Below are 134,564 nucleotides of genomic sequence, written 5' to 3' on the forward strand. Positions count from 1 at the left end.
AATGATGGCATCAAAGCACTGAAGATACAAATCACAGTCTTAACTCATAAATTTTAGGATTTTTGGTTTTGAGAGGGGAAATTTAGGGAATTTCTTTGGTCTAAGGTGTTTGGTTTTTTTTGAAAACATGTCCTACCATCACGCGCTGCAAGTATCTCATTTTCTTTTGTCCAATTTTGGGAGGCGATTGACTTGGGACATCGTGTCAGAGAGGCAGGAAGTGTGTGCATAATAGGGCTTCATTTCACATGAATTCATTATTTTCTACTCACGCTAGTACTTCTTCTTTGTATGATCCCCATGCATTTTTTTTATTGTCCGGAGCAAACTACCTTAATGTTGTCATTCATCAATGCGCAACGCATACACATAGACGTATGAATGGAGGAGGCCATGCCAAGCTTGGATATGATGGAGGCCATTGCCAAGCCATTGAGCAGGTCCAACTTTGGTCACAACATCACGGGGCATTCGCACCATCACAAGCACAAAAAAGGAAAAAACGTTGTTCTTTTTTATTGAGTCTCGGTGACACCATAAGTGTGTGTCTTAGTGCTCCTATACACTAGCCTACCCAAGTAAAAATATTGATCATGCATTGGCCAATGGACAGTCGTTAGCAGCTAGCACTTTGCATGCAAAAGATACTGGACTAAGTACACATGTACCAATATTTGGAGAAGCAAGAATAAAAAATAAATTTCATTAAAAGTTTGTGATTTGCCCATAATTCACATTTATGTCATATTGGTTATGTTAGAAGAACATTTGAGCATATATATACACATCATTTTTTCAATGAAAATAAAAAACACATCTTCTTGTCTTAATTCTTCCACACTTGCTAGAAATATTTAGTTTTTTATTTTTAAAAAAGTATTAACTTAACATAATGTGCCAATTGTCACCTATAAAAATATTTACCTCGCAAATAGAACTTCAAGAATATCATTGAAATCAAATAGGTTTATAAGTCTTCCAAGTTTTTGTTACTTCTAAGGATGCTTCTAGATAAAAGATTTTATACACAAAAAAATTGATATTTTTTATACAAGTCAGTAGAGAGGTCCTGCATATTTTTTTTGTAAAGAAACTATATTTGTAGATGTGAACATGCATTAAGCCCAAAGAGAAGAGATGGGAGATAAAAAGTTAAATGGTATAACAAAATTTTGAGGCTCTCGCTAACTGTCAGTTCTAAGAGAAACCAACGCCAACTTCTCTTGGAATTGTGTCCACAAAGGCACATCGATAGCATCTCATTATCAAAGATAATACAATTCCCGTGACACCAAATGGCCCAGCAAATGATGATGACAATTTCCTGGGAAATGCAAGGACTAAACGTTTATCAACCCTAAATGATCATGTCAAGTGTTTTCGGCACTCATAACTGAAACTGCATTCAAAGAATAATATTGACATTGCTATATAAAAAATGATGTATAAATTTTTTAAAATAAATATGGTAATATGAGAGCAATAATTATATTTTGTATTTAGGTTAGCACAAATATAGTGTGATAAATTATTAAATGTGTCTTGCAAGGTACTCCAATTACCTTCTAGGAGGTAAGAGTTTAGATGAATCTGGATCTTTATTTTTTTATAAGAGATAAAGCAATTAAAGGGGAAAAGGAGAAAAAATCGGCTACACCATTTTGAATATGCATGCATGGGTGGCGTGAAATTAGGGAAACATGCATGCAGCATGAAATGTGGAGTGATTTTTTGAAGTATTTTTGCAATTATTAAGAAATATGGTTCATTATTTGTTCATTTTATTGAGATTTTACTCATCGCTTTCCTCCACTTATAAGGTTAATTCCAACAAAATGAATCAATCTCAGCCCCTATACGTGCACCTTTTTTATCCCACAAACAATTTATCATGTCAATAGGAAAGACTATTTCATCCCTGAATGGACCCTCTCTAAATTTTACTTGCATCAACAGATCAGTTTGTCATGCAACACCAAATGGAGCAATAACACGTTGAGATCAATTTTCAGTTTCTGCACAGTGGCGATTATAGTACCATTTCTTGGTTGATGTTAGGAAGCAGCTTTTACTAGGCCTAAATTGTTCGCATGTTTTCACTGTTGGTTTGACCAAACATTCCAAAAATTATGTTGGTTATGTCGTGCAATGTAACGAACTAGCATGCTACACCTCTACGTGTCACATATAAAAAAACGTAACACACATGAGGATGTGATTGATAGGATCCATCACGTGTGCATGATCTATCCTACCAGGCATGCATGTTAATGTTTTCATGTTGTAAGATTAGATCTAATTGCAAAATATTTTCTCTATTTTTTGTTTTCCAAAATAAAATATATAAATATATTGTTTCTATTACCTCTCAGGAGGTCATCGAAATGGACGGTCCACAGAGTACCGTAGCAAAACTCTTATTAAATTTCTACATAGGTCAACTTTAGGACGACTTACTCATAACTTTATTGCAGGAGTTGGCATGATATCCGTTGAGATTCGTGATCCATGGAGCTGAGAGGGGTGTCAGAAGGCTCAAGAAAACCAATGAAACCGCACAACTCCAAAAGTATATGGAGACTATGTGCACCTACACGTTTAGGATTGTTAGTTTAGGATATAGTTAATAAACCTTTCTTTTCATTTGAAAATAAAGTCTTCACCCACTTATAAAATCGTGTATTATTTTTTAAGTAACATATGCTATCATCTAGACATTTTCACAAAATCATTCAAAATTGTAACCTTCATGTCTATGTTCATATTTTAATATCGTGTGTTTCACATATATTAAACTTTTTCCCTCTAGCCCTTTCATTCTTTCATGCTAATTCCTCTCTACCCCTCACAAAATTATCCTTTGTGCCACCAAGAACAACCGCTCCAACACAACCTTCAAGTGTTGCACTTGTCTCTTTATCCTACTTCTTTCGTTGCTTAGCATCCTCCATCCTCATCTTATGCAATTTCCCAATTTAATTTTTTGTGCTAGCATCATCCTACACTCTAAGTCTTCCCTTTGGTGTCTAATATATTTAGTTTTGCTGCCCCACTCTGATACAATTTCTTTTCCTTGGTTCTAGGTTCTCCCCTCTTTATCCCCTTATATTTTTTTCCTTGAAACAAACTAGTTATACATTCTATTAAAAAGAAAACCATATTGGTAGTACGATGACCCTGGGGGCTAATGTAAAGCGACGAAAGCAACAATGACAACCAGACACAACAACTAGTTAAAAATCATAGTGAAGCACCTTAATGGTTAATTTCATGAAAAGTACTCAGTTTAAATAATAATAGGATATAAATCTAATAACATAATATCTCTATAAATATTGTTGACCTTGAAGACGCATATATGTGGAGGAAATATTGCGTGTATAGATAGAAGTTACAAATACAACAACCAACTTTTGTTATCATAGTTCATCACAAAACGAGTAGAAGTGGCATACATGCAGAACAAATGCTGCCGCCTACTTCCTGCAGGTCAAATTAAAATGCACACGCTCTACACCTGTGTAGCTCTACACCTGTGTACCCCGTGCATGCAAGACAAGAAAACCCCCCAAATAAAGTTGAATTCTTGTGCTTCTTCAGCATGCCCGCACCAAATTTAATCACCAATTACACATCATAATATGCATCGGCTCTTATTACACCATACCAACAACAAATAATACAACAATATACATCGTAAAACACCAAAACTAACCCAAACAAATCAAGTTATATATAAAACTCCCAAGGATCCCGGCCCGCGCGCATAATTTTGCACCACCTCATGTACGCATGAACACCTAGTTCGTGTGTCCGCATCAGAGATGGTCATCAAAGCTTTTACCTCCCGTAACCCCATAAATCCATCTCCCCACCTCGTTGGGCGCCGGAGCTCATGGCTCCGGCCATCTGCTGCACCGCGGCGCTGCCGCCGTTGCTGAACCCGTCCATCGCCTGCCACTGCTCGGCGGCAGCGGCACCGCTCGCCTGGTCCCCCCCTTCTCCCAGCTGGCCACCGTCCGCGGCGACGCCGTCGCTGCTGCCTACGTCCAGGCCGCCGGGGTGGTGCTCGACCGGCAGGCCGGAGAAGTCGTAGCCGGCGCCGGCGCCGGCGTCGTCCGCGGGCCGGTGGTTGGTGAGGAGGTCCTGGACCTGGACGTGGTGCGAGTAGGCGGCGTGCGGCGCCGGCGCCTGCATCTGGGAGTAGTAGGAGGAGGCGTGGTGGTGGTAGTACTGGTGCGGGTGCATGTAGTGGGACGCCAGGGCGGCCGCCCTGGCCTGGTCGTGGTGGCCGCCCAGCGGCGGGGACACGGCCAGGTGGCCGCCGGCGTCCACGCCCTGGCTGCTCGTGCTCCCTTCGCCGCCGCCGATCTTGAAGAAGCACTTCTTCTTGAACACCCGGCACACCACCCATCCGTCCTCCTGCACGGCCGGCCACACATGCATGATCAGCACAGATCGAGTTAAGTGCGATCAAAGCCCTAACCAGCGAGGACTGAGATATCTGGCATGCATGAGACGGAGAGCTTACGCTGGTGCCGCCCTGGGCGTCGTCGGCGTCCTCGAGGCGGTACTCGTGCATGATCCAGTCGGTCTTCTGGCCGTGCGGGGCGCGGCCGCGGTAGAAGACGAGCGTCTTGCGCATGCCGATCTTGCGGTAGCTGGTGCGGATGCACTTGTCCCGACCCGTCGCCTTCCAGAAGCCGGCCGTCGTGGCCCGGTTCGTCCTCGACCCCGTCGGGTACTTGCGGTCCTTGTGGCTGAAGAAGTACCACTCGTTCTGCGGCGCCGACCCGATCCGGCACCTCTCTGCATCATCAATTACATGTATCAACAAGAACAGTCTAGCTAAATCATCGATCATGGAGAATTAATTAGCTAGACTGACATGCATGGATGCATGTGTATATATATAGACACACACACTAAATTGCCTAGCTTTAATTACCTTGCAGCTCCCATGGCTCGATCTTGTTGAGGTCGACCTCCCTGATGACCTCGAGGTCGAACTTCTCGAACCCGACCTTCTTCTTGAGGTAGTGGAGAAGCAGCTCCTCGTCGGTCGGGTGGAACCGGAACCCCGGCGGCACGCCGTTGCTGGACGAGAAGGCCGCCATGGGATCCAATCCAATCAGCTCCCCCTAAATAGTCAAGCCTTCATTTTTGACGCGGGAGAGGCCTGTAGCGCGTATATATACACGCGTGGCCGACCTCCTCCAGGAGCAGGTGCACCGTCAGCACTGCCGCAGAGGCAGCTGGCTATCTGATAGGGGCTGCTGTAGACCGCAGCAGGGCCGGGGGGGGGGGGGGGGGGGGGGGGGGGGGCGGGGGGCGGAGGAGGTGGGGAGAGTTGACGCCGGCCGCCACGGCGGTGGACGGGGAGATAAAGTTGATCGCGTAGGACGCAAGGCACGGCCATGAGCCCATGAGCTCTCTCGCGCAGCGGAGCTCGATCGCCTAGCGGTCAGCTGCACTATTCTACGCCCGTTAACGATCCCGAGGCTCGTTGTTTAGGGATCGCTTGATTGCTCTCAAAGCAATTGCTGGCTTTGGGAGAGCTGCTATCCACAAAATCTTGCGATTCGTATGTGTGTATATGCTTCTGTAATTGCATATCTCATGGATGGACATAATTGAAAGATTAGCTGAATCTTCCTTTATTTTGATAATTGATTATGATGGTTGCATGATGTGCTTGTATAGTTGTATATTGTGTAAAATCAAGGATTGAAAGTTGAGGTTGCTAGGTCTAGATTATAGTACTAATGTGAGTGATTGGCATCCTTTTTCATGAACATGCTCGTGCACAGGATTTGAGGACTAGCTAGGAAACAAGCAGATAGGGCAAGATCCAATACGCATCATAAATGATTTGGATTCTGACCTAGTAGTTTAACCCATATATGTAGCTGTCTATGTGGCATGCATCGCCACGAGATTTGTAGCTGCGATTTAGATACATAGTTCAGGAGTGGCAATTTCATCAGACAAACGCAACCAAGTGAAATTAGAAACTACTGTTATTTTAAGCAAACAAGCGGGCGAAAGCTGTCAATTATTACATCAGTAACGTGGAAGAAAGTTTTTGTTTTGCTGTAGTCAGATCTTTTGCTATGCATGGATTTGATGCAAAGCTTGTGGTGGTTTGGGTTTACTTGATGATGCACATTGGAGGAGGCCAAACTAGATTACGAAGTCCAACACTTGGTACTGCAACCTAAACCAACCAGTCTCCCTAGGGATCGAGCACCATGCACACACATGCAGGCAGGCACAGTTTCCACTAAACCTTAACTGACTGAGCTTAACTGCAACTCAAGGATCAGTTGACATCCATCCTCCGCCACTAAACTACTACTGATTGATGAATTCTGCTTCACCCAATTGATCGATCATCGATCAAACAGCTAACTTCTAAACTACTGGATTGGGAACAGCCACAAACTACAAAATTGGTAATATTCAGAGAAATTAATCTGAAAGTTGGCTCTGGCTTCTGAGTTCCAAATAAATGTTCATACTACTATCAAACAGAAATCGGTCGAACAGGATCCTAATCTCAACGTTTTCTCATTCAGCCATCTCAATGTTTATTCATGCGTAGAGATTGGACTACCTTTGAATCCGAATATACCTGTCAACTGAAATATCACAGAAATTAGCCACAAAAAAAAACGAGGAACGAACTAGCATGATTACTCAAAGCATGAGCTAAGGGCCACTCCATGTGAGGGGCATGCAGGCCACGGATCGAGCCACGACTCGTGGGGGGTCGTCGTCGTCGATTCGTCCCACGCGCGGCGTGCATGGACACGGCTAGCCCGTGTGCACCTTGAGTGAGGCCTACTGCTCCGCCGTCACCCTGACGCGCGCCCGCGCCGAGGCTCCCGAATCGATGGCGAGGCCGGGCGGGCCGCGGGCGGAGGCCGAGCTCGTGCGTGCGCGGGGCGCGCGCTCGCTGGGTTGCATGCGCAGCACGCGATCGATGGGCAGAAGAAACCTCAGCTCGGGGCCGGGGGGCTCTCCCCCCGCCATTCGCGCGCGCTTTGAGTGAGAGTTGAGAGAAGCGAACGCGAGCTCGCGGCAAATGATTAGGGGAGCCTCGCCTGGAGTTTACTGCAATTAAACTCTGAGATTGTTACCACCTAGGATAGGAACCTAGCGGAGCGAGTTGTATATGCTGGTCTCGATCAGCTTGCTTCCTGTGCCATTTGCTTGCTGCCCCTGGTAATCTTTGTGTGTGTGTGGCGGGTGAAACGTACGTACTTGCCATGAAACTTGTGCCTCCAGGCTCCAGCTCCAGTTTTAAAGTTCATTGCAAATAATTCGAGGGGCGTGTCAGTGCATGCATGCTTCAGGTATCTGCTCTGTTAGTCAAGATAGCAAGCTTTCAGGGTGAAGAACACGAGAAGAATCTGAGTGTACCAACACAACGGTACTTTCGTACTGTTCTTGTAAGAGGTACCAATGGAAGAATTAGGAGGCAGGGTAAGTACAAATTTTGGAATCTCCCGAGGTCCATATATAAAGCAACTCAATACTTTTACTCAAGAATTATTGAAAGCTACCCAGAAAAAGGAAAAGAAAGGAAGGAAGAGGAAATAAAAATGGAAAAGAAGTTTTTAGTAATCAAGAACAATGTTCCAGATCAACACGTCATAAGTCAGATGAAATAGGCAAATCTCATGTATTCGTCAGTATAATTACTTCTTCTTTCTTCCATTTCAGACGCCAATATTAACTGTGCGCCATTTTTTTCTTTACTTTAGATGGGTTGGCCTTACCGTTCTAAAAATACACCCCCACGGGCAACAGCAATCTCTCAAATGATGCAGGCTTACGACAGAAAAGTCTAAAAGGAATGTTATCCTGTAGTAAATCTTTTTAATTTCCTTGTAATTGTCCTGATCCAAAATAGGCTTCTAACCATTGATATATATATATATATATATGTATATATATACACACACACACACACACACACACATACATACATATAGTCTAAAAAACATTGGTGAAAAAACATATGGCAATACCTCAGTGTGCTTTGATTCCGAACCAAGTCAGAAAAAGGATGAAAAAAAACTTCTAAGAGTCTTAATTTCTCTATTCTAAGAGTAAGCTATGTCAGACAGCTCAACTCGACTATTAAGATATTTGCGTTAGATTCCATAGAAGAATGTTTGCTTTCTTTCAAAGTGTCCTAAAGTGGATTCGTTGAAGACGATCAAATATGTTTAATAGTTAAACCCCCACAAAGTCAATCATGTGAACTGTAGATGGTACTCATGGTAGAGAAGCGTTTACTATATTCAGCCATGCATGCGCCACCCCTTTTACGCGCTCTTATCTGCGTGCATGTTACGTGATTGTGTAGTGCACTAATTCCATTAAAAAAAAAGATAACACCGAGCTAGAATTTTCTACAACTCAACTTATATTGAGTGGAGCAATTTGTATGCGGTCATGATGGTCAATCAAACTGATGCATGTATCAACAGAAGAATGCAATGCTGTTGTTTTAGGAGGTACTGAGACAGACCCTGGGTAGCGTAATAGTAATAGAAGAGCATAAGAAGTGGTCGACGTTTTGGATGCAAATTCGCTTTCTTCCACTGGTTGAGACGATTGGAAAGTGAGTGAAGGGTTCTAGAGAAGTTTCTTCAACCTGGCACCCGGTGCAGATAAATCCTGCAGCTAATTTTTTGCGTTAGTGTGTCGACGTGGTTATTTTTTCTCAGGCACCGTGTTTCAGTCCTGCAGTCAGGGGCTCAGGGCAAAAGAAGAAAACCACAAAATAGTGAGTATTTGTTATGTTCGCAAATGCTGTAAGCCACCCTTAAAAGTTATGTCTTCTCCGATCTCACTTAGTCACTTGTATCATACTACAATTGTCGTGTTATCATGAATTTCCCTCATCCATTCTACATGAAGAGTTAAACAGTAGAGTCACCAACATGACTATAAAATATCAGCAATATCTTGGAAACACAATTATTCTGTAGATAGCTACATATCTGCAAACCATGACCATTTTCTTTCGAAACTGATAACTGATTAGAGTTCAGAACAGTGAAGAGGAGCATAAGCAATGAGAATCAATGAAGAGGTGAGCAGCTAGTTTCTGCAGCTCGCCAACTCATCGTCAACCTTCAGTTGCTAAAAAAAAGGGTGCACCATCCATTTAATGGGTATGTTGATACCCACCCCCTTGTTGCCCTCAAGCTCTCTTAATAACAAGACTGATTAAGTGATTATACCTTTCCTGTAATAATTTTATTGTCTAAGCAAATGCTGAAGTACAACACTAGTCGTTAGCCCCTTATATTATTGTCAGAAAATGAAGAATCGTACCTGTGAAGAACAAGCATGGTTGCGAGGCCATGGATTATAATTACATGGAGCTCCTCCTCTCCCGTTGCTATTCCTTCCCTGGGTCAATAGTCAAAACTAAAAAGCATCTGATGAAACTTGTTTGGTTCCCTGATTATGAGATCTCGTATGTTTCAAGAGTGTTTATAGAGTGTCAGGAGGATATGTTTCCTGTTGCCATCAGCTCATGACAAAGATTGCCATCTGCATCCTCAATTGGCATGTGACAGTTATTTCTGTACATCCTTTGCTAAATTTAACATGAATCCTAGTATCCTACACAAGTGTAATGGATATGATCCAAAGCAGTGGAGGGAGCTAAGAATATCAGCTGAAATTTCCAGCATTTTCTTCTCTATTACATGCATTATCCACCATTTCTGCTGCTTGTATTGATGTGACAGAACACATAGAGCTTCTTGGAGCAATAGTGCAAAGTCATTATTGTGGTGAAACCTTTCTTCGCTTGTTATATTAGCATTTTTTTTTGCAAAAGAATTGTGTCCATGTAGTTTTTGTCATATTGAGGTTGTCAGGTCGATTCTGTGGAAATGAAGCTTGCTACACTCGAATACCTGAAACTGAAAACATTGAAGTAAACTAAGTTAACAAGTTTGATATTCAAATGAAAATGTATCTTCTCCATATGAATGCTCAAGAGTTACCTGAGGCAGGCATTGGGGGGATCAAGCTCCTAGGAGGCATTGGGGGTCTTATTCGAATTGGTTTACTTTCTTTTGCCTCCACCACCACCACATCAGAAGTGAGAAAAGATTTCGCAACCACAGCAGCATGCTCAATGCAACATCTCACAACCTGGTGATATTTGGGAGTGTGAGAAGATATACTCCATCATACGTATAGTTCAAGGTGACATAGAGATGATTTAAGGTGTCTATGACTTTTTCTACCACCTTGGATGGGTCCAGTATTCCGGCAGCCATCAAGTCCTCATAGCGGTTCTTGGCAGCATTGTAACCATAATTTGTGTTATCATTCAATAACACCTTTTAACAGCAACAATCAAACACAAGTCAGATCCAGACAATGAGTTCAGAAAAACTTGTGTGCACAGTTATATGGTGCACTTGCATGGTGGTCTCTGCATGCTTTCGAATACAAAATTATGCGAAAGATGTACTAGAATTGATAGAGCTATAGGTGCAGCTAACAAACCTTTTCAATGACAAAATCACCATTCACCCCCGCATTGTTTGCTATTAGTGAGGTAGGGTAACTCAAGGCTTTCTTGAAGATGTCAGCACCAATCTAAACACGGAAAATACAAAATTAAAGTTCAAGACAGAATCGTTGCATTGGAACAAGCAATGGAACAATAGACCTTGAAAATGACTACTACAAAAGTAGATTTACACAAGTAGGTCAATGTACTGCTAATACCTCAAATTAACAAATATTTCATTAAATATCCTTTTACTCAAATACAGTTATAAAGTACCTTCTGCTCCATATTATCCAATGATGAATCCTTGATTGCGTCAATCTTCTTCGATAACCTTAATAGGCTACATCCACCACCAACTACAACACCCTCCTCAATAGCTGCCTAAATTATAAAAAGAAAAAAAGAAGTTCAAACTGAGGAACTTATGAACCACACATGATACGGACATAGATTTGATCAATCAAGGTACCCTGGTTGCATTAAGAGCATCTTCAATTCTCAACTTCTTATCTTTCATCTCAATGACTGTTTGAGCACCAACCTGCAATTAGCTTCGTGTCAAAATTTCAAATTCTGGCATTCTCATGGCAAAATTGATACCCTTGAAATGTTTTGCGTAGTGAACTAAACAAGCATGTGGTACCTGGATGATTGCAATTCCACCACATAACCTTGCTATCCTCTCACCCAATATCTTCTTGTTGTACCTTTCCTTTGAGTTCTGAGAGTTAACAATCAAAAGATATAATTTTATCCAAAGAAAAGTAAAGCATATAGAAGACAAAAGGTCACATGGCACTTTTGCATTTTATGATTGGAACAACTATACCTCAATTTGTCCTTTTATCAGAGCAACTCTTTTCTCAACTGCATGATGAGTGCTTCCATCAGTAACAATTAATGTTGAATCTTTCCTGATAACCACCTTAGCAGCAGAACCCAGAACCTCTTTTCCTGCCTTTTCCAGTGAATATCCCATGTCATCCCTCACTACTGTACCTGAAAACCAACAGGAATATGTTGATGACTGGAATTAAATTGGTTAGGTTGGTGATCGAGTTCCATATACCTCCTGTCATGACTGCAATATCATCCAAGCATTGTGTCTTTTGCTCCCCAAAAGAGAAGGCCTTGACTGCTGCAACCTTGATTGTCCCTTTCAGCTTGTTTTTTATCAAATCAGCCATTGCTGCTTCTTCCACATCCTCAGCAATTATTAACAAAGGATAATTTTCTTTTACAGCACTGTCCAGTATCCTTATAATTTCACTAGCATCAGTAATTTTCTTGTCAACCATTAGAATCTACAAAAAGGAAAAAAATGTAACTCTTCAGGTTATTCTGCAGAACAGTAGTGTATAACGGGGAACTTGCCCTTACCTTACAGTCTGTGAACTCAACCGTCATATTTGAACGATCAGTAACAAAGTAAGGTGAGAGGTAACCACGTTCAAATTGCATTCCTTCGACAACATCAAGACTGTTCTCAGTACCTCTTCCATTTTCAATTCTCACCATTCCTTTTCTACCTACTCTTTGAAAAGCATCAGAGATCATATTTCCAACAGCATAATCGTTTCCTGCACTAACTGCAGCCACATGTGCAAGTTCATGGTCTTCAATCTACATGAGAACATGTCACACAATGCTAAGATATCTTTACAAGGGAAATACAAAATCGTACTTAGATAAATTTAAAGGATATACCTCCCGTGACATTAATTTGAGTTCAGACACCAAAGCAGCAGCAGTCTTCTCAATGCCACGTGCAACCTGAACTGGGTTGATTCCAGCTGCAAGAACCTACTTTGTAAAACAATCATAAGAAGAAATGCAGGTTCAGGATTTAGAATTTTTGTGTCAACAAATTTGTTATAGCACCTAGAGTTTTTCCCTGTTTACCAGACTTCATTGTAGAAAACTAGAACAAGGAAAGAGATGGACATACCTTCATTCCTTCAGCAATCAGACCTCGAGCGAGGATTATGGAAGTGGTACAACCATCTCCTGCAATATCATTGGTCCTTGCACCAGCCTGTCTGACTAGCTTCACTCCAAGATTTTCTAATGGATCCTCCAATTCGATCTTCAACAACACAATTAGATTCATACATTCAACCACTGAAAGTAGTATGATATGATCAGGAAAGAACGATAAGCAAGCTCATGGCGCTTTTCCACTTATGTTACTATGGAACAGAGTAAAAACAGGGTCCAATACTGCAGTAAGATAAGATAACAAGATTGATCAAGAACTGAAGAGCGACCGCGGGAGTGATAAACACGTTTTATGGCTTTATGTGAGTGCACCCTTAATCCAAAAAAAAATGTGAGTGCACCCAATTCAGATTCAGTCTCCCTGAAACTGTCACTGAATTGCAGCATGCTTTGCAGGAAAAATTCATGTTGGGAAGCATGGCATTACCTCCTTAAGCACTGTTTCCCCATCATTGACAATCTTGGGAGGGCCATACTTGTTACCAAGCACCACGTTCCTCCCCTTGGGCCCCAGGGTGACCCCCACCAACCGCGCCACCAGGTCCACCCCGGCCTGGAGCTTCTTGGTAGCGGAGAGGTCACGGTTGAAGTGCAGGTCCTTGTATATCGGCATCGGCGGCGGCTTCTTGGGAGGGGAGAAGGGCAGCGTCGGAGGCTTCATGGACATAGGAGGAGACGGAGGCGCCATTCTTGACATGTTTCTTCCACCCAGCTAGAAGGAGGCGGCGGACACTGGACAGAGTGAGGAGTGGATAGGGGTGCTGCTGCTGGGAGCCAGGGAGGAGTCGAGAGCGGGGAGGAAGGCGAAAGGGAGAGAAAAACAAAAAAAAGGCTCACCGGGGTTTGCCACCGCAAGCACCGCCGCCCAGTAAGAGCTCCGTCAGCCTGCCGCTCGTCCACTGCCCGCTATCGCGACGCCGCCCTACCTGGAGCTCGGCCACTCGCTGCCCTGCCTGGAGCTCGACCGCGCGCTGCCAGGAGGAGGCCGGAGCTCCGCGGCTGGTACTCCCTGCGCGGCGAGAAGGGCAAGGGCCACCCCAGGCGTGGTCGCCCGCCAGGAAGAGCCGCGTGCCGGGAGTCGAAGAGCGCCGCCGCCTGGCCTTCGCGAGGGTGGAGTATTGGCGTGCGAGGCTGCGAGCGGTTCTGCGTGAATACTCCACCCTGGGTTATCCGATATTCCGATACGGCACACGCTCCTTTCCCTGGGTTATCCGATACGGCACAAGCCGGTATCGTGCGACTCCCTCTTCGGTGACTCCACTTCCATCGCGCGACTAGAAATTTTGACTTTGCCATTGCAAACACGTAATTTCACCCATATGACAACGTGAGGATGGGCTTCGCAAATTTAACTACATTGATTTACTTTACATTTTACTTTTTAATAATTTTATTTCCTATTTTCTAGTTCATGAAATGCCTAAATTAGTCTTTGCTGCTAAGCACATACGTAAGTGCGCTGCTGCTGCCCGGTCAGGACGCATCGCGGGGTTGTAGACTGTTCGCCGATCGTCGCTAGGGTGACACCCTCCACGATATTCAGGTCCACACGCCGCCTTCCCCATCTTAAGCAACTGGATAGGTACCCCACAGCACCCGCACCTACTTGATCCATCTTCAGGCCATGTTTAGTTGCCCTGAATTTGGTGTCCAAAATTACTGTTGTAACACTGTAGTATACTGTAGTGTTTTATTTGTATTTGTGAATTATTATCCAAATATTGACTAATTAGGCTCAAAAGATTCGTCTCGCAAAGTACAACTAAACAGTGCAATTAATTTTTTATTTCGTCTACATTTAGTACTCCATGCATGTACCGCAAGTTTGATGTGACGGGGAATCTTCTTTTTGCATAGTGTCAAAATTGGGAGTTTGTATGGAACTAAACAAGGCCTCAGTCATCCTATCCCAGCTATTGGCACCATCTTCCATGAAGCCACGCAAGTCATCCTATCCCAGCTATTGGCACCATCTTCTATGAAGCCACGCACGCCATCTTCAGCCATTGAAGGCAGCAGCTGCCAACGGGGAAGCCGAGCATGCAAGACGGGCAAGTGGGGTTGGCTGTAACATCCCAGTCCCAAATATCGCTCAGTCATACTCGCACGCAGAGTAAAATACGCACTCGCATCAACCCCGTTTATGCTTTTGTCCTTGCTTCGCGTAAAAGGGTTAACTCGAGGGTTGGAATGTATTTGACACTTGAGTTTATATGTTAGTGAAACCCACCCTCAACTAGCATTGGGACTATTATCCACACACATGTTATGCCACTCACATAGGCCTTTAGTGGGCTCAATTCATCCTTAGTTGGCTCGGGATGTCACATACACCCCCTAAAGGGCCCGACATCCTCGTCGGCAACATACCCGCACACATTAGGGCAATTGACCAGGAACTTTCCTTCTTAGCATACGTCCATACGTCTAGTGCCGACACATATGTCATGCCATGTGACCACACAGAGCCCACACGCGCCATATTCATGCAGTGTAGCACGTCGCTGGACGGAAGGGAATGTCGAGCTAGTATCCATAAGAACACACGCACCTTTGCCGGAACTTTGACATGCCAGAGAGCTGTCCAGTCTCTCTCAACGGCCCTCGTGTCAGAAATTCCGGCTCTTCCTTCCAGCCAAGCTGTATTGCGTTCCGTTAACGAGCATCCGATACGCCGACCTTGCTGAGAAACATCCTTTCCTCTCGTAATGCCAGGCCCAGAAATCCGACTGCCTTCTTGTGCTTATCGGGATATTGCTGATAATCTCCCTGTCCATCGGAGCAAAGAACGCCTGGAGTTTTTGTCTATCCCAAGAAGCAGTCGTAGTATCGATGAGCTCACTCACCATATGGGGCGGGTTCGCCTGACCGCATGCCACAGGTCGGAGCAAACCATCTCTGGGCAGCCAATTCATTCTCCATATGTGAGTGTCCTCCCCTGTCCCAATGCGCCTGCTAAGGCCCTGTTCCAGCACCACCTTTCCTTCTATAATTGCACGCCAAATCTTTGACTCTGGGTCCTGCAATATCCGCCACGCTTGGCGGGCTAGCAAAGCAAGGTTGAAAAGTTCAATGTCTCGGAAGCCCATGGACTGTATGGCCTGTTCAGTAGAACCAATCCCAGGCCAGGCCCATTGGCATGCACATGTTATTGGGCCAGGCCATCTGAGGCATAACTGGACTGCCATCATTCCAAGTCTGCTAACTCGTAATTTTTTTAATAACATTCTGCATTTGACAATCATGTTTCGTAATAATATTCGTCAGATTTTTATTAAAATCTGACGAGGCTAATCTGCTGCATTAATACTATAATACTATGTGTTTTCCACTAAACTCAGTTCTGGCCCACTCAGGCACCTTCTAGACCCTTACCGTTCTCCTTCGGAAGCTGGAAGCCGAGAGCACAACCTTCTAGGCCTTGCTGAGTTGCTGCTCTCTCCCCCCGTATCTCTCTAGCCCCTTCCATGCATCATCACACGTTGATAGGGGTCAGGGGAAAAAGTCACTAAACCCTTCACGAGCCCCCCAAAGGGGATGAGCTCAAGCTGCTCGACTCAAATTAACACCGATCCCACCCACACCATCACATCACACCAACTCCAACCGGCCGCTCCAACTCCAAACTCCAAAAGCGCACCAAAACCTCTCCAAGAACGCCAACGAACAGCCCCATAAATCACAGCCACGTGACACCACACAAGCTCACGCCGAAACGCGAGAGCGCGACCATGTCATCGTTGCCGGAGGACGTCGACGCGGGCAGCGGCGGCGGCCCGCCCGCAGCGTGGTGGAGCGCGGCCTCTCCGGTGGGCGGCGACGTCGTGCTCTCCGGCGCCGTCCTCCTCTTCGTCGCCCTCGCCTTCGCGTTCGTCGTGTACCACTACTTCACCATCAACCGCCGCGGCGGCGTCGCCGGGATCGAGGTGCCGTCGTCGTCGAGCGCCCAGCAGCGGCGCAGCACGTTGGGAGGAGGCGACGCCGCTGGAGGCCGGGGCGGCGTCGACGCGGCGGTGCTCCGGGCGCTGCCGGTGATGGTGTACAGGGCGAAGGACCGTCCACCCGGCGAGGCGCTGGAGTGCGCCGTGTGCCTCGCCGAGCTCGCCGACGGCGAGGCGGCCAGGTTCCTGCCCAGGTGCGGGCACGGCTTCCACGCCGAGTGCGTCGACCTGTGGCTGCACGGCCACTCCACCTGCCCGCTCTGCCGCGTCGACGTCGACAAGGCGGGCTCCCTGCCGGCGCCGCCGCCCTCGTCCCTGGCGCTCCCACCGGCGCTGCCGGAGCCCGCGAACTACCCCACGAACCTCCCGACGAACGTTCTGTTCTGGGGATCCCAGGACGCGGTGACGACCGTCATCGGCGGCGGCCCGAGCTCTTCCCGCGGAGCACCGGCGGCGGCGCTGGTCATCGAGGTCCGGGACCGGGAGACGGCACCGGCTGTGGCGCCGACGCCGCGTGAAGGTGGCGCGGCGAAGGCGCAGGGCTTGGCGAGGCTGAGCTCGCTCAGGAGGCTGTGGAGCAGAGGGAGGCCTGACGCGGCGGCTGCGAGCTCCCGTTCCTGCCGCCAGGCCACTGCGGCTGATGGCACCGAGCAAGAACGGGCGATGCGGTTGGATACATGCATGTGAGCTCACAGTCGAGTGTACATGTTGCAAGACGAAACGTGTGTATGGCACGGAATTCGACCTGCCGCGTCCTTGTACGCGGACGATCGAATCGACAAGGATGGCCTTTCAAACTCAACTCCACATGGATGTGTTCGCGATTTAGCGCACGTTCAGTTGACGTGTTATTTGCCGTAACTAAACTCAGCTAAAATCACTTGGTTAGGTTTCTTGTTACATGTTCATATTCGAATTCTGGGTTCAGCATGGATTTTCTGAATGCATTTTATGAATTCATAATGCATATTTTCAGTCGTAAATGACATGTCCATCAACAGCGATGTCTATATTAACTTCATCAATTTAGAGATCGATTGGCTCAATCTCTCAAAGACGTTCATAGATACACGTGAGTGTCTGCATCCGTGCGTTTCGGAGAAAAATATTAGCTAAAGTGTGACGCTGTAAAAAAATCATGTAAAGAAAGTGGCCCATATACATCGCGTATGTATTTGTAGCCTGCGTCGTGAAAGGAAGAAGGAATTCGGGTTGTTTAGTTTTTTTCCTGCTGATACCGCCCGTTTAGTATTCGGGCTGGTGGCGACGGCGACGACGTTTTTTCAGGCTGAAAAAGATAGTGGGCCTGGACCACAGGACAGGGAGGTCAAGGCCGTTGATGGGCCCCTTGCACATGAGGGCTGGCAACGTTCACGCCGACGCGGCGGCCGTCGTCCGCCTCCGCCCGCCCCCTCCTCTGCGAGATATTTTCGGCGCTCGGCGACTGGTCGAATCCCTCGGCGGCTCGGCCGGCGGATACGAACCCGAGCTCCGTGCTTCCAACGCTTGCGTGGCCGTTGCACTTGAAGCTGATGATGATCACCAAGGCGCGAGAAGACGCACGGTTGGTTTTTGACATGATCTGCGACCATAAAGATTTGTATTGACCTGAGAACCTTTATGCCCAGTATAGCAGTGTCTAAACGTTTGAGGGGAATCTAACACCTAACTTTTGATGCCAACTTTCAACTAATGTAAGCCTGTAACTCGTCACGTGTTTTAGGGAATTTTGATTTCGCAAAAACTTAGGAAGGAGGTTCTGGATCCAAACTCCTTTGATTTAGTACAAACTTGAGTTAAATCCTAAAATTTCCTAAAACATACCTCCTCTTTTCAAACAGTCATCTGGGAGTCTTTTTATACCAAGCCTTATAACTCAGTGCTCACCGTCAAAAGGCTTAATGCAACTTCCATCACGCGCATTATATACACCATTTTCCTTACTTACAATGGCATCATATAGATATAGGTTGGGTTGTCCCTACCTTCACCGCCTCTTGCTAGGTTCTGCGTGACACTGCCCCTTTGAGAAATTAATCTTCATGATCTCACTCCTGCTCTATCAATGAAATAGTCACTTTCTCGTACCCGTTCGTTAAAAAAAAATCTTCATGATCTCTCCAGGGGGATTATTGCACCACCCACAGAGTTAGGATTCTTAACGCCAATAGTTGATTATTCTATATTTATCTAGGTCTCTTGTTTAGATAATTAAACTTTTTTTTCTTGATTCATACATTGGTTTCCGTTTTTTTTCGTGAGGATACAATACATATATGGCCCTATCATCCAAGCGGCCATCATCTACCGGTGGTTCTCATGCTAGATCATCATCGCCAGCGTATCGTCCACGACCATGTGCCATCACACCACCAATATTTGGTGCACGTGGATACACCATCACTACAAGAGTTGTCGACCTCATGTCCTAGCTTGGTCCTTGTCACCAATGGTAGCTATCATATCCCAATCAGTGAATTCCGCCGCAACCTCCAAGCTACCGCCGTTGAGGTACTTGGCCGGATCACATGCCTGTTGATTTCATGCACGCGTGTGTGCTAGTTTTAGTTCTTTCTCGGCCAGCTGCATGCTACACACACCTTGTTCCACTAGACCACGACCACATCCACAGCTCCTTGCTGCTCTCTTAGCTACATCAACAACATAGGGTCTATCATTTCAATGAGCAATATGCATGCAACCCGTCGGTTTCATCTGCAATCATTGCACTTGTGGACGTACGGCTGAAAGCTGTCTCCAACGCTCCCGCTATGACGGCCAAGTGATGTTAGTCCAACAGGTTCCCACTTCCGGCCGGCTCCCTATGCATCTAACCGCCCCGACGTTCCTTGTACCCGCAATGACCGATGCGACTGCAAGGCGATGTTAGAGTGTCACAGCATGTCGAGACTCGATAGGAACTGTAAGTATTACAACACAATCCCATGCTTCCATATCATCTTTCGTGTCTTCTTGTGTTCCATTTTTTTTTAACTCTATAGCTACTCGCTCTCACCTCTCGTCAACAGTCTAGTAGTGGAGGAGAGACAGATTGAGAGCACAAGCTGAATCTATCCCCAAACGAACTGATGGGTAGCATGTACATGCAGCACACTAGCGACAGGAGGCTGGAACGAAGGGGAAAAAAAAGTTTTCACGTACGATACGTTTGCCACGTGAAAAATCTTGGAATGGACGGACGAGGTGCTCCCAGTACAGCACGCTACCCGCTGCCCTCGCGAGTTCAAACGAAGTGGGCTCACACAGCTTTTTCATACCACGCATGCATGCGCTCGCACGGGGCTGATGAGAGCGAGGCCCCCAGCACTTTGTTGGGCAGCAGTTAACTCTCGTGCCGGGCGGGGGCCTGATGATGGAACACCTCCCACTGTGGCGATGAAGGATGAACAGTCATATAAGCGGTCGCAAGTGAGCATGCGAGCCGATCGACTTTCGCCTGGCGCCCTACGCCCAATCCTGGATCCTACTCTTTATTGGCAACCGTAGGCACGTACTACGCCTATGGAACCGGCTCCGACATGGCCGTGTGACGCTGCCGTTCTCTCTCTCTCTCGCCTCTCTCCACCGGCAGCGCGCGCAGCGGCAGCTGTAGCGAGGCTGCGACGACGACGAGAGCCGATCGATCCCCGGGCACGCACGGATCGGAGCTAGTAGCTAGCATTGTAGCGGCACAGCGCCCGCGGCTACTGTGAGCGCGGTGACGGGACGGGACGAAGCAGATGCCCGGCCGGCCGTACGGGCAGTGTGTGGCGCCCGGCCGGTGCTGCATCGCATGATGCCATGCCATGTGAAGCGAAACGCCCCAGCAGCAGCGAGAAGATACATGGTGGACGCATGCGTACGTCGTACAGATGCGGGAACAGGGGGCCTGGCCTGCTGCTAGTTACATGGGCAACATAACGATTCGAGTAACTATGTTGTTACTGAGAGAAGCTGTTGAGGAAGATGCGTGGATCGGCCTATGGCTATGCTATGCATGCCGTCGACCGATCGATCTCGTGTGTAGTGTAGCTGTGTAGGCTAGCTGTCCCGTGTGCATTATGAGTTTTATGGCTCCACGACTACCACTGTATATGTGTCCTTGGGAGCAGACAAATTTGTACGCTTTTCAGGATTCTGAATCTCCGATACAGCCACATACTACAGCGGCCAGTCGAGGAGAGAGAGCGAGAGGGAGACGTGTATGTGTGTAGTGTAGTATAGTGTAGCCTATGAGCCTAGGCCCTAGAAAAGCTCATGCATGCCTGGTCACCGTGTACTGCAGCCTCTGCAGACCGGCTGCTGGCTCTCTACCCCGAGCTCATCAGCTCGCCGATGCGCCTATCCTAGCTATCGGCCTACGAGCAGCAGCTGCGTCCATGCGAGCGAGGAGGTGAGAAAGAGACCAGCCCATGTTCATCTCCATAATTAGCCCGTCGATGGATTCCCCCAGCAGGTGGCTGGTGAGGCGTCCTGTTCATGGAACAGTGCGTCGACTCTGATTCGTTCAGGCAACTCACTGGACCACCCGGCCTCTTGGCCTGGTAACCTTAACTTCCTCATAGTACACTCCCCTCCACTGCACTAGTGCACTGCACGCCCACCACGCACGTACCGACAGCCCTCTGAACTGTCCTCTCCGGATTCCGCCCCCGGCCCTCTTATGGCTCGGTCGCCTCTACCCGGATCAGCTCATGCTCACCCTCCTCTCCTCTCCGTAGGTTTAATCTCCATTCAGGCCGGCTTCAGTACTGGAGCAGGACATCCATCCATCTCACCATCTCTGAGTACTATATACTTTGTTACTTTGATGAGTTACAGCAAACTGTTAGCATTCTTCAACCGAAACGAAAAAGATCGTAGCTACTCCCTCTCTGTTCCTGATTAATCATAGCTTATTTTAGTTTTATCATAAATCAAATTACTCTACTAACTTTGATCAAAGTTTTTTTTTAAAAAAAATATAGCAACATCTATAGACTAACGGGATGTTGTAAAATATCGGTGATTTTTCATGCGAACCTGATCAAATCTAGACAAGTTTAACTTAAAACGTCAAAATTTGAGTGAAATATAATTCATAATGGAGGTAGTAGATCATACTGATCGAATCGATGGCGAAGGCGGCGGATGGATCCGATGGAGCTACTCATGTATATGTAGGGAGAGAGGACACGGGTGATGAATGATTATCACAGGCGGTTCAACTGTCGCCGTTCCACAACTGAAGCCCCCACATCATTAGTCTGCTGGGTGGACTATCTGTAGGATAGGGAGATCCATCGATAACACATGTAGTACAAGGGGAGGCGGGGAGAGTCAGAGAAAGAGACCATGAAATTAATCAGTGTACGCGCGACTAAAGAGGCCCGGCTGGCCCGGTCTGTACGGTCGAGCAGAGCCTGCAGTTGACTGGATCGGCTTCGCTCCAGCGTCTTCTTAATTCAGGCGAGAGCGGTGATTATATTAAGAGAAGATGAAAGATTAGGTTGAGCAGAACAATAAAATGGAAAAACAACAATTACGAAATATTGAAATAAACGCATCGTACCACTCAATATTGGAAAAACAACAATTACCAAATATTGAAATAAACGCATCGCAATACACCCAAGACATCAAGCCAGTATTCTAAATATTGCGCACCACTCCAGCGCCTTCCTAATAATTGAGCATCGCCCATGCCCGGCTCTGGTGGCCTACGCGAACCCTAGCTAGCCCAGCCGGCGTGGTCCTCCCCCCGTCCCCGTGCGAGAGCGCACAGTGCCATGCACATACGCGTCAACAGTTGAGAGGGTGAAAGCGCGCGCGCAGCAGCAGACTGCGGACAGACAGACGGCACGAGTCGATCGAGATGAGACTAACCTAGCCTAGCGCCCTAGCCCCAGCTATAGCCCCGGTGGTGTCCGGCGATCCACCAGAGCAGGAAAGAAAGGCGCGCCGCGGGTTAACCATCCTAGGCATGCGCGCCCTGCCCCTGCTCGCTCGATCGATTCCCCTGCCCTCTGTCTCGTGCCTGCCGGCGGGGCTGGCTCCGGCTCGCCACCGATGTGATTTTACTGCAAGCGTTTTCTGGGGCATCGTAAACTGTTGTGTCCATCCAGCGTCCAGTTCCCCGACAGGGACAGGCCGAGGCGGAACCCCACCATGCGGCAGCAGGACGGCTCGGCCTCCACCCCCATGATATCATATCATGGCGCGCCCGCGGCTCCCCCTTCCTCCAGTGGGGAGCTGCCACACTCGCTCGCCCGGCCGTGTCCGGGTTCCCGTTGGCTGGCTGGCCTCTGCCGGTTTCCTGTGAGGCCCGAGCTCGCTCGCGCGGTAGCAGGTGGTGGTTAGGTAGAAACTAGAAACCCAATGGACAGGGGGATGGAAAGGGTCTTCGGCTCCTGTATACCGGGCATGGAGGCGGTGGCGCCGGCGGATAGGGAGGAGGAGGGGCTGGAGCTCAGCCTGTCGCTGCACCCGTCGCCGTCGTCGCCGCCCAGGTTCCAGGCGGTCTTCGCCTGCTGCTACTGCCCCAGGAAGTTCCGCAGCTCGCAGGCGCTCGGTGGCCACCAGAACGCGCACAAGCTGCAGCGCAACCTGGCCAGGCGCGGCAGGGAGGCCGCCTCGGCGCCGCCAGCGCCGGTGCCGCCGCCGCCGGCGGCAGCCGATGACCAAGGCAACCACAGGGCGGCGTCCGGCAGCGAGAGCGCGCCCGCGCCACGCACCAGGGCGGAGCCGGGCGCCGATGCGTGGGGAGAGGGGGTCAGGCATCGTCGTCAGCACCATCTTCATCACGTCCCAGCAGGTGGTGGTGTGGAAGCCTCGTCTGGTGCAAGGGGCGACGGAGATGCTGCTGAAATTATCGACCTGTCCCTGAGGCTATGAATGAACCGATGCATGAGCTAGCAGCAGCTGAAGCAGTTCCTCCTCTTCTCCTCCATTAGTTTGCTTAGTTTCTTCATCACGTCATTATTTCTTGTTTGATCTATCGTCCTACGTTTTATTATTCCTTGTCTCAGCTTATGGACTCATGCAGTCATGCCTCATTGAGAGATCACTTGTGATGTTCAGTTCAGGATCACGCAGGGATTAAGTAATAATTAGGTGCACTACTCATCATCAGAAGCTTCTTCATGAATTCCTCGTACTGCTAGAGTGCTAGTGCTGATCGCTCTGTAAATATTCTGTCCTTCTAGAATTGCTTTCAACTTAGCTTTGCAGTCTTGCAGAATGCAGAGGTCTCAGATGGATAGCTGCTAGCTAGCATAGCTTGTTGCTTTAGGGATTCTTGATTCTTCCATGGCTCTCTCCTGGCTAGCCCTTCTGTAGCAGTCAATTTGTGTCATAAACCTCATGCAACTCCTGTCTAATGCTGTTGTATTGTTCAGAGATAAACCCCATTTTTCCATGCTTCATTCCGGATTATGGTTACCTGAAAAATATTCTCTGGGCAAACACTATATTAGATATTCTTTGATTCCCAATAAAAATGCTTATTTAATAATGTGTCTCCTTTCATGGTGTACTCTATGATTCCATATATTTTCTTACTAGTCAATTTGTTAGTTCATTATTTTTTTCATTATTGGGCACACATAAACTAGTACTAGTAGTAGCAGCTGCTGCAGTAGTAGTCACAGCCACATGTGACGCCCATAAAGATTTATGCATGCCTGCTTTACTCCTGACAACACTTCAGGTGAAAAAACTTGCTCTGTGTGTCTTTATTTACGAGTATCCCACATAGATTACCGCAGCCAAGCATACATGAGCAACCCCTGTTATGTGCTACGAAAGGGAGGGGAAAGCTGACAGAACCACTATGGAAGTACAGCACCAGCAGAGATATGTTTCGTGTTTCGGGCTTCTCATTCTATGTATTTTCAAATGTTTAATTTGATCTGTCTTCAATGTTCTACTTCTACGTACCAATAATTAATACTGTTTGAAAGATTGAACAATTTGAATACAGATAGTACATGTGTGTTGCGGATCGGTGACATGAGCCTGGGGATACTATTTATTTAATCTTCATGCTGGAAAATTGTTGTAGAAACTAGTTTTCTTATTATGAGCTTTGCACTTTTCTTTTTTGCTTAGGTTTAGAAGCATAAAGAAGTGACTGGAGCTAGTTAGCAAGTACTAATTGGTTCTCTTTGTGTTTCGGCTTTCACGTTCTCTGAAAGGTGCAATTAGATATCCAATCTTATTATAACCAGTAGATGTCTATAACTAGTAGTGAAGTATTTTCAAGACAAAACTATTAATCGACAATATTTTTTTCTAGCGGCTCTCTACAGTTTTAAATAAATTGTGTGCTCATTTTTTTTTCAATAAGGTATCCCAGGACTTAAAAGAAAGGTACGATAAGGGAGTAGTAGTAAACATGTTTTTCAAGACAAAACCATTAATTAATAATATATTGTTAGCGGTTGTCTCTAGTTTTAAATGTACTATGGGCTCAATTTCTTTTTAAAATATATTCCGTGACTTAAAGACAATAAGGGATCAGGTATGATGCCTCTCTTCGATTTTTCTTATAATCAGAATTATGCTTCTATATTAAGGTTTTGAACATCGTTATACGAACATTACTAGAAACAAAGATTATAGGGTTGGAAATTAGTTTTGCATACCAGTTAACATGTAAAAGATTCTCTTGGTGTTGCTAGATCAACAAAGGTCTCTCGATATGGGGCCAAAAATAAAATTTGAAACCTATTCAGCATTGTAAAATATTCTGTGCAGTCATGATAATGCATCAGAAAGGAAACGGCCATGTGAAGAAGTGTAGGGAAAAACGGTTTTCTTAATCTTTTTGTTTATTTTAAAATGACAGCACACATATAATCACTACTAGATTTTCAATATTTTCCGAGTGTTTTTTTTTGCAAATGCCCAGTTGTTATTGATCTTCTTTAGATTTTTTTTCAAATAATTGCCAAGGGTTTTTTAGTCTAAATGGACTGCTTTTGAGATTATTTTGTAAGCAACCAATAGTTTATTGTATGAGAAATATTGGCTGGGTATTCTTGGTTGCTAATTTGTTTTCGCCATTGGGGATTGTCCAAAATAAACTAAAACCCTCAACCACTTAAGAATTGTAAATAAGAACAATATATAACCCCCGACCATTTGGAAAAAAAACACACATGGGAAATATTAGATATACTGTGGTGAATAGTTAGTAATGTACCAAGTGTTTATACGATCCTAATTCCACCCATGACATTAATGTTACGGACATGCTTCCCCTTATCCCATCCCCTACTTTCTCAACTTCTTCAGCCATACAAGAGACCAAGCTTTATTATCATACTTTCATGTGTGTGCATCTTGTTGTTTTCTTCTCTTGGAGTTCACTTGATTCGTTGCGTGGAGTTCGCCAAATACATGCACCCTTTACTGCCTAGTGATGGTTGTCCTACTTCCCTGTCCAAGCTCCTGCACGTACAGGTCTCTCTCTCTCCCTCCTCCCTCCTCAATTGTGCTTCCATATTATTTTACACAAAGGAAAAAGAGGTTATGCCACACGATACACCCTCGCGCCGCTTCTCTACAGAAGCTATGCAGTTTCTTGTCATCGTGTAAATATTCCCTCCATCCCAAATTTTAGATCGTTTTGGTAGATTTAGATTCATAGTTTTTAATGTATTTAAATATACTGTATATCTACATACATAGCAAAAATTATGAACCTAGAAATGTCAAAACAACCTACAATTTGGAATGGAGGGAGTACGTAATATATACTAGCCACATCTTCACATATTCTCTCAAGCATGATCTTATCCTGCCCTATTAAAACGTCATTACCGATTCCCTTTTCCTTCCAAAAGTAACTTTATAATAGTGTCTCATGTACATCAAACTTTAAATAATTTGTCTTGGGATAAATTTAAGATACCTTATATTTCACGACGAGGTATGTTTCATGCAATGCAGAGCTAACACCCTATTTATTGGCAGCTTTTAGCGTTTGAAAAAAAAGACCGCAATGTCCACGGCAAGCTCACATGTACACTCGGCACAGCATTAAGCAGTTCAGCACCCGCAGATGATCCACGCTCAGACGGCGGCAGACAAGCATCTGGCGCAGCCACCTGCGAGACACCTGTGCTGCTCCACCGACTCTGCAACTATCGGCCCAATCATATCGCAGACGTAGCTCGTATTGTCCACTGGCGGCCCACTTGTCAGCGACGCGTCACATTTATAATACTGACTCGTGGACCGCAAAAATTTCGTCCCACCTGTCAGCGGCAAGACCGCTCGGATCGGGAGTGCGCGATCGCCGTGGCAGAAAGGTCCTAGTCAGAATATCCCACACAGCCGCCAGCCACCAGCTCCACCTCCCCCCACTGATGCCGGGTCCCACCGAGCCACGCCCTGCCTGTCAGTCGGATATCCAGCCGTACCAGCATATCCCGGAGCTCCCGTGGGCCACGCCCGTCAGTGGCGCGCACGGTCGACAGAGCCTCGTACGCGGGCCGAAAGCAGTAAACAAACTGGTGGCCAAAGGCGAAAAGCGGGCCCGCACACCCACCCACAGATCTCCATCTCTCTTCTCTCTCCTCCTTTGCTCTCCCCGTCGCTCGCGCTCGCCCAAGTCGTCGCCCAGTCGCTGCCCAGCTCAGCTCCGACGCGAGCAGAGCCGCGCAACGGCGCAAGCAAGCGCGCGTCCTCTCCACCGGACGCGTGACGGTTTGCTTCGGACCTCTTCTTTAGCTGCGGCTGCTGAGGGGTAGGCGTTTGGTCCCTGCGCCGTGGCCGCGCTTCCGGTGATGGATTTTCCTCGGTTTTATTTATTTTTTTGGGCGGGGGGATTCTCTTTGTTTGATCCGGGTTCGTGGTGGTGGGCGCAGATCTGACTGGTGGCTCCGGGCCCGTGCGGGAGGGCGTCGCGGCGATGCAGAGGCAGGGGCGGCACCTGGAGCGGTCCAACTCCAAGCGGGTGCTCGACCATGGCGGCGGAGGCGGCGGCGACGACGACGACCGCGCGCCTAAGCGCCCGCGCGTCCCCGCCCTCGCGAGGTGAGTGCGTTGGGCCTGACGCGATTGGACTGTTGTGGAGTGGTTTGCTGATTAATCAGTGTCTACGTAGATGTGCACGTGCTGCTTATTAGTGTTTGGATTGGTGATTCTGTTTGGAAAGAGTACCTTACCAAGTAGCATTACGTTGATTCGTAAATCGTACACGTGAAAGTAAATTCGGTTGCTAATGCAGTGGAAGTTCTGTGGATCCCCTATTGAGTGGCCTAGTTAAGAATGGACTCAGAAACATTGTCCGTGTGTCTTTCGAAAAAAGAAACACTGTCCGTGTGACTGAAGATATAATTTAGCTGACGGAAGCGCTTAAAAGGATGGGTATGAACTCAATATTATAGTTTTGTCCGCATAGAATCTGTGCCTCTTTGTTTGGGACTGTGTATGAGCACCATCCATGCCCTTTCAAACATCTTACTTCTAAAAATGTATGGCAGCATTTATTGTAATCCCTTAATCAGGACTTAAACCACGTTTTTTTTGTATTATATACATCTATTAATTAGCCAATCAATGGTGCTGTCTATTGTTTGATAAAGTTCTAATTCTGGTTTACTTTTTAGTTTCTATGTGCCATTGGATATCCATTGTTCTAGGACCATTTGGAAAATATGACTCAACTTAGAATTTACTCTAGGTAATATATACTGCAACAAATTTCTGCACATTAAAACAAACAATTGTGTGAGGAGACATTGAAGTTCTGTATGTACCATGGTTTAATATATTTTGCTGGTGGTTTGCTGGTTGCAGTGTTATTGTAGAAGCCCTCAAGGTGGATAGTTTACAGAAGCTTTGCTCATCACTGGAGCCAATTCTCCGCAGAGTTGTGAGTTGAAGCCCGAGGATGACTTTTGATATAACCATCTGACAGCTTTTCTGATCATATAGCCACTCAATGTTTGCTTTGTAGGTCAGTGAAGAAGTAGAGCGTGCTTTAACCAAATTGGGCCCGGCTGGTCCTGCTAGGATCCAAGGAAGGTACAAAATTTGGAACTTGATCTTATGGTTGTTTATGTAGTTTTACCTGGATATGCCGCGATAAGTTGTGAACTTCACATACCAAATAAAAACAGGAGCTCTCCCAAACGAATTGAAGGCCCTGATGGTAGAAATCTCCAGCTTCAGTTTAGGACTAGGTTATCCCTCCCACTCTTTACTGGAGGGAAAGTAGAAGGCGAACAGGGAGCAGCAATTCATGTAGTGCTGCTAGATGCAAACACTGGACATGCCGTTACTTCAGGACCTGAGTCGTCTGCTAAACTGGATGTTCTAGTGCTTGAGGGTGATTTTAATAAAGAGGAAGATGAGGGTTGGACTGAAGAAGACTTTGAAAGTCACATTGTTAAAGAACGTGAAGGGAAAAGGCCTCTTTTAACTGGTGACCTCCAGGTGACCCTTAAAGAAGGTGTTGGGACCATAGGAGAGCTTATTTTCACTGATAATTCCAGCTGGATAAGAAGCCGGAAATTTAGACTTGGGTTGAGAGTCTCTTCAGGGTTTTGTGAAGGAATTCGTATTATGGAGGCAAAAACAGAGGCTTTTACTGTTAAAGATCACAGAGGCGAATGTATGTTAACTTGCTGTTCTTTCATCGTCTAATGTTCTAACATATAGTTCTTAATCATGAATATGTTACCTGAATATTTTAGTGTACAAGAAGCACTATCCTCCTGCACTGAAGGATGAGGTATGGAGATTAGAGAAGATTGGAAAGGATGGTTCGTTCCACAAGAGATTAAACTCTAGTGGAATCTACACAGTTGAACACTTTCTTCAATTTCTTGTTAGAGACCAGCAGAAGTTAAGAAGTGTAAGTCTAGTTTTCAACTAAACTACAGTTCATCAATTCTATATTCTCGTAGCCAATACTTCTTTTTCTTTTTGGCTACTTTGGCAGATTCTTGGCAGTAACATGTCAAATAGGATGTGGGAAAGTCTTGTTGAGCATGCGAAGACTTGTGTTTTGAGCGGCAAGCATTATATATACTACTCAAGTGATGCCAGAAGTGTCGGTGCAATTTTCAACAACATATATGAATTCACTGGTTTGATCGCTGATGATCAGTTCATTTCAGCTGAAAATCTCACTGAAAACCAGAGGGTTAGTCTCCTTTCAGTGCATTTTATAACTCTGGTCTTGGGAGTCTCATATCTTGTCAGCACTTGATAGTTGATAGTCTATGAATTGAGATTCTGAGGTCATAACTGCTGATAAAATTTCAAAGCCTCCTTAAACTGTATCACATATTATAAATGTTTTCTCCTTTCATGGTCCATGAATTTCTGCTGCCACTCTTGCCTAGAGTGTTTTGCTATTGTTTTGACCTAGGCACAGAATTTGCGACAAACTGCTCCATTTCTGCATTCCAGTTTGGCCATCGCCTAAATTTACTGCAGTTAAATGCTTATTACCAACAAGAAATGACAACCACAAGCATTTCAAGATCATAGTATAGAACATGCTTTCATATGTTTGTTTGATAGAGATCTGTACCTATTGTTGAAACTTAAGTGCTTTTTTGGTTCTCCTGTAGAGTGTAGATGCTCAGTTTGGCGGCCCGACCCTAAGTCTGAACAGATAATACTCCCTCCATCCCAAATTACTATTCGTTTTGGCTTTTCTAGATACACACCTTTTGATATGCACCTAAATATATACGTATGTCTAGATACGTAGCAAAAGTGATGTATCTAGAAATGCCAAAACTGCCAAAACGAATAGTAATTTGGGACGGAGGGAGTAGAGTAAATAGTTTACTATCCATGCTTCTGCTACAAGTTTTATGGATGATGTCTACTAATCCTTCAAAAAATTTATATTACTTATAATTTATCAATGGTGCTATCGGAATATACCTTTTATTGAAAAATGCGTTCAATTCCCATTCTAAAACAAAATGCATATTTTTTAATAAAAAATCACCATTTCAATTAGAAGATGTATAACCATCTTTTCTTTTATGTTTTTTTTTGGGATTTAGTATGCTGGTTGAGTCTTATATGCTGGTGACAAGCTCACTCTACCTGATCACAGGTTTTTGCTGATACATTGGTGAAGCAAGCATATGATGATTGGATCAATGTTGTAGAATATGATGGTAAGGCACTATTGAGATTCAAGCAGAAAAAGAAATCTGTTACAACTAGAAGTGAGACAGCAAAGGCTTCAGCAAGCTATCCTGCATCAAACAGTTTAGTGCACTCGCAGAAACAATTAGCAAGCCCTGTAAATGCTGAGCAGTCTTCCCTGAGCAATATTAGTGAAGGTACCTACTACCTTAGCTTAACATTAATTTCTAGTATGTTTCTTGTGCACTCCCTTTGCATTTTAACCATACTTCTTGAGCATCTTTATAATTTTTTGGTAAAAAAGAACTTCCCCTTTCTCGTATGCAGTTTTTTACTGTTTTGTATCTGTTGAGTTATACTGTTTACAGAACCTATTCATGACACAAAAAACATGGATTCTTTTATTGAGTCTGACTGTCTGACAATATTGATAGTTGTTCCTGATTGAATTTAGCTTAACGTTTGAAAAGCAACATTGGCACTAATGTTACTTTGGCAAAAAGATCAACTATTCACCTGCTTCTTATAAAAAAACTGTTTGTCTGCTGAAATTATTCTGCATTTATGTTACATTGGCAAAAAATCAACTATTTACCTGCTGGCAATTATTCTGCATTTATGTTACATTGGCAAAAAATCAACTATTTACCTGCTGGCAATTATTCTGCATTTATGTGTTCACTTAGCAGCTTCATTGTTCACTAGCTATTATCAGTTGCTGACTACTGCTAGCTTGAACTTATAAGCATATTTGCTCTGTTCAGCAGATGGAACAAGAGTTGTATCCATTGGGAACCAGGGAGCAAGAGGGTATGCAGCCAATCCTCAGGACATGGCACCGACATCAAGTATTACCATGCAATATGACATGAGTTCGTTGGCCCCTGAAGGCCAGTTCAGTGGTTCGTCCATCCAGCCTCAAGCTTTAAGAAGCTCCAACACGCTAGCATTACGCCCTATGCAGCAGCAGCAGCAGCCGCTGCTGCAAAACTTTGAGTTCTCCGGGCTTGGTGGTCAGTCCACCCAACCTTCATCTCTCAACCCTTTCGACGACTGGTCGCGGTTGCAGGAGAACCGTGGAAGCGTCGATGACTACCTGATGGAGGAGATAAGGGCGAGGAGCCACGAGATACTGGAGAATGATGAGATGCAACAGATGTTGCGCATTTTGAGCATGGGCGGGGCACCGACCGGCCTGAACAATGTCGACAGCTTTCCTTCGTACCCATCTCCTGCCCCAGCCTTCAGCTTTGAGGACGACCGCTCTCGCTCGTCCGGTAAAGCTGTTGTTGGGTGGCTTAAGATCAAGGCCGCGATGCGGTGGGGCATCTTCGTCAGGAGGAAAGCGGCCGAGAGACGAGCTCAGCTTGTCGAGCTGGAAGACTAGCGGGTGCGGGGCTGAAGTGTTCAGCTTATTTACGAGGAAGGCTTGCAGATGCTGCGATGTTGTAACACTAACACGCCTTTCCCTTGCTCAACAGCTCCATTGATATTTGTATACTAATGGCAACATGGGATGGGAGGACGATTAAGACCCTGAGCTTTTACAAAGAGTACTCTTTTACAAATGAACGCACGTTGGTTGTATAGATGCACGATATGATGGTTACTATCATGGTTTTTCTAGGGGTCGGGTATGTAAACATGTCTGCCTAGTTAATCCTCTGCCTGTAACCTTACTGTGAAATTTACTTGTTGGAGGATTAAGAAAAGGGGAAGCCAAGAAGCTCATTTGTTCGTAAGCCATCAAACGGAAATTAAGTTTGGAATTTTCGCACTTCATGCGAGCGTCCGTACAGAACTTTTCAGTGCAGAGCTTCGTGCTGGTGTCCGTTTATTGATGTCGACATGCACTCGCGTGGTCGTATAGCGTGCATGTCATGGCCACTGTGAAACTGATCATTAGCGTTTGCCGCGTGACTCACGTGGAACGTAAATCGAATGTAGGCTTCCGGAATAAGGGAGGTGCACGTGATCATTTTGTCCCCCTACACCCGGTGTCTGTCTCCTAGAACGTCATGAAAAACATGTTTGAAATATTAATGTTTTCTTGGGCCAGCACTATTTGTTTTTCTGGTCAATGCCCAATGGTTTGAATTTTGAATGCAACTTGCATCAGCTAGATTGTGAAACTCTGAATAGCGCTAGTGGCCTAAACAGAGTCCTGTGCCAAAAAAAATTTAAATCATGCCACCTCATCCATGGGCCTATAACGTTTGATCATGGATTCTTTACTGGGCTGCTCCGAACCATACGCCAAGTAAATGGTAAATGAATATGCCAGACAAGACCAAACTGAATATTTATACTGACATCCAGAGAGCAGAATTCCACATCAGGTGAACAACCATGAGAAATTATTTTTCCTGATATTTTCTAAAAAAAATCTCTCTCTGAGAGTGGAACACCCGAGTCTCTGAAGTTATATGAACCATCAGACTTCTTCTATTGATTGGTAACTCGAACTGAAGCAATCGTAAGTGCAATACAGTGAATGTTTCAGAGTTACTATTCACTCCGTCCTAAAATACAAGGTATCCAAGGGTTCAAAATTTATCCTCAAATATAAGGCATCATAGGAGTTTTTGGCAAGTACTCCATCAACTTAATTAAAAATTTGCTAAATATTTCTCTTATTAACTGAAAAACTTACCATATTACTGTTAGGTAAGGGTACATGAGATATTTGCCGGCGACTCCGTGGGCATGCTCTAAGGGCAAGGCCAGCGATTCTCTGGGCAGGCCAAGCAAAGGGCAAGGCCAGAAACTAACCACGAGTTGTCTGACCAACCAACCCCCTGGAGGTAACAATAATTAAAGCAACCCAACGTCCCTAGATTTCCGGCGCCATTAACAAAACCGCGCGCGCAGCAGGGGTGCTGACGATAACATCAAGGGGAGCCGGAGCTGGCAGGCCGCCGAGGCGGCAGCTAGCGGCAGGCCGCAGGGGGCGTGGTGGGGGCGGCCGGGCGCTTAGAAAAACCCCAGGAAATGGCAGGAAAGCACGTACGTGAGCAGGCAGGCGGGCGGGCAGAGCGAAGGGGGGCGGCCAGGGGAGACGAACCCCCGCCCCGGCGCCTCCCCGCCCCGCCCCCGCCCTCCTGTATAATATTCGCCCACCATCGCCTCAACTTGCGCCGGGGGGCGATGACTAATTGCGCCAGATGCAATGCATCCGTGCGTCCTCTCTCTCCCCGTCTCTGCTGGCTCTCTTCTCCCTAGCTATCTCGCAGGGTCGCAGGCTCTCGATCTCCACCCCACTAGCCTGTCTGCGTCGCTGTGCCCAGCAGCAATCGCCGGCCAGCCTTCTTCCTCATACCAAAGCTAAAAGTGGCAATGGAAAGATGATGCTTCTGCCATCGGTCTCGCCAGGTCTGCCTTTGCTCGATGCCTCGATGCCGATGTTCATTTGCATGTGATTGTAATTGCTATGCGCCCCCATGTAGAGAATAACCTTTTTCTTAAGTTGCTATTAATCGATCGTCTTATGTATACGCTTAGTTCCCTGATCTAGCAATCGATATGATGGGTTCAGAACTATGCTACTCGACCGATCTCTTTCTTGTATATTCTTTCAGCTAACGAGAGTAGCCGAGTTGTGTCTCGCTCTTTTCCGAAAGAACCAGGAATTGGATGTCTTTCGCCCTCCTACAGTCCTACCTACCTTTACGAGTTTTTCTTCCCTTTGTCTATGCCTTTTACCAGCTTTTCCTGCTAGTAAAACAATTCACACACGCATAGCTTACGCATAATATATAAGGTGCCGATCCATCAGTTCGATCGCTTCATGTGCTGATGAGATCTTTCTTTGGCCAAATCGCAGCAGGCGAACTAGATCTGGCCTGATTCGGCGATCGGGCAGTCAGAGTTTACGAGATTGAGAGCTTCAGCTCCACGACTCTATAACTAGCGACTAACGCTGCACTGCATGCGTGCCTTCGACTTCAACAAGAAGGCGCACGCAAAGGCCAAGGTAATCATCGACTGAACCGAGCGCTCGTTCGGCTCCGATCCTCATGTTCTTGAGCTCGAGGAATGAGCCCCAAGAGGACATCCAACAGCTGATCGCCAACAGTGCCGGTCCCAGCCGCGGCGCACCCGCCGCGCCCAGTAGCGACATGGAGAGCGGCAGGGGCGGCGGCGGCGGCGCGTCATCGTCACGCATGGCGACGTCCGATCAGAGGCTCCTCCACAGGGCGGAGGAGGAGGAGCCTAGCAGCCACGGCGGAGGCGGCGGCTTCTGGGCCAGGTACTCCTCGTTCTCGTTCCTGCTGCTCGTGGGCGTCACCATGTCGCTGGTGATCCTCCCGCTCGTCCTGCCACCGCTCCCGCCGCCGCCGTCGATGCTGATGCTGGTGCCGGTGGCAATGCTGGTGCTGCTGCTTGTGCTGGCGTTCATGCCGACGACGTCGACGGCCGGCCGCGGTGGGGCGGGCCATACCTACTTGTAGATAATCACAATCACATTGCTTTCCTTTTTTTGTCTTTTCATTTGGATTTTGTGATAGGGAGATGTATACATGGATCAACCCAAGGTCCTCTACCGCACTTCTGAATCCTAGCAACCTTGTCATTGTCCGGCTAATTAATCTGAGTCTAGTTACGGCTCGTATGCTTACACAGAATGTTCAGAGACATTACTTACATATATCAACTGGTTTATATTTACATTATTACAGCACTTTACAATTTCTTTTACCGGTCTATGACTGCCATAGGCGTACTGTTTATATGGACGCTAATATCAAACGCTAATAATTCCCAGGTGAGTAGTAGGTGGTACTGTTGAGACCATGATAGTAGCTACACGAATATCAGCATGTCTAGAGAAAACCAGTCATAACTACCATCATGGAAAGCAACATAGGGATACCCTGCTAAACTTTGACACCTGTCACATCAGATATTGGATACTAATTAGGAGTATCAAATACAGTCTAATTATAAAATTAATTGCACAGATGGAGTCTAATCCGCGAGACGAATCTATTGATGATGGATTAATTAGCCTTAATAGATACGTCTCACGAATTAGACTCCACCTGTGCAATTAGTTTTGTAATTAGCTCATATTAGTTATCCTAATTAGCATCCGAATATCCGATGTGACCCTGCTAAAGTTTAGCATCTCGTATCCAAACACCCCCATAGTCTCATGATGATGATGTACTCCGAGGTTTTATTTTCTCTTGTGTGGGAGTGATTTCTTAGAAGTGGTCATGCAAAAATGTTCAGCAACTCAAGATAAAAGAAGATGACATGATAAAAAAAGATCATGACAACCGGGGCGGATCCAGCCAGAAGTTCCAGGGGGTTGAAGTCTTCTTGTAGCTCTTCCCCCACCTCCTCTCTCTTTTCTTCTTCTTCTCCCCTCACCTTTCTCCTCCCCTTGCTCCAATGGAAGTTGCAGCCACTAGGAGGGCGGCAGCCCCACCCCAGCCCCCCTCCTGGATCCATCATTGACGACAACATGATATAGATATTACCATGGTTATTATTTTCTAACCATTCTACTTGATTTTGAAAAAAAAACAATGCAAATGAAACACATGCAATTGCAAAGTTCGGATATAAAACTGCAATTGTACTTCAAGGTAGCCTCAAGATGTTTGAACTTGGGTCGAATTTATACAAACTGTATTAACATCTACATTACCAAATCAGAGCTTTGTTACAATGCTTTTAAAGTACCAGTGGTACCTGCAGGTACTTTCCTTTCTTATCCTTATTAAAAAAGAATTAAATAGATTTGCACATAAGTAAAAGGGCGTCATAGTAATTTCTCACTATTTTTGATACTTGGTCCCACCAAATTGGTACTTCTTTTTAGGTCGATTTCGCCGGATGGATAACCCTTATTTTTTTCAAGCACTCTAAAATTTCTCTACCAAATAAATATGTTTCCAAACTGGATTTAGCGAAATTAATTTTGCAATGCAGATGCTGGTGTAATTTTTCTATAAACTTTGTTAAATTTAGAGAACTTACTGGATAACCTCTTGCATTTTAGAACAGATGGGCCAGGTAGGTATCAGATTTGAGTTTTGACGGACATAGATATAATCTGACATTAACTATTTCTTGGCGAAGAGATGGATAATAACAATGCAGGCAGCAGTGGTGTTGTTTTTTCCCCCTCGAGCTTAATTCATGGTTCTTGTTTGTTTTTTGGCAAAACCAAAAGATATCAGTACTCTGTACGTACATCAGTACGTGCTTTTTCGCATATACCTCATCCATCATATCAGAGCCGTTGTCATTTAATGGTCAAGGTGCATTGCACTTGGGTTTCCTTCAAGCCACGGGAACAAGCTGTCAGTCGCACCAGGCCATCAGACACACCGCGGATCTACCCTCCTGCCAAAAAGCATACGATCGAGTGCCACGTACGACAAGAAGCGCCCCTGGATCGAAATGAGCTAGGTACGTGGTGATGTGTGTCGCTGCGCATCAACAAAAATGTCACCGGCGGGCCGGCGCCCAGTGCGTGATGCTAATTAACACGTAAACTTTTTGCTGATCAGTCGCTACTCGCTCGCTAAACACATTCACACATAAACGGTAGTATGTTCATATTTTTAACTCTTGGACTCTTGGACACCTTACAATTCCACAGCCAATGTAAGCCTGTATTGATTCCTCGATATTTTTCAGAAAATACTATCTTACAATAATTTTTATTTTGTACTCCCTCCGTTCCAAATTACTATTCGTTTTGATTTCTCCAGATACATCACTTTTTACTATGTATATAGACACAAGTATATATCTATGTACATATCAAAATGTGTGTATATACAAAAACTAAAACGAATAGTAATTTGAGACGGAGAGAGTATTTAAATTGAAACTTGCCATTACCATTATAATTTCATCACATATACAGCGCAAGGCTGAAATCCATTTCGACGACTAGTCCAGCGGGCTGGCTCCAGTCGTCGGTCACCCCGCAGCTGGTTAATTCTTCGCTCGGCTCCGTCGCCGCCGCCGCACCCAGGGAGCAGGCGCCACCAGCCGCGGCGGCGGCCACCCTGTTGCGCCTCCGAGCGCCGTCGGCCCAGCCTCTGATGTGCTCCGCGACGTCGTCGGCGAAGACGGCGCTCTTGAACGAGCTCCCCATCTGCAATAATGCACTCGTGCTGACTGAGTTCAGACTATGTATATATGCATGAAACAAATATGCTAGGCACGTGAAGTGAAAGATAGGAGTGTCTCTTGATGATAAGGCGGAGGCCTACTGACATGAGTGACGATGCCGTAGAGAGGGATCGTGCTGTAGCTGCAGAGGACCTCGACGACGACACTGAAGAACAACAACAGAGAGATGCGCTGATCATCGGTGACTCATTTTTAACAGCATGAGATGGCACGAAGAGGATAAATTGATGTTCTTGCTACCATATGATGATTCTTGATATGCTGTATCCCGGTCCGTCCATCATGCAGGAGTTGACGCCAAACATCGCCTGCATGTATAAAACGTAGTGCCCCAAAATCTCAATCGCCTAGAAAGCTAAGGGACGCATCCTCACATGCGCAATCCAAGACATAACAGATAACACTATCTGTCACTGACACAAGAATTTGATGCTTGTGTGCTTACCAGCGTCCAGAAGAAGTACGCGTTCTGGAACAGGATGAAGTGGATGATGCTGAGAACGACCCGGGGGCTCTGGAACCAGAACAGCTCGTCCGAAGGGCTCAAGACCCTCCTCGTCCGCGGCAAAGTGCTTCGTGGCGACCTCGTAAGCCAGCTTGTTTATAATGTGCTCCAGCTTTGCTCCGATCAGGAGCAGCAGCTGCAACAGGACATGTAAAACGTTAGCACAACAGGCAAAACAAAATCTTCAGTAGCAACAGCTAAAATGGTTTGTTTTACTTTTATATTATCCAGACCCTGTAACGGTAGTCCTACACTCCTACTGTTCAGGGTTTAGGAATCAGAAGCTGTCTAGCTGTTTGTATATTAGGAGCGCACAAATAGTACTTACAGCCAACGGGATTAATGAGATCCAGAAGTTGGAGTGCCACCCTGAACAAAGAAAATTGCAGTAGACCATCACATTTGTGGATGCTACTAAAACTATGCAGGGATAAAGAACCGACAGACGTGAGAGCAAAACAGTGTCCATGTAAGAAAATTGAAGCATACCGGAGACATTGAATATCAAAAAGATCATCACGAATATCCAATGATACCATCTGCAGTCGAAACAGCAAAGGCAGGTACTTATTCGCTAGTCAGAACATAATTTCCAATGAGCAACATGTGTACTCTACAAGTACGACGGACTTACTTTATGCCAACTAATCTGTAGTTTGTGGTAGTTTTACATGAAAAGAGTAAGAGGAGGAGACAGTAGTTGGTGTGTAGCTCAGCCCTCAAACTAATTTGCTCTATGGTAACTTCACAGTTTGAGAGAGGGTTATGCATTGCGCTGATCATGAAACCTTAGCGAGCTATCCTTATTAGGGAATCTTTGTAAAGGTCTCGTAGCGTCCCTATGCAGTCACACCTCGGTAGTGTGATGAGTGCCTGATCAGCACAGCATGGTTGGGTCTAAAGTTCTTATGAACTTTTACGTGACTTGTGGGTAAAGATGTATAACCTCTGCAGAGTGTAAAACTGATATATCAGTCGTGCTCATGGTCAAGAGCGGCCTGGATCCTCACATGATAATTGAACTTGAAGATTGACTTAAATCGTTATTCTAGTTATTTCTTGTGACCTTTCTGAGTACCAACTATAAGTGTACTCACCCTTACTTACTGCTGCTCAGAAGAGGAAGGTGTGTGAATTTTTTTGAAGATGATGCTGAGTTCTAGGCGTACGCAGCCCCTAGTCAACTGCCTGTGAAGTTTGGAGCCTCCGTTTCCAGGATTAAGCTGTATATCTCTGATAGACTCATAAGTCATTACTTATATTCCTTTACGTGATACTGTTGCTGTTATTCACTAATGATGTCACTATATGTATGAAACTAGATCATGGCACACATATAGGTAGCACTTGGTTTTGTTTTAAAACTGGGTGTGATAAGATCCTACCATGCCAGCTCGGGAGGTTGTGATAATTGATGTAGATCGGACCGCTCCCTTCATCGACCTTATCAAAGAGCACAAGTTACCCTCAAACAAGACAGAGGCAAAACAAGTCTCACGATGCAGTAAGAACTATGTTCTAGTCAGAGACAAGCTTTATCGAAGAGGCGCATCGTCAGACGTGCTCATGAGGTGCGTCTCATGGCAAGATGGCAAGGACATATTGGAAGAGATCCACAAAGGCATTTGCGGCAACTACGCGTCCTCACACACAATCATGGGTAAAGCTTTTAGATTAGGGTTCCATTGGCCAACAGCTCTCGCTTACGCCGAGGAACTAGTCCGTTGATGCCAAGGGTGCCAATTCTTCGCTAAGCAGCAGCACGTACAAGCTGATCACCATACCACCCTCTTGGCCCTTTGCGTGCGGGGGGCTTAACATGATTAGCCCACTCCCCACGGCGCCTGGACGATTCAACCGAGTCCTGGTGGACATTGATAAGTTTACCAAGTGGATTGAGGTGAAGCCAGTCACCTGCCCCAAAGCAGATAGAGTACTCGACTTCCTCGACGAGCTTGTACATCGCTACAGCTTCTCTATGTGACGACTGACCCCAAATCTCTCGAGTTAATCTTAATCCGAACCCCTGATCACCTGTCTTAGTTTTCCAAGCCTAAGTGTTCAACCTCCAGTCCGGTCCCGACCCCTGAGACCCGACCCCTCTCCGCTGGCCTCCAGTTCCGACCCCGCCGACCCCAACTCACCCGCCGGATTCTTCTAAGTCTTTCCCCAACACCTCCCTTCAATCGCACTGGTGGACCCACGAGATCTTTTCCCCCAAATCTTCCGCGACAGGCACACTCGAGTTGCATGCTCACTTCAGAGTTCCCCCGCCGCGTGGCTCAACTCCTCCGATGCCCGCCGCTCCGCCTCGTCTTCGGCCCGCGACCGAATGGATTCTCGCGCCCTCCTCCCCAATCGCAGCGGAAGCCCCTCTGCAACCTTTCTGCAGCACCTCGCCGCCCGCGCCCATCATCACATCGCCAGATCCCGGTCGCAGAGCCCGATGTCGCCCGTCTTTTCCGTCACCTCGCCACAGTCGTGCCGCCTGGTCTTCGCTACACGACGATTCCTCCTCCGCCAACCCCGACCACGGCAGCGACAGCTCCTTTTCCCACCCTGTCAGAAGCCGCCCGACAATCTGTTGCTCCACGCTCGCCCGCGCGCTCACAGCCGCCTGTCTTCTCACCTGTGCGCCCTCGACCCTAGCGCCGTTTTCCCGGTCACTTCCATCAGCTCCACCGCATGATGACGCCCGCCTCCGCCAAATCTCAACCATCGGCAAAACCGTGCCTGCGCCGCCCTGACGCCAGTGCCCAATGACCGCCGGCGCCATCCCCGGAGTTCTGCTCCACCGTCCTCGTCACTCAATCGCCGCCCGGGCAGAGAACTCCATTGCTTCTTCCCCGGCCTTCGCGCCGCTCCCTTTCTCACTCCCGCGCCGCTATAAAAGGGAATGCGCAAGCCCCGCCGGAGTTCCCCTTGCTCTAGCTACCATTTCTCTTGCTCCCTGTTCGAGCTCACAGCTCCACCACACTAAGTCCCTGAGGAACTCTCCTCTCCGCTCCACACCGCTTTCCCCAATCCACCCAGCCGCTTGCTCCTCCGTGCTGCGTAAGAGCTTACTTGTGATCCACAAGAAGCACCGCCGCCGCCGGAGCACCGCCGGACATCTCCGCCGCAAGTCCTAGTGTTCCAGTTCCTCCGCTGAACCTGCTCTTTCCCAACCTCAAGCTTTCCTTGTAAGACGAAGGTAAGCTGCTGACCCCTTGTCCGCCTCGTCCGACCCTTCTGTTCGTCTGACCCCTTGTCCGCCTCGTCCGACCCTTCTGTTCGTCTGACCCCTTGTCCGCCTCGTCCGACCCCTCTATTCGTCCGACCCCTCTGTTCGTCCGACCCCTTGTCCGCCTCGTCCGACCCTTCTGTTCGTCTGACCCCTTGTCCGCCTCGTCCGACCCCTCTGTTCGTCCGACCCCACTTCCACCTCGTCCGACCCTTCTGTTCGCCCGACCCCGGTTCCGTCTCGCCCGACCCTGTCTATTCCACCGACCCTTCTCCGCCTCGCCCGAGGACTCGGCTGTATCTTTTTCTTCGAACCGAGGGTGTATGTGTAAAACTTGGGGACCTTTCAGCGTTGAGTCTGAGGACCCCTAGCACACCAAATCCTCTAGATTAAGGGTCAGATCATAGGTTCCCTTCCTCCAACCCTTACCTCTTGATTTCCACCAACTCCTTTGAACCTCCCCACCCTCCTGTAACTTATTGCAAGTTTCTAGGCTCAGACTTGCAAGTGTTGCTGTTGAAATAACCGTCTAAATGCTAACTCTTGCATTGCTTTCGTGTAGAGCTGCGTCTCGCCGACGGCTACTACGAGCTGCACCCGGCGCCAGGAGACGACGGTGTAGCCGAGCTCCTGCCCCCAGAAGCCAAAGCTGCCCCAGAAGTCGAATAGTTCTCTTCCTCTTTGCTCGAAGGCAAGCCCCGGATGCATGAATCCCCTATGTTTTGCCAAACTTGCGCATGCCTTCCTTAAACATGCTTGTGCATTTACGTATAGGAGTTGGTTGGAACCCTAGATGCATGACTTAGCTCCCATGATCTGAACACTAGCTGTTGGACCGAGTAGATGCTTTGCTTAAATAGGAGACGGTAAAAGCCGAGTGATTTCCTGTCACTCGCGAGTTGTAGGAGTTGGATGTCTACCCTTCTGTTACAACTATAAGGACGATGGACGGGGCAGGGTTTGAGGTAACTCTTTGGTGGTCGGTTGATCGCCCCGTCTGTTTATGAAACTTGCTAAGGCCCGACAGTGGTGGTGTTCATGATAAAGTGTTTGAAGGTACTAATCTCATACCTAGTATGCGATGGGGAAGCCTAGTACCTGATTGAACAAGGGCGTGGCTTATACCTCTGCTGTCCCTGTAACGAGGTTCCCATGGTGCATCATGTGGGTGCATGTGCGGTCACAGTACGGTAGAGGCCGGGACTATGGAGCATTGCATGCCAAGGGAAGTTTGGACCTGACGCGCGCTTGGGAATTGATGGGGACGGCCGACACAGGAAGCGGCCCTTGTGGTGCGCGGATGTCGTGAGATTAGGTTCGCCATGCATGGTTAAGAAACTCGAATCGATTCGTCTGCCTCTCACAGTTTGAGATTGCTTGATCGCTATGCTACCCTGAGTAAGAAAGAATATGACGATGAACTGGTCTTGATGATGATTTTTTTTATATATACCTTTTGGTTGGTTCTATGTTTGCTTAGAGTAAGTTGCTAACTTAGACCGGATAATGAACTTAGAACCTGAGCTAAAACTTGAAAATAGGGATCTACATAGTGCTTTTGGCAAACAAACCCCTCAGCCAAAGAACCTTGCATGTCTAGAATGGGTGGAGTAGCTTTACTACTGTCGGTTAAGTCTTGTTGAGCTTAGTAGCTCAGCCCTGTTGTGGCTTTTTCTTTTCAGGTGAAGTTGCTGCTCCCGAGCCTTCTTCCGTTGGCACTTGGCCGCCCCAGCTCCCTCCGGGTTGGACGGTCGAGTGGGATCCCTCCTCGGACGGCGAGGAAAGGGATCCCTGACGTCTTGGCTGGCCTCACCAAGGACGTCCGACCCCTGCGTTTAGCTTCCGCTTGCTGTTTTACCTTCTGTTGTTTTCTTTGGAACCTTGTAAAACTCTGATGTGTGTTTTATGACCGAACTAAATGGGTAATTTGTTGACTCGGTGGACTTGTTGTATTCACTAGAACCGCTCACCTTCGTGTGGGTTTGCTAAATGGTCCTGTTCAAGTGGTTAAATCGGAAGAAATCCGACGGCATTTCGTGTTTACTCGGTTTAGGCATGAGCGTCGCGTATTATGCGGCTAAATCATGTTTAACCAAGTAGATCCGAAGTGGATCCGCCACACTCTAATCGTATAATCACAGACCTGGGTTCAAACTTCAACAACCATGGGTTCTAGGAATACTGCGAGAACAGTGGGATCGACGTCCGGTATGTCTCCATCGCTGATTCGTGGGCCAACGGCCAGGTTGAGCTCGCCAACGGGATGGTGCTTGATGCTCTCAAGAAAAGGCTACACGACATCTCCAACACCAAGGGAGGCAAGTGGCTCAAGGAGCTACCTAATGTACTCTGGGGGCTACGTACCCAGCCATGCAAGCCTACAGGGCAATCATCCTACTTCCTGGTCTATGGATCCGAAGTTGTCCTACCTGCCGACGTCATGTGGAAATCTCCAACAATCGAGCAGTACGAGGAAGGCACAACAGAAGAAACAAGGCGTCTAGACATTTACAACCTCAAAGAAGCTCGCTACGTAGCACTCATCCAGTCCGCAAGATACCCCGACGGCCTCCACCGCTACCATGATCGAAATGTCAAAGAACAATTGTTCAACATAGGCGACATGGTCCTTCGTCGTATCCAGGATACCAAAGGGCTGCACAAGCTCAACTCACCATGGGAAGGGCCTTTTAACATCTCCAAGGTCAATGGACCTGGATCATATCGACTACAACACCCCTTTGGTGAAGACGTCGACAACTCGTGGAACATCGAACAACTCTGTCGATTTTATCACTAATTTAGATTTGCATATTCATGTAAATTGGCCATCGGTCCTAGTTGTAGATTTACAATCCAATAAAGCAATCATATTTTTATCGTAATTCGACTACTTATTTCTGCCTTATCATGGGTTGTAATAACAAGTCCGCACAACTACAATGAGCTATTCAACTTTCTGGGCAAAATCGCCCAAATCGCAGCTTGTAATAACATGTCTGCACAACTCCAATGAACTATTCAGCTCCCTAGACAAAATTTGCCCAAATGCTGCTTGTAATAATAAGTCTGCTAAAATTTAATGAGTTATTCAAATCACTGGACAAAATTGTCCAAACACAGCTTGCAAAGTAAGTCTGCAGTAAACTTCATAAGTTGCTGACTCATAGGACAAATCTGTTCCTTAGCAGCTTGCAAAAAGAAGCCATCAGTACCTTAGGAGTTAATCAACTATCTGATTAACTATTCACTAGACAAATCTGTCTAGTCGTGGCTTGTAATAACAAGTCCGCAGTTATGAGCTTTCTAGAACATAACATCAATACAACTCAGGGAAGTTGTAAAGATAGGCTCTAGTCGTCGAAACCCTAAAGAGACTACTCGCCCACTAGTCTACTATCCAGATAGCTTGAGTACTCGTGCTCAACACCAGGACACGCGTCCTAAGTACTCTATATTGTGCATCTGATGAGGCTGACAAAAGAAACCTTGTGCGCAGACACTCACATTAATCGTACGAGTAAACATTAGAATTAATTGTGAGAGGCACTAAAAATAACAAGTCGCAAAGCAAAAAATAATTGCGCAAAGACTAAAATATAGTGCATATCGAGCACCCATAATTGTTTTCTTTACAATACTAATGTCTGCTTGATACAGATCTACTCAAGGTTCAATTGCTTGGCCAATTCTTCAGCAATTGGGGCTATCTCCGGCATATATTGTTGAAGGGCTTCATCACTACAGTCGTCCGCCACGCCTCGGTGCCAAATTGGCTTTTGGGGAGAACGACTTCACGAAACTCAACACCTGCTGGGAGATTGACTTGGCCATCTTCTAAATATAGCCCGAAAGCTTCTCCGGCACATCCTTTAGTATATATTCCAGCGGACGGGACTCCACACCCTCAACTTGGGGTTCAATCATGTCCGCAATTGGCTGGGCGGCTTCGACAATCTTGCTCAAAGTGGATGTTGCTGTCATCATCTCCGACTCACGCTCTTAGATGGTCTTCATGGCATTGACCAAGGCAATTTCACCATCTTCGCGTATTTTCTTCTCCTTCTCTAGGTGATGCTCGAGATTCTCATATTTTAATATTAGCTTATCATACTGATCGTCTACGTGGTAGTGCGCATTCTTCCAATCTGTGACTTGCCCCTAGAGATCTTTATTTAACTTTTTGAGCACTGCACAAATAATGCACAAGAAGATAAGTATTACAAACATAATCAGTACTCGGAATCCAACGAGAAGAGCAATTACCTTTGATTTGCTGGTTCAACAATTTGTTGTGCCCCTTGAGACGGTTTTTCTCTTCCTCAAGTTGTTGGATGCGATTACGATACTCAGTGGCAGCTCCATCATACTTCATCAGTAGTCGAGAGAAGTACTTCCTCTCCTTGGCAAGTTCTTTCTCAAGGGCCTCAGCACAGAGTACTGTGTCCCCATAGCTTTCAAGCATCTAAGACTTGCGGCGGGAGCATCTGATGACATCCTGTGCCACACAATAAGTACTCATATCAAGGCATGGATACTAATTGGAAGTTATGTGTTAATGGAACAAGCCAGATCAAGCATACCTCTGCGTAAGCACCGATACGGCAGTGCATCTCCATCATTCCAGCAACCACATCCACGTGTAGCAGAGTGTTGTCGAGTAGTTGGATTTCTTCAAGATGAATTTCTCCAGCCGATAGAGGATCCGCACGAGCTTCGGAATCAATTGTGCTGCGCGGAACCATGATAAGGTTTGTCGATGGACCTAGCTCGGAGGACGCGTTAACGGCATGACCTCCAAAACTGTCGCCGCTTCAATTTCCACCTCTGGCTCGGGGGCCACAGGAGTAGCCACGGTGCTAGAAGTAGTCGCCGCCACTTCTTCGGGTACTTATCGCTCGGGGGCTGGTGGCACAACATCAATTGACGATGCCAACACCTCATGCATAAGAGCCACCACGGCAGATGTAGCCCTTGGAGTAGACGGTTTCTCCATAATTTGCTCCTGCGGCGGAAGGACTGCTTGAGTATGGATGATATCTCGGGTTGAGTGGCTATCACCATCAACCGAAGGACCGGAGTCAGGTCTAGACAAATCCATGTCCGAAGATATCCTAAGAAGATAAGATTTCATCAAATAGACAGAAAAGAGAGTTACAATAAGTACTCACGGGAGCAGCAAGACATACCTTGTAGATCTCCTCAACTTCAAAGAGGGTTCTCCTATAAGGCGCAGAGGTTTGATGGTAGGAGATGGTCCCTTTGGCGTAGCTTGAATGGTCGTAGCACGATCATTACCAGCCTTAGCTACCGCCTCTGCTGTTCGAGTTATTCTTGCGCTGACAGGGTCCACCATCAATCCAGATGTGTTGCTATCAACAACAATAGGAGGCTCCGGAGCATATTCAATGTTGATCACCTCCTCGATGATCGGCGACTTGTCTTGCGCAGCCAGAGCAGTTGCCTTTTCAGCATCCATCGCTAGCTCGAGTACCTGCAGTCCACAAGTGTCATCTTGAGTAGATACGGTATTAACATTGGAAACATCCTTTGGAAGTACATGATAATCAAGATCTTGTCCTTCATAGGTAATTACCTTGGGAGGCACATCATCTTCTGATATAGACTTTTTCATGCTCCGTTTTGCAATGACGGCCCTCTTTTTCTTCGGTGGTGGAGGGATTGCGGCTTCAAGCTCATCTGTTGTAGAGCATTTCTTCATTGCAGAGGAAGACCCAACCTTAGCAGACGACGGAGCCCTGACTTCATCCGCAGCATCAGAACTAGTGCAGCTGGAGGATTCGACCACCTCCTCCTTTTGGTCATCGCCTCCCATGACTTCCCGCGTAAACAAGCGATGAGCGGCTTCATAGACATTTTCAGATCTGGGAGGAGGAGGAGCAGAGAAGTACAAAGCAACATCTTCCTGCAAAATGAGACAAGTCAGTTGACCAGGACATTCAAAATAAGTACTTGGGGGCTAAGGCCATGAGTACTTACAGGCTTCAGCGGGTGTGAGTCGCTGAATTCCTACACAATAGTGGCGATCTCGCCCATGTTCTTGAACATTCGCTTGAGCCTCCCCATGACTTCATCCATGCTAATTTCATCAGAAGAGGATCTGGATAGATCATCAAGACCTGTGTACTCATAGACTAAGTGACAACACTGTTGTAGCGGCTGAATCTGTCGCTTCATGAAGCTGAATGCGACGCCAATACCGGTCAGACCTTGTTCATTCAGAATTGTTATCCACTTCACCAGCTTGGGTACTTGCAAGCAATTGTCATGCTTTGGCTCATCAAGCCACCAGTTGTTCCAAGAGGGACAGTGTCCTGTTAGCTTGTTGAGTTTCGGATCATGGTTGCCAATGTAGCACCATTTTTCCTTCCACCCGGCATTGGGGTCTATCAGTTCATTGCCTAGATATTGACTGCTCAATGTCTCTTGCATTTGAATTTCGGCACCTCCAACCAAGAGGGTATGGTCTTTTGAGGGTAGAGGCTTCACACGGAAAAAATTTCGGAATAACTGAAAATGCGGCCTGATCCCTAGAAAAGCTTCACAGAAGTGGATGAAAATAGCAATGTGGAAGATCTCATTGGGGTTCAGATGAACCAACTCCAATTTATAGAAATCCAGCAAGCCTTGGAAGAAATCTGAAGCCAGCAATGCAAGACCTTAGCAAAAATTACCATTTCATTGGGATAAGTCTCCAACGGGCAAGCGTTGTCATAAGCAGATCTCCAGTTGATGAAGTTTTGATCTTGGAGTAATTTGGCGGCTACGAGCGTCTTGATATCCTCTTCCTTCAGAGTTGACCGCTTCCTGGCACAGACGGGATTTGGTGGCATGATCTGATCGTTTTTCCTATATTTGGGTGTCGGCAACTATGACTCTTTCTTTTTATCAGATGTTTTCTTCTTCTCTCCTTTGCCTAATTTGGACGCACTAGCTTTCCTTCCCATCCTTGATGTCACATGCTTCTTCTGTCGCATAAGCTCGGAGGGTGCTTGGTAGGAGGACGACGGCACTAGGGCTAAAGTGTGGAAGTTGGAAAGGCAAATGGCAAGGGTAAAATGGAAGGGATAACCTCCTCCGTTATTTATAACAGTAGCACGATAAAAACTGAGCAAATGAAAGGATTTCGATTAAAGGATTCCCAAAATTTCGGACACCTGATTGGTAGTTACCTTTATTTCAGGAGGAGATAAGATCTCCTTCCAGAGATGGTCACGTTGACCAAAGGTTGACCCTGATACCCACCAAACTAGTTGGCTAGAGGCTCGGAGACTGTGTGCCACGTGTCCATTGATAAAAAGGTTTTTTCTCCGAATTTTAAAGGGAAAGTGATGCAAATTACAGATTGACCCTCAGCCTGATTCTTCGATTCAACCTAAGGCTCGGGAGATACTCCATATGGAGTGCGACTTTCGTCGCACTTCCATATAAGATTCAAAATTGAAGGATATGAGACTGAGTTAAATGAGGCTTGAGCACATTCTAGTCGCATGGCAGTTTTTAGATAACTTTTGAAGATTCAATCAGATGAAGTACTCGAAAAGCACCAAAACTAGTCAATGAAGTCTACAAAAGTACTCGGAACTGCTGCATTCGACTAAAAAGTACTTGGGAGCTTATCGTACATACATCTATGGGCCCACCAAAAGGTTTGGACAGTCCTAAATATGGGGCTGGACACCAAGACGCATCTGACATGGAGACTATGGCGCAGGACAGCGTAGGCCACATGGAAAGATAGGAACTAGTCCAGAATTAGGAAAGTACTCGTTGTAATAAGAGTAGAACTCCTCTGGTCGTATCCGACTAGTATGCTTTTAACCAACTGACCTGGAACACTGCCCCCCGACTATATAAGGTGAGCCAGGGACCTCCTCCAAAGCAATTCAATCCAACCAACATACAGGACGTAGGGTATTATGCAATCTAGCGGCCCGAACCTGTCTAAATCGTGTGTCTGCGTTCACCTTCGAGTTTCTGATCTCAACGAGCCCCACTAACCAAAACACTACCTCGGGCACCCCCCTCGGTAGGTTGTCGGATCTAAACATCGACAGATGGTAGTGCAGATCTACAACCATGTGGTGATATCTCTCTCTCTCTCTTGTTTCACCTTGCATCAATTTTTGTTCAACCTCAAACTTTTGCATGATATTTGCATTCTCTATCAAGTAGATATTTCAATGCTCTATCCATTTATATTTCTGGTTGAATTTTTTATGCGTCGGTTTACGTGCTACTGTGTTTGATAATACGGTAGCATCGTAACTCATCTTAACACCGAAGATATTCTTTATATTACCCGGATATAAATAGATAGTTGTAGCTTCACAAATCATCAAAAACTCTAGCCAACAAACACTTGTAGCATAAAATTTCCATTGTACTGGCTAAATAGTACAAGATCGTATCCCAATGAACCTAAGGTTCTTTGTCCTATCATGATTGATCTTCGCCAGATGTAGGGTTCCAAATGAACAAGCATCTGCTAGCCCAAATCATCGACATGTATCCCAAAATTCACCCATATCATTATTGCCCTCCGACCGAGTCGGTTCCACCGATTGGTGGCCCTTCATACCCACTACATTGTCGGTTGACTAGTCCAATAGAATGATAGTTTCTATAACATTAATTAGAGCATCATATAAAAAAAATGATGATGTGGCAATAGAGTTACGAAGAAAAGAAAACCATTTTCCTTAAAAAACCAACTCTACATGAAAACAAGGAAGAGGGAAAAGGGATAGGAAGATTGGGAGAGGAAAGGAGATAGAAGAGACAGGATTGGTTGGAAATTTATTTTGAAGAAACTATCTACTGGGAAGATAATTTCATTGAGCTACATGCACCAATTAATTGAACTAAAAAAGTATGAGCTGATAGGAGGAAAATGTGATATTTCACTTGTATTTCAACCCTCCCTCACGCATAGTATATGCGCGCAGCATCTTTCCTCAGAAGGAGATGCTCCGAAGTTGAGCTGGGCGGCTCTTCTCTTCCCAATTCCGTTCCGCTGCCGCCGTACCCAGGGCAGATCTTCTCATGCGCTCCCGCGCGTTGTCGGCCCAGCCTCTGAGATGGTCAGCGACGTCGTCGGCGAACACCGCGCTCTTGAACGAACTCCCCATCTGATAGAACAGTCCACAACACAGGAGGATTAAAACTACGAACTCCATCAGGAAAAATAAAGGATACATGAGACGCTTGGTTCTTCTGGCCTACTGACATGGGACACGATGGCGTAGAGGGGGAGCGTGCTGTAGCTGCAGAGCACCTGGACGATGACGCTGGAGAACAAAAAAGAAACAGACCATGCAAAAAACCGCAAATGTTAGGTTGATGTGCATTGATCTCAAGAGGGGATTGAAAGCAGGTTCTTGCCACAGTACCATACGACGATCCTCGATACGCTGTACCCTAGTTTGTCCATGATGCAGGAGTTGATACCGAAGGTCGCCTAGTCAAGGATGCCATGATTTATCAGTGCAAACGGGTGTACATTTTCGCTTTAGAATCCAATGCATGGTAAGAGATCGATTGAACAACTGTGAAGCAAGATCTGCAGGATGTCTTGTGCTTACTAGTGTCCAGATGAAATACGCGAACTCGAACGCGTTCTGGAACAGGATGAAGTGGATGAGGACGAGCACGAGCCGGGGGCTGTGGAACCAGAACAGCTTGTCTGAAGGGCGCACGACGGCGCCCCCTTCCCCTCGGCCAGCGGCGTGCTTCGAGGCCACCTCGTAGGCCAGCTTGTTTATGATGTGCTCCAGCTTTGCCCCGATCAGAAGCAGCAGCTGCAACACAGGAGAAAGAAACAAGAGGAAAAGAAAAGAAAAGAAAATCACGAGCGTTTCATACATCAGAAACAGTAAAGACCTCTTCTATGCAACATATAGCTGTTTTATCATAGATTTTAGATGTACTGCTTGTAGCTCTGAGAGATTATGCAGAAATGTAACTTACAGACAACGGGACCAACGAGATCCAGAAATAGGAGTGCCACCCTACAGCAAGAGATTGCAATACATCATTGGTCAATTTGGTTATTCATGCTACTGAAAATATAAATACTGGATTGAGATGCATGAGAAAGAGTAAGCACACCGGTGATGTTGACTAGCAAAAAGATCATGACAAATATCCAGTAATACCATCTGCACTAGAACGAAGGCAGTTACTGATCTATGTGCCAGTTGTAGCATAAGTTCAGAAGATTTCCTATAAAAGAACAAATGTCCAAGGCTAGCAAAAAAAAGGTAATTCCAACTTACTTTATACCAACTACTCTCTTGAAATCTTTATCGAGAGCTTTGATCATGTAGTCATAAAAGTTGAACTTTGGGTGCCCCCTAAAGTGCTCCTGTCAACCAGGAGAGACATCTCATAGTAAAACCACATGGATGAGCAGCTATCAAAAAGAACAAATGGCAACATGAACAGTGCCAGGTAGCACGTACCATGACGAAACCAAGCCTCATTGTGACATAGTCATCGTTGGACACTGATCCGTAGAACTGTTTGAAGAACGATCGCTGGAAGCAAGAAGAAGAGCTCTAGTGAACGGCAGGCACTCATCATCAAGCAATAATCACCAAAGAAGTAGCGTAAGGTTACAGTTGCAGACCATCCATATTATGACCCAGGTCAATCTCTCATGCCCCTTACACCGATCCTGGATAAACTTGATTTTCTGCACCCGCTTGATCATCTTGGGAGCTGCAGTTGATGGCGCATCAGTTATTCATCAGTTAGCCTCGTCATGTGAAAGAACCGGCTGGTCCAAAAAGAAGAAGAATTTGGATACTCATGTTACAGCCATAAGCCATCGTGTAGCATGAGTATTAAAATTTTGATACCAGAGCTTCCCTCTTGCTGGATGTTGTTCTCCCAGTGCATCCATTTCCTCATCTGATGAACATGTAAATGGATTATCATGAGTGTCAAATTGGTTGTTAACATTCTGAATTCAGAGAGATCAGGTCGTTGGATGTAGATGGAATCAGCACGCTTAGAATGGACAGACCTGTAGAAGTCCCAGGAGCACAGTCAAGGCGCTGAGAACGACATGCGTGATGGCCAGAACGAAGATGAAGATGTGTAGCTGTTCTAAGGCGTGACGCGAGAGCAAGGGGACTTTTCCCTGGGAGATATAAAAAAAGGGCCACGAATCAAACCTTTAAATTAGTTTTTGTTCCACACTAAACTGTAGCATTATATTATTCTTTGCTTGATTCAATGAAAAATGCACTGTCCTGTACATGTCATTTCTTTTTCGTGACTATGCCTCTCAAAAAGTAATGAATTTATTCGAAATGAAACATTCCAAACTTTGCGTAGCACTACGAACTACTAGGAGCAATATGGGTCAAGTTCATTAGAAAAAGGGGTATTGGATGCCTAGCAAAAGTGAACCGCTCCATCCCTTTAGAAAAATTAGCAAGAATCTTAAAGCTCTTTTATCCTCTCTTTTCAAAAAAAAAAGCTCCTTTATCCTAATATTAGAGCTGCTATAATTTTGTTAAGCCCACCAAGATTCAAACTCAAAACTCCTATCCGTGGTATACCATATTAGCCTGTCTGCACCTACCCGTTCAACCTAGGTTGAAAAAGGTGAAATTTTCATCTATATACTTGGTTCCACAAGATTACCTTGCTTGAACAGTGGCCAAAAGCTGCCCCTCCTTTGAGCATCCTCCTGCCGCCGGCAGCGAAAGTGGAGGCGGTCCCGTAGTGTGCCGCCGCCGCCGAGGCATGCTTGTCGTTGTTCCCACCTCGGCACGGCAGCCAGTGCTCCATGAGGCTCTCGTCGATGCAGATCTTCTGTATCAAGTCCTGGAAGACGACGAGCAGCAGCGACACGAACCCCAGCAGCATCAGCTCTGAAAAATTAATGGTACACGAGCAAACAGCGTCATCAAACGGCTCAGTGACATAAGAGAATGGCGAACACTGGACAGTAAGGCTACGTCGAAGATCATGGCCATCAAATTAACCTTCTTTGAGCTTCAGCAACGTCTCGTACAGGGTCACCCTCCGGCGCTCCAGTGCCTGTGCTTGATCGACTTGTCAGCTCGCCTGATTTGCAAGGAGGGAAGGGACGACGACGAAGGGTGGTGGCGCGCCATGATGGGTTCCTCACCTTGCCGAGGTGATGGAGCCCGCGCTCAAAGACGAGGGAGATGAGGACGATGGCGGAGCACACGGACGCCACGATCCATGTCGGCGTCTCCTCCAGCGTCGCCTCCGACTCCGACGACATGGCCGACGCCGACGATGCGGGCGATCTCTAGCTCCCTCTTTAGTCTTTAGCTACGGCCCTGAAATGAAGTAGTTCATGCAGGTGTGTGGCTCTCAGGATGATGGTGATTGTGCTTGAGCCACTCACTCCCCTTTGACCATCGATCGAGCTCGTGTCCAGTTGTTTTTCGCTGATTTTTTTTTGAGATGCTTTTTCGGTGGATTGGTATGCTCCGTATAATATTTTAACCAACACCCAAAAGATATAAAGGTAGAGTCCTAAAAGAATTGAGAGAATTTTATAAAGGCAGCTGTATGGATCGATGCTTATATTGACATTAAATCATTAATGCATGAGACCTGAATTTTCTATTATATCCATCGACGCGAAAAGGCTTGCGTCGTTGCATGGCACTGACGTTTACTTCCAGGGCAAGGCTGCAAGCCTGCAGCATGAAAGCTAGCACATCAGCAGGAAGAACAAATCCTACATACGCTTGCAGGTGCTCCACGCAAGAAAATAAGCTTTTTTTTAAAAAAAAATGCAAAGTTACGGTCTCTTGGTAATACAGTACTGCATCGGCATATATTCTATGTCTGAGCTGGTTGCCCGATTAACATACCAATGCAACAACGCCAAACGCATCATACAGCTGGAAAACCCAATGAAAAAAAAGACTAAATAAATGCATTTTCTTTTTTATAAACACTAGTATTTGATTTGCCAATAATAGAGAGAATTTTATAGAGGCAGCTGTATGGACCGATGCTTAGATTGACACTAATGCATGAAAGGCACCTGGTTTTTCTATTCCATCCATCAACGCGGAAAAGGCTCGCGTCGTTGCATGGCACTGACGTTTACTTCCAGTGCAAGGCTGCAAGCCTGGTCAGCAGGAAGAACAAATCCTACACACGCTTGCAGCGGAAAATAACGCCAGGCTGGGTATCAGGTGCTCCCGCTGCAAGAAGATAAACTTTTTTGTTAAAAAAAATGCAAAAGTCTCTTTCGGTGGGCCTTGCCGGAACGTAGGACCGTCTCGCGGCCCAGCAGTAAGTCAGGCCCATAACCAACCGATGAAGCCCAACACTAGCTTGTAACCCAGCCCACTCAAAAGCAGCAAAGGTTCCAATTCCGTAAACCAACCCGAATCGGAGGACAAGAACTCGTCCTCTTCCTCGAGTGATATCCCCTCGCGCCGGCTGTGCCGAGCGACGCTAGGCGCGCGACAATCCGTCGACCCCGGCCGGCCACCTCTCGAAGTAAGACTCCACCGCCCGAGCCTCTCCGACGAGCACGCCTTCCGGTTGATCCCGGCGCCCTCCCTTCCTCCGGAGCGCGCGGCTCCACATCTCCTCTCGTTGGTAAGCAAATAAACCCTAGATTGGCTGGATGTATCAATCGCTCTGTAGTTCCCTTTCCGCTGAGCAAGGATCCGAATTGCTGCGCCGCACTCCATAATTCATCTAACCTGTCGTGGATTCGTTTTCTGCGTGTCAGAGGAGCTGATCCAATCTTTCTGGTAGTGGAGTTGGCGGTTGGCATCTGCTACTTCGATTTGGCTAGATTTGGGCTTAGGGTGTTTGATTATGGTGTCTGGTGGTTAGCTGTCCCCTACATACTCCCCTATACATTAAGCTCCGACATGTAGCAGCACAATTGTTGTTGCTCTCTGATGATATGACAGTCATAATTTGATGATTCACGCTGCTAGGACTCAGTAGTAGGTGTTTCATACAAAAGCTTTGTAGAATCTTTCCCATTTGGAGCTTGCTTTTGGTATGAGGCCTCCAAATTATGAATTTTTTACCAAGAGGGAAAGCAATTACATGCACACCTAGAATCTGGTCCAAAATTTTGATTGCGATTTTTATTTTATTTTTTTCTGCTACTGTGGTTTGTGTGCGCACACACCCAGTGAATAATTTCTGGATCCACAACTGTCAATCTATTAAGTCTATTATATGGTTGTCAGTCATGGTTGCATTGAAGTTTCCGACGACTCGAAGTATTATCTGTATCCCTAGATCTTGTGCCCTCTCAATGCTGTACCATCTTCCTCTTACAGTAACTACGTAATTGATATTTTCTGGATTGATAATTTCTTGCACGCACAAAAGCTCATTATGCTTTTCTCCTTCTAAATGTTCAACTTTGCTGCTGCCAATCATGACATGGAAGCACGTCTTTCTTTTTGTTGTTTCTTTTGTTAGATTGGCACATAAGGATTAATCGTGCATTTAGCTATTCCAGAAGTTCCATTGTCTCTTAATTAATAATTAATACTACAAAATTTAAGGATTTCCCCTTAAATTTTGAGTGACATCTTATTTTAAGTTTCATCTTGTTTTTTCCCCAGATGTTGCTTTATTTAGTCCATGTGTAATTTAAGGATTTCCCCTTTTGTTCTGGCTGGTTCTTAACTCATTTTCTAACAGCTGGTACTTATATTTGTTATGCTGGTATGTAGGGAGTAACCATGTCTTCAATGGAATCGTCTTACCTTCCTGCCACAACTGAGTCATTAGCCAAGGCTCAAGAGGCTAAGGATGCTTCAGAGTCCATTTCAATCCTTTACCGTGTCATTCAGGACCCATCTTCTTCTGCTGATGCTTTGAGAACAAAAGAAGTTGCGATTACAAATCTTACAAACTACCTCACTAAAGAGAACCGAGCTGAGGAGCTACGTAATCTTTTGACACAGCTCAGGCCATTTTTTGCAGTGATTCCTAAGGCAAAGACTGCAAAAATTGTCCGAGGAATAATTGATGCTGTCGCCAAGATACCTGGAACATCTGATCTTCAGATTTCACTCTGCAAGGAGATGGTGGAGTGGACTCGTGCAGAGAAACGTACTTTTCTCCGGCAGCGTGTGGAGGCAAGGTTGGCAGCTCTCCTGTTAGAGAATCAGGAGTATACTGAAGCCCTTGCCCTCCTTACTAGTCTTATCAAGGAAGTCAGGAGGCTTGATGACAAGTTACTTCTTGTGGACATTGACCTTCTGGAAAGCAAACTCCACTTCTCCCTGAGAAACCTGCCAAAGGCCAAAGCCTCGTTGACTGCTGCTAGAACAGCAGCAAATGCCATTTATGTTCCACCTGCTCAGCAGGGTACTATTGATCTCCAGAGTGGAATCCTCCATGCTGAAGAAAAGGATTACAAGACTGCTTACAGCTACTTCTTTGAAGCATTTGAAGCTTTCAGTGCTCTGGAGGACCCAAAGGCCATCTTCAGCCTGAAGTACATGCTCTTGTGCAAGATAATGGTTAACCAAGCTGATGATGTGGCAGGAATAATCTCGTCTAAGGCTGGCCTAAAGTATCTGGGTCCTGATGTTGATGCTATGAAGGCTGTTGCTGATGCGTACTCTAAAAGATCTCTCAAGTATTTTGAGACTGCCCTTCGTGATTACAAATCCCAGCTGGAGGAGGACCCTATTGTCCACAGGCATCTTTCATCTCTGTATGATACACTCCTGGAGCAGAATCTCTGCAGGCTGATCGAGCCCTATTCGAGGGTGGAGATTGGACACATAGCAGAAATGATTGAATTGCCAGTTGACCACGTTGAGAAGAAGCTGTCACAGATGATCCTTGACAAGAAATTTGCGGGGACTCTGGACCAAGGTGCAGGCTGCCTCATCATCTTCGAGGATCCCAAGACCGAGGAAATCTTCCCTGCTACACTGGAAACCATTTCGAACGCGGGGAAGGTTGTGGATAGCCTCTACATGAGGTCGGCCAAGATCATGGCCTGAGGGCATCTAGTCATGTGTTAGTTTACCTTTTTGCTCTGATTTCACCATGTTTCAGTTCTGTTGGTGCCCTCAGACATATAGTGCTTAATATTGACATTTTATTATTCTGAATGTTGGTCCCTCATTCTAGTTGAACGAAACGTACCATCTTGCTCACGAACAAGACAGTTTGTTGTTTCTGCGTGGTGGAAATACCGTGAACACTAGCTGGTTTCTAGCATTATCATCTATTTTGCTGTTCCATTATCATTTGTCCCACTGTGGGGCTGGCTTTCTTCTTTTTGAGCACTGCAGATTCACACTAAATGCCGGCCATTTTCTTGCAGAATGGAATGAGCGATTAATTAAGCATGAAGTACTTGCCAGCCTTTAGTATCAGTGTTCATGATTGGCCTAACTTAACATGTATGTGGATTCTGGTATGTTGCTACTCCACTATGTCTTGTTATGTGAATGCTGGAGTACATGTTGAAGAGAATTAGCGTGGGATTACTGGGTCTTATTTGGTTCTTTTAGTTTATGGACTAAACTTTAGTTCGACCCATGTTTGGTTTCAGGATTAAAGTCCATAAATATTGTTAAACAAAGACCCTTTTACCCTTCCTCCCTATCCCTGGTACCTTTTTTTCCCCTGTTCTAGCGTTTTTGGCTCGTGCTAGCGCTAGATTTAGCAAGAAGAGCAAAGCAGAGTAGTCAGCAGATCACAGATTCACAGCACAGCACATTTCCCAGCACCTGCCGCCACCACCATCGGGACACGCCGCAGACCTCGTCCCCAACCACAACCCACCCGCCGCTGCAGCACCGGCGCCCGCCCAAGGGCGACACGGCAAAGCGGGGAGAGGGGTGGCCTTGGGGAGGTGTGGATCCGAGGAGGGCCGCTGCTCGGGACCCGGTGCCAACCGCGGTGCCCTTCCTCATCGTCGTCGTTTGGTCCCTAAGGGCCGGTGATGTGATCACTGGCCGCTGTGACTGGGGGAGGGAGGGCGGTGGCGGGCGGGAGGGAGGCCGGCGGGCGGGCGGCGGGAGGGAGCTGGGTGGGCGGCAATGACGGTGGGCGGGTGGGCGGCAGCAGGCGGCGGGAGGGAGCCGGGCGGGCGGACGGGAGGGTGGGACGAGGAGTAATGAGGGGTAGGGGCGTCCCCAAGACACTTTAGTCTAGTTTAATCCAGTTTTATGGTAGTCCACCTGTTTGGGAGTTTAAGACTAAAAAGTGCAAATTTTAGTCAAAAAGTTTTAGTTCATGGGAATCAAACACCCCTTAGTAACTTAAGCGGAGTACATACATGTTAGAATGAATCAGTTGCTGCTCCGGAAACATTTTTGAATTTTGACCACGACATCACACTGCCAGCATGCGTCACAGCTGAGCAGCAGCAGTCGGAGGTCGGGAACAATTCCACCGAACTATTTCTTGAAAAAATGTTCAAAAACTCTTATCACAGTCTCATCATCTTCTCCCTACAACGCTATTTTTTCTTTCTGACGTTCGTGTCATGACAATTATATGAACCCAAAGCGCAGCAGCAAATCAAGGGACAAAACAAAACAAAACAACAAACGCGTTACCAAATCAAGTCATGGGCTTCTCGAGCAGCGCCGACACATACCACTCGTTCCTCTCGGCGCTGAGGTCGAGCTTCCGGCCGGCCTTCCACCGGAGCCGCCGGAATCCGACGCGGTCGAAGATGGGCACGTAGGTGGCGTTGAGCTGCGGGCCCAGGCAGAAGAAGTGGTCCAGCCAGAAGACTCCCCCGGGCCTGAGCACCCGGTAGATGTCGAAGAGCGCGGCCTCCAGCACGGCGTCGGGCACCCAGTTGCTGAGCGCGTTCATGGAGTGCACGATGTCCAGCACGCCGTCGGCGAAGGGTAGCCGCTGCATGAGCGTGAGCTGCAGCGGCACCAGCCCGCGCGACGCCACGAACGCGCTGAACGGCGCGTCCAGGTCCATCGTCGTCGTCACCACCGTCACGTTCCGCTCCGCCATCCGCGCCGCGAAGGTGCCCGTGCCGCCGCCGATGTCGAGCCCGATCCGTACCGTCCCCGGCGCCCGCGACCGCAGCACGCTGTCGATGCCGAACCCGACCCCGCCGTTGTCGGCCTGCCACCGCCGCCGCTCCTTCCCTTCCAGGTCGAAGCAGTCCTTGCAGAAGGAGGGCACCCCGCCCCGGGCGCGCGCGCGCCGCACGAGGCAGGTGTAGTTCTTGCACGTGTACGGCGCCCACCGCACGGTGGTGTCCGGCGGGACCGACCACAGGCTCCGCGGCAGCGGCGCCGGCTCCACGTACCCCACCGGCGACCTCGCCCGGCACCGGCGGCGGGGCAGCGGCTCGCACCCCTTGAGCGCCAGCTGCAGCGCCAGGGCGTCGTCGTCGGGGCACTCGCCGCCGGCGTCGTACGCCATGTACCGCGCCAGCTCGTCCTGGAAGTTGCGGCAGGCGAAGCCGAGGCCGGGGAAGAGCTCGTCGGTGCCGAAGTTGGGGTGGAATCCGAGCGGCAGCCGGTGAGGCTCGATGGCGAGCTTGAGCTCCCCCGCGGGCTCCTCGGGCCACCCGCCGAAGTCCCTGGTTTCCGGCGCGTCGCCGTGCACGGCGCCGAGCCCCGCGAGCACGGACTCGAGGAGGCTCGACGACGCGTTGCACTGGGACCGCAGCGCCGCGAGCTCCGCGCGGGCTCCCGCGAGCTCGGCGCGCGTGGCGTTGAGGTCGCGCAGCAGCGCGGCCGAGTCCCACAGGTGGATCCGCGGCGCCGACGCCGGGAGGTGCACGGACAGCGACGCCCCGGAGAAGAGGTAGACGGAGACGAGGTTGGTGGCGATGACGACGAGCAGGATCTTGAGCTTGGCGCGCCGCGGCGCCGGCCGCGCCGCCGTGGGCCGGTGCCCGTGGACGCGGCCCAACATCGCCTCGTCGACGTGCTGCTGCTGCTGCTGCGATGCGTGGCCCCGGTGCTTGGCCGCGTACATTGCTGCCTGGTGCCGGCGATCGGCAACGACGGCTAGCTGCGTGCGCCGATCAGCTCAGCGTTCACCGTTCACCGAGATCAATTCGACATGCGAAAATGGCGTTTCCTGACGCATCGGCAGAACGGCTCGTTCGCAATGGACCGATCGATCGAGCTCGGAGAGTATCCAGATGTGAAGCGGAGATGCATTACGCGTTTGACTTTGGATGTGCTCGCATGTGTGCGTGGATTGCAGATTACACATCGACGCCCTCTCCTCCCGTGGGCGATTGCTTTGAGAGGAGAAAATGGGCGGGGCATTTTTGCTTCGCAAGCCAGCAGATTGCAAGTCGCTTGGGGGGTCGAGCTGTGTGGCCGAATTGTGGGCCCGCCAGCGCAGCGAGCGTTTAGTGGATGGCATTCCCGTCCTCGGGCATTGGTCTGCGGCCCGGAGAGGGGACTCCGCCATTGCTGGGGTAAAGACACGGAAAGGAAGGGAATTGACTGCGATCTTGAAGAATCTTGAGAGGGGACTCCGCCATAGGTTTTTACCCCTTCTTTTTTCGGGGAAGCAATACAAACATTCTGTATTTCAGGATGAACCAAGAAATTGTATCTTTGTAACCAAGAAATTGTATCTTTGTAACCTGAACCTAAACAAAAAAAAAACCCAGTAAATATTTGTGGCAAAACAAAAAAGAAAGAGGAAGAAAAGAACTCCTGAAATCGCGTGCAGGCAGGCAGGCAGAGAACATGGAATGACGGGGCCATCTCCACGAGGGGGTGTTTAGATCTGGACTAAAATTTATATCACATCGAATATTCGGAGGCTAATTAGGAGAACTAAACATGAGCTAATTATAAAACTAATTACACAGATGGAGGCTAATTCCCGAGACGAACCTATTAAACCTAATTAATCTATCATTAGCACATATTTACTGTAGCATCACATGGTCAAATCATGAAAGATTCGTCTCACAAATTAATCTCCATTTGTGCAATTAGTTTTGTAATTAATCTATATTTAATACTTCTAATTAGTATCTAAACATTCGATGTGATAGAAATTTTAGGAGCTACTAAAGAAACAAACGGGACCTAGACTATATGAGTGTAATCTACTTGAGGCTGAGCAGGGCTTTGGAGAAACAGAAAAGGAAAATACATGGGCCGGCCTCGGAGACCATCTAATGGGCCAGGCCAATTTGTAAGGTATTCCAGCGTGAACATTTTTTTCCGATGCGCAGAGCAGATTCACGCTGGAATCCGTGTCGCGTCCGCACTGGCCCATTCGTCCGTCTGTTGTTTGTATCTGCTCTGCGCCTTCTTGATTCCTCCAATGGAAGGAAAAATCGCCAGGAAGACTAGTGGCCCAGGAGAGAGCCCAGGGACGTGTGGCTGAGCCCTTTCGGGGTCCGTACGGGCCTGCGGGCCCACACACTAATGGTCCCTTGGCAGGGCCCCCGGCGACAGCTACGGCCCGGGCCCACCGGTCCTCGTCTCGCCCCCCACGTAGGGCCATTCCCTGCTCCGCCGTCAGTGTCGCCTCTTTGTCGGAGTTCGCAGGTGATCTATCGCCGTGATGCTGAAAGTTCATTACCGTGATGTTGGATGGGATGGATGGTCCATCGGCAGCCACCGCACAGCACCGGTCTCCCGCGGCAACGGCAGCCACCTTTAATTCCCATGGCTGGAGTTTTTTCCCCCAGCTTTTTTACCCTTTCCTTGGAGCTTGCTTTCGGCTATGGCTGGAGATAATGGGGTCTACTATCGGAGGATGAATGTGATGTTGCTAGCTGGACGAAAAGGGTCCCTACTCCAAATCTCCAATCAATGGAAATTCTTCGTGGGATGACAACGCCCCGACGGCATTCAAGACGAAGGATGATAGTAAGTATAAATACGTACTAGATTCATTCTCTTTTAATTTAACCTCAGAAAAAAGGAGATCATTTTCTTGAGAGCATTGCTTGATTTGCTGAGCATCTTTTGGCAGTGATGGATGAAACGAAGGAGCTCTACGAAAAATTTATCGGGATAAGAATTCTGTGGTATAATCTTCACCTGGGAATGACGTGGGCGTTTCCGATCGCACAGGTGGGCCTTCCGGAAGCACACGTTGGTCGTGTGGCTCACTGCGTCACTCTGCTCAGCAACGCTGCAACTACCTGACAATGGCATCCCCTCCGCGCCGTTGCCGCCCTCCGCGGCATCGCCGTCGCAGTCGCAGACAAGCGCGTCACCTACGCCTGGCACCTCGACCGTATAAGAGCGGCGAGGCCTTGCCCCACAGGAGGGGCAGAGGCTAGTGCGGCCCTAGATTCTCTCGCGCCTCCACTTTACCTTCTTCTGGCCTTCTCCGCGCCATGGCCCACGAACGGGAGCCGCTCCTGCGGCAGCAGAGCGGCGGCGGCGGCGGCGCCGCCCCGCTGCCGTCGCTGGCCAGGACCGTGCTCAAGTTCCTCATGTGGGCGGTGTTCCTCACCTGGGCCGCGGGGATCTTCTTCCTCCCGACCAAGCCCGTGCAGACGGTGTTCAGGAAGTGGATCAGCCTCACCAGGGACTCCACGTTTGGCCTCGCCGGTACACTCTCATGAAGAAATTGTACTCTTCTCGCTCTCTTTTGTTCTGTGGAAGTAGGGGAAAGCAAGTGACTGGGTCCTTTCCCTTTTTTTCTTGTTCCTGATTCTTGCAGGGGGCGTTTTCCTGACCTTCAGTGCGCCCATTCTGATCATTGCGCTCCTGGCATATGTGTACATCTCCTTCTTTCCAAGTGACCATATGGAGTAAGTTTTTGTTCTCTTGAGACGTAGGTTTGAGATTCTTCTTGCGGAATTTGGATACTTGGTCCACTTTTTAGCATTGAAGAAATGCTAGGGATTTAGAAGAGTCCTTCCTGAACTTTGGGATCTGAGTAGTTTAGTTCTGATAGGGTGACCAACTGGAACTGAAAATTCAGAGTCACGAACCGTTGTTTATTTAGTGATTCGTACTAAATTATTTCAAAAACAAACCTAGGCATGCTAGCCTCTGAAAAATTGTAAGCTCCGAACAACCTGAACATTTTAAGTTCAGAGCACAGAATCTTTACATATATTTCTTGAAGAGTGGCCTGCAGCTGCTTCCAGTTCATGTCCATAAACTCATCATTGCATTTACTTGTATATACCAGGAAGACAGCTGCTTCCGGTTCATGTCCATAAACTCATCATTGCTTTTACTTGTATATACCAGGAAGAGGAAGCTGAGGTCACTGAGTTTCCGTCTCTGGACACTCCCTGTTCTTGTCGATGGCCCTTTTGGAGTCGTTTCTGCAGTTGAATTCATCGGAATTGTCCTATTTATCATTTACGTCGTCTACTCAATGATCTATTATGCTGTGGAGAGCGTGAGTCTTATCCAAGAATTCCATATACCATCAATGACCAATAGGTATGTTCTATAATGAAGGATATATTGATCCAAAGCCATTTTTCTTTCCTTCTTCTTTTCTTTTAATTTTTTGCCCCAGACTGAGAAGTCAACATCGTTAGGCATGCAGCAATTTAGGCTCTAGAACTAAGTATTGCTTTTAGTGTCATCATTAGTAACTTGCCACTTATATATAGTTCATCATCGCTAATGCTAAAAGTTTATATGACCTAATGCTCCACAATGAAGTTCAGTTTTTTTTTCAGAAAATACTATTGTGCATGATGCGTGATTATATATTGATTGAGTGTTACTGCTTAAGTTGTGGAACATGCACATATACTAGTTCATCGGTTCTCTATCTGAAGTTATTTATATTACAAGATTCCCATCTCATTTACTTTGTGATAATTTAGATGCCCCAGCTTTACCCCATAGGCAATACAGAATATGGTGCTTATAATTTGTTAACTGTGGAAGTAGATAGTACCGATATTCTAAAAACAGCTGGAAGAGCTTGGGAAAATGCAATTCGCTGCAAAACTTGTTTTAATAAGAACAAGTGTTGATGATTTATTGAGTCTGAAGATAAGTATCATGCTCTTTACTACTACTAAAAATTAAATAGCATGTAGCCTGTGGCAAAGGTTAGTTTGATTATCTGATCAGTAAAGTTCTAAGGTATTATTTGTTTTTCCTTGCAGTGAGTTGATGCTGCATATCATCGGCCTCCGTTTAGGATCAGTTGGGTTGTTCTGCATGCTCTTCCTGTTCCTGCCAGTCGCGAGGGGCTCAGTTCTTCTTCGGCTTATCGACATTCCATTTGAGCATGCTACTAGATACCACGTCTGGCTTGGACATCTTACGATGGCTCTCTTTACATTGCATGGCTTGTGCTATGTGATCGAATGGTCAATGCAGGGGCGACTACTTGAAGAAGTAAGTACAGAATGATACAGAACCATTCAGATTTTATGATTTGCCATGGTCAATGCCTTACCTGTTTTTATTGTCTAGTGACTAGTGAATACATGCTGGAAATGTTTCTGAAACATAGAATAGATTGATGGACAACAACTAGAACATGTCTGAAAACACTTTCTGATATGAAAAAGTTTGCAAGTTGTGGCTGATGGCAAAGTAGTTTGTTGTTAGTTGTGTTTATTTCTCAGAGCTTGTGGTACTATTGAGTACACATGGTACCCTCTTTCTAGATGGCAGAATGGAAGGAAATTGGGGTGGCAAATCTACCTGGTGTGATCAGCTTGGTAGCCGGCCTTCTTATGTGGGTGACCTCACTTCACCCCGTGAGGAAGAGGTTCTTTGAGCTCTTCTTCTACACCCACCAACTCTACATCATCTTTATCGTGTTCTTGGCGCTCCATGTCGGCGACTACGTCTTCAGCTTTTCGGCTGGGGCGGTCTTCCTCTTCATGCTCGACCGCTTCCTCAGGTTCTGGCAGTCAAGGGCGAAAGTTGACATCATTTCAGCTGCCTGCCGCCCATGCGGGACTGTGGAGCTAGTCTTCTCAAAACCAGCAAGTAAAGAGCCTATTTTCCTTGTATGCTACATTAATCATTGCTTCATTTCTGTTGTCACTGTTTCTTTAACAATTGCTCCTTGTTCTACAGGTCTCCGCTACAATGCTCTCAGTTTCATCTTCATTCAAGTGCGCGAGTTGTCATTCTTGCAGTGGCATCCATTCAGTGTATCTTCTAGCCCCATGGATGGGAGATACCACATGTCGGTACTAATAAAAGTACTTGGCACATGGACTGAAAAACTGAGGAGCACCATCACCGGCGTCCAGGAGCAGAACAGAGGTGACTCCGAGTTGCAATGCGGCCGCATAACAGCCTGCGTGGAAGGGCCGTACGGGCATGAATCACCCTACCACTTGATGTGAGTTTTCAGTTGACCCGAATACTGCCATTGGGTAAAGTTCAAGTTCATGACTTTTGCATGATACGCGTTCAGGTACGAGAATCTCATCCTGGTGGCAGGAGGCATCGGAATATCGCCGTTCTTGGCGATCCTTAGCGACATAATCCACAGGATCGAGGAGGGCAAGCAATGCATGCCCAAGAACGTGCTGGTCCTGTGGTCAGTCAAGAAGTCCAAGGAGCTTTCTCTCTTGTCGGCAGTCGATGCGCAGACCATCACTTCATTTGTCTCTGAAAAATTGCATCTGGATATCCAGGCCTTCGTGACCCAAGAATCCCAGGCTCCTTTGGTAAGTAGCACGCAGTCCATTGCTCAAAGAATTTGCTTCCCTCCCTTCTTCTTTTTCTTTTAATGCACGACGACCCCATTGAATTCTTAGCTCACTGTTCCATGGCAATGGCACCTGGCACCGATGCAGGAGGATGGCATCGTTGGGGACGAGCAGAAAGCCCCCGGCATGTTCGTCAAGAACGGGACGACCATGTCCGGGCTGGTCGGTACCGGGGACAACTTCTGGGCGGCCATGTACTTCCTGGCGTCGACACTGGGCTTCCTCCTGGCGTACGCCCTGGTGCGGGTGTACTACGTGAAGCCCCACAACGTGGTGGCGTGGTGGTACCTGGGCCTCCTGTTGATGCTGTGCATGGCCGCCGGCGTCGCCCTCCCCGGCGGGCTCGTCGTGCTCCTGTGGCACTTCTCCGAGAAGCGGAGGCTGGAGAACGACAAGTGGGACGCCGCTGCCTCCCAGTCACCGCGCGCCGCCGAGCAGACACCGGCCGGTGGCGGTGACGACAACGCCTTCCCCGGCGTCAGCCTCGCCGCCATGCGGACGACCCGGTACGGGTGCCGGCCAAACTTCGAAGGTAACTAGGTAGCCTGAAACTGAAGTTCACCGTGCCACTGTGGCGATCAACTGGTGGTGTTGCAGGCTTCCAGCGATCGAGTTATTGACGACCGTCTTTTGTGTGTGGATTGTGTTTTCAGCGGAGTTCGCGGCGTTCGCGGAGCGCGCCGGCGACGCGGCGGACGTGGGCGTGCTGGTGTGCGGGCCGCCGGGGCTGCAGACGAGCGTGGCGAGGGAGTGCAGGGCGCGGAACCTCCGGCGCGGCGCCGCGGCGGAGAAGGGCAGCAGCCGCGCCGTCTTCCATTTCAACAGCCACAGCTTCGACCTCTAATGGATCACACACTACACGTACCGGCTGGGTCCGAAGAGCACGTAGAGTCCAGTCCATACGTGCACGTTGCACAGTTGTTACAGATACATGCTGTTTCTGCAGTCGTTATATGCCGTATAACGCGTGTGTACATATGTAGCTGATGAATACAAAAATTAATCGTACGAGGATGTGTATCTGCATGTGACACGTGTAGCATATTCATGCATCATACTATGCATGATCGAAACAGAGAGGTTAAGGTAAATGGAGTTTATTCTGGTGCCTCAGCCTCTCACCTTCTTCCGTTCCTTCGTTTTCCGGCGGCGGTGGCGCCTCTGCATTTTTTTTTTTGAGAGCACTGGCATATCCCGTCGACCTGGTCAGTGCCGGTCCTAAGTTTTTAAGGGCCCTGCGAACTCATCACGATGGCCCTCTATACTATATATAAATTTTATAGTATATATAAGTGCTAATTTTTCTTGCAAAACAAATCTGGTAATATATTTTTAATTCAACCTGTTTGATAATTATCGAAGAACAATAAAGACTAAAACTAATAAGATTACCTTAAGGAAGAATAGAACTCCATAATATACATTGCTTCTCATAAAAATATAGTTCTTCGAGCATTTCTTGATGCAAAATCATCAAGGACGGTATTGAGATCAATAGTGTCCAAGATATCCCTCTCGATGGTGCACATAGCCAATCCATTTAACCTTTCTTCTGACATAGTTGATCTCAAATAGTTCTTCAACAACTTCAATTTTGAGAAACTTCTTTCTGCCGAAGCTACAGTCACAGGTACAGTTAAGAGGATTCGATAGGCAACTGAAACATTTGGATAGCAATCTGCAGCTATAACAAACTCCAGAATCTCAAACGCTGACATCAAAGAATCTGGCAAAGTCACTTGTAGCACCTTTAATTCTGAAAAAAAATCATTGATCTCAACATCGGATGAGTTATCCTGAGAAAATATTTCCACAAAATTCTTGCAGTGCAGCCAAAGATCAGCTTCATCCAAAGATTTCAAATTTTTTGAGTTGAACAAGAACCCAAAAATGTTATCAAATTTTTTCATCTGCTCAAATCTACTAGTCAATGAAGCAATTGCAGCATCAATCATAACATTAAAGTACTCTACTCTAAATGAGTCTACAGCAGATCGTTGTATTTCCTCATCTTGGTCATCTTGTTCATCAAATTGTTTCTTTCTCTTTCCTTGACGTTTTGGACGAAATTTTGGCTCTATATCCATTTCAGATGCAATGTTTTTTGTTGTATCCATACTAGAAGTGAAACCTTCATCTCTATACTTCTTAAAATATGATATGACACCTTCAATATGTTTGAGAGTATCATCTATACTCACAATTTTAGATTGCAACTTCTTGCTCACCTTATTTATAGAGAATAAAATATCGTGCCAAATAACCAAACCAACTAAAAATTCAAAATTCTCTAGTGCACTCACCAAAGATTGACATTCACTAACTGCCATTGGATCATCAATTGAAGCCTTCTCTAGCGCTATTAAAGCTGATCTTATTTGAGGAGTTTGGAATCTGATAGCTTGAACACTTTTTATTCGACTTTCCCAGTGTGTATTAGACCATGACTTAACTGTCAATCCTGGAACATTGTCCACTAAAATCTTCCACCTTTTAGTAGATTTTGCAAACAATGTGTATATACGTTGGATGAGACCAAAAAAAGAAATAGCTTGCCTGCAAGATTTAACAAATAGTAAGTTTGAAACTTTTCCCAAAACATGACATATTATATGAAAACAATGTATAATAGAAATAATAGTTTACCTGCAAGATTTTCCCATATCACAAAGAGTAAGATTCAGACTATGACATGCACACGGCATGTATAGTGCTTTTCGATTAATTTCAAGCAAGCGCTTCTGAACACCTTGGTGAGAACCCTTCATATTTGAACCATTATCATAGCCTTGTCCTCTCACATCATCAATATTCAAATCAAGGGTGGCCAATACATTCTTTAATTCATTAAAAAGACCCAATCCTGATGTGTCATCTACCTTCAGAAACTCTAGAAAGAACTCCTCTACCCTTGGAACATTCCTCGACATATTGACACACCGAATAATTAGAGTCATTTGTTCTTCATGGCTCACATCTGGAGTACAATCTAAAATCACAAAAAAATACTTTGCATCTTTGATGATCTTTAGTATAGTTTTTTTTTCACACAATCTGCAAGAAGAGAAATCATCTCATTCTGAATTTTATGCCCAAGATAATGATGATGAATCTCATTATTTTGAATCCGCCTAATATGATCTTGCATCACGGGATCAAATTCACCCATCATTTCAACTGTGCCCAGAAAATTACCATTGCTATCTTGATATAGTTTCTCATTTTTCCCTCGAAAAGCCAAATTATGTTTAGCAAGAAACTTGACAGCAGAAACAATTCTTACTAAAACTTATCTCCAACGTTCTCTCTCCTTTGCAATTTCTCGTTGCAAATCATCGTCAATTGTTTTATTTTTGCTCAATCTTAGCCTAACTTCATTCCAAGTATTCATGTTTGTTATATGCTCAGCACTGTTCTCATGTTGCTTGAGTCTAAGACTAAGATGTTTCCAATCCCTCAATCCATCATGTGCTAGCAAACTTTTGCTCTGACTTGATTTGAACAATTTGCAGCAAAAACAAAAAATTTTGTCCACATATTTAGAGTAAACCAACCATTTTCTATCAACCACCTCACCATTGCTTAACTTTCTGGAGTAGTAAGCATATGAAAAATGTCTATTAAGAGCATCTACAGGGAGCTCAAGATTCAATTCTCTCACCGGCCCCTTTTCAATCAATATATCTCTACCCTTATTATCAAGATTTTCCCAAGTTCTAGGATCAAAGACATCATGAATAGAAGCTTCTTGCACATCATCAATTGAATTTTCAGGTTGAGAGGAAGGCTATAAATTTTCATTCTTTGTAGCTTCATCAATGTCATCAACTTGTTCACTTAAATTATCATTAACTTGTTGCTGTTGCTGCTGCCCTTGTTCTTCAATATCAAGTGCATCTACAGGATTATCATCAGGCACAACACTGCTTGAAGCTGAAAAAAACTTATGTATAGCACCTTTTTGAGATTCAATAAATTGATCTTCTACTCTTCTCCGTTTTCTTTTTTGAGATCCCGACAAATGTTTTTTAGGTAACATTTTAAGTTTCTAACACCTAAATTAGAAGAAAAATATGACTATATGAGTACCGAGTACTAGAAATCGAAGTAATTAATTTAGATTAAAAATGATAAGAAAAAAATCCTGACAAGGAAGGGAGGAAGCACACTGCACCTGCACGAGCCGCAGTCCCGCACGATGCGCCGTCTGTGGTCTTAGGTCTGCCCGTCGCGGCGTCGCCGTAGGCAATCTGCGGTTGAGGTGTCGCCGTGTCAGGTAACTGTCGCCTGTCGCAGCGCACGACAAGGGGCAGGGGGCGCTCGCACAGTCACCGCGTCGGCAGGCACCAGGGGCATGCGGAGACGATGAATTATGGACGGCCAACTGCGGACGGTGTGCCGTAGATCTGTTCAGGCGACAGGCGTTCGCGTGGCGTATACCTAAAAGGCCTATACGGCCAACCTGGCAACCTATTACCTGGGGTCATTGGGTCATTAGGCGTATACTAAAAGGCCTATACGGCCAACCTATTACCTGGGGTCTTGGGCTGGGCCCCCCACTCCTGTGGGCCCTAGGCCGGTGCACCTCGTGCACCCTCCAAGGGCCGGCACTGGACTTGGTCACCTGGCCCGACTTTTTTTTATTTTGGTCTTTTTCACGAAAAAATTTCACAAATAGGCCCCTGGCGAAACCAATTTCAAAAATGGACCCTTATGGCTGGCGCCAAGGTCCCCCACTCACGCCTCCGACGTGGCGCCGGCCCCCTGACGTGGCGTCGAGGCTCGGCGCCAAGATCTATGGCGCCAAGCCTCGGCGCCACCGTCGCTGGCGTCGAGGCTCGGCGCCAGCCTCCCTGGCGCCAAGCCTCCCTACATATACCGCCAGCCTTCTTCCTGTCCGAGAGTTCCTCGTCATTCTTCTCCAGTCTCTCGAGTTTTTACTCTCCCTACCTCGCCCTAGACTACGAATCGATATTGTAGCTTAGGAACCTGTCATTTGATCCGTGGATCCTGAAGAGAAAGGTATCCTCTCTCCCTCGTAGCTTTTTTTCACATCGATTCGCTATATATTTGTTGCATTTTTGAACTTAGGATTTCATGCAAATGTAGGATGCCGAGGCGTGGAAAAGCTAAGAAACTATGGTAATCTCAGCGCACGTAGTTATGTTATATGCTCATTGTTGTGGATCAAATGAAAAAACCTTAATTGTAGGTTTATTATTAAGTGCGTTTGATTCATAGAACGAAATAAACTAAATTGTAGTTATGGTGCCAAGAAGACCGGAAATGCGTTCGATCCATTGCCTCTGCCTAGTGGTGTTCCAATACCGATGTGCTTTTGCGGCGATCCTTGCAAGGTAGCCAAGTCCGATGAACATGCCACGTATAGGCAGAGGTATTGGATGTGTTCCAACTTTGCGTTTGAACCTACACTTCGTCAGCGCCGCATTAACATGTTGGTAAGAAATTGTTGTTGTCTTATAAGTATTGTCCATAATTTTTTTGTTTTATAACAATTGCATTTGTTGTAGATCCCTCCACCGCTATGTGATTTTGAGCAGTGGATCGACACTAAGATCAATCCTGAAGACAAGGAATTTTTGGAATATATGATGCGCTGGGATGCAGAGAGGAAGGAGGTGTACGAGAAGAGGCTCATAGAGGAGGCTGCGGAAAAAGAGCACAAGGAAGAGGAGGAAAGGAGGCGGGTTGCTGCGAACAGGGAGGAGAGGGAGAAGAAGCTTGAGCGGGCACGCTGAGTGAAAGCAGCGGTTGAGGAGAATCCCGATGCCTTAAGGAGGGGAAAGTGGCCTCGTTGCACTCAGTAGTCATATTTAAGTTCTAGTTCTATGGTTTATTTATGAACAATATTTTCTACTGTGAGACTTTTATTATGTTGTCATGTAATAATGCACTTTAAGTATGGACACACAATTTGTAGACGACCTATGTTTATTTTGAGATGTAATGCATTTCGAAGTCGTAGTCTAGTGAAATTTCCGCAGAAAATAAAAAAGGTACTTGTTAGCGAAATTTCGGCAGAATTTTCCCTACTTTTTGATGCAATCCATACAAAATTACGAGATGAATAGTGAATATAAATACAAACATACAAGCATAGAAGCATATGACACATTCATAATAGAATCCACAATAGTTCAGAATGAAAATCCATATATACAAATAGTCCATATAATACAAAGTTTGCAATAAGAAACGTCACTGCCTCCTAGTCTTACCCTTACCCTTGTGACCAAGGGCGTCAGTGCCTGGAGTGTAAGGAGAACGTGGACGACGCAGTCTAGTGCTTACAACCTGTGTAGGCTGAGTCAAGGGAGCCTCCTGGAGCTGAGACGGGCCAAGCTCCTCGGCCCTCTGCTCGTCGTCGTCGTCCTCATCCTCGGATGCAATTGATTTCGAACCTGAGGGACCTTGGCTAGATGTACCGACACCTCCTTCGCGTAGGGATGGAACGTGCACATCTCGCGTCGTGGCAGTCCTGCAACCACAACGAGCAGCGGCACGACGAAGCCGATTTGACAGTTGCTGCAGTAATAAAAACTAGTTACACGAAAGAAGAATATAACGTATTAATAAAGTATTCGAAAGAATAATTTGAGACTTACCTCTAGGAAGCTCCACGTCTCGGGGTCCGTAACTCTAGGATGGAAATGCTCTATATCTCTAACCGAGCTTTGGAGGGTACGCCCCTGCAACAAATGACTAAGTCACTAAAGCAATAAATGATTAAGTCATTAACTTACTTACACACTAAGTCACTAAATGACTAAATGATTAAGTCAGATGGTGAATAAGTCCTTATCTAACTAATTAAATCTCTAAGTAACTTAACATAGAACATAGAAAAGTGAAACAATTGTCTTACCATCCTATTCAGGATTGGTCCTGCCTCCACCTGCCTTCCAGCACGAGTACTCTGATCGTACACCGTGTCTTCATCGTCGGATGAGTGGATATCGGCGTAGTCATCTTCCGTCCACGCTGCCCTCAGCCAGTGACGCGTCGCACCTTGGTACCAACTCTGGTATTGCCTGTACTCACTGTTTGTGTGCGGCTCGTCGTTCTCATCCACGTTGTCCCCGAACTGGTCCCATTCCTGAATGTACGCCTGGTGGAACGCGGCCCACTCAGAGACCTTCCGTTTCTCCAATAGGACGATCATCATCAGAATCAAGATCCACTCCCATCTCGTATGCATCTTCATCATTCAAAATTTCAACACTATTAGAGCCACGCAATCCATCTCCACATTGCACTTGCGCATCAACTAGAGGCACATCCACATTTTCTGGAATATCTCATGTGCCATCAAGTACAAATATGAGTAAAGATTAACTTGATGGAACGAATGGATTATCTCTCACCAATAAAAACCGGTAAGACACTTACTCGGATCATTCTGAGTGAAAAGGAACTCATTAGGAGAGTCTGCCACATCATCAACAATCCGACAACCATGTCCAACTACTTCATTAGGGGCAGATTCAGCATCGGGAATAGTAGGTGCAACATCCACGTCCATAACAGGTTCTGGGACGGGAGGATCGAAGTATGCCTGTTGACCCATTGGTCGGGAAAATCGACGAGGATTTGGATCAACTCCCACCCGACGAACAACCACTTCAACACTTGGGGAATGACCATTCATAACCGTCCTCACATATTTTTCCCACTGGCTTGCACACCGAATTGGGACCAGCTTCCTTTGAATGTTGAGAGGGGAACCTAGGTGAAGTATGCCCTCGACTGTGATTTCATCATCTTCATGACAATGTAACTCCTCCCGAGCCCTTGCAAGCAACTCACTAAACGATGGTTTCTCATCGAATATGACAACCTCGCATTACATGGCAACAAACTTAACACATCCATATTCATCCCTTTCCACGGTGCCTCCGTGATATATGCTCACTACGTTCTCCATCTAGTATATCAATATAACGACGCACAATTCATTTAGTCCATAATAAATCAAACATTCTAAGTCTAGTATGAAATCAGATAGTATCAATTGACTACTAACTACTAAATACAACTAACTAACTATGTCACATATACTAACTAACTATGTCACCTAATATTAACTATGTCACCTAATATGTACATATGTACTTAACTATACAACTACTCAACTAAATATTGTAATAACTAGTTTACTATGCTACCAAATTATATTAGTTTTCATATCTAACAATTCTATCTATCTATCAATTTATCTATCTACCTATTTTATCTAACAATTCTACCTATCTATCTAAATTTTACCTAACTATTCTAATTTATCAATATAACTATTTTATCTAAACCTATCTATCTAAATTATACTACAACTAATTACCTTCGATCGTGGTGGGAGCAGCCACAGGACAGGAGGCGGCCTGCCCAGCCGGGAGCAGGCACAGGGCGGGGGGCGGCCGGCCTCAGGCCACGGCGGGCGCTGGGACCCGGCCGGGGGGCACCGATGGGGCGGGGAGGCGCGGCTCGGGCCGGGCGGCCCGGGGCGGCGCGCGGCGGGGCGGGCCGAGGCGACGCGCGGCGGGGCGCCGGGCGGGGTGCGGCGGGGCGGCACGCGGCGGGGCGAGCCGGGCGGGGGCGGGCGGCGAGGGCGCCTACGGCGGCGGCGGCGGACTAGGCAGCCGGCGCGGGTTGTTGGAGATGCGAAATCAAACTGCGCAAAAGGAAGGAGCGGGCGTTATGGTAAAAGGCTTGGCGCCAGGCTCGCTGGCGCCAAGCCTCGGCGCCACGTCAGGGGGCCGGCGCCACGTCAGAGGCGCGAGTGGGGGACCTTGGACGTTATAGCTTGGCGCCAAGCTAAGGGTCCATTTTTGGAATTGGTTTCGCTAGGGGCCTATTTGTCAAATTTTTTCGCGAAAAGGGCCAAAATAAAAAAAAGTCGGTCACCTGGCCCACCAGTGAATACGGCCCGTACGAACCCATCTGTGTTGAGACCCGGGAAGAGAGTACGAGCCAGGCCCAGGCCCATCTTCAGACCTGCGAGACGCAAATTCCCAATCCCCCCACCCCTCTCGCCACCAAATTAATAAAATTGTAATAAAGCCCTCCAACTTCCCCCCACCCCGTTCTGAATTTCTAATCCTCTCCTTCCCCACCACCCTCCCACCACCACCGCCGCCGCTGCCGCCTCGGCCCCTCCCGCCGGAACCCTAGCCTCGCATCGGCCACCGCCGCCGCTCCTCTCGGGCGGTTGTGGTGCGGCCGATGGACGATTCCGGCTCCGCCCCCATCTTCCCGAACGTGCGCACTCCCGAGGACGTCTTCAGGGATTTCCGCGGCCGCCGCGCCGGCATCCTCAAGGCGCTCACCACCGGTACTCCCTCCCTCTCGTTCCCGCGGTCGTCTTCTGGTTCTGGATTTACATATTGGATTCGTGGCTCACGGTTTCGCTTTTGTTTGCTTGGCTGTTTTCGTGGTGCGCAGATGTGGAGAAGTTCTACAAGATGTGCGACCCAGGTGAGGATTCTTGCTTGCTTCTGCATTTTGTTTCCGCCGGATGCGATTCTTGCGCGACGCTGTGGTTTTCTGCTGTTCAACTTTTTATGGGGTACTGGGTGTCGCCCGTTTACGTTATCGGACTGGATTGGACTGTTTTTCTGTGGCGCTAGATGAAGTTCCTGTGCGCCTTGTTGTGGTAGGGTTGATTTATGTGGTCAGTGATCTTTTCTTAATCGATTAGTGATGCCTGTCATGGATGGAGCCGATTTACTTGCTAGGTCAGCTGTAGTGAAGGCTTGTATTCGTTATTCGACTTTTGTCCATCGTTTATCTTAGTTAGAGGTCGCTAGCAATACATTTCACTTGCATGGGTGGTGACCACTTGACCACAAGCTTGGTAGAATGCACATGCCTGTTGTGTCTGAACTCTGAAGCTGCAATGCATTGCCCCATGTATATTGCATTGTTTCTTGGCGGCATCCGGCAAGTTACATTAGTTGTTCTGTCGGCTCTGGCAGAATTGTTTTTAAAAGCTTGCTTGTTTTCTTTAATTAATCAACTTGCTACTACTGCCTTACACATTGTGAGTTCCATTTTGTGTTATGTGCAGTTTAATTGAATGAGCCATGTTGTCTCTTTCGTAGCCATATTGCTGATGTAAAGTGGTCTTTATTTTGCCAGAAAAGGAGAACTTGTGCCTCTATGGACTATCTAATGAAACCTGGGAAGTGACCCTTCCAGCTGAGGAAGTTCCTCCTGAACTTCCAGAGCCAGCACTGGGAATAAACTTTGCTCGTGATGGAATGGCTGAGAAAGATTGGCTCATGCTGGTTGCTGTACACAGTGATGCATGGTTAATTGCTGTGGCATTTTACTTTGGGGCTCGCTTTGGATTTGATAAAGATGCCAGGTGTGGTTATAGTTTTCATTGCAATGTCTTTATTTTCTATTTTGAAAGTTCACATCAAGTAGACTATTTCCATGTGTCCAATATGATTGTTTTAGTGAATGCTTATGTTGCTTGCTACAATGCTCTCTGGATGCATTTAGAAACGTCGATGTATACTATTGTATGTTGGTTCCATTTTCATGGTATTAGATCTGTGAATCTAGGCTTCTGTTCTATGGCATAGCCAATAGGAAAGGCTAGTTGGGTCTCCCCACCAACATACCTCTAGTAACCGTAAACTGTCATCATGCACAATGATTTATTCCTGACAGATAAATCTGGAGGCAGATCTGAACCGCAAAGCATGAATATGTGGTATATATCCATATGAATATATGATCCCATACTAGGATGCAAATGTATGCCCAATTGCACAGATCTATCTATGAAAGATCGCACGAGATGAAGACCACCATCATTGCCATCAACTTAATTCTTTCATAGCAGTGAAGAATTGGGACCACCTTTCAGCTGTTTTTCATTTTCCAAAGTCTGAAGTGCCAATACTAGATTCTGGTTTATTTGCATGATCATGTTTAAATTATTGTTTGTGAAGAAAACTTGCTTTCTAAGGTAGTACATTGTTGTGCTTGCAAGTTACTGGTTATTGCGAAATTTGATGTTGGCCATTACATCTGAATTTGAATTGCAGGAGAAGGCTCTTTACGATGATCAGTAATCTTCCCACTATTTATGAAGTTGTGACAGGAAGTGGGAAGAAGCCATCAAAAACCCCCAACAGCAATGGCAAAAGCAAGTCGGGCTCTAAAGTAAGCATACATGTTCAACACTACATGCTTTGTTTCTTGCTCATATATTCACACTGGTTGCTGACAATTCATTCAATTTTTCCACTTCAATTCCAGCCATCCAAGAAACCTAATTCAAACAGCAAGCCAGCGAAGCAGCCCGTGCCAAAGCAGGAGGAACAGACCCTCAAAGAAGAGGGAGGTGACAAGGATCAAGCTTACCTGTGCGGCACATGTGGAGGGAGCTATTCTAATAATGGTGACTTCTGGATAGGCTGTGACATTTGCGAGAACTGGTACCATGGCGACTGTGTGCGCATCACTCCTGCCAAGGCAGAGCACATCAAGCAGTACAAGTGCCCGGCTTGCAGTAACAAGAGGAGCAGGGAGTGAGCGTGGGACGCTCCTGGCTGATGTAGTTAGGATTGGTAGAGCTTGTGCCGGGGGATCCTTGTGTTGCTTCCTGCTGTTTCGGCAGCGCCGGACCGCCAGTGGCCCCGGCAGTTGTATTAGTCGCATCTAAACATTGGACGTAGTTGTTAGTACTGTAGTAACCGCTGCTGCTCTGCTCTCCTAGTGCACTAGACGTGTTATGTTAATGGATTGCCAACACTCTCCTTGAGAGTAACGAAGTGGTTTCGTAGTGGGTAATGACCCATTTCTTGCCTGCCGCTGTGATTCCCGTGTTACAAGAGATGCCTTGTTTTTTTATTTCCTTCCCGGAAGCCATGTTTCTCATTTTACCTGGTAATGTTTTGGCGTAATCTGTATACACTTTTTCGATACTTCATAGTTCGAGGGAACATTACGTTCCCAGTGGTTTTGTAAAAGTTGATGTGATTGTTGACACTGGAGATAGAAGAGTAAGGGCATGCTTGGTTCCTTTGCCTCTCCCGCTAAAACTTGCAAGGGTAGGAGAGTGATTTTGGCTTGCTCAGCTTGGTGTAAAAAGGCTTGAAAGCTCAAGCCCTAGGGTAACTAGCTTGCTAAGTGCTAACCAAACAACTTTGTCCCATGCCTATCCTTACCAAGCTAGTCAACACAAAGCTAGGCGCCTATCCTTACCAAGCTAGTCAACACAAAGCTAGGCGACATAGTACATGGCAAGGATACTAAATGCTCGTTTGGTAGGGTCGTGGCTTCTCCGATGGAGCAGCTTTTTTGGCTCCGACTTATCTAGTTAGAAAAATATTTGGCAAAACTGCTTCTCCGAGCAATTTGAAATGGATAGATAAGTGAAATATCCATAATACCTTTTTTTCTTTTTTTTCTTTCTTCCTATTTTTCCTTCATTTTCTCTCCTCCCCGTTCTTTTTCTTTCCCGACTCATTTCTTTCCTTCCCATTCTCTTTCTTCCTTATCCGAAACCTCCTCTCCGCCGCTCGGTCATCCACCGGGCCTCCTCCCTGCGCCGTCCCACCCTTAAGCCGTCGGCCTCCACTCCCCGTGCCGCTCTATCTCGCGCCGTTGACCCCTGCTCTGCCACGTTGCTCCGCCCCTGTGTCGGTGCTCCACCGCTGCTCCGGTGGATGCTGTCCCATCTCCACCACGTAGCTCCGCTGTGCCTTTGCTCCTTTGTTCGGTGGGTAAAAAGGTCAACCAGCCCCATGCTCGAGGGTGAAGCCGCGGGGAGTCATTTTTTGGACTCCCCCTCCGTCGAAAGGCTCTAAAGAATGGATATCACAGAGCTATTTTTCCCGATGCCGTTTTGCTAATGTCTTTTGGTAGGGCTTCACCAGAAGCCGGTGGAGAAGTGAAAGTGCATTTGACCCCCTAAGTGGGTTTTGGTGTTGATGACATGCATGATTAAGGGACTAATGACTTTATCGAGTGATTGACAGGTTTAAATTCTAAAGAAGTGCAAAGGTGTAAGAAAAGAACCCCAATTTCAATTAAAGAACAGTGTTGAGCTTAAAAGAAGACTTTTCTATAATTTCTAATTTTGAATTTGAGTATATGAACACCGTATTATAAAAAGGGGATGCAGATGGATAGCTTGAAGATGTTAAAGTGCTTATTTGAGATGCTAACTACCCATGAGAGACACAATTCACTCGCTTGCACACTTGTTTTCTCATAATTTCTGTGAGTGTCGGAAGTTCCGATAGGGGGTCGGAAGTTCCAACACCGGCCGGAAGTCTTTAGAAACTTCCGGTTGGGGATGCTCAGTGGATTTAATTTAACAGTGTCAGAAGTTCCGACCCTGTGTCGGAAGTTCCGATAATAAGCACCCCAAGTTTCTTATAACTTTTGAGTAGAGGTTCCCAGCCGTTTTAGTTTAACTATGTCAGAAGTTCGGACCTGTATCGGAAGTTCTGACAAGCACACAACAGCACTGTAACGGCTAGTTTTTGGGGCTCGAGTATAAATATCCCCCTCAGCCCCTCCTTCATAGTTGCTGACCCAACCCCGAGCCAAAACACCTCTAGAGCATTCAATACTCCTCCCCCACTCCCTTTTGAGCTAAATCCTTGAGAGTTTGAGATAGGGATTAGGTGAGAGCAAGATTAAAGGTGTGAGACTTGAGGATTTGAGTGTGAGGTTCAACAAGTTCATCTTAAGAGCACTTGAAGCATCTTCGGTCTTCGATTCGCGTTTGTTACTCTTGAAACTTGCTTCTAAATGGTTAGGGGTTGCCCGTTTGAGCGCTCTCTTTGTATGGTGCGCCCGGGAACGTTTGTATCACCCCATCCTTCGTGGATTCATAGTAAATAACTCAATCCTCCTTTGTGGTCGATTGAGAGAGGTAAAGGGTTAGTGAGAACCCGGCTCTTTGTGAACTCCTCAACGGAGATGTAGCTTGCTTTGTGGAAGTGAATTTCGGTGAATAGATCCTTTATCTTGTGTGCTTATTGTATTCCTCGAGTTTCATTTTAACCTAGAAGCTTGATTTGAGCCGATCTATAAATTTGTGAAGCTCCTTGCATATCTATCACCTGCAGTAGTCTCTACTTATCATTTATAATCTTTTGATTCAAACAGAATTGGCAGATTCAAGTTTTATTTTGAATTTCATTCAGCTCATTTCCTGTCGTCGGAAGTTCCGCCCCATGTACTGGAAGTTTTGATCCATCGAAAGTTCTAGCACAGTGTCGGAAGTTCCAACGTATTTAATTCCGCCCCTGTACTGGAAGTTCAGATCCATCGGAAGTTCTGGCACAGCGTCGGAAGTTCTGACGTATCTAATAGCGCTACGAAATTTTTTAGGAAAATTTTGAAGTGAGCCTATTCACCCACCCTCTATGCATCACAAGATCCTTTCAAGAAGCCCTACCAAAGGTTCCTTTGCCTCCCCTGCTTGCCTGGCCTAGCTCAGCAAGGCAAAATTTGCCAAGGCAGGAGAGTGGTTTTGGCTTGCTCAGCTTGGTGTGGAAAAAGCTTGAAAGCACAAGCCCCAGGTAACTAGCTTGCTAACTAAACAACTTTGTCCCATGCTTAACCTTGCCAAGCTAGGCAACACAATGCATGACAAGGATACCAGGGGCTTGTTCGGTAGGGTTTCGGTTGTGGTTGTGACTTTTTCGATGTAGCATCTTTTTTGATTCCGGCTTGTCTGGTTAGAAAAATATTTGGAAAAACGATGTCTTCGGGTAATTTGAAATAGATATATAAGGTGAAATATCCATAATACCCTTTTCTTTTCTTTTCTTTTTCTTTCTTCCTATTTTTGTCCTTTATTTTCTCTCCTTCTCCTTCTTTTTATTTCCCCTCTCATTTCTTTCCTTCCCATTCTCTTTCTTCCTTATCATGAAGCTATTTTTCCCTAAGCTGTTTTGCTGATGCTCTTTGGTATGGTTTCACTAGAAGTCAGTGGTGTAGCCGGTGGAGAATCCTACCAAAGGGGGCCAAATATACCCTAAAACGGATCTACTAGCTTAGCTACGTAGAACAGTAAAATTAGTGATCCGTGGCTACTGCTTTGTGCCTACCTGTTGGGATGGACAAAAGAGCTGCTAACAAGAGAGCTCATCATAATATCCTTTTATTTTTCACCCGCGCATCTTGTTACGTGAACTTTGCAAGAGGAGACATTTCTACAAGTGAATCCTACACGAGGCAAAAGCTTTGAGACGGATTAACGGAGGCAAAGTTTTGGTCCTTTTCTTATTGAGGTCACCTGCCAAAACAGCTTTAATTCCGGCTTTTTTAGAGTGACTTCTTTAGTGGAGCTGAAGTTATTTTAGAAAACATTTGGTAAAGCGGCTTTTCAATGACAATATGGGTAATTTTATGATCAATTAATACTTGGAGAAGGAGGAGAAGCCGGTGAAGCCAATTTTTTTCTCCGCCTCTTTAGTGTAAGTCGTTTTGTAACTTCTTCCCGACTTCAGTGATGAAGTTGTTTTGAAGTTGCTCTTTTGTTCGGGCTTCACCAAAATTGGTGGAGAAGCCTCTTCAAGAAGCCGTATCAAAGGGCCTTCTGAACACGCTTATAAAGAGGAAAAATATTGTTCTAAAAAAGGAAGAAGATCAACCCCGCATCGGGCGGCTCCATCCACAACCGCCAAAGATCCTGACCGTCCACTGACCACTAGTAGTATTTTTATTTATTTTTTGTGTCCAGACTCGAGCGAGACTAGAGAGACCGAAGCCCCAGCCAAGAACCTCCTCCGTCCCTGTTCTTCTCTAGCCGCCGCCGCCGCCGCAGGTCCTCAGCCCCTCGGCGTGCGGCCGCCCCAGCCGCACATCCAGCCTTCAGCTCGCGCCCACCCCAATACACCGGCGTCCCCGCACCAAGCGGCGGCCGAGCGCGACTCTCGCGCGCCTGAATCTGAAGCCTCCGGGCTCAAGCTCGTCGGCGCCGACGGGGCCGGAGGAATGGCGTGGCGGATGCTGCGAAGGAAGGTAAGCCAGCGCTAACAGCTGAGGCGTACTTTTTCATCCATTCGAGACTCCGATTTTTCCAGCACTTGGCTCTGCAGCGGCGGCAGTACTGACGTCTGGGTATCGCAGGAGTTCCACACGGGCCTTGTGAATTTGGCGTTCCGTGCAGATCATTGGGGCACGAAGCATTTCTCCGATGGAGCAGTTGGAAAGCTGGCACGTAAGTTGATCATAGTCTTGCTGCCGCTTTCAGGTTTAGCGTGAACCTCTCATAAAGTGATGGATTGGGGTTACATCTGTTTTGTGCTTACGAAATGCAGAGTTCTACCGCAGTGAGAGGCCCAATCATGCTGCTAGGTGCGTGCCCTCTAACCATTTCATTATCAGGTATGCCTGTCTGTGTGATTTAGATGGCCGCACATATTTTATGCAAGTATACGAGACCTACCTGGAGTATCCAGCATAAGTATTAAAGATAATTGTTGGATTTATCAGAGATTGGCAAAATGATTTTAGATCCTACCAGAAACCGTCTCTGGACGAAACTTACCTGAACATTATTGTTAATTTTCTAAACTTCTGAGTGATGGTTGCAACTTCTACATCGCACAATCTGCAGCGCATCTTATTTGACCTAATGTGCCCGCAAATTAAGAAACTAAATTGATGTGATAAAATCACCGTAAGGCTCCTTTTGTCCAAATTGGATGATCGATGCATACAGATATATGTGCTGTAAATGTCTGTATGTCATATTTGTGACATGTATCCTGAGGTTGCCATTCGTCACATTTGCATGTGACTAGCAATACCTTAACTTCTGCTAGACAAGTACGTGAATTCCACCACACCGGTTAGTACTGAACACGTGATGATATTACATCATATATAGGTTCATCTCTGATTCTTAAAAGTCATACTTGTGACCGATGAGCACATTGATGTGAACTTTTGATTATTTTAGATCTGTTTCATTAAGTGGGAACTACAAAGTGATAATTGTTGGGTGGGTTGAAGTTAACATCCCTCTAAAGAGAAAGCTTGTAGGTAGATTTGATACATGGACCGCAATGACATGATGCTGTATTGTTTTTTTTTCTTTTCATTAAAATGGTGGGCCTTTTAGTTTATGATATAGAGTACTGTTCTGAGTTAACATGTGTGGATCATAATGATTAACACTATGGACTAATAAAGGAATGTAAACTATTTGTTTGCCTTGGTGTAGTCACAGAGACCTCACAACTAATAATTCAGATTCCTCACATGTCCTCTTGACTCATTCTGTATCCCTTTTGTCTCAGTTATCTGTTTCGTCTTTTGAAACAATTCATGTTGTATAATAGCACCATTTTAGCACGATTCTTGCTACTATTACTTTTATCTTGATTTCAGGCTTTATATGTCAGGTGACTATACCATCTTCTTTATAGGAATTTTCATGCAGGAGTTTATATGTTAGCATGGAGTAGGAAAAAGGAGGACGTTGTAGGGCTGAAAGCTCCTAAAAAGGAGAAGCGAGTGAAGAGAGAAAATAGAACACAACCTCCTGTAGAAGCACCTTATGTTGCACCAAAACCGAAGATAGCTACCAAATCACCAGATAAAACTGTTGAGATTTTTGACGGGATGACATTGCTTGACCTCTCTAAACGAACCGGTGCATATATTAGTACACTTCAAGGCATACTTGTAGATCTTGGTGAAAAGGTTGAATCAGAGTTTGACTCTATCAGCATTGATCTTGCTGAGTTGGTTGCTATGGTATGTCTCAATTATATTTCTCTTCATATTTCATAAACTGGTATTGTTCTTACCGATCAGTTGCCTTAAGCATACTAGAAATGAGCTATAGATATAGATATATTTCTTCACACCTTCTATTTCATTTATACCCTGTGAGCCTATTGCAACTCAATGAGATGATAGAACAATGGTTTTGTTGCAATCTGTGATATGCTAATGTTCAGAAGTTTTCTGATCATATTAAATAACTAAAATCTGGTACGGTTCTTATGCCTTTATTACTTCTAGCACAAAACATTGGTCCTTTGAGCAAACTTAGTTCTTTTCACCTGCAACAGTTTTAGCTTACTACCACTGCTATTGAAGAAACTTTTAGAGGGATATCATTATTAGGTGTGTTCTTTACAATGATAGAAAATGTGAAATATTGCAGACTGCCAGTGGCATATTCCATTACTCAACGTTACACAGTAGCTAATTTAAGTATGCATTACTACTGATTTGATACATTTTTATTTGAACAGACACATGCTAGGTTTCATTGAAGTAGCACAGTTCCAATTTCCTGCGTTTTTATGGCAAGCATTGATATCATGAAATGTTCAAGTGTCTCTAGGGAAACCATGTTTCTTATAATAAGAGCCCATATGTTTCATGCTTCTTCCTCAGGAACTTGGTGTTAATACCAGAAGAATGCACACTGGTGAAGGCAAAAATGAACCACGTCCTGCTGTTGTAACGGTAATGGGCCATGTTGACCATGGTAAAACATCGCTTTTGGATGCTCTCCGGCAAACATCTGTTGCAGCCAAGGAAGCTGGTGGTATCACTCAGCATATAGGTGCCTTTGTTGTTGAGATGCCATCAGGAGCATCTATCACATTTCTTGATACTCCAGGACATGCTGCCTTTAGTGCGATGCGGGCTAGAGGTGCTGCTGTTACAGATATTGTAGTCCTTGTGGTGGCAGCAGATGATGGTGTTATGCCTCAGACACTTGAAGCTATGTCGCATGCAAAATCAGCAAATGTCCCTGTTGTAGTTGCCATAAACAAATGTGATAAATCTGGAGCTGATCCCGAGAGGGTCAGAATTCAACTTGGTTCAGAAGGCTTGCTTTTGGAGGATATGGGTGGGGATGTGCAGGTTGTCGAAATCTCTGCAGTAGCAAAATCAGGTTTGGATAAATTGGAAGAGGCTTTGCTCCTTCAAGCTGAGATGATGGACCTGAAAGCCAGAATAGATGGCCCTGCTCAGGCTTTTGTGGTGGAGGCTAAGGTGGACAGGGGTAGGGGTCCGCTGGCAACAGCTATAGTCAAGTCTGGCACATTAGTTAGTGGGCAACACATTGTTGTGGGAGCAGAGTGGGGAAGAATTAGATCTCTTAGAGACACAACAGGGAAAATTACAGAGTCTGCAAAACCTGCGATGCCTGTTGAGATTGAGGGGCTAAGGGGCCTTCCAATGGCTGGGGATGATGTCGTGGTTGTTGACTCAGAGGAAAGGGCAAGAATGCTTAGTCAAGGGCGGAAGAAGAAGCAGGAGAAAGATAGACTTCGAAAGATTGACGAAGGCATGGCAGATGAGCTAGAAATTAAAGAAGAGACTCCTGAAAGAGTAGAAATGCCCATCATTGTCAAAGCTGATGTACAAGGCAGTGTTCAAGCTGTTACAGATGCCTTAAGGAGTCTTAATAGCGCACAGGTATTTTCTCATGCAGATTCAATGCTTATTTATCTTCTGGAAATGTTGTCACAGAATGGCAATATGCAGTTCTTTTAGTTTAATTGACTCCCAAATGCCAGTTGTGAATCTCTCACATTCTGTTTACATCACTACATCCATTTTTTTTTTGTTAAGTTTGTAAGTCAATACATAGTACGCTCTGTGCAGGTTTTTGTGAATGTTGTTCATGTCGGTGTTGGCCCAATTAGTCAGCATGACATTGATCTGGCACAAGCATGCGGAGCGTATATAGTTGGTTTCAACATTCGCAGTCCACCTATTGCTATCACTCAAGCAGCAGCAAGAGCCAACATAAAGGTACCATATTCATGAATCATTATTTCTCTAATGTCAGTCGTGATTATGTGCTTCAAGCAACCTTGTGAGTTTGACGGTAGCATTGGGTTTTGGTGCATCTTCAGATAAATGTTCAGTTTTGTAAACATTTGGTTCTGTGGAGAGATGCTAGAATCTAGATTATGCATGCATTTTTTTGCTTTTGCCATCGTAAACCTAGTGAATCTTTATACTGTTTAGATGTTATGGGAATCATTCGGGGGATGATATCATGGTAATTTATCCCCAGGAGGAATAAGGATACTACATGAAACCAACTTTATGTCATGACATCTGAACTTTAGTTCCTGTGGAAATTGCTCTCCGGATTTGAACAGTAGCCTGAGCTTCCGATCTGCTTGCTTCTTCTACTGCTTCCGCACCTTATATACATTTACATCAACTGGAGTTTTCCCTGAAAACGAGGTTACTTTCTTAAATAGTATCATACCACAAAGAAACCATTATGTGTTTGAAGTATTGCATATTTGGTTTGCTGTTGTTGGTCTCCACGTCTCATCATTTGTTGTTGCTTTCAGTGTTGTGATATGGGACCTAGTCTGTTAGTATAGCTGTATCTCCACTTGCCAAAGTATCAATGACCACTTTACACACTGATGTAGTTCCATCAACTCATTTGTTATGTTTGTATATTCTCAGTTTATCTTTAGTCTTTATAGTTTATATACATCTGAGGGGGTGAATTTAGCGGGCTTGTTAATGTTTAATATTTAGGTTTTGCTGCACAAAGTTATCTATCATCTCCTCGAGGAAATGGGAAGGACCATTGTAGAGAAGGCACCAGGGACAGCTGAAACCCAGGTTTCGGGGGAGGCTGAGATTCTGAACATATTCGAGCTGAAAGGGCGCAGCAAGTCAAAAGGACCGGACATCAGAATTGCTGGCTGCCGTATAACTGACGGCCACTTTAGCAAATCTGGAACCATGAGACTGTTGAGGAGCGGAGATGTTGTCTTTGAGGGTCCCTGCGCGTCTCTGAAGAGGGAGAAGCAGGATGCAGAAACAATAGAAAAGGGAAACGACTGTGGACTGGTGATTCAGGATTGTGATGATTTCCAGGTTGGGGATATCATACAGTGCTTGGAGCAGGTGATTAGGAAGCCCAAGTTCATCTCGACGCAGAGTGGTTCGGTTCGGATTGAATGCTAATATAGTAATTGTTTGTGGCTGACATTTTCCGTCCTCTATTAATTCAGCCAGTTGTGCTGAACTGACCAAAGGTTTGTAGTGTAACAAGATTTTGTTCGCTAGCTGACTTGTTGCAACTGTGACCGACACCCATTCTGATGTGAACTAGGACACTATTACTTATTCAGGAGCTTTTATAGCCTTTCGGCTCATGCCTACATGAGAAGGATCAGTGGGTTGTATATTCCTTTTCATAATCCATCCAAACCATGTCGCGGGGAAAAAAAAGACAGATTATCTACTATTGTAATTGCCACAATCGATTCCGAGCTGTGGAGTCAAACTGAAGCCTTTTATGTTGATACGTATTATGTATGCTGTATCGCATGCTGACTAATGACTACTACAGGAAAATGCTTGTAAACTCGCGACCGTATGCCCTGAAATTTGAAGCTGCGTCCATATAACATAAGGTGAATACCGTAACGGTGTTGGAATAAATTTAATGTGATTATTGACATTTTATTTTCTTACTATCTTTTGGAAAAGGCTAATTCATGGGTGACCGGAAATGTTTCAAAAAAAAAGTTGGCATACGATAGTGACTCTAGCTTAGACCTTGTGATTGCTAAAGGGAGAAAAGCGTTCATAAAACCTTGCTTTTTGTGAGCTTCTCAACAGATATGTAGATTTCTTTGTGGGATCGAACAAATTCTTGTATCACTTGTGTTCCCATTGTTCATATTGTGCTTGTTGACCTTTGTTCTTGATTTGTCTCGATCTACTCTTGTGAGGATTTTGAGGTGTACGGAAGGACACTGATCATCTTAGTAGTTAGTAGACACTACTAGAGCTGTGGTAACAACTACTTCGGTCTGTTGCAAATTGTAGGTCTAGACATACACTATATTTGGATGCATAGCAAAAACTATGCACTTAAAAATACTAAAACGACGTTCAATTTGGAATTTGGAACGAGGAAGTAACAAGCAATAATCAGCAGATGCAGAGCTTCTGAGGCCAGCATTCGTGACAGATGCCTTCGTCACTTCAGAAAGAATATTTCATTGCCAGAAGTTCCTACATGAACACAGAACGAATTCCTAGATCACTGAGCGACTGCAGCTGTTCTAGCCTGCTCCAGGATCCTGATCAGTGGCTTGCTGCTGCACCTCCGCCCTTCATCCAACGGCGTGTTCCCCCACCTGCACCATTTTCATTTCGTTTCATTTCAACCGATGCCAATCTCAACACCTCTGAAACTCTCGTGAAATCCATGCGAACTGCGTACCTGTCTTTGGCCTGAACATCTGCTCCGAAATCTATGAGCATGCCGGCGACAAGGTGCAGGCCCTCGCCGGCGGCGATGTGAAGCGGCGTCCTCTGGTCGTAGTTCTTGCAGTTGGCGTCGACGCCGAAGCTGAGCAGCCGCTTCAGCAGGTCGATCCTGCCGTCCGTGAGGACCCTGCACAGGTACCCTCCGGCATCCTCTAGGTTCAGGGCTGCACCGTGCTTCGCTAGGAGGGAGGTGATCCTGTCGTGCCCTGACTTCAGTGCTAGCAGCATCGGTGAATTCCCAAACTTATCTGCAGTTTTGGATACGGTTGTCTATCACAAGAGATGTGCATAAGAGTATCTGTTTTTGCCTTGGATGAATTTCTTGCATACCTATGCTGTTGACGTTTGCTCCTCTCTGAATCAGGAACCTAACGATATCTTCATATCCTCTTAAGGCCGCCACATGCTATATTAATTAACGTAAAGATCAGGAAGGAGTTTTGTAATATAAAATTCAATCACAATTACAGATAATTCACATTGTTCTATCTAAAAAAGGAGGTTGTTTATGATATGATTTTCAGAAGAAAAAAAATGTGCTTCATGTGGCATTTACTATATGACAGAGTTCACATACCAGTGCTGTCCTTCCATCGTAATCGGGTTTACTCGGATCCGCTCCTGCACTGATCAAGCCTTTCAAACGGAGCAAGTCTCCATGGTAAGCAGCATTGTTCACTCCAATGACAAGATCTGCTTCTTGCCTTGATATCAGGTATGCCATATCTGATTCGAGCTGATTCCCTTTGGACTCGGTTTTTCTCCCCTGGAGAAAACAGATCATTTTTCAGCTAAGTTTTGGCCGGGACTGCAAAAACATGATTCTGTTGTTGACATGCTACCTTCAGGAGGTTGCTCAAGATCTGACGGTTATCCTTGGAGTATACTTGCAGGATGCTGGTCAGGGACTGCCTGTCGATTCTCAGGACGCTGCAAAGCTCACAGACCCTGACTGAGTATGGCTGTGGAACGTTGCAGACTACAGCGACATCTCCGACGATGTCGTAAGGCAAGAGCTCTGAGATGATCTCCTCTGATCCACCTTCTCCGGTGGCTACCTCTTCCTGTGACAGTAATAATAGGATGAGTGAAGGGTCATGTAGATACATTGATACGGCTTAGTTCTGTTTTCTCATAATTCATGTATTTTTTGCCTTAAAAAATGAACAATAGAATCATGGTCATAAAATGTTGTTGCTGAAAAGTAATACCAGGCATCCGTGTACGACGATATAAATTTGATCCACCACAGTGCCTTGCTCCAAGATAACCTCCCCAGGGAGGAAGAATTCTTCGTGCAATTTTACCACCTGAAATTATTAATGGAAAATTTTTAATGAATACTATGCTGGTACTAACTGCTAACATGAATCCATCAAAATCTTACAATCTGGCTCAGGAAGTCCTCTGAACATCCTTTGAACAGGTGCACTTTTGAAACCATGTCGAGGTACAGTGCCTGGGACATCTACAAAACAAAACAAAGGCTCATGATACTGATCTGCACACAAGAGATTCAGCCGAATCTCTCCTGACCTCTATGGAGAAGATCGGCTACCTTGGATCGAACCGCAACCGGGATGTCGTCGACGACTCTGTCCTTGGTGTAGCTGCTCTCGTACTGCAGCAGCAAGTGATCCTTCACCTGGGACCTGATGTCGGCGCCCAGCTTGTTCCTGTTCATGTACCTGATGAGGTCGGCCATCTTGTCCCGGAACCTCTCGGTCTTCGATCCTTTCACAATAAGCGCCGTCATGTTGCCGATCAGGTACGCGCTGAGGAGGATGCTGAAGGAGATGTACATCACGGTGAAGGCCATCTCCCTCGGGTTCACCGCATGGATGTCGCCGTAACCTGAATGCTTTCATTTGCACGATCAGAAACTGCAGTTCTGCTAATGGAGATGATGAAGAAATTAAACTGATGATGGTCGAGAGCATCAGCGTACCGACTGTCGCCATGGTGACGATGGCGAAGTACAGTGAGGTGACGTAACGGGTGAGCAGGTCGATCTCCCTGAAGTTGATGTACTTGGTGTCGCCCAGCGTCAGGCTCCCGATCCAGGTGCCCCCCTCGCGCGCCGGCGGCAGCGTGGTGGCGAGGTAGTAGAAGACGCAGGCGGCGGTGTGGGTGAAGTAGAGCTCGACGGTGATGAGCTTCACGATCCGCGTGAAGAGGTAGCTGATGCGGATGTCCTTCTCCATCTTCTTGAAGAAGGCCGTGATCTTCCGGGCCCTGTACAGCCGCAGCCACAACAGGCACCTCACCATCTCCGTCCTTCCCGTGGCCTGATAATGAACAGTGTTGTCTTGTCATGAACAGAAAAATCCTTCTCTCCGATGCAGAATATACGGTAATTGAAGTTGCAGGGGTTGAGAGATGTCACCTTGTAGATGAAATCCCAAGGGAGGCAGCCTAGGATGTCAAGAGCGAAGCTTCCCTTGATGTAGCTGCAAGAACATTAGAAATTCAGAGACCCTGTCAGAAAGAGATGAATGATGCTAGGTCTTTTGTATGTTTCGAGACACTGAGGACGGCCTCACCGCAGCGCGATCTTGCGCCTGTCGTAGACCATCCGGTAGGTGTGGGCGTCCCTGTAGGCGAGGAAGAAGTGGACGGCGACGTCGGCGAGGAAGACGAGCTGCACGCACTCGAGGTCCAGCAGGTGCTCCGGCAGGCCCCGGAAGAAGCCGAACTCGAAGGGGGTGAAGAAGGTGGAGTAGATGGACCACACGAACATCGCGCTCGACCAGATCCTGTACCACCTGCACGCAGCAGTAGATCATCAGGCAACACATCAAGAACATTGGCTTGGCATGGCATCACTGGACGACATCTGAAAAATGAAACGAAATGGCACGCAGCTAGTATCCTGCATGATTCCTGTCTTAATCAGGAAATCTCATCCCATGCAGACGCTCTCTGATTGGCTGCTCGAGCTCAGTATCGCTCTCAATTTCTTACGTGAACGTCACACGCCAAATACTTTTGCATGAAGTGGTAGCATCATTCCTTTTTTCAGTCAAATTCACAGCCGGTCTGGGACTAGCTAGCACAAAGCCACAGACAGAACTGAACCGTTGCGAAGGAGAGAGACGATTTGTTACCTTCCATTAGGGTGTATGACGAAGCTGCCATAGCAGCAGCTCTGTGGAAGCCTCAGGGCGCTGCCGCTGTGCCTGCTGCTCCTCCTCGACTTGAGCTCCCTCGCGAACAGGGAGAGCCTGCTCCCCACGGAACCATGCAAGGTGCCAGCGTCTATCTCGTTCAGCTCATACTCTTCAGACATCTCTCTCTCCATGCTTCTTCTTCTCTATCTCCTCTCTTACCACTTTCGTGTTGCTCTGTGCAGTGCCATGCAAGTCCATAACGCCACACAAACAACGTTATATATATACAACGTCCCTGGTGTGGATGTGGCCGGGGGCACTTGTGGTTGTTGCGCCAAGGAGCTATTGGCAGTTGGGGCGCTGCACAGACAGACGCCACTAGCCAATCCCACCAGCGTTCGGCGGAAGGTTTGTTGGGCGCCGGGGCTCAACTGGGGATGGCATGGCCTCCAGTTGCAGCACATGTTGTCATCTCGTCAGTCGTCACCTCATCTCCCCGGCCACAACCTTTAAAACGCTTGAAAACCTGCACGGCGCACTGGCATTTCCTGCTCAATGGAGCAAACCGGCCGGCGCCTTCTTTTTTTTTTCGTCCTCCGTGCGGCTTCAGCTTGCTGTTTGTTTCCAGTTTCCACGGCGTGCTGACATGGATGATCATTTTAAAAACTGAAGCGACGTTCTTGACCAAAGGTGCGCCCTTTTTGCTGAATGCCGTAAGTTTGCTTGCAAGTTGCGATGAAGAAACTGTATTCAGGTTCGCTTGTGCAAAGCATATGCATCTGCATGGCCACAGTTGATGGTTCATGCTGCTGCAGCATTGCAATGGTCTTTATTCCTTAAACTTTATGCATTGTTCAGCAAGTCACTTTTGCTGAACTGCAATGCAAGGACGAGTCACATGGATATAGCTGGTCAGAGATCCTGCAGGGATCAGCTGATTTTGGGGTACCTTTTGCAGCCGGTAGCGTGCATCAAGAATCCTGTCAGTTTAGATTTCAGGCTTCGTTTGGAACACGGGTACATCGCGTGATTTGATAAAATTCGTGCGTTCCAGAGATAAGCCACGAGTGCATTATGCATTTCCAACTTCTGATCCACATGTTTGCCAAATTCCCATGATCAAAGTTTGGTGCCAACCAAAACCAGCAACAGTTGGCAATTTGGCTGCCTAAGTTCAAACATGATCCATAAGTTCGGCTACATTTGGAAATGAACAAAATTCATCCTCTGTGGGCTGTGCCGGATGATCAGATTATATTCCAACAGAATTATGAGAACAGATTCAGCATCTAGGGCCGTTGCCAGTAAAAACTGGTCAAAGCTGAACCAAAAGGATAGGTCAGTCACTGTCAGGGTATCTTGCTAGTGCGTATCCTGCGTGTCATCTTCAGAGCTTCAGAGTAGTCGGTGGTGCCGCCGAGTGCTCTCTGGCCACAGAAGATCAGGGAGGAGGTCAAAAGTGGTAGTGAGTTGTGACACTACCGGATGGATGTGCCAATTAGCGTAGTCATTTCACTAACCTTAGCTTTTACGTTGACATGAATATCAAATTACAAGGCTGACTCAGATGGTTTTTTTTTCTTTTGAGTGGAGGATAACTCATATGTTAACCGCAAATGTTTTTTACACTGTTAATTTGTTTATACTCTAGATGAAAGGTGCGTAATTATGCATTTCAAATTTTAGAAGTAATTAAATGGTAAACTGGATTGTACCTAAAAACTACTTCTCAAGTTGCATACGCTGATTTGCATCAAGTTGGCTTTTGAAATATTGGCATGCATTATACTCCCTTCAGTAAAAAAAAATATTTGAGCCTTTTTTCGGATACTTTTATTAAGTACAATTATGGTATCTAACAAAAAGTTATAAGATCATGAGCATGTTTTAGAGATAAATCTACCATTATGATTTTTGTGTTACCAAATTAAATGTTTGAAGTATTTATCACCGGAGAGAGTACTATGCCATAGTAGACTATCAACCTTCCTTGACAGCTCAATCTTTTATGCCAATTGGCATACAGAAATAGAACTAGATAGGGAAAAAGGGTCAAAGCACCATTCATCGAAAGTCAAAACCATGTACCAAACATTACATGGCCTTCCATCCATGGTTAAACATTACCATGAGTGGTCGTAAACAATCATATAAGAATGCCAAACCCAGCTGGTTCGCATTTCCTTCCAAGGCAAAGCAGCTTCACAAAGACACAAATGGCAATAACTTTTTGCTGCACAACTAAGAATCCATCAAAATTCTTTTAATCACGGTATATGCACTCTCTCACAAAGAAAAATACTTGCAAACAAATTAGTACAGTTTGGGGTCCTTTTGGATGCACCACCATCTTAAACTAGCTGCATTATGCCGGACAATTAAAGGAAAGAACACTGGTGGAAAGCAGTGGATTGGAGATGGATGGCCATGGAAGGTTGTTCCACTAATGTATGTACGACAATTAGTGAGATGTTTGATGGGGGGTTTAGCTTTTGAAGCTGTGGTTTGGGCAGGTAAAGTCCGGATTAGGACGAAGTTGTAGTGCATCCGACACTCACTTGAGGGGTTTGTGCTTTGTTCCTCTGGTTTTATAAGCATGTTTGTACGAGCATGATAATGCTAATGTTTTGCTTGCACTAGTGCAAACTTGATTGAGTAATAAACTAATGTGTGGTGCACTGAAACTCTAAATGCGAGAGGGATTTGATACTCTGTTTAAATTGTTGCACATTGCATTGCACTGTACCTGTTGTGCAACATATAATGCATTAAGCTTTATAGCTTTCTTTAATACCCTTTAGATGTACAAACATGAGCAAGGGAGCATTACTAGTACATTTCAAGCTATTCTTCAAAAACGAAAACAATTATGTGACTTGTACAGAGCAAGTAATGCATAGATTTGTCATGTACTGATGCAAGAGACAGGCATTTGCTATGCTATTATGGTAGAGGGTGCCAATTCATTAACACTACTGGAAAACTCAGCATTCGTCCCGAGGCTCAGTACCAGTTGGTTTTTGATCCGGTACTAATGCCGGTACTAATGCTCACATTAGTACCGGGTCTAACGGCTAGTTCCCCAGCGTCCCGTGACCCCCTTTAGTACCGGGTGAAGGCTTCAACCGGTACTAATTGGCAACCTTTAGTACTGGTTGAAGCGTCCAACCGGTACTAACTGCCCTCCTATAAATCAGACGTTTTTTTCCTCCTGTTCGTGCCATTTCCTCCAGCTCAGGCTTCATCCATTCATGGCGATTTAGGGTAGGTGCTGCCGAATTTTTGACTATTTCCTAGGGATTTCACTCATTCAAGTGTTCTAAAGGTTAGAAACTTCATCCTCCCTTGATACATGGTTAGTATACTAAGTTTTATGCTTTAGAGCTAGAATAATTTGTGATTTTTAGAATAAGGTACAACGGAGAAATTTTTCATTTATATGCATGTGTTATATATGTTTGAGCTACAATTTTTTGATGCTATGTTCGTATTAGTCAAAAAAATTGATCAGTATGAGGTTAGAGGAATAATTTCATAGTTTATTCCTTTACAAATATGAGCTAAATAAATCGTGGGAAAAAATATAATTTGTTCATATTTTAGTTATTTGCAAATATGAGTGTGATAAATTGTGGTACATAGAGATAATAAGATTAAATAGAGGTATGTAATTAGTCATTTTTAGAATAAACTACGATGGAGAAATTTTTTATTTATATGTTATGTTTGAGCTAAATAAATTTTAGGAAAAAATAATAATTCATTCATAGTTTAGTCATTTGCAAATATGACCTAAATAAATTGTGGTACATAGAGATGGCTACTACTCCTGCAGTGGCGATGGTGGGGGCGACCGTCATTCCTCTCGCGGTAAGGGGAAAACCATAATTGGCCCTCATGATAAGCCGAAGAAAATACGCATGTGGGAGAGAGCAATGCTTCGTTATTTGGAAAAATGTCATGAAGATGCTGTTGCAGTGGGCCAGTAACATCCTTTTGGTGGTCGTTATCCTCCATCGCTAGTCCCGGGAGTTCCAGGTCCACTGGGTACTACCGTCACAGGAGGCACAAATAAACCACAGGATGGGACTGGGTCAGCTAAACCTTCATCTTCGCCATCCAAGGATGCTTAAAGTCCTCCTAGATAGTCCTCAGTGGATGGTTTGTCGTAGTTTATCATGTTGTTTGGGTCTGAAATTTAAATTTGTGTATTTCTATCTAAACTTTCAACAACATTTGAGTTTGTCATAGTGTATCATGTTGTTTGGCTCTGAACTTTAAATTTGTGCATTTCTATCTAAACTTTCAGCAACATTTGAGTTTCATGAAATTTGTTTGATGTTTGTTATGCTTCATAATTATATGCATGATCAGAAAATCTTTGGTTCGGCAATACTTTGTAGATGAATCAGTAATGGATGTACAACGTAGACAAACGCTCCATGGAGTACATTAATGGCTTGCATGGTTTTCTCGATCTGGCAGAATCCAACAAGCCATCGTCCGGTTTCATTTGTTGTCCATGCAGAAATTGCAAAAATGAGAAGGATTACTCATCCAGAAAGACTATTCGCGCCCACATATACAGTTCTGGATTCAAGCCTAACTATTTTGTTTGGACCAAGCACGGGGAAAGAGGAGTTATGATGGAAGATGATGATGATACATAAATATGATTTGAATTCTCTACTTATCAAGATTATTGGGAATTAATAGTTCTTTCATTTTCAGCCATCTAGATCGAGCAGGCCTAAACGCAAATGAGGCCCGAAGAAGAAGTTAGAGGACCATAGCATCATCATGGAACTTAATAAAGAGAATGAACCAACTGCTCCAGACAATGCTAAGAGCAAATTGGTGAATCAAATTGGATTTCTTGTTAGGAATAATATCCCAATAAACTTTCAGAATTGGAAAAGTCCTGAAATTGATGAGAGCGTGGTCCCCACAAGCACGGTCCCCATAAGTGTGGTCCCTGAGCGAGAGAAGGAAATGGTATGGGAGCAGATAAAAGAAAACTTCACGTTCAAAGGTGTAGATGAAGAAAAAGTGAAAGATTGAGGCTTTCGAAAGGATGCAATTGCTTTTCAGACGTAAAAAAGAACCTGAACAAAGACTACATAAAGAAGGGCCTTACACTAAATTTCACGAAGCACCTGAAGTTAAGAGATCACCAGGATTCTTTTGTACACTACAAGCAGTCGCAAAAGAGCACTAAGGAAACTAAAACCAACACTGACAATGCTCGTCAAAAGAAATACTACTATCATCTTGGACCAAGAGGTTACAAGAAGAGGCTCATCAAATGGCAGAGGATGGAAGATGATATAATTGCTAAGGGAATCGTATTGGCGACTCTCGAATGGCCGAAGAGAGCAAAGCATTGGTATTATGCTCATGGCGGCACACTCAATCCTGAAGATAGATCATTTGTGTTCGGCCAAGAATTAAGAGAAGCGACTATGAGGCATGTTGAGTTAATAAAAGTTACGGCCGAAGGAACTTTCGTGCCTAATCGAGAGAAGGACAAGCTGACTATGGCACTAGGTAATCCAGAATACCTTGGATGTTGCCGAGGTAAAGGAGTAATTCCATGAAAGTTTACCTTTCGTGAGCATTTTGATTCCTATAGAAGTCGCTAAAGAAGTAAGGCCGAACTCGTACGATAGCTGTGAGAGTTGCAAGAACACGTAACTTTGATAGAGGCAAGAATAGAGGAAGCCATCGATCGGCGTGTGGCTCTAACTCTTAGCAAACAAGCCAGTGAACAAGCAACTGCATCATTAGGGGCTAATGTCGACGTAAGCCCCTCTCAGCGTTGTAGCAGGGTCGCTTCCACAAAAGTCCTCAGCGTCGTACAGGGTCGCTTCCACGAAAGTCCTAGCAGGAGGATCTTCAGACATGGTTGAGGACAACCAATGCCACCCCGTGGACGACATCACTGGGAGGTCCCCTTGTGAGCTTGTTACTCCCATGAAAAACAAGCTCATCGTGGTGGCTTATGGTATTACTGAAGAACCGACCTAAGTCCAAACAATTCATGGCGTCAAGATTCCAGCTCGCGATTACGCTAAAGTTGGGATGGATCAAGTGGTTGACGGTTGGGATTACCTCGAACTGGAGGTACCTAGTGGTGACGGGGAAAAAAATCTAGGAGAAGCCAGCCATGGTTGGATTCTATGGCCCAAGCGCTACATAAGGATTCCGCAACCGAATCACCACACCTTGGGATCATCTCCTCAGGGCTCAAGGGCAAGATCACCTACGCCATTTGCTAGGGCACCCTCTCCACTAGCTGACAGGGATCGTAGCATGAGTCCACCAGCTGACAGGGATCCTAGCACGAGTCCACCAGCTGACAGGGATCCTAACATGAGTCCACGCTCTCCACTAGCTGACAGGGATACTAGCATGAGTCCACCTCCCCTTATTATGAGTAAGGCTACACAACGAAAGACACCTTCAATTCCGCCTACTACAACTACAAAGAAGAGGCAGAAGAAGCATAAGGAGAAGCAACCAGATCCCAAGAAAGTTTACGAGAAGACTGATGTGGAAAGCGACGCAGTAGTGGATGCTGAGGTTAAATCTCACTTCGCACCAAAGACTCTTGTGAAGAAAAATCCACCACTTGATAAGGTTAAATTTTGGACTTTCATTAGAGGCATGGAGTTGGAGAAAAACAAAAAGTGAGAGAAATCACCGCTATCTGACTACGACCGCTTAGTAACACAGTCTTTTCAGAAGTAGAAAGGGGGGTCAAGTATTCCATAGCTTGGAACCCGATCCAACCAATCGATTACCCCACTCTAGCTGCTTTTGGAGTTTGATAAGAACCTACTTCTATTCGCCAAAGATACAAATCTCACCGCAGCTCAACTTCGAGGGGAAGATCACATCCCAAAGCACACTGGGGCTGGTAAATGGAAATTTGAGTTAGGGAAAGAGCTTGTGTGACCATAGTTGGTGGACCGTTTTCCAACGAAGATATACAAATTGCACCAACGGTACATGGAAGCTTCAGCCACTGGTTTACTCATGCAAGAAGTTCGGATTGGAGATCAACATTATTTCTGTGGTGATGCCATTATAAATGTGTCACTCGAGGAACTTTATTTCCTTTACAATCAAGATGCACTTGACAAATCACTCTTAGTTCCTGGGTTTAAGTGTTTAATTTACTCTAACTTCAAAATCCCCGCTTTAGTCATTGTGCGACGTCTTATCTCCTATTCTATTTTGTATCATGCAGGATCCAAAGGAAAAGGATTCTATGATGTCGGCTTCATGAACTCGGATGTTATAAACGAGGCAACTGTAAGATATAAACCAAATCAGACCTTAAAGAATATATATAATTTCTTGGACAAGCAACATTACAAGAAGTCTTCTGCCGTACAACTTCAAGTGAGCGCATTTCCCATCTCTTTTATTTTTCGAACTAGCAGTTAAAAATAAGACTAAATAGCCTTTCACTATGCATATATGTACAACTGCCACTGGACACTCCTTATTATCGTGGTTGATCGAAGCATGGTCTATATCCTGGATTCTCTGAGAAGACCAAGAAATCAATACACCGACCTCATAGACATGCTTAACAAAGCATGGGCTCGCTTCTGTCAACATCACTCAGGTGAATTTAAGGAGCAACTTCATATCCACTCTGAATTCCCGGTATGTATTGAATTTGCACATCTTGTGTCACTTCCTTGAATACAACAAATATTTTATAATTTCTTTTGCCATATATATATATATATATATATATATATATATATATATATATATATATATATATATATATTGTTTGAGATAGAATCCAGGACAAATAATTTATGTGGATACTACGTATGTGAGTTCATCCATGGATTTGTAGGTTCCAAGCGTATAACCGACCATGAATTCAAAGTACGTATACAAATTTCTTAACAATCAATTAGTTTTAATTGTGCAGATCCATTGATCTAATATAATAACCTTTGCTAATGACATAGGTTATGCACATGAAGGAAGAACTCCTTGAGATGGAAAAATCAGGGTAATTCAAGAACAATTCAGTGGATTTCTTCTAGATGAGGTAGTAAATCTAGTGGGAGAGTTCTATAATGATGGATTAAATCTGCATCACCGTAAGGACTCGGGTTTAGAATAGTTGATCCAAAATGTTGAACTTGGAAAGTTGATGCAATGTAGTATTATTCATATATGTATATGCATAATATGTCTATGTATAATATTATCTCAAATGTAATAGCACAGATCAAATGCAACTTTATATATATTTGTGTATTAGAACTAGTATGCGTAAAGGAAACAAATACAAAATACTAATATAGAATAAAGAAATAGAAAAGAAAATGAGAAAAGAAATAGAAAAGAAAAAATATTAGTACCGGTTGGTAATACCAACTAGTACTAAATTGGCCTCGGCCACATACGATATGGCAGCCAATTGGTATAAACAGCCGGTATTAAAGGCCCCCCTTTAGTACCGGTTATCTGACCCGGTACTTGCACAACCGGTACTAAAGGGGGGTTAGGACCTGGTACTGAAAGCGTTTTCCCAGCAGTGTAACCTAGTATCATCCCATCATTTTTAGTTCAATAAATAGTACTACTTTTTAATTAATATTAATTATTTATCCAAACATGGCCCGTAGATATCCAAAGTTAACGAATTTGCATCCCATCATTATAATGAATGAAAAACTTAATCCATAAAGCTTTGTAGTTCAATTATCCACACTAAGAGCAGGACAAACGCAAAAGCAGCATCCACAAAAATTGCTTCTACTTTTCCTCCCAAAGGAGAGGAAGACCACCTCAATCCACACCTTCTGATGCCATGGTGTATTCTCTCTTTTTCTTGTTTCCTTTTTTCCATTCTGGCATTTTGCGATGATTTGGAATATCAAGATGCGTTAATTAAAAGCAAGTTCTAGACACGTCATCCACACAACCAAGCATTAACACCTTTGTTCTCCCGTTTCTTAAATGTGGATATGATCATTATGCTTTTTTTTCATTGCTCCTATGCATGTTGGTTATACTTAGAGCGCACTAAGTATATTTTTTCCCACATTGGTCAGGAAATTCTTTTGATCTTGACTTATCCTAGAACAGCTGATCATGTGATCCCAGGGGGCGTTTCTCGAGACACTTTTGGTGTCAAATCGATTATGAAAAGGCATAATAACCATAGTTAGTTATAACTTTTAAATGGTTGATTGATGAATACCAGCGGCGTTCTGAAGGATACAGCAAAAATTCAGATCAATTTCTTGATTGGAACACGAATCACGTTCCAATCAAGAATTTGCATAGCGACCCAAGTGATTGACGTGAATTCGGTGCATAATTTTCGTTGTTATTTTTATTTTTGAAAGGCGATGCTCATTGCCATTGTTCAATTAAACTGTAGCCAATTTTTTATTTGAGTGGAAATGGAGTCTGTGACTGTAAGAGCAAAATTGCAAAATCCGTCCAATTCCAAAAATCCAAGAGAGGCCAGTGAGACCCATCTACAGCCCATAATGGCAGCAGCCCAGCCCATTTCCTTCTTGGCCACTCGCTCGCTCCGCGTAGCGTGAGAGCGAAGCAGAGCGACGGCAGCGTCGGCGGCGATGGCGCCGGGAATAAAGAAGGGAAGATGCTGAGCGCGACGGGTGAGTTATTCCGGCCGCAGGACGAGTGGCGGAGGCACCCCCATGGTGGGGAACCAGATGCGCATGGCCATCGTCGCTTTCTTTTTCTTTTTGAAGGAGAACTCTGCTTATATTGGAAGCAATTGTCACAAGGTTTAGCGCCGGGGACTCACCATCGTCGCCTTCGGCGTCTTCCTCGTCGGCGAGGCCGCGCAGTCGCGTGCAACCGCCTCCACGGCTCCTCCGCCCACTGAGCTTCCTGCGGTACGTCAGAGAGCCCCTCCCCCCAGGGAATCGTCTCCCTCGCCACCTTTATCCCCTTCCTGTAGCTGAATGAAATGGCGCCCCTGTCAAGATGTTGAGATCTTGCGGCCGATCTGTGCGGTTTTGGCATACAGATTTAGCCATTTAGGGATTTGCGCGCGGTAAACGTTGGTGTTTGAAGCAAATTGAATGTTAGTTTACGGAATCTTTGGGACTTAGTCATCAAACATGAGTATTGTTGCAATTGGAAATTTGTAGTCCTAAGATGCTGTGGCCATGGGAATGAGGGCCAATAGGTTAGTACTAGATGTGGAAGGTATCTAGTTAGTCCCAAGATGCTGTGGCCATGCGAATGAGTTGTAAATTTGTACTCCCAAGATGCAGTAAGCAAGGACGTCTCAGTCTCGTTAGTCTTAAATTTTTTTGACAGATCTTCATAGAAGGTTATGATGTATCAGAAATAGCAATCCTTCGTTAGTACTAGATCTTTAAGGTATCATGTATGATACATGTTTGTTCGTTCATAATGCTTAGCTTGCCTGGTTTAGAGGCGACCATGAGAGCTTAGTTTGCTTTGCCTTTGTGTACTGCAGAACAAATTGGTTGGGGAGTCCTATGTTATTAATGGCACTGAAACTGTCTACCCCTTTTCCGCTCACAAAAGTTACAGAGAATGTGCTGTTCAGAGTAGAAATAGCCCAAGTTGCGTGCTTTGATGGTTATCCAGTTATCCTAGTGGGCTGTCGAAATAGATGAGATTCTCTTTTGTTTTTGACTAGAAAAATTTGATCTCCTCGTGCTGATGGTTGTGTTAGGAACTTAGGATCAGTTGCATCTGCCAACCAAGGTTTTATTTCAGATTCAGTTTAGTATGTTGAAATTCAAAGGCCACAATGAAACAGATGCTAATGTATTCAGAAAATTAGCAAACAATTTTCCATGACTTTGCCTTATAGGCTGTATTGCTCTTTAACTATCACGTGGTAGTTGTTTTGCAGGTCTTGATACACACCGCACCTGAACTCAGTACATGAGATATCTCTACACACCCACGTCAAAAACTTGATACATGAGATACCTATGCACACCTCACCTGAAAAGAAAATACCTAACAATGCAAGATTTATCTCTTGATCAGGTAATACTAGTTCCTCATAAGTGAGACAACAGAACAAAGTAGAAGCTACCAGATTCACGCTTGCTAATAAAACCTCTTCTTCTTTAGACTTGAACAGAAAAGTAAGAATGAGCGGTTGCAACAGGAAGACCAAGTGATTTCATTCATTTACATTGAGATAGACAAGTAACTACTTTTTTCCTATTTTAGTTTCTACGGTCACCGTAGAGGTTAGCCTCCATGGTGAACAATTCCTATTTTTTCAGCAACCCCCCTTTTTCTGTTTCAAGAACGTGGATTTTGTTTTGAAGACGAAACATATGGTTTTGTATGAAAGACAGATCGGATGGGAGGCAGATGCTCCCAGAATTCACCCAGAGTTTGCTCTAGTTCGAGCTTATCGATTTTGTATATTTTGAATTTTCTTAGGAATGATTGCAAGTCTTGCAGCAATATCCATGGGACAGGAAAGAAAGAGTTCCATGGATACTGCTGCAGGACTCGCAATCATTTCTTATATTCAAAATATTGACAAGCGATAAGCTCAAACTAGAGCTAATCCTGGTGACTTTTGCTAGCATCCGCCTCCAATCGATCCGATTTTCATACACAAACTTCATCTTTTGAACCAAATTCGAAGATTGCATTGCTGGAAAAATTAGAATCGCTCATCGTAGAGGCTACCCTCCCTCCATGTTGATTGTAGAAACTAAAACAGAAAAAAGTAACTACTCATCTATCTCAAATTCTCAATGTAAACCACTCCAGGCTACTACTTGTTTTTTAGGTTTCGAAGAAGATACTTTTTAGCAGACTCGAATCAGGTAGCTTCGTTTCTGTTTTGTTGTCTCACTTATGAGTAGTTGGTGCTATATGGTCAAGAGATAAGCATTGCTTTGTCAGGTGTGGTATGTAGAGATATCTCATGTGCATCAAGTTCAAGCGTGGCTGAACATGCTTTCCACCTGACCACCTCCGAAAGACCTTGCTATGACTGTTTGCAGCTCTTCATGAGATGCACCAAGGCCCATCCTAGTAATGAACCCAAGGGACTTGTCTGCTGGGCCCTACTGTAAACCAGCTTTACTGAAACTCTGAAACAATTTCCTGTGTAGTTCTCTGTCGACACTCCTTGACTGTAGTCTGGATTCGCGGATGTATCTGTAATACCAGCATGAAAGTGTTGTTCTCGGTTCATAGATGTTGCTGCTGAGTTAGCTTGGTCTGAGAATGTGCTATGTGTTGTCATTTTCATGGGATGCTTATTTTTTTTCTTTTGAGGAATTTCATGGCGTGGTTGCCTTTGTTCAACTAGTAGCAGTAGAAACACGCGAAGGCCCACCAACGTTGTGCGACGCGGCCCAGCCCACAGCGAACGCAATCCGTTGGCCGTGATTGACTGAGATGCTTCGGGAAATCTCTCCCGCCATCGGGCAAGTCGTTAGCCGTGCGGCAACCTCTGCAACACCCTCGAACGCTCTCGAGCTCGCCGAACCTTCTCGCTCGCCACCGCGCTGCGTTCTCCAATCCCCTCACCACCCTATAAATCAACCCCCTCTCCATCCCGTCACCATCGCGGCATATCCAGCGAAAACACAGCAGGAAGTGAGGAAGAGCACCAAAACCAAGCGGCAGCTTCGATCTTAGCAACCTCAATCGGGCGGGGTTCCTGCTCAGCTGATCTTCTTCTGTTCGATCGCTTGAAGTGCGTACACCTCCTTGGACCAGTGATGATGTCGAAGGGAACCGTGGCATTCGCGCTCGCGTGCCTCGCTGTGATGGCCGCGGCGGTGGCGGACGGCGCTCTGCTCCCGTGGTTCGGCGACGGCAGGCGCGGGCGCGACGAGGCAGCGGCGGCGGCCGTGTCGCCGCTGTCGGACGTGGGCCTCCTGGCGGACCCGTTCCGGATCCTGGAGCACGTGCCCTTCGGCTTCGACCGCGACGACGTGGCCATGGTGTCCATGGCGCGTGTGGACTGGCGCGAGACCCCCGAAGCGCACGAGATCGTCGTCGACGTGCCCGGGATGCGGAGGGAGGACCTCAAGATCGAGGTCGAGGACAACCGGGTGCTGCGGGTGAGCGGCGAGCGGCGGCGCGCGGAGGAGCAGAAGGGCGACCACTGGCACCGGGAGGAGCGCTCCTACGGCAGGTTCTGGCGCCAGTTCCGCCTCCCCGAGAACGCCGACCTCGACTCCGTCGCCGCCAGCCTGGACAACGGCGTGCTCACCGTGCGGTTCAGGAAGCTGGCGCCCGAGCAGATCAAGGGCCCGCGCGTGGTAGGGATCGCCGGCGGGGACGGCGACGGCGACGCCAAGAAGAGCATCGGCGCGGGCGGCGCCGGCACCGGGGAGGAGCGACAGGCCAAGAAGGTCGAGCTGTGAACGGTGGCGTGACGTGTGAGAAGGGTGGTGATTTGGCTTTACGCGTGCAAGTTGTCGGCATGATTTGGATGTCAACATGTATCTTGTATGCAGAGAAGTGTGTCATGTGTCGTACTGCCATGTAAGCGTGCGAGGTTAAATCGGGAATAAACGTTTTCTGATCTTCCTTGCGTTCAGGGAAAAAGTTAGAGATCTTGTGATTGTGTGTGCAAATGACATGAACCCAAATCCTCGATCTGAGGAAAAAAAATGATAACCTGAGAGGGTATACTAGAAATTTGGCGCGGCCGTTGCCGCGCCTGGCATGATGGTTTTGCCGGTGGATATTGGGCCTATGTATATTCGGTATTTTGACCCGTGGCTCACATATTGCGCGGATTAGGATCATGCCCGCGTGTGCGTGACAACAAAACATTAGTATTGCACGCGGCAACAAAACATTAGTATTGCAAAATACACAGCATTCGACAAGAATAATAATGTAAAAATCAGCACAAATATTAATTAGTATTTAATCAAGAACATAATTATTTAATTAAACAAAGCTATACGCCACGCATCCAAAGGGCAATCAAATCTATTTTATGTCAGCAGGAATATATCTTTGATATTCATTCGCTTCGCCAAAAGATCGATGCCGCACTGTCATTGTATCCTATACATAATCCTATACATAAATCGAGTGAGTTTGTATGTAAATATTACGTTATGTCTACCTACCTGATAGAGTTAAATGTGCCCGGAAACTTTAAGAAACTACAAATTCATGATAGCGCAGAGACATCAGAATCAAATTTGAGCAGGAGGTAAGCAATTGAGGCATTCCATCGAACATGTTGAGAGCATATGTCAACTCAAAAAGGTGTGAGCATGCTACCAGTGTGGCCGGCATATCATAAATCACAAACTACAGACATGAAGTAATTGTAGATAAACATCGAAGACTGACAAGTGCACAACACAAGGGAATGTTATTATTGACATACATGTGAATATCATGCAGAGGCTACTTGCAATTTGTACAGCAAAAGGTTGACCTCATAGCCTTTATCCTATTTTCTTCAGAAGTGCTCCCCCAGATGTTGCAGATCCTATCAGAAATGCTGGCATAACCTTTTTCACAAACACCTGACAAATAGGTTAACGCAGAGATGAAGACAGATCACAGGCAATTTATACAACAAAAGATTGACATGAGTCTTCGTTCTATTTTTCTACAACAGTGCTCGTGGAAAAGTGCTGCCATAACTTGTCTTTTCAGGCTTAACTGAGGCACTTGTCAACGGAGGTGGAATCTTATTATAAGAGGTTTGGTTTCAGGTTTATGATTTTTTTTAAATAAAAGGGTTATGTAAAATGACATCAAGAATATAGCAAAGACATTACCTTACTGTTCCACCTTGTTTTGAGTATGAGCACTCTCAGATCTTACCAAAGGTGAAATAAAGCTTATGGCTGACATCATGTGAGTGAGAGCTAGTTTAGAAATTTTAGGCGGGTTCAGTAGTGCAAAACTAACATAGCAAGGGGCACCGTACTTCTCAACAGTCCCAAGGCATATCCTAGACGAGCATAGTATATAAGGAATTAAGGATTAACCATGAGCAGCCGAGCTTCCTGGGTAATTAACCATGAGCAGCCGAGCTTCCTGGAAACACCCTGTAGTGGCATACAGAGATTTAAAAGTGATCAGATGGCATTTCGATTTTTTGCAAGCTTTGGGAATTACAGATTCATTGCTTAATAATTAGATCTAATACAGAATGCAATGATTTACATTACCTTGGTTGTACGATTTCCATGTTCTTAATATCTTGTGACAGTTGACATTCAGAGAATCAACACTGTAAAATAAAAATGAAAAATGGTTTAAGTAGTCATGAAGGAAGTAAAGCTATGGACATACTATTATGTAAAATGTTTTACAGCAATAAACTCATTATATATGCTCTCGAACTATCTACCAAGTTTCAGATCAGTATTGTCCGGGTGCTTTAATTTTAGGTTGCAACCTCAAAACCTACTATCTTATTGATTCATCTGTTCTATGTCGTAGCATTTAAATTTCACATAGCCATTTCTTCATGGATACATGCAGAAAGTTTGTTCTTGATGCCTGTTTGAGCACACATCTGTAGCCCAAAACATTAGAAGAGCAGTATTTGCAGTTCAGAAACTAAGAGAGCTATTTGATTTCTCTAATAGTTGTTATGAAATTTTAAGCCCATATTCTACATGAGATTAAGACAACATTATTATATGGTTGCTTTGTATCCGGCGAGACTAAGGATAAGTATAATTAATTATGTTTATTAACAGCAAGTCGCCGACTTGTACAGGCATATGCTTTTCCTAATTAGAGAGACATGCTTCCTTCAGCTGGGTCGCCATGGAACCCAGTTGAATGTTACCATTTGACACGAATTTGAGCAATAATTGTTTCAACAAACTGAGTACCACAAAAGAAGCACAATTCCTTGAGAAATAATTAATAAAAATGGTAATTTATACAGCACAGAAGAATAGTTCTAGTCATTTCTCAGTGAGTAATGCTAGTAATCGCTGTTTTGGTTATGTCCAGCTGCTGGTAGGAAATTGGTGGATATTGAATTCAAATGAATATATATTGTGGATAGACTAATACCTGTGCGGGGGCATAATCATGTACAATATTACAGGCTCTTGCTTCCGTTCTTGTTATTAGGCATTTCTACAAACAACTTGTGTGCAGTAGAGACAGCTCGTCAGAGGGAGCAGCGGCCATATGCACGGACAGAAGGGAGAGCTGCAGAGGCTGCTACGGCCGTCGGCGGTGAGAGCGCGTCTGTGGTTGAGACGCTGCGCGGCCGCGTTGCCGCTGGCCCCGCCCGCCCCGTGCTCCAGGCGCTGTGGCCGCCAAGCGGGCCCGCCGCCTCCGGTGGCGGGGTACATTTTCGGTGCTCGACCGAGGGTGGATCTGCCATAGCCCCCTCCGCACGCTTCGTTCCTGCGCGCGCCTTCTCGCCATGAGTGTGGCGCTGTAAGGGAAGGAAGGTGAGAGGCACTGGGAGCAGGAGGAGAGGAGCAGCTGCCTCACCATCGAGGCGGAGCAGGAGGGGGATGGCTGGTGGCCTCACTGCCCCGTGCGGCAGAGGGGAGTGTGACGCGCAGTGAACGAAGTTCGTGGCCGTCGTGGCAGGCTGACGGCGGCCGCGCTGCAGCCTGCAGGCGGAAGGGAGGCGCGGAAGCAGTGGTCGGCGCCTCGGGCGGGCGGCGGGGCAGGCGGAGAGGCGTGGGAAGGAGCAGGTTCGCGAGCGCCCGGTTCGCCGCTAACGGGCGTGTAGCCCGCGCCGACACCGATCGAACGGTTCATATCGCTTCCTCGCCGGATCTAATGGCTGTTGGGCTAACGGGCGACGTGGCACTATCGGGTCCCCAAGCTTGGCTGAGATTTCGTATAATAGAGATGGGTCCACCTGTCATCGTAGAGAATGAAAATCCAGAGGACAGGGGAAGGCAGAGAGACTTGTTCACAGCGTCGAGATGGAATCGTTCACAACTTCGAATTAAGGGTGAAGCGACGTGGGCGGAATTCGATCCGATCGCCACGGCCTCGACGCCCATAAACATCCTGGATCCTGATCCTCTCCCAAAGCACGGCTTCCATCTGAGATCGCCTGAGATCGTCTCCCTACGAACTCCTCCATAATCGCCAGGCTCCAGCTTTCCATCCCGACTCCGTGCGCGAATTTTCCTGTGGTGGAGAGGCTGATCGATGAACGCCGCAGCGCCGGCGGCGGCTCGGGGTGGCATCCCGCGGCAACCGTATGACAGTGTAAGCGTCTTCTCCGCAGCGAGCGCCGCGCTTCATGGTTCAAGTACTTATCCATTTTTTGAGAGTTTTCGATCCATCCCTGATCGCAGGAAACTTGGTCAGCTTCTACTGTTTCTCAGCTGGGTACGTCTTCATCACTAGTCGTTTTCGAAGTCGGAAGCGATTGGGCATCTGTTTCTGGTAAGTGCTCTTTCCCTGCGGGTTCAGTCATTCAGGTAATCTGCATTCTAGGTGCGTTCTTAGCATTCAGGTGATTGCAGTCGACGGTGAACTCACGAACGCGCACACGAACACAAGTTGTTGAACACCGGTGCTAGGTGCTGCTGTAAACAGACAGCTTTTCTCCTTGTATTATCAGCGAAGTAATCTGCCTCGTTTGGACCGCACCTACACAGTACCGGCCGTGCCATCCCACGACCACGCAGACGCCAAGTTTGCGCGGTCGTGGGATGACGCGGTAGGCAATGCGCAAGTGCCGCCCAAATGAGACACATTAGCTGCTAATTTAAGATGTAGTTTCACTTTAAATAGTTTAAGAATACAAGGATAAAAGCTGCTTGTTTATAGTAGCACCAAATACCCATATTCAACCTTGTGTCCGTGTGTGTTGGTGAGATAACTGGCGGTCAGAATCGCGGTGAACTGAGGTCAGAGGGAGAGAAGCGGAGGAGGACTGAGGGAAAAGGTTGAACCAGATGGGAGTAAGAGGGAACAAAGATGGAGGTGAAGGTGTGGCAGGGACTGGTCGACATAGCCTTGGCGATAATGTGAGGCAAAGCAAAATCAAGGGTTTGTGGGGTTTTAGGATCATTGTGCGGTATTTCCTCACCACTCACAAGTTAACATGGATCATGCCTGTAGGATAGCCCAATTCAACCTTTTTAGGCAAAACTTTATCTGTGGTTTTTTTCGATGGGGATGGGATCAATGCGAAATAGCCTAAAAGTTACGCAATGTTAATTATACGTGCGCTCGTCGCGAGTGCTGCTGGCGCCGACAACGGCAAGTCCGCGTGCGTGGTAGTGGTTCCTGAGCCCGCGCAAAGACCGCGCGTGGTGTTTGAGTTTTTTTTTCTTTTTTCTTTTTCTTTTTTCTCCATTCAATTATTTTTTTATCGTACCATCTGTACTGTATGGATATTGTTCGTGTACAACTTATGTTCATAAGTTGTCTAACAACATTTTTATAAAAATTGTGACAAAAATATTTGCATAAATTGTGTATATTATGAAAATTATGCTACAAAAGTTATAATAACTCTCTAAAATGGAAACTTGAAATTATTTTTTAGAAGCTGGATGTAGAAGTTATATATATAAGTTGTGTATTCCTTAAACGTTGTGCTAAAAAATTATCTATAAAAAGTTTGGTAGTAAGAAGTCATATGTCAACGTTATATGCATAAGTTATGATATTCCATTTTGCTTTGTTAGGATTTCATCTCGATTGATGGCTCATTTGTTGTTGTAACCATATGAGTTTGTAGGCTCGACGCGCGCGAGTTCACGCTGGAGCAGTCCGACCCATGCATGCATGGTATGTTCATGGTCGTTGGATGTCACGATCGGTCATGCGTGTGTGCGGCGCAAATAGGGTTGGCTAGTTGCCCTATTATGCAAATTTTATTTTAAATAGTTGCTTAATATATCTAGAAAAGCTGCCAGTTTTTGCAGCACCAAAACACATGTCTCCCTAATCTATGTTCACGTGCATTTGGCATTAGAGCCGTTATGGTTCTAGGCAACCATATGAATTAAACTCAGTCAGCTCTGAACAACGCCAGGTCACCTAGCCTCGCTCTTGCCCACACCATGCCCCGGTCATTATCCAACACTTCCTCAAGATGGTCACACGCACCGACTAACAAGAGTTGTCATTTGTTGATGCCCGTGTACCAATAGGCCAAGGCCTCTGGCAGGCTATGGAGTCGAAGGATGATGAGATTGTCAAGTACGTACCTGGAGGGGCCTCCAGCTGCTAGAGGCCTTGGCGCCTTGAGCTGTAGGTTCACATGCATCAACAATGGCCACTCTTGTTTGTTGGTGTGTGTGAGCATCAAGTGGCGTCCGTCTCCTTGAGAACATGCTGGATGACGACCTTGACGCCCGCGGCATGGGTGAGAAATAGACTCGGTAAAGATGTGGTGGCATAGGCGATCAGTCGTTGTTGTTTGAAGCTGACGGAGTCTTCAGGGTTGCGTGGAACTGTAATGGCTCCAAAGCCAAAAGTCAAAGTTCACAGTGAAACCTCGCCGCCAGCAAACTCCTGGAATTCATGCGAACACAAATCAAGGACACATATGTTTTAGTGCTGCAAAAATTGGTAGCATTTCTGGATATATTGATCAACTATTCAGAGGAAAATTTACAAGCTAAACACGGTTACTAGCCTGCCCTATATGCATAGTACGCACACTGATTGATCATGCGATCCCATGATCACGAACTTGCCACATATGACTCCGACAGCTCCTGCGTGAACTCTTATGCGTTGAGCCTAGAAACTCATACAACCACAACAACAAGACATGAATCGAGATGAAACACTAACAAAACAAAATGTAAACAAAGTAAATAAAGTGATATAGCTAATTAGTGACATGGTAGAGAGACCTGAGGATCATACGGGCATCAAAACTCTTGGGTTGATACGCATGGATCATATATGGACTCTCCAAAACAAAAGGCCGACTTGGGTAGTGTTGTGCCTTTAAAAAAGGGGGCGAGTAAAGCGGAGACGGCGACGGTGACGCCAAGAAGAGCATCGGCGCGGGCACCGGCACCGGGGAGGAGCATCAGGCCAAGAAGGTCGAGCTGTGAGGAGAGAAGTGAGGAGGGCGACTCTGCTCCGCGCGTGCTTGTTTTCGGCATGATTTGGAAGTCCACGTGTATCCTGCATGTCTGCTGTCATGTAAGTGTGCAAGGTTAACTCGAGAATGAACGATTGCTGATCTTCCTTGCGTTTAGGAAAAAAAAATATCGTGACTTTGGCAAACGGCATGAGCCCAAATCCTCGATCTGAGAAAATATGATATGAGTAACTTGAGAGGCAATATGGGTCCACCTGTCAACTGTCATTGTTGGGAATGAGAATTGAGAGGGCAGGGGAAGGCAGAGAGGACCTGTTCACAGCGTGCAACTTGGAATGGTTTAGCGACGTGGGCGGAATTCGATCCGATCGCCACGGCCTCGACGCCCATAAACATCCTGAATCATGTTCCTCTCCCAAAGCACGGCTTCCATCTGATCGCCTAAGCTCTTCTCGGCCGACGATGAACGCCGCAGCGCCGGCGGCGGCTCGGGGTGGCATCCGGTGGCAACCGTGTAGCAGTGTAAGTGTCTTCTCTGCAGTGAGTGTCGCGCTTCATCAGGGTTCAAGTATCGTCGATTTTTGAGAGATTCTGATCCATCCGTTATCGCAGGAGACTCGGTTTTTGTTTCCACTGTTTCTCAGGGTACGTCTTCACTCGTCGTTTTAGAAGTCGGAGGAAGCAATTAGGCATCTATGCATCCGGTAACTGCTCTCTGCCTGTACGTTCAGTCATTTGATAATCTGTGTATTCGAGGTGTGTAGCCTTTGGTTCCTGTGATTTGTTCTGATTACTAGCAGCCGAAAAGCTTATTTGCTGCCTTAGCTATTAAAAATAACTTAAAATACCCTTCTATTTGTATCTAAATTATCCATATGTGATGTTATTGAAAATAATCTAAAGTAAACACCTAATCTTAATACAATTATCTGCATATTCATTATACGGAAATATCCAAAAGTGAATCAATATATGATTATAATGAATTGCATGAGAAGATCAGCATCATCAAGTTCAAGTGAACCGTGCAAGTATTAAGGGGAGATTATTGTTACATAATATTGGCACTGTTCAAAATTCTAGCCACCAAGTTAGCATACTGCATTTCATTTTCCTTGATTCACCTAATGTGCTCGGATGTAGCTGAATCGAGAGCGTCTCTACATGTCCAAGGCATGCACGTTCATGCAGGGGCTTTCCTAGTTTCGTTCACTTGTAACACGCGAAACGCCTTTGAGCTTTGTGTGATATGGCAAGGCTTGTGCGAGGTAGCGTGGCAGACGTCACGCGCGTCTCGTGGTGATTATGGCCAACACTTCAAGTCCATAATGTTTATTCTATTTAAAGCAATAGAGTCAAGAAAACGCTGCAGTTTCTTATTTGCAACACCAATCTATAGAGTCCATGGTGTTCTTGTGTTCAAGAGCTCGTCTTCATCGTCTTGGCGTCAAATAGAACATACGCTACAGACTTCAAGTAGTGGCCATGATTAGGAAAGTCCTGCATGAACGCGCATGCATCGGACATGTACAGATGCTCTCAATTCAGCTGTAACCGAGCAAACTACATAAATGTGGGCTTAGTTCAGCTCTAAATTAATATGTAATCAGCAGGGAGCAATTCCTCTTTTCTTTATAAAAAAAGATTAGTTCTCATCTATTGAACTGCCAGTGAACTACCAATCTACACTCTACACGCTACCCCAAATCATCCCTCTCGAAGACACTATCCATCTCATCTTTTTTAAGAACCCATATAGAATCCGTGTGTAATATCCCAAGAGTTCCGAACTTCTGGTTCTCGTATGGCCCCGGGCTAAGGTGACCCATTTTCACTCTCTAGCGTATCCTTGATTAGCTACCTCACTTTATACCTATTTTCTTTCTATTTTGTTTTGTTGGTATTTCATCTTGATTTATGGCTCCGTTGTAAGCAGTGGTCGTATCAGTTAACAGGCTCAACGCATGCGAGTTCATGCGGGGGCAGTCCGGCTCATGCATGGCATGTTCTTAGTCGTGGGATGGCATGATCGATCGTGTGTGCGTGCCGTGCAAATAGGGCAGGCTATCCTTCCCTAGATGTGTGGTACCCAGGCACGAATAACTGCGCTATCCCATAACTACGAATGTGCCACGACTCTGACAGCTCCCGCGTCAACTCTCGTACGTTGAGCCTACAAACCATACAGCCACAATAACAACGGAGCCATGAATCGAGATGATGAAACACTAATGAAACAAAATATAAACAAAAGAAATAAAGTGAGATAACTCATCAGTGATGCAGACGTATGCTAGAGAGGAATGAGAAATTGGCCACCTTAGCCCGAGGGCTGAACATGCATCAGAACTCCGAGTTGATATGCACAGATCATAAATGAGCTCTCCATAAATAAAAAAAAGGACGAGGTAGATAGTGTTGTGCCTCAAGGACTGAATGGAGCTCGCCTGCAGCCATGGCCGCTAGCTAGCCACGGTGCCACACCATCACGTCGGGCAGCAGCGGTGGCTATCTACCAGGCATTCGTCGGATTGTCCATGTGATGGGTCTGATGAGCCAAATTAAAAATTAGGATCGTGGTTTGAGATCAAGATAGAGATTAATCATTGGGCATTAGTACTAACGATTTGCAAGTGTTTCAAAATTGAACGTCTAATGATAGAGATTTGCATATTTGAGCGATTAATTCTGGGGTTTTCGCTGCTTTGGGTATTACTACAAAGGTTCAATTGGGAATATAATGCTGTCAATGTGCGCGGTTCATTTCTGATGATTTTGTTTCTAACCTTAAAATGGTAACGAACTGAATTACGAGAGAGATTGCTCTCCGATTCCTGACCTTACTGGTTGGGAAATCGTATGTAAGCTCGAACAAAATGGTTGTGCAAACATGCATATACATGGATTAAGATATCACACAGTCCTGCGCAGTTGGCTGAGCTAAATTTTGAAACACGGTACGAAAACGAGAAAAATGTAAGGCAGCACAGCGCAGTACTTCAGTTGCAGACTCAGTAGATTTCAGTCAATAACTGAAACTTAAACCCTTATGAAAAATGTTGTCGCTATGGCTCTAGATCTATGCAATTTTGTCAGGGAGCGTGTGCATGAGCCTTTTGCCCATGGTGGATGTGTATAACGTCCTTATGGTTGTGCAAATGTGCAACTATGTCTAGTTGACTTTATGAGTGAATCCATTTGTTACCTTTTTTAAAACAATGATGATATATTTCTGACTTTTCCTATGAGGATGCAACAGACCACAACTATTATAGAAAGTAGCTACATCTATGAGGTTAGGTCTATTGTTACACGATCACCAGATTACCCTATTGTTAGTTAAATGGTATTTACTATCGCTCACTAGATTACCCTGTGCTCCTAACCTCCAGGAAGCTCTACGGGCCTTCAATGACGAGTCACATCTTTGGCAGATGGCTGGAGCCAAAGGGCTTGCAGCCCTGGACTCAGGACGGGTGGCTGCATAGATTGTTAGATATGTTGTGGTCAGGTCTTAGTTGTGAGTGTTTTACTGTAAGAATCTATTGTCAAAACTCAAGCATCCTTCACTCTGGTCCAAGGTGATGTGATGTTTCTTTTGTAATTGGACCATCATTTCCTTCTCTTAGTACAAAGATGCGCAGCTCTCTTGCGTGTTCGAGAAAAAAACTAGATTACCCTGTTCAGTGCCCCAATTGTTTCAGTCCTAATAGTTTCAGTTGCTAAACCAGTTCTAGCTGCTTCTAAACCTGTAAAGAATATGTCAATGAGATAGCTAGGTGCATGGTCAACAGACTTGCATCTGGACTTGATCAGGAAATCTTATTAGATGCATGGAGTACAAAATTTCCTGTTGTGAGCTCAGCTAAAGGATGAATAATTACATGTTTCTGGATCCTGACAATGAGGACAGTTAAAAAATGCAAAACTGCCAGTTGATCGAAATTCAATGCACAAGGGTGAATGTTTATTCTTGCTGGGGAAGCTGTACCAGTTGATCATCAGGGTTATGTGCAGTGCAGTGGACCTGGTGTCTATTGGAATATTTGTCTTAGGTTAGGTCGTCTGAACTCCAGGCAACCATATCATCGTAGATGGTGCTTGTTTGTTGTTGTTTTTTTCATGTTGTAGCTCAGCATATCGTATATTTGTCTATTTTTTCCTGTCTACTTTCAATATTATGATGGTATATTCTGATGATCCAGACGTTAGAATTCAGCATTCACTACTGCACAACAGTGTTGATGTCTTCTATGAAACATATCCAAACCGGCTGTGATGACAGCGTTGGTGATAATGTAGTAGTGATTGTGGATATTGATGGGTTTTTTAAGTTGGGTATCAGTGTTGATGTCTTCTATGAACCACTAAGCTTCTTGGCCTTTACTTTGGTTACAATGATCACCTATATTATTTCGTTCAAAACAATGATCACCTGTTATTATGCTTTTATATCTTTGGTACAGTTTTTTTTCAGATAGTTCATATATTGACATCAAATATACATGAACTCACCTAGACAAAGTCCCACTAGAACTTTATTGTAAAAGAACATACTCTAGCTGTTTGCTCGAAACATAATTACATATGGGCGTGGAAACATAGAATTGGACGAAATGTAGTCCCAGTTCACTCGAAAATGGCAAAGATCTTCGGCGCAAGAAGGGATGACACATATCATCTTGACGTGGTTTTGCGTCCCTCTTTTTTTTTTTAAGAATTCAAAACTCAGGATTAATTTCCTTGTGCATGTAGTTTTCTAGAAATTTGAATAATAAAATTACATCCGACAACGTACAAAGTCATCACTTATTACAAGTTTTGCCACGACGTAGATCTAATCTACCTTATGGCGCAGCATACACATCCTCTCAACAATAAAAGTTTCTAGGGTCCTCTCAACAATAGAGGTTTAACACCTCCATCCGTTCCCAGCGAAGATGTTCGTACTGGTTATCTCTAAAAACCCAGCAGCAATTTCTTCGTTGATGTGTGTGTTGCTATCTCATTGATGAAAACTACTAGATCAGATCATACATAGTAAACATGTACCAAGCCCATGCTAAGTCATATGACCAAAGATCGAATCTATGCCAAGTCATCGCCTGCCGTCCACGTGGAGAGGGCGTAGAGCACCCTCCCTTTCCATCCCTGGAGAAGCCACTGCTGATCCTCGCTGATCTCGAAACACTTGTGATACTCCTCCTTCACCTTGTCTTTGAGCATCTGAACAATGCCACGGTCCAATGGCAGCTGCCGCAGCCCCGCGCGCCGACTCCTCGCCTGCCATTGCTTGTAGCTTCGAGGCTGGTGCATCCGGTCCTCGCCCTCGCAGGCGATGACGTTCACGGCGCACTGCGCGAGGACGTCCCGCTCCAGCAGCAGCCTCCTGTCGTCGTCCCGGGGCAGGACGGTGTCCATCATGTCGAACAACGCCGTTGAGTGGTAGAGCACCTCGCGGAACCGCGTCAGGAAGAACGCGGTGCTGTACGATGCGTTGATGACGGCGTGGATGAACACGGACGGCCTCATCTCCCTGATCGTGTTGAGCACCGTGTCCATGGGGTTCGTGTTCCTCCCGTCGACGGTGACGACGACGCCCTCGTCCATCAAGGACCTGAAATGGAAAGTGCTCTCGACGACGACGAGCACCTCGTCGGGATCAATGTCGAGGCCATCTGCAACGACATCCTCTGATCTCGCTGCGATGGATCGGAACCTGAACGGCACGCCGAACCGGCGCGCGCAGTCGCTGAGCCGGCGACCCGTCTCCTCGACGAGCTCGGCTGGCTGGAACCCCGGCAGCGGGGAGTCGATGCCGGTGAGCCTCACTTCCGGCGGCCCGCCGTCCCTGTTCCCTAGCCTGCGCAGCACGTCGGGCCACTGGAGCCCGCGGCCCAAGCCGTAGCTCACGATGTGCAGCTTCTTCCTCCCCGCAACGGCTCTGCAGATGGTCTCGCTGGAGAAGAGGAAGATCACGGGGACGAAGCAGCACCCGGCCATGTAGAGCTGGCACGCCCTGAGGTAGTCCGCGAGGGAGCTGCGCCGCACCATGAGCGACCGGTAGAGCCGGCTCCCCGTGCCGCCAGCCAGCCGCGCCTCCAGACCCGCCGCGAAGTAGTGCGCCAGCCGCTGCGCGCCGTCCCCCGCCGGCGACGAGTGGCGCCGGATCCGCTCCAGGAGGTCGGCCGCACCGTTCCGGTCGCCGGCCGCCACCGCCTCCGCGCAACGCATTAGCATGGTGTGGAGGTCCACCGCCGCGCCCGTGCCGCGCCTCCCGCGCGGCGCCTTCTCCATCTCCGTGGTGGCGGCGCGTAGCTCCTGCATGTCGGCGGCGCTTGGGCCGCAGCCGTTGAGCATCAGCTGGTCCAGCATCTCGCGTGCGGCAGCTTCCTCCGACTCCTCGCCGTCGGCGGCGGTCGCCATCTGCTTGCTGCTCCTGCCCATGGTGCTGCCGAGCTCTGCCTCGTCGTCGTCTCCGTCAAGCCTCTTCTTCTGGCCTCTACCACCACCGCCCGCCGTCATGGCGTCGCTCGGCAAGAACTTGCTGGCCTCCTCCATGCCTTTGAAGAACGCCATGCTCACCACGTCCATGCAGCAGCCGGTGCTCTCTGCTGGCAGCGAGCTATTAATGGACTCCACCGCGTCCGTGGCCATGCCATTCAAGAAGAAGGCCGTATCCTCGATGTTGCTGCCTTGGGCGACGGACAGCACGGCGGCAGCGGCGGGCGCCGGGGCCGATGACTGCACAGAGAAGAGCTCGGCGAAGTTGCAGGGCTGTTCGGCGAGGACGGAGGAGGAGGCGTCAGAGAGGATGTGGGAGAAGAGCTGCTGGGCCTGGACCAGCGCGGGGTGGTCAGGATACTGGCACAAGAACTTGTCGACGATGCTGTCCTCCATGAGCATGCGTGAAATGTAGGGGAGCACGTGGTGGTCGCCATCATCCTCGCTGCCGTCGACCTGGGACGACGTCGGGGGCAGGTCGAGGAAGATTGAGGAGGACGGTCTGTCGCGCTCCATGAGGCCCAGCTGGAGCTAGCTCACTCAGCAGTGACCGCCATTGCTAGTGTGGTGCAGATGGCGAAGATTAGTTATGGACTTGAACTGCTTGCGGCATTTGGCTTTACCGTCATGTGTCGGTGAATCCAACATAAGGCCATAGTCAATAGGACGAGCTCATTAAGTTTAAAGAAAAAAATAGGAGGAGCTCATGTGTCGGTGATCACAAGGATGAACACGTCAGCATATAGTTCCTAGCTTATATCGTGGTACGTCTTTTGTTCTGATGACTGAGTCACAGGGGAAACTTTCTCCAGAAAACAACGTTACCTACCGGTAAATCATTTTCAAGTCGCCCATGGAAAGTAGAGCAAGATATCATAAAAGAAGAGACATTTTGCTGCACTGGATCCAGGACATATCCCAGAATTCACTTCTTTTTTTCACTTCTTTTTGGTTCACATGTGTACAGCATTTTTGTCGACTTCCTCAAAAGAAATAATTGCAGCGAATGGCTGATTATTTCGTCGACACACACTGCATCTAGAATGTTGATCCAAATTACCGATATAAATCGCTCAGCCTTTTCACTTAAACTTTCCAAGATCCGGAGGTAATTACCTCCTGGGCTGATTGCAACAAAATTTAACTCGGGCGGACAAAACATGGAGACGTTCTGTTCAATAGCCATTGTTTAACCTTCTGTGTCTCCACGATTCAGCAGATGAACAATTCAAAGTTCAATCCTTCTAGCAAGCAAACAAGCAGCGATGCTGTACATTTGTGATCAGAAACAGGGAGAAAGAAAACAAAGTTTCACGGCAGGAGATATGCAGCTCCTGCATGTTTCTTGGAAAATGTCCAGAGTGAATGAGTCAGATTTAACATGCACAGCTTCAAGAAACAAATGTGTGCGCATCGATACTGAATAGCAGATACAACAATAATGCTACCTACTGCATCAAGAATATGATACTGTGGCACTAGATGTGCTGCTGTATTGAACAATCCGTCTTCCTCCTCGTCTACTTGATCAAAAGTTACAAAACACATGGACAGAGGTGCTGGCAGTTGTCTAGCAAGTCCTCAATACCGGATATAACTTGGACATCACATAAAATGCTTTTCAGCAGCCGCTAACCAGCACCGAATGACTAAACAGCTCAACAAATGCTTTTCAGCACGGCCAAATGCTTCTCAGGGAGTTGCAGAAGTTTATGTTATCACTCAGCAGCAAGGAACTAAAGCTTCATTCAGAAGATCCGTCTTCTACTACCCATGTTGAGTGGGCAAACAGGACGCGCCCCTTCCATCCTTGCAGCAGCCACTGGCCTTCCTCACTGAGCAACAAATCCTTGTGGTGGTGCTTCTTGACCTTGTCCTTAAGTACATTCACAACGACTGGTCTTAGTGGCAGCTGCCTCAGGCCTGCCCGTTGGTTTCTCGATTGCCACTGCCTATACTTCTCAGGGTGTTGCGCAAGGTCAATACCCTCACAGGCGATGGCATTCAGTACATAACGCCCAAGCAACTCCTGCTCCAGCACCGATCGTGGTTCACTCTCCCGTGGGACAATTGCATCCAACATATCAAACAGTGCCGAGTAATAGAACAGCTTTTCCCGGAAACGTGACAAGAAGCAGGAGCCATTTGAGCAATTCAAAACGCTCTGGATAAAAACATTTGGCCGCATTTTCTTGATATTACTGAGGACAGTATCCCTAGGGTTTGGGCTATCAAAGAATATGCTCTCGTCCTTTAAGGTGCTGAGATTAAAGAGGTCACTCACGACAAGCACCTCATCTGCATCTACGTTCAAGTTCTGGATGCAAACTTTCTCCCGCTCTGCTGTGACGACTTCAAACACAAATGGCAAACCAAGCTCACTAGCATACTTGCTGAGCCGATACCGTTGCTCCTCAATCCACTGAACTGGAAAAGACTCAGGGTGGGAACAGCAGATGGTGGTGATCTTCATCCCTAGTGGCGGTCCACCTTCCCTCTTCGCCAGCCAGCGGATCAAACCTGCCCACTGGAATGCGCCATGGATACCATAGCCTACAATGTGCAGCCTGCTCTTTCCCTTCATAACTTGCGCAATGGTCAGTGCGGAAAAAATGTGTGCCACCTTGTTGAAGTAGCAGGCTGACATGTAAAGATTGTAAGCCTTGAGGAACTCCATGGCCGAAGGACGATCTGCTATTAGCAAATTCCAAAGCTGCTTTCCTGTTCCCATTAACCGCGCCTGCAGCCCCTTGGAGAAGCATTGAGCTAGCCGTTGCATGGCATCACCTGTTGTTGAAGCATGCTGTTTGATCTGATTCAGCAGCTCACCCCCAATCAAATAATTGCTTCTGTCCACTGCCTGCGCGCAACGGATCAACAGAGTGCTTAGATCCACCATATCCCTCGTAACCTTGCTAGAACCCTTTCTCCTCTTCTTCTTCTCCTCCTTATTGGACATGGCAGTACGCAACTTCTCCATATCCCTGATCAATGCCTCGTCTCCACCTGTCATCATATCATCAAGCATCTCATGGATGCCAGTCTCTTCTGGCACCTCCGTCGTCGTCATCATAATCTTGCTGGTCCTGCCTACCTCCTCCTCCAGATGCTTACGTTTGCTTCTGATGAACATTTGATTCATTTGATGGCCCTTTATAAAGCTGTTGTCACTTGGCAAGAACCTGTTAGCATCTTCCATGCCCTTCAAGAATTCCCCCACCACATACTCACCGTCGGAGAAGGCCAAGCTGAGAGTGCTTTTATCGCCACTACTAACCAGCAACAAATCATCGGCCTGATCCATGTTGCCCTTGTTGGCTGCATCATCATTTTTGGCACTGATGGGAGGGGAGGAGAGGATCCGGACGAAGGGCTGCTGCGCCTGGAGTAGGGCAGGGTGATCAGAGTATTGGCACAAGAGCTTACCATCAATGTCATCCTCCATGTGCATGCACGAGATGTTAGGGAGCAGCAGGTCATCATGGGAGAGCTGGCCCTTATCAGCAGTATTGGAATCAGGCATCGGGTTAAGGTCGAGGAAGACAGATGGGGATGGTGGTGAAGGCTCCATGAGACCCTCAGCAAAGAATTCCTCCGGGGTAGTAGCCATGGTGATAAACAGCTACGGGAATGCTATGGCATGGGCTTAGAAGCTTCTGGTTATCATGAGGATGTCGGACATCGTAAATGGGTACGGTGGTGCGCTAGATGTTTTCAACAACCTGGTGGTTATTAGGAGTGCCGGCGATGATCCCAATGTTGCTTGGTGCACACCAAGGGCAATGGCTAGTTACAATTGTAATGTTGCTTGGATAAAGCGATGGCTAGATACTGCACGGATCGCACGAAGAAATTGTATTTCTTTTTACCTATCGAAGCTGAGAAAGCAAGAGTATATTCTGTTGTTCAATGCAAAACATATTTAAATAAGCTGTGCAGGCTGATATGAAGCATTACTAAACAGGATACAAAAAAAAATAGAGCGAAACAAATATGTGAGATCATCCTTTATGAAGCCGTTGTCCCTAGGCAAGAACCCACTAGCCTCTTCCATGCCCATCAAAAATGCGCCCACCGCATCAACAGCCTTGGAGAAGACCGAGTTGAATGTGCTAGGATCACCACTAAAAACCTGGAACAAACCCTCAGTCCCCACATTCCCCTTGTTGATTGTGCTGTTGTTAGCATCGAAGGAAGAGGAGGAGAGAATTTGGGCAAAGGCTGCTGTTCCTAGAGTGGTCCAGGGTGATCAGAGTATTGATGCAAGAGCTTATCATCAATGTCATCATCGGGTCCTCACCACCGGGAAATACAGATAGGCCCGGTGGCGATGGTTCCTTCTTCCAGGTTGGTGGCGAAGATGATTATTGCTCACCGGTGGTGGTGTGTGGTAGTTTTTGTTTTCTCATATCATCATGACACAGACCTTGCCAGTTTGTATCCTAGTTCCGAATTCCGGCGCCGGCAACCTACGATCTGGAGTTGGAGTGTTCGATTCTTCCAATTTTGCTTGGATAATGGATACAGTGGGTAGCTATAATTCCAATGCTGCTACACTTAATAGAGACACTGTCTAGATACTACAAAGTCAACCAAGATTTTTTATTCTTTTACCTTTTTTTTAATAGCAAAGCAATAAGATATATTTGAACAATTCACAACATATTAAAATAAGGTTTACAGTACAGGCTAAGACAAAGTATTCAGGTTGGTTATATGGGAATCACATGAGTATAATACTGTAACTCTCCTACGAAATATTTCTTGAAAATGTAATAAGGAAAACACCATGCTATTACATAAGAAGCTATGGCTACTCACGAACACAAATATTAGAGTGCATAATTGTGGCCTTGTGGGCACATACTGATGGATTTTGAACTACCTGCCATCAAGAGGCTGGTACAAGTGTGGCTTAACCATTTTAAGCACATCTGAATTTAGGGTTGGTGGTGGTGACCATGTCAAATCACATCACCAAAATAACAAATATAATAGTATCTAACGCCGTGTATTCCAGTCATTATAAACAGAATGTCAGTAGTAGGACTAGATCTGCCGATGTCTTCCTCCTTGTGTGAAAGTAAACATTAATGTGCTATCTGTCAAATTTATCCTAGTCCCAGTTGTAACAGTGCAGGTATTAATCTTTGTAAGGACAGGAAACCGGTGTTTCATGCCCCAGGACAGATGGGCTGCAGAATAGTGTGCGCCTACTTGTGAAGCAGATCAAGGGTAGGTATGAATCACTTGTACGTATTCCACTTCTGTAAGGAGTCTACGCCTACTTGTATGTCAATGTAAATAGGCGCTTGCTACCTCCAAATTCACCAAACAGATAGCGAGAAATAACAAAGCATAACATAAGAGTTGTAATCCGCGGGGAACTAATTCCACACGCGGCTCTCGCGTCGTCTCCGAGAGACGGCTCGGGGGTGACACACCCCGCCACCCCTCGCCCCCCAAACCAGCACCCCAGCCGGCCCGCCCGCGGCAACGGTGGCAGCGGCCCCCTTCCCCAGCCCCTTCCCCTCCCCCATCTCCTTTCTCCCTCTCCCTCTTTCCCAGTCGCTCGGCGTCCTTTTTTTCCCAACGTCGGTGGCTGCCGATTCTATCGGTGGCTGCCGGTTCTGTCGGTGGCTATGTAGATCGTGGTGGCGGCAGCCCGAATCCAGGTTGCTAAACGTCGGATCTGCGTGGAAGAGGCCTGCCCGGGCATGGTCATGCCTTCATCGAAGCGGCTGCTGGCCAGGGTGGTCCCTGCTCAGCGGCGGCTGGCGGCCGTGGGCCTGCTGGCTGTGGTGATGGCGGTCGGCGCGCGGCCCTGACATGGCAGCGTTCTGGGCTAGGTCTGGCGTGGTCGGCGCTGGCGTTGATGGCGGCGGCCCTGCTCAGTGGTGGAGGAGGAGTCTTGCTGCGCCATGCTCATGTGGCCATCGGCCTCGACCTACTGGCTGTGGCGGTGGCGGCCCAGAGCACAGCCCCTGCTCGGTGGTGACAGGCGTCCGTGGCCGGCGCATGGCGTGCTGGTTGTGGCTGCGGCGGCCCTGGGCTACCCTGCTCGGCGTGGGGCTGCAATGCGCGGGCGGCACCTACGGCGACTGTGGCTACAGCGCAGCCGCTGGGGAGGCCGCTCCAGCAGCGGCAGCAGCAGCTCGCGGCCAGGGCTCCAGCTCCTGGTGGTTGTGGCCCCTTTTCTGGTGGCGTGCACGGTGGGGACGCCCGTGGCGTGCGCAGCGACGTCTGGTGATGACATTAGGGACGCCCGCGTTGGTCGGATCGCTACTACGACGGTGTGGGTTGGCGTGCGCAGGTGGCGTTGCTCTTGCTCGACCACCCGAGGTTTGGACTTTGGACGAGATCATGGCATAAGCTGGGACAGTGACGTCTGCGGACGCCGCTCCCTCCTAAGAGGCGTCCTTTTCGAACCTCTCCAGCTTATCCAGCTAGACGATGCGGGTGAAAACCCAACCCTTCTTGGGTCGGCATTGGCAACACCTCTCGATGTTGTGACTTTCTTGAAGGCGACGTCAGGCATTTCCAGCTCGATGGTTCTTCTTCAACAGCTTGGCTATGGCAGCCACCGGCTAGGCACCTTTCTTTCTTTGTTATCTTTTCTTCCAAAAAAGTGGAAAAAAAAACAAAAGAAAAAAGCAGGTCTCAGAGTGCGGTGTGGCGTGCGGTGTGGCGGTTGTCCCGGTGCGGCTCGTGTCGATGTCCCAATCCGACTAGGCAGAGTTCATTGAGGCTCGCGTCGATGTTCCAATCCGACCGGGCAGAGTTTCGATGTGGTTCGTGTCGATGTCCTAATCCGACCGGACGGAGTTATTCGGGGTTCAACTTGTGTTGATGTCCTGATCCAACCGCCCGGTGTTATCTTTTTTTTTCTAATGATTGTTTTGCTCAATCTGAGTTTCATCTTCTTTTTAATATAATCGTATAATCGACAGCTCTCCAGCCTGGTTCCTTAAAAAAAAAAGAAGTGTTGTAATCCGCTAATCCGGAGCTTTATTGTGCTGTTCAACACTGGAATGGAGCATCAGAGGTTCAGAGCACGGCACGTCTACAGGCAGGAATGGACAAGCCGGTGCAATCCAAACATTCCAACTAGGCGGTCACCAATTACTGCTACTGCGTACCATACATCGAGCGCTGCAGGCTAGTCCGGCCTGGACAGCGGCGGCTACTCGAAGTTGTAGTGCTTGTCGACGGCCTCGGCGACGTCCCAGGTGCAGCTCATGCCCTTGGGGAAGACGACCAGGTCCCCCGCGGCGATCTCCACGAACTCCTCCCCGTGGCCCTCCGGGTACACCTTCACCTTCCCCTGCAGCAGGTAGCACGTCTCCTTGGCCGAGTAGGTCCACGGGAACTTGCTCTTCTCGCACCCCCACCTGATCGATTCGTGCATTCACCAGCAGGTCGCCGTCAGCAAGGGGAACGAGCCCAGTGGAGGCGGGGGGGACGGCGGGGAGATCGGAGATTGGGATGCCCGGGAGGGCGGGTAGCTTACTTGGGCCACTGGCGGACGCCGAGCTCGGAGAGGCGGGACTCGGGCGGGTTGCGCTCCACCCTGATGCCCAGCTTCTCCGTCGCCATCGTCTCCGCCGACGCCCTCACCGCCGCGAATCGCCGCCTGGCTGCGCTGGGGGAAGAAGAGGAGTAGCTGAGGCGGCCGGTGCTGGTGCGGAGCTGGACCGGAGTGGCTACCATTGGGCTCGCCATCTCTCTCTCAAAAGCGGTATGCGAGGGCAACTCCGTTTGGGCCTTCGCACGTAGTGAACCGTGTGGGGCGCAGCAAGCGAGCGATCAGTGAGTGGCCCAGGTTTCTCCTTATCGAAAGCCCACTCGTTTCTTATCCTCTCTTCTTCCTCGCACCGTCGCACGGAAACCGGGAGCTTTCCAGATGTTTTTATTTTTGGTTTTTTGGTAAATTTTAGGATTTTTTTTGAAAAAATCCTTTTACGTCCCTTAGCTATCGACGAGGTCCGACTTCAGTCCTCCAACCGCAAAATCGGATGTTTGACCCCAAACTATGTAATATCGTGCAAATCAAGTCCCTCACTGATTTTAGCGGTGGTTTTGCATGACGTGGCGTGGGCAAGTCCCTCGCTGATTTTAGCAATGGTTTTGCATGACGGAACGTGAGTCCACATGTCACACAACATGTGACGGTAGGCCCACGTACCATGTGGATCTCTTCTCCCTCTATCATCTCTCTCCTCTATCTCTTCTCCCCTTCTCTCCTCTCTCTCATTCCTCACCCTCCTCGGGAGCAGCCCCCGACGGCGAGCCCCGCAGGTCCCGCGTTGACGATGACTGTAACATCCCACTTTTTAGAGCATTTAAAAATATGAAGTTTTTAAAAAAATTAAACTAAACCCACTTTCTCTTCCCAGACATTCAAAACCATTTTATAAATAAAACTTGCACGAAATCTAAGCTTGCATTTGGTTGCTTTAGTAATCTCTCTAAAATCTCTCTTCTCAATCTTAAAGTGATTTCATAACAAATCCCTATTCCAAAAACCTTAGAAATAATATTGGAACTTCCAATACTATTTTACCCTATGCCAAATCTCCTTGATATTATTCCAATCACCATTAAATCATTTAAAAATCTAGAAAAAATCCTTCCAAAATCCTCCTTATTCTCAAAATCCAAGAATTAATATTGAAAACTAGTTTGAATATTAATTCAAGCCTCTATGAACCCCTCTACCCTATTCAAGTGTTCTCCGGTGCCCAAACTCTTCCAAAACACTCTAGTTCCATGCCTAGCGTCCGGGGACGGTGCAGCGGGGAAGGCCACGGAGATGCCGAAGTTGATGTGGCAGGGAAGACGGCGAGGTACCCATGCGGCGCGTCAGCGATGCGGGCGGGGAGGATGGGCCGCTCCTTGGGGAGCAGCTCGTCGATGAGGAAACCCAGGGAGAGCGCAATGAGAGCCTCTGTCTCCTGCTACCGCTCCTCGGCGGAGAGGCGGCGTAGCCGCCGCACTCGCTACGAGGGCGTGTTGCTGAGGTAGGCTGTGAGCGCGGCGGTCCGAGCATCGCCGGTCGGAGGCAGAGGGAAAGGGAGGAGGAAGAGAGAGAGAGAGGAGAGGAGGGAGAGGAGAGAGGGAGAAGAGAGCCACATGGCGCGTGGTCCCACCGCCACATGTTACCTGACATGTGGGACCCACACCACGCTAAAACCACTGCTAAAACGAACGAGGGACTTGATTTGCACAGTATTGCATAGTTCAGGGTGCCAAACATCCAGTTTTGAGATTGGAGGACTAAAGTCGGACTTCGTCAATAGTTGAGGACGTCAAAAGGACTTGTTTTTTTCTTAAGGCCGAAAAGTCACAGAAAGGGCTAGCATGTAGAAAGCCCAGCCCACATGAGAAAGCAGGCCTCTTTGCCGTTAGCTCATGCACAGCCCATCCATCATGCTGCCGAGTGCCAACAGTGAAACTGCTGTCGAACTCCGGAAGCTGAGGAAGATAGTGGGGCATGGCCATGGCGTGACCGCGTGAATGCGTAACAAAGCAGAGTTGCCCCGGATTTGGCTAACGGAACACGGGCGGCTCTCTCTCTCTCTCTCTCTCTGCATAGTGGCAAGTGGCGTAATGAGTTTACCAAAGACCTGCAAAACAAGTGCAGTGCTGTACTCCCCCTTGCCACTCATCGGTGCAGCGTACAGAAATGAAAGAGAATCCTGTGTGTGCTGAGGCAACACCTGAGAAGGCTCCAAGATTTTTGCTTCTTGTCCTTTCTAGCACAAAGGATACGCATCCATCGGCCAGCAAATCCCCGTCTGTGCATGAGTGCATCAATAAATGTCCTTATATGAAACAAAAATGAGAGAGAATCCTCCGCGCAAGATTTTCGCATCCCGACACGGCTACAAAAGCCCATCCAAAAGGCAAAGCGGCAACTCCACCAAACCGTCCCACTCCCCGTCCCAGTTGCCGCAAGCAGCGATGGCGGCGAGCCTCGTCTCCATCCCCGTCCCCGTCCGCTTCATCCTCCTCCTCCTCCTCGCCATGGCCGGCACCCGCGCGGCGCCGGCCTCCGAGACCGTGAAGCAGATCTGCGCGGAGGCGACTTCGGGCGGTGCCCACGCGGACCTGGAGCCCTTCTGCGTGGCATCGCTGCAGGCGGCGCCCGGCAGCGACGGCGCCGACGCGCGCGGGCTGGCCGCGATCGCCACCAACCTGACGCTGGCCAACTACACGGCGGCCGTGGCCACCATCAAGGAGCTCCAGCGGCGGGGGGGCTGGTCGGCGGCGCAGCGGGGCGCGCTGGCCACGTGCCGGCAGCGCTACATCGAGGCGCTCAACGTCGTGCACAGCGCCGTCCACGCGCTGGCCGCCGGGAGGTTCCGGGACTACGCGGCGGACATGGGGGTCGTCGGGAAGGCAGCCACCGACTGCGAGGACGCGTTCGGCGCCGCCAACGCCGGTGGCGGGCCGTCGCCGCTGTGGAAGGTGGACCAGGACGCCGTCAACCTCACCACCGTGGCGGCGCTGATCGTCAGATCGCTGAAGTGAGGAGGGATCGTCGGTGTTGCCTTTAGTCTAGCTGATGATTCGATGGAAATGTAATAGTTGAACCGTGATCTTCAGTTGCTGTGGTTAAGAATAAGAGTGTGCCAGAGATATCAAATCTTTTGCTCTGCTGCTACTGAATGGCCGTTGCATGAGATAGGAGTACATCTACAGTCTACAGAGCATTGACCGCAAGTGCACGCAACACAAGCGGCGCTGTTGATCGAGACGTATGATGAACGTATCCAGAGCTGAATTTAATGCGGGCCATTTGTCGTCTGCTCCCTGAAATCTGCCTGTGACTCTGTGAGTCTGTGAGACTGTATGCTATGCTCAACGGCCAGCCCATAGAGTGGGCCGAAAGCCCAAGCTTATCGAAGGCCCAACTTTCGCAGCAGCCCTCTTTCCGGTTCCAGCCTTACCCCAAATCAGGCAGGAAAGCAGTTGAGCGAGCCGATGATGAGCAGCAGCACTGCGCGAGCCACTCCAATTCAAATCCCTCTGATCTCCCACCCACCCCAGTAACCGCGGCGGCGGCGCCTAGACGCCGGCGGCGAGGGCGGCTCTTGACGTACCCGTCCACCGCGCACCCCGACTCCCTTGCCTGCGACGCCGCTCAGCGTCCCTCGTCACCGGCGCCGGGTGGGGGAGGCGGGAGGAGGTGGGGAGTAGGGGCTAGGGTTCCAGTCGGCGCGAGGCCGGGGGCGGGGGCGGCCAGTCTGATGGCGGCGGACGCGGACAAGCGGCCGGCGGTGGACGAAATCCTCTCCTACGCTAACGACCTCGCGGGCGTGCTCCGCGCCAGCAACGACAACGACGCCAACGCGCAGACCGGCGCCGCCGCGGGGATGCTGCTGTCCGCCTGCCGATCCGATTCCGACGACCTCGACCTACAGATCAGAGGTTCGGTTCTCTCCTGCCCTGCTGGGAATTGTTTCTCCTGTGGTGGCCATGTGCGTCTGCTCTAGTTGAGACTTGATTCGAACGATTTTAGAGTAATTTAGCCGATTTCGCTACTAATTTGAGCACTTTAGGTTGGGTCTATCTAGCATTAAAAAAATGCATTTCCTTTTCACAGGGAAACTGAGTAAATCACTAATTTCATTTGGGTCCACTGATGTGAATCCTCTCATTTCACATTTGCATCGGGGATTTTTTTGAGCAAGACTATCATTCAAACACTTGCACAGGGTTCAAGGATCAACTTAGAAGCGAAAATCCTTCCCACTCCGGCAAATGTAATAAACTAAAGATCCTTGGAACCCACTGATGTGAATCCTCACATTTGCACCAGGGATTTTTTTTAGCAAGACTAGCATTCAAACACTTTCACAGGGTTCAAGAATCAACTTAGAAGCAACAATCTTTTTTTCTGCCTGCAAATGTAGCAAACTAAAGATTCAGTGCTAGCTATACCTTTTTGGTGATTGATTGCTTGAGAAGGTTACGAGAGAGTTCAAAGGCACATTTGCCCATCAGCATTAATCAAATATTTTCTTCTCCCATACCATAGCACTGCAGTATTATCCCTTTACAATGGCCAGCTGCCCTCTATCGCACGGAAAGCTTACAATAATCAGAGGGTATAAAAGAATGCTAGTCTGTCTAGCATTTATCGAACATTTTCTACTACCAAACCATGGCACCTTAGTACAGTATTCCTTCCCAACAACCTGCTAACCCCTTCTGAGCTTTTGGAAACAAGTATTCTTCTCTGAATTCATTTCATTCATTATTGTACACACCTAAACATTCTTGGTAGTGTACGCTCATGATAGATGCACATGTATGTTAGATTGAGTGCTGCATATATATCTTTACAAAAACGTAGTTAAGACTTCAGCGAGCAGAACTAATGGGGATAGAATTAACAATAAACTGTTTGGTGGCTCCTGAAACCTACTGTGGAAAAATAAACTTCCGAGACAGAACAGTATTGCCATCTTAATGAATTGTTCCTTTTGCATAACAGAATGTCAGGAAAAAATACGCTCCTGCAAGGAAAAGATAGACAAAGCAAAAGCTGAAACCATTACTGATGATGAACTGAATGCATTGCAAAACAAGATGGAAGAAAAACTCCAGGAAGAGAAACAGCTTCGCCAAGAGTTAAGATAAGTTCTTTCTTCAGCATCTCTATGGTCTAAAACTTGTGCTTTAAAGATTGAGAATTTGAGTTACTTATGTACACTATGCTGTCAACACAGTGTTACATGATGAGCTTGATAACCTAGACCGACAAAGAGCTTCTATTGAAGAAAGAAAGGATGCTGTCAAGAAAAAAAAGAAAGAAATGCAGAAGGCAGAGTGAGTTGAGAATTTTTCATTATGTTTGAAATGTCATTTTTTGCTTTCAAAACTTTACTCAGTTTGATGTCTGTCTGGATGCTGAAATTATTGAAAGACTCCATCCTAGAAGAGCTGGACATATTAACTAGTGCTCTGCTGCATGCATTTTGGAAAAGACCGCTGCTGATCTGTGCTGCCTCCTGCCTCATCTTTCCTCCCCCTTGTATATTATGATTGCACTAGATTTCCTCATATTTTGGAGATTTCAGCAACAATGTTGCAAAATGCCAAAAACTGCTCAAAATTAATGGATTAGTACTTGTTCAGTAAAATTTAATGGTGTCTATAGTTAAGTATGAATTGAATTTCAGTCTTTAGCAACATTGTCTCCATTATTGCTTACCCTGTTTCTGAGTTGAAGTAAGAAATAACTGACTGAGTATACCTCTCATGCAGGCGTATGCTTTCCATGTGCGTGTCAGTTACAAATATCATGCCCAATTTCGAAGACCAGGATAAGATTTCTGGCTGTATCCTTCCACTTTGTTGCCGTTTTCCCTGTTCACACAAAAGAATTTGTGCATAATCTAATGCTGCTTTGAGGTTGTCTTTGCACTTGATATCACCTTCGACAATAAAAGTTATGGCACTATGGAATTCCTTAGCTACAATCAGACATTGTCGACAGGAGCGGGAAGAAGTTGGAGAAGTTCGAGTTTGAGAAGACGACACCACCGGTTGAGATCTGCGACAAGCTCTGGAAGAAGATTTAGCGCGCGCGGATCATCCCTGTTGTAACTTGTAAGGCGGCGAAAGCTGTGCTTCTGTATATTGTCGTGGACGGTGGACCTCCCACCAAGAAGGATGCAGCTCGCCATGTTGTTTCAATGATTAGTTTCGTTTGTGCTGTTTCCGGTTAACTGATCAGAGATTAGCTCCTAGTTTTTGTTTATAGACACTACCAAATCTTTACCAGACATTAGCTGGATGTTTGAATAAGTCCTAGAGCTGTTGGTTGCTTTTATTGAATGTATGCGTGTAATTCGTTTAAAAGAATTTGCTTCTTGTTTGCAACTCGCATCCAGTGGTCTCAGAGTCTACAACGACCTGTGTGGCATTCGGAAATGCAAGAAACCGTCATGCTTTGTGCAGTTGTGCTGATCTGAAGATGGCGGCCTACCGTGCCCTTGGAAACGTGTGCACTGCAGTGCAGGGAGGGAGCGGCCGGTGGCCTGTCTCTACTGCTTGTTGGTATCTTGTCGAAGCATCGGGGGGTCTTCTTTTTGGAACAAGCTGCGCCACAGCCACGCCTGTTCGGCTGTTCTGCTGCTTGATTGCTCTCATGCGATCATGCCATCGCCGTTAGTTCTGAATTCTCTTTGGCAAATGGCAAAGGCGCCACATTTTTGTGTCGTTCCTCCGGACCGGGTCACCAACCACCATCCATACGACGCTCAGCAGTTCAGCGCGCTCGACTGCTCAAGCGAGGAAGGAATCCCCCCATCGTCCACACCACAGCCACGGCCCACAGGCTCGTTGACGCTGACAGAAACGGCAAATGCAAGCATCCATTTACCTCGGCAGCAGACTAGCAGGGCACCGTGACGATGCTATGCGGATAAACCTGTCGAGGAAACGCTGCGCATGCAGTAAGATGGAATGCGGTGTGCCGAAATGAAATGAAGAGATAATTAGGATTTAGTATCTCGTCACGCATCAGGGGGACGTAGCTCATATGGTAGAGCGCTCGCTTCGCATGCGAGAGGCACGGGGTTCGATTCCCCGCGTCTCCATAATTGTTGCACATTTTTCTTTTTGCGCTCCCACCCCCTGACTTTGTATAACTGTTGTATACTTGTATATCCATGCATTAAAGTGATCATATGCGCTCAATATCACAGTATGCTGTAAAAAGATCCATTTTGCGTTGACAGGTCGCCGTCCTGCTCGCAGAATGAAATATAATAATTCACACAACGGATCTCTTGCGAGATGCAGAAAAGTCAGATTCCTCGGTGCTTTCCGCTTCTTTTCCTGCTGACTGGCAGGCAGGAGAAGAAGAGCCTTCCCTCTTTTATGATTGGTTGCACTTGCGCTACTGCTCAAGCAATGCCCACTCCATCTCTTCTGCATACAGTACAGCACAGAAAAGCAGAAGCAGAAGCCAACATTCTGACATTGGAAGAACAAATCTGTCAGGCATCATCTGAACTCCACTCTTTATAAGGTCTCACTCATTCTATAAAACTACAAAAGACAGAGCATTATTCATTGCTCCAAACAATCTTCACAGCATTCCAACAATTCATCAGTTTCACCAACTCTCATGGCTGAATGCTGTCCCAAAAGGAGCCAGCATTGATACAACTCCCAGTTCCAGTCCCAGCATGACATTCAATGGCGATTTCGCCAATTCTTGGCACAAATGAGATCACATCAGATGTTATTAATGCAATGTGGAGAAACAAGCAACAAATTGACTAACATCGTGGTACACCAAGGGACTATCTAATGCTAATACTAGTACTTCTACTAAAATGATCAATTTCCACCGCTCCCAAGTCATCATCTCTTCTTGAGGACACATATATAAGTTAAATTGGAGCAATGTAACAATTCTAAGGCGATACCGATACAAATTCTTAAAACACGGTGAATCACCGAAAGAAATTACTGGCTCTCTTCTTCTTCATCGTCTTCCTCCTCCTCGTCGGACTGCTCACCCTCACTTGCAGCGGCGGCGGCGGCAGCGTGATTGTTGTCATGGTATTGCTGGTAATGTGAGCGTGGGGCATTACGGTGCCGGTCACCGTGGCTGATGCGGTACCGGCTATGGTGATGGTGATTGCTGCTACCACCGGCATCGGTAGCCATTGACATTCTACGAGATGAGCCACCAACAGTGGTAGCACCAGCAGGGATGGTGGCCACGCCAGAAGAGGCGTGATTCTTGGCCTGCGTGAGCTCCATCTGCGCGTTGAGGAAGAACTGCGCGCGCTGCGACTCCAGCTCCCGCGCGAAGTCTATGCGCCGACGCTCCATCTCTGCTGCCTGATCCAGCTTCGCAGCCTCCACCCGCTCGTACGCCTCGCCAAAGCGGCGTATCGCCTGCGCCAGGTCACGGAGGCCCTGTGTGCGGTCGCCGCTGCTGCCACCGTCTGCGCGGCCTTCATCCGTCCTCCTCCTCTTCCCGTTTGCCGCCGGGAGAGCCGGCAGAGGCGGGAAGCCGTCGGAGGACTCGGAGGACACCGAAGGTTCGGGGGAAGGTGGCCTCCGCTTGGCTGCAGAGGCAGCCGCGGGCATCAGAGGCGTACGGCTGCGCTGCGGAAAGCTCACCCGCAGCGCTGCAGGGACCGGGCTGCGGCTGTTAGAGTTGTGCCCACCGCCGCCACCGCCGCCGGAGCCGGGCTTGTTGCCGTAGGTGGGCGCGAGGAGAAAGTCGAGGCGGTCGAAGAACTGCCAGGAGGAGACCGGCTTGGCCCTCTCGACCTTGTACTTCTTCTTGAGCGTGTCGATGCGGTTCTTGCACTGGACGTCCGACTTGGGCGCCTTGGAGTAGCCGTCGCGGGAGGAGACGGCGTCGGCGACCTCCTGCCACTGCGGGTGGCGGAGGCTGCCGCGGCCGAGAGCGACGAACCGCTCCCCCCAGGCGTCGATGAGCGCGG

The 134,564-nt window shown here is 46.6% G+C and overlaps 21 protein-coding genes, 1 long non-coding RNA gene and 1 other non-coding gene across 35 annotated transcripts in view; 13 read left to right on the forward strand and 10 right to left on the reverse strand.

Annotated features, from left to right (window-relative positions):
* Nucleotides 1-3,359: 3,359 nt before the first annotated feature.
* On the reverse strand, nt 3,360-5,233 carry LOC117865235 (protein BEARSKIN2). Its single transcript, XM_034749388.2, has 3 exons — nt 4,949-5,233; nt 4,532-4,809; nt 3,360-4,422 (listed from the first exon to the last, which is right to left on the reverse strand). Exons 1-3 carry the CDS (start codon nt 5,115-5,117, stop codon nt 3,841-3,843), a joined length of 1,029 nt encoding a protein of 342 aa, XP_034605279.1. The 5' UTR covers nt 5,118-5,233; the 3' UTR covers nt 3,360-3,840.
* A 4,327-nt stretch (nt 5,234-9,560) lies between these two features.
* On the reverse strand, nt 9,561-13,697 carry LOC117864412 (ruBisCO large subunit-binding protein subunit beta, chloroplastic). Of its 2 annotated transcripts, none has more exons than XM_034748515.2 (14): nt 13,394-13,697; nt 12,984-13,268; nt 12,507-12,644; nt 12,266-12,361; nt 11,939-12,181; nt 11,628-11,862; nt 11,388-11,557; nt 11,202-11,279; nt 11,028-11,099; nt 10,832-10,939; nt 10,549-10,641; nt 10,287-10,379; nt 10,038-10,188; nt 9,561-9,953 (listed from the first exon to the last, which is right to left on the reverse strand). In XM_034748515.2, the coding sequence occupies exons 2-14, from the start codon at nt 13,251-13,253 to the stop codon at nt 9,934-9,936; spliced, it is 1,767 nt and encodes a 588-aa protein (XP_034604406.1). In that variant the 5' UTR covers nt 13,254-13,268; nt 13,394-13,697; the 3' UTR covers nt 9,561-9,933. The 2 variants fall into 2 exon arrangements, with proteins under 2 accessions (XP_034604406.1, XP_034604407.1); XM_034748516.2 differs by having other exon boundaries at nt 12,984-13,288.
* Nucleotides 13,698-16,038: 2,341 nt separating this feature from the next.
* LOC117865191 (E3 ubiquitin-protein ligase EL5) lies at nt 16,039-17,480 on the forward strand. Its single transcript, XM_034749332.2, has one exon. It carries the CDS (start codon nt 16,288-16,290, stop codon nt 17,182-17,184), a length of 897 nt encoding a protein of 298 aa, XP_034605223.1. The 5' UTR covers nt 16,039-16,287; the 3' UTR covers nt 17,185-17,480.
* Nucleotides 17,481-22,693: 5,213 nt separating this feature from the next.
* LOC117863080 (uncharacterized) lies at nt 22,694-23,945 on the forward strand. The gene has a single exon (XM_034746665.2). The coding sequence runs from the start codon at nt 22,855-22,857 to the stop codon at nt 23,368-23,370; it is 516 nt and encodes a 171-aa protein (XP_034602556.1). The 5' UTR covers nt 22,694-22,854; the 3' UTR covers nt 23,371-23,945.
* A 3,100-nt stretch (nt 23,946-27,045) lies between these two features.
* On the forward strand, nt 27,046-32,345 carry LOC117864226 (calmodulin-binding protein 60 D). Of its 2 annotated transcripts, none has more exons than XM_034748255.2 (9): nt 27,046-27,266; nt 27,351-27,519; nt 28,285-28,360; nt 28,445-28,512; nt 28,608-29,101; nt 29,184-29,344; nt 29,432-29,635; nt 30,569-30,800; nt 31,371-32,345. In XM_034748255.2, exons 2-9 carry the CDS (start codon nt 27,395-27,397, stop codon nt 31,988-31,990), a joined length of 1,980 nt encoding a protein of 659 aa, XP_034604146.1. In that variant the 5' UTR covers nt 27,046-27,266; nt 27,351-27,394; the 3' UTR covers nt 31,991-32,345. The 2 variants fall into 2 exon arrangements, with proteins under 2 accessions (XP_034604146.1, XP_034604145.1); XM_034748254.2 differs by having other exon boundaries at nt 27,047-27,266; nt 31,368-32,345.
* Nucleotides 32,346-33,574: 1,229 nt separating this feature from the next.
* LOC117865691 (uncharacterized) lies at nt 33,575-35,276 on the forward strand. 2 transcript variants are annotated; one of them, XM_034749923.2, is made up of 3 exons: nt 33,575-33,975; nt 34,430-34,576; nt 34,665-35,276. In XM_034749923.2, the coding sequence occupies exons 2-3, from the start codon at nt 34,532-34,534 to the stop codon at nt 35,052-35,054; spliced, it is 435 nt and encodes a 144-aa protein (XP_034605814.1). In that variant the 5' UTR covers nt 33,575-33,975; nt 34,430-34,531; the 3' UTR covers nt 35,055-35,276. The 2 variants fall into 2 exon arrangements, with proteins under 2 accessions (XP_034605814.1, XP_034605813.1); XM_034749922.2 differs by having other exon boundaries at nt 33,633-33,975; nt 34,427-34,576.
* A 9,806-nt stretch (nt 35,277-45,082) lies between these two features.
* On the reverse strand, nt 45,083-49,983 carry LOC117865693 (uncharacterized). The gene is made up of 4 exons (XM_072295023.1): nt 47,086-49,983; nt 46,679-46,983; nt 45,756-46,603; nt 45,083-45,679 (listed from the first exon to the last, which is right to left on the reverse strand). Exons 1-3 carry the CDS (start codon nt 47,323-47,325, stop codon nt 46,381-46,383), a joined length of 768 nt encoding a protein of 255 aa, XP_072151124.1. The 5' UTR covers nt 47,326-49,983; the 3' UTR covers nt 45,083-45,679; nt 45,756-46,380.
* Nucleotides 49,984-50,186: 203 nt separating this feature from the next.
* On the reverse strand, nt 50,187-53,992 carry LOC117865692 (MLO-like protein 1). Its single transcript, XM_034749924.2, has 14 exons — nt 53,656-53,992; nt 53,510-53,564; nt 53,166-53,395; nt 52,540-52,656; nt 52,373-52,424; nt 52,141-52,232; nt 51,974-52,048; nt 51,788-51,876; nt 51,621-51,670; nt 51,480-51,520; nt 51,095-51,310; nt 50,903-50,970; nt 50,740-50,800; nt 50,187-50,641 (listed from the first exon to the last, which is right to left on the reverse strand). The coding sequence occupies exons 1-14, from the start codon at nt 53,773-53,775 to the stop codon at nt 50,468-50,470; spliced, it is 1,440 nt and encodes a 479-aa protein (XP_034605815.1). The 5' UTR covers nt 53,776-53,992; the 3' UTR covers nt 50,187-50,467.
* A 904-nt stretch (nt 53,993-54,896) lies between these two features.
* LOC117864414 (26S proteasome non-ATPase regulatory subunit 11 homolog) lies at nt 54,897-57,741 on the forward strand. The gene is made up of 2 exons (XM_034748518.2): nt 54,897-55,118; nt 56,225-57,741. Exon 2 carries the CDS (start codon nt 56,234-56,236, stop codon nt 57,509-57,511), a length of 1,278 nt encoding a protein of 425 aa, XP_034604409.1. The 5' UTR covers nt 54,897-55,118; nt 56,225-56,233; the 3' UTR covers nt 57,512-57,741.
* Nucleotides 57,742-58,693: 952 nt separating this feature from the next.
* LOC117864730 (probable methyltransferase At1g29790) lies at nt 58,694-60,476 on the reverse strand. Its single transcript, XM_034748836.2, has one exon. It carries the CDS (start codon nt 60,474-60,476, stop codon nt 59,085-59,087), a length of 1,392 nt encoding a protein of 463 aa, XP_034604727.1. The 3' UTR covers nt 58,694-59,084.
* A 2,280-nt stretch (nt 60,477-62,756) lies between these two features.
* LOC117864494 (ferric reduction oxidase 7, chloroplastic) lies at nt 62,757-67,257 on the forward strand. The gene is made up of 9 exons (XM_034748619.2): nt 62,757-63,040; nt 63,153-63,243; nt 63,692-63,889; nt 64,573-64,807; nt 65,083-65,410; nt 65,501-65,771; nt 65,847-66,102; nt 66,232-66,676; nt 66,798-67,257. Exons 1-9 carry the CDS (start codon nt 62,824-62,826, stop codon nt 66,986-66,988), a joined length of 2,232 nt encoding a protein of 743 aa, XP_034604510.1. The 5' UTR covers nt 62,757-62,823; the 3' UTR covers nt 66,989-67,257.
* A 7,995-nt stretch (nt 67,258-75,252) lies between these two features.
* On the forward strand, nt 75,253-77,983 carry LOC117865788 (PHD finger protein ALFIN-LIKE 4). Its single transcript, XM_034750025.2, has 5 exons — nt 75,253-75,493; nt 75,604-75,636; nt 76,300-76,528; nt 77,220-77,337; nt 77,434-77,983. The coding sequence occupies exons 1-5, from the start codon at nt 75,385-75,387 to the stop codon at nt 77,707-77,709; spliced, it is 765 nt and encodes a 254-aa protein (XP_034605916.1). The 5' UTR covers nt 75,253-75,384; the 3' UTR covers nt 77,710-77,983.
* Nucleotides 77,984-81,892: 3,909 nt separating this feature from the next.
* LOC117863659 (uncharacterized) lies at nt 81,893-87,471 on the forward strand. Of its 4 annotated transcripts, none has more exons than XM_034747464.2 (7): nt 81,893-82,161; nt 82,270-82,360; nt 82,461-82,527; nt 83,574-83,904; nt 84,556-85,590; nt 85,780-85,929; nt 86,683-87,471. In XM_034747464.2, the coding sequence occupies exons 1-7, from the start codon at nt 82,135-82,137 to the stop codon at nt 87,115-87,117; spliced, it is 2,136 nt and encodes a 711-aa protein (XP_034603355.1). In that variant the 5' UTR covers nt 81,893-82,134; the 3' UTR covers nt 87,118-87,471. The 4 variants fall into 4 exon arrangements, with proteins under 4 accessions (XP_034603355.1, XP_034603358.1, XP_034603356.1 ...); XM_034747467.2 differs by having other exon boundaries at nt 83,588-83,904; XM_034747465.2 differs by having other exon boundaries at nt 82,461-82,497.
* A 510-nt stretch (nt 87,472-87,981) lies between these two features.
* LOC117863658 (potassium channel KOR2) lies at nt 87,982-92,031 on the reverse strand. The gene is made up of 12 exons (XM_034747463.2): nt 91,542-92,031; nt 90,978-91,199; nt 90,821-90,884; nt 90,383-90,722; nt 89,993-90,288; nt 89,822-89,902; nt 89,646-89,744; nt 89,277-89,498; nt 89,012-89,200; nt 88,765-88,840; nt 88,388-88,682; nt 87,982-88,301 (listed from the first exon to the last, which is right to left on the reverse strand). The coding sequence occupies exons 1-12, from the start codon at nt 91,733-91,735 to the stop codon at nt 88,205-88,207; spliced, it is 2,175 nt and encodes a 724-aa protein (XP_034603354.1). The 5' UTR covers nt 91,736-92,031; the 3' UTR covers nt 87,982-88,204.
* A 9,054-nt stretch (nt 92,032-101,085) lies between these two features.
* LOC117864072 (23.2 kDa heat shock protein) lies at nt 101,086-105,148 on the forward strand. 6 transcript variants are annotated; one of them, XM_034748057.2, is made up of 3 exons: nt 101,086-101,212; nt 101,345-101,455; nt 102,443-105,148. In XM_034748057.2, exon 3 carries the CDS (start codon nt 104,303-104,305, stop codon nt 104,951-104,953), a length of 651 nt encoding a protein of 216 aa, XP_034603948.1. In that variant the 5' UTR covers nt 101,086-101,212; nt 101,345-101,455; nt 102,443-104,302; the 3' UTR covers nt 104,954-105,148. The 6 variants fall into 6 exon arrangements, with proteins under 6 accessions (XP_034603948.1, XP_034603944.1, XP_034603945.1 ...); XM_034748053.2 differs by having other exon boundaries at nt 102,454-105,148; XM_034748058.2 differs by having other exon boundaries at nt 101,133-101,257.
* Nucleotides 105,149-108,430: 3,282 nt separating this feature from the next.
* Nucleotides 108,431-115,300, forward strand: LOC140223285 (uncharacterized). 2 transcript variants are annotated; one of them, XR_011898694.1, is made up of 4 exons: nt 108,431-108,767; nt 108,857-108,947; nt 110,254-112,098; nt 112,189-115,300. It is a non-coding gene; the product is annotated as an uncharacterized lncRNA (long non-coding RNA). The 2 variants fall into 2 exon arrangements; XR_011898693.1 differs by lacking the exons at nt 110,254-112,098; nt 112,189-115,300 and having other exon boundaries at nt 108,857-109,983.
* A 1,028-nt stretch (nt 115,301-116,328) lies between these two features.
* LOC117864731 (scarecrow-like protein 34) lies at nt 116,329-118,610 on the reverse strand. Its single transcript, XM_034748837.2, has one exon. The coding sequence runs from the start codon at nt 118,594-118,596 to the stop codon at nt 116,665-116,667; it is 1,932 nt and encodes a 643-aa protein (XP_034604728.1). The 5' UTR covers nt 118,597-118,610; the 3' UTR covers nt 116,329-116,664.
* Nucleotides 118,611-119,824: 1,214 nt separating this feature from the next.
* Nucleotides 119,825-121,690, reverse strand: LOC117864732 (scarecrow-like protein 9). The gene has a single exon (XM_034748838.1). The coding sequence runs from the start codon at nt 121,688-121,690 to the stop codon at nt 119,825-119,827; it is 1,866 nt and encodes a 621-aa protein (XP_034604729.1).
* Nucleotides 121,691-125,063: 3,373 nt separating this feature from the next.
* Nucleotides 125,064-125,876, reverse strand: LOC117862617 (uncharacterized). Its single transcript, XM_034746119.2, has 2 exons — nt 125,591-125,876; nt 125,064-125,471 (listed from the first exon to the last, which is right to left on the reverse strand). The coding sequence occupies exons 1-2, from the start codon at nt 125,800-125,802 to the stop codon at nt 125,264-125,266; spliced, it is 420 nt and encodes a 139-aa protein (XP_034602010.1). The 5' UTR covers nt 125,803-125,876; the 3' UTR covers nt 125,064-125,263.
* Nucleotides 125,877-127,581: 1,705 nt separating this feature from the next.
* LOC117862658 (uncharacterized) lies at nt 127,582-128,746 on the forward strand. The gene has a single exon (XM_034746160.2). It carries the CDS (start codon nt 127,900-127,902, stop codon nt 128,611-128,613), a length of 714 nt encoding a protein of 237 aa, XP_034602051.1. The 5' UTR covers nt 127,582-127,899; the 3' UTR covers nt 128,614-128,746.
* A 295-nt stretch (nt 128,747-129,041) lies between these two features.
* LOC117862660 (kinetochore protein SPC24 homolog) lies at nt 129,042-131,973 on the forward strand. Its single transcript, XM_034746161.2, has 5 exons — nt 129,042-129,513; nt 130,583-130,724; nt 130,816-130,917; nt 131,356-131,429; nt 131,575-131,973. The coding sequence occupies exons 1-5, from the start codon at nt 129,333-129,335 to the stop codon at nt 131,670-131,672; spliced, it is 597 nt and encodes a 198-aa protein (XP_034602052.1). The 5' UTR covers nt 129,042-129,332; the 3' UTR covers nt 131,673-131,973.
* A 646-nt stretch (nt 131,974-132,619) lies between these two features.
* TRNAA-CGC (transfer RNA alanine (anticodon CGC)) lies at nt 132,620-132,692 on the forward strand. Its single transcript has one exon. It is a non-coding gene; the product is annotated as a tRNA-Ala (tRNA).
* Nucleotides 132,693-133,325: 633 nt separating this feature from the next.
* The window catches only part of LOC117864471 (uncharacterized), a 1,824-nt gene continuing 585 nt past the window's right edge, over nt 133,326-134,564 (reverse strand). Inside the window, exon 1 of the mRNA XM_034748588.2 lies at nt 133,326-134,564. This exon is cut by the window's right edge and continues 585 nt beyond it. Coding sequence (XP_034604479.1) covers nt 133,570-134,564 — 995 coding nt within the window. The 3' untranslated portion in view covers nt 133,326-133,569.

The sequence above is a fragment of the Setaria viridis genome, chromosome 7 (assembly GCF_005286985.2).
Source record: "Setaria viridis chromosome 7, Setaria_viridis_v4.0, whole genome shotgun sequence".
Classification (NCBI taxonomy): domain Eukaryota; kingdom Viridiplantae; phylum Streptophyta; class Magnoliopsida; order Poales; family Poaceae; genus Setaria; species Setaria viridis.

Bases quoted from the DNA above. Each gene is read 5' to 3' on its own strand.
- LOC117865788 (XM_034750025.2), top strand. From the start codon at position 75,385: ATGGACGATTCCGGCTCCGCCCCCATCTTCCCGAACGTGCGCACTCCC. The intron at 75,637-76,299 runs GTGAGGATTCTT...TTATTTTGCCAG, and splicing joins CTACAAGATGTGCGACCCAG to AAAAGGAGAACTTGTGCCTC. The intron at 77,338-77,433 runs GTAAGCATACAT...CTTCAATTCCAG, and splicing joins AAAGCAAGTCGGGCTCTAAA to CCATCCAAGAAACCTAATTC.
- LOC117864226 (XM_034748254.2), top strand. From the start codon at position 27,395: ATGCAGAGGCAGGGGCGGCACCTGGAGCGGTCCAACTCCAAGCGGGTG. The intron at 29,345-29,431 runs GTAAGTCTAGTT...CTACTTTGGCAG, and splicing joins ACCAGCAGAAGTTAAGAAGT to ATTCTTGGCAGTAACATGTC. The intron at 29,636-30,568 runs GTTAGTCTCCTT...ACCTGATCACAG, and splicing joins ATCTCACTGAAAACCAGAGG to GTTTTTGCTGATACATTGGT.
- LOC117864414 (XM_034748518.2), top strand. From the start codon at position 56,234: ATGTCTTCAATGGAATCGTCTTACCTTCCTGCCACAACTGAGTCATTA.
- LOC117865191 (XM_034749332.2), top strand. From the start codon at position 16,288: ATGTCATCGTTGCCGGAGGACGTCGACGCGGGCAGCGGCGGCGGCCCG.
- LOC117864072 (XM_034748054.2), top strand. From the start codon at position 104,303: ATGATGTCGAAGGGAACCGTGGCATTCGCGCTCGCGTGCCTCGCTGTG.
- LOC117865235 (XM_034749388.2), bottom strand. From the start codon at position 5,117: ATGGCGGCCTTCTCGTCCAGCAACGGCGTGCCGCCGGGGTTCCGGTTC. The intron at 4,810-4,948 runs GTAATTAAAGCT...TTGATGATGCAG, and splicing joins CGAGCCATGGGAGCTGCAAG to AGAGGTGCCGGATCGGGTCG. The intron at 4,423-4,531 runs GTAAGCTCTCCG...CCGGCCGTGCAG, and splicing joins ACGCCCAGGGCGGCACCAGC to GAGGACGGATGGGTGGTGTG.
- LOC117862617 (XM_034746119.2), bottom strand. From the start codon at position 125,802: ATGGCGAGCCCAATGGTAGCCACTCCGGTCCAGCTCCGCACCAGCACC. The intron at 125,472-125,590 runs GTAAGCTACCCG...CGAATCGATCAG, and splicing joins GGCGTCCGCCAGTGGCCCAA to GTGGGGGTGCGAGAAGAGCA.
- LOC117863080 (XM_034746665.2), top strand. From the start codon at position 22,855: ATGGACAGGGGGATGGAAAGGGTCTTCGGCTCCTGTATACCGGGCATG.
- LOC117863659 (XM_034747464.2), top strand. From the start codon at position 82,135: ATGGCGTGGCGGATGCTGCGAAGGAAG. The intron at 82,361-82,460 runs GTAAGTTGATCA...TACGAAATGCAG, and splicing joins AGCAGTTGGAAAGCTGGCAC to AGTTCTACCGCAGTGAGAGG. The intron at 82,528-83,573 runs GTATGCCTGTCT...TCTTCTTTATAG, and splicing joins TCTAACCATTTCATTATCAG to GAATTTTCATGCAGGAGTTT.
- LOC117865691 (XM_034749923.2), top strand. From the start codon at position 34,532: ATGCGTGCCTTCGACTTCAACAAGAAGGCGCACGCAAAGGCCAAG. The intron at 34,577-34,664 runs GTAATCATCGAC...GACATCCAACAG, and splicing joins AGGCGCACGCAAAGGCCAAG to CTGATCGCCAACAGTGCCGG.
- LOC117865693 (XM_072295023.1), bottom strand. From the start codon at position 47,325: ATGGGAGGCGATGACCAAAAGGAGGAGGTGGTCGAATCCTCCAGCTGC. The intron at 46,984-47,085 runs GTAATTACCTAT...TGTGGACTGCAG, and splicing joins AAGATGATGTGCCTCCCAAG to GTACTCGAGCTAGCGATGGA. The intron at 46,604-46,678 runs GTATGTCTTGCT...TTATCTTCTTAG, and splicing joins AAGTTGAGGAGATCTACAAG to GATATCTTCGGACATGGATT.
- LOC117862658 (XM_034746160.2), top strand. From the start codon at position 127,900: ATGTCCTTATATGAAACAAAAATGAGAGAGAATCCTCCGCGCAAGATT.
- LOC117864730 (XM_034748836.2), bottom strand. From the start codon at position 60,476: ATGTACGCGGCCAAGCACCGGGGCCACGCATCGCAGCAGCAGCAGCAG.
- LOC117862660 (XM_034746161.2), top strand. From the start codon at position 129,333: ATGGCGGCGGACGCGGACAAGCGGCCGGCGGTGGACGAAATCCTCTCC. The intron at 129,514-130,582 runs GTTCGGTTCTCT...TTTGCATAACAG, and splicing joins CCTCGACCTACAGATCAGAG to AATGTCAGGAAAAAATACGC. The intron at 130,725-130,815 runs ATAAGTTCTTTC...TGCTGTCAACAC, and splicing joins CAGCTTCGCCAAGAGTTAAG to AGTGTTACATGATGAGCTTG.
- LOC117864412 (XM_034748515.2), bottom strand. From the start codon at position 13,253: ATGTCAAGAATGGCGCCTCCGTCTCCTCCTATGTCCATGAAGCCTCCG. The intron at 10,380-10,548 runs GTTTGTTAGCTG...TGCTGTTAAAAG, and splicing joins GTGATTTTGTCATTGAAAAG to GTGTTATTGAATGATAACAC. The intron at 10,189-10,286 runs GTGGTAGAAAAA...AAATATCACCAG, and splicing joins GAATACTGGACCCATCCAAG to GTTGTGAGATGTTGCATTGA.
- LOC117864732 (XM_034748838.1), bottom strand. From the start codon at position 121,690: ATGGCTACTACCCCGGAGGAATTCTTTGCTGAGGGTCTCATGGAGCCT.
- LOC117864494 (XM_034748619.2), top strand. From the start codon at position 62,824: ATGGCCCACGAACGGGAGCCGCTCCTGCGGCAGCAGAGCGGCGGCGGC. The intron at 63,890-64,572 runs GTATGTTCTATA...TTTTCCTTGCAG, and splicing joins ATACCATCAATGACCAATAG to TGAGTTGATGCTGCATATCA. The intron at 66,103-66,231 runs GTAAGTAGCACG...GCACCGATGCAG, and splicing joins AAGAATCCCAGGCTCCTTTG to GAGGATGGCATCGTTGGGGA.
- LOC117865692 (XM_034749924.2), bottom strand. From the start codon at position 53,775: ATGTCGTCGGAGTCGGAGGCGACGCTGGAGGAGACGCCGACATGGATC. The intron at 52,233-52,372 runs GTATCAAAATTT...CATCAACTGCAG, and splicing joins CCAGCAAGAGGGAAGCTCTG to CTCCCAAGATGATCAAGCGG. The intron at 51,671-51,787 runs GTAAGTTGGAAT...GTTCTAGTGCAG, and splicing joins AAGAGAGTAGTTGGTATAAA to ATGGTATTACTGGATATTTG.
- LOC117864731 (XM_034748837.2), bottom strand. From the start codon at position 118,596: ATGGAGCGCGACAGACCGTCCTCCTCAATCTTCCTCGACCTGCCCCCG.
- LOC117863658 (XM_034747463.2), bottom strand. From the start codon at position 91,735: ATGGAGAGAGAGATGTCTGAAGAGTATGAGCTGAACGAGATAGACGCT. The intron at 89,745-89,821 runs GTAAGATTTTGA...TAATAATTTCAG, and splicing joins AGGACTTCCTGAGCCAGATT to GTGGTAAAATTGCACGAAGA. The intron at 89,201-89,276 runs GTAGCATGTCAA...TGTTTTCTCCAG, and splicing joins TCTTGAGCAACCTCCTGAAG to GGGAGAAAAACCGAGTCCAA.